The sequence below is a fragment of the Triplophysa rosa genome, linkage group LG21 (assembly GCF_024868665.1).
Source record: "Triplophysa rosa linkage group LG21, Trosa_1v2, whole genome shotgun sequence".
NCBI classification, from domain to species: Eukaryota; Metazoa; Chordata; class Actinopteri; order Cypriniformes; family Nemacheilidae; genus Triplophysa; species Triplophysa rosa.
The window spans coordinates 3,605,780-3,747,001 of NC_079910.1; the positions used below are offsets into that span (position 1 = coordinate 3,605,780).

General features: G+C 38.0%; 15 protein-coding genes and 1 pseudogene across 26 annotated transcripts in view; 10 read left to right on the top strand and 6 right to left on the bottom strand.

Annotated features, from left to right (window-relative positions):
* Window positions 1-19,345, bottom strand: part of plekhg5b (pleckstrin homology domain containing, family G (with RhoGef domain) member 5b) — a 53,509-nt gene extending 34,164 nt beyond the window's left edge. Inside the window, exons 1-2 of one of the 3 annotated variants that reach the window (XM_057319099.1) lie at window positions 19,249-19,345; window positions 8,943-9,019 (exon numbers count right to left, since the gene is read on the bottom strand). In XM_057319099.1, the coding sequence (XP_057175082.1) occupies window positions 8,943-9,019; window positions 19,249-19,330 (159 nt within the window). In that variant the 5' untranslated portion in view covers window positions 19,331-19,345. Of the gene's footprint in view, window positions 1-220; window positions 378-8,942; window positions 9,020-12,693; window positions 12,833-19,248 lie in introns of those variants that run through there. The other 2 variants (XM_057319098.1, XM_057319102.1) reach the window with 2 other exon arrangements.
* Window positions 19,346-20,434: 1,089 nt separating this feature from the next.
* On the top strand, window positions 20,435-22,806 carry LOC130545154 (torsin-1A-like). The gene is made up of 5 exons (XM_057319517.1): window positions 20,435-20,814; window positions 20,929-21,194; window positions 21,777-21,952; window positions 22,021-22,154; window positions 22,293-22,806. The coding sequence occupies exons 1-5, from the start codon at window positions 20,649-20,651 to the stop codon at window positions 22,547-22,549; spliced, it is 999 nt and encodes a 332-aa protein (XP_057175500.1). The 5' UTR covers window positions 20,435-20,648; the 3' UTR covers window positions 22,550-22,806.
* Window positions 22,807-26,680: 3,874 nt separating this feature from the next.
* Window positions 26,681-28,819, top strand: LOC130545197 (torsin-1A-like). 2 transcript variants are annotated; one of them, XM_057319577.1, is made up of 5 exons: window positions 26,681-26,875; window positions 26,972-27,237; window positions 27,582-27,757; window positions 28,123-28,250; window positions 28,485-28,819. In XM_057319577.1, exons 1-5 carry the CDS (start codon window positions 26,752-26,754, stop codon window positions 28,733-28,735), a joined length of 945 nt encoding a protein of 314 aa, XP_057175560.1. In that variant the 5' UTR covers window positions 26,681-26,751; the 3' UTR covers window positions 28,736-28,819. The 2 variants fall into 2 exon arrangements, with proteins under 2 accessions (XP_057175560.1, XP_057175561.1); XM_057319578.1 differs by having other exon boundaries at window positions 26,972-27,138.
* A 796-nt stretch (window positions 28,820-29,615) lies between these two features.
* LOC130545233 (torsin-1A-like) lies at window positions 29,616-31,728 on the top strand. 2 transcript variants are annotated; one of them, XM_057319645.1, is made up of 5 exons: window positions 29,616-29,802; window positions 29,932-30,197; window positions 30,947-31,122; window positions 31,198-31,331; window positions 31,427-31,728. In XM_057319645.1, the coding sequence occupies exons 1-5, from the start codon at window positions 29,637-29,639 to the stop codon at window positions 31,675-31,677; spliced, it is 993 nt and encodes a 330-aa protein (XP_057175628.1). In that variant the 5' UTR covers window positions 29,616-29,636; the 3' UTR covers window positions 31,678-31,728. The 2 variants fall into 2 exon arrangements, with proteins under 2 accessions (XP_057175628.1, XP_057175629.1); XM_057319646.1 differs by lacking the exon at window positions 30,947-31,122 and having other exon boundaries at window positions 30,020-30,197.
* Window positions 31,729-36,165: 4,437 nt separating this feature from the next.
* On the top strand, window positions 36,166-38,072 carry LOC130545144 (torsin-1A-like). Its single transcript, XM_057319505.1, has 5 exons — window positions 36,166-36,370; window positions 36,508-36,773; window positions 36,983-37,158; window positions 37,243-37,376; window positions 37,501-38,072. Exons 1-5 carry the CDS (start codon window positions 36,226-36,228, stop codon window positions 37,746-37,748), a joined length of 969 nt encoding a protein of 322 aa, XP_057175488.1. The 5' UTR covers window positions 36,166-36,225; the 3' UTR covers window positions 37,749-38,072.
* A 233-nt stretch (window positions 38,073-38,305) lies between these two features.
* On the top strand, window positions 38,306-40,703 carry LOC130545310 (torsin-1A-like). Its single transcript, XM_057319745.1, has 6 exons — window positions 38,306-38,312; window positions 38,431-38,499; window positions 38,586-38,848; window positions 39,299-39,477; window positions 39,649-39,779; window positions 40,006-40,703. Exons 1-6 carry the CDS (start codon window positions 38,306-38,308, stop codon window positions 40,266-40,268), a joined length of 912 nt encoding a protein of 303 aa, XP_057175728.1. The 3' UTR covers window positions 40,269-40,703.
* A 1,244-nt stretch (window positions 40,704-41,947) lies between these two features.
* On the top strand, window positions 41,948-43,094 carry LOC130571913 (torsin-1B-like). Its single transcript, XM_057363223.1, has 3 exons — window positions 41,948-42,173; window positions 42,281-42,552; window positions 42,652-43,094. Exons 1-3 carry the CDS (start codon window positions 42,050-42,052, stop codon window positions 42,847-42,849), a joined length of 594 nt encoding a protein of 197 aa, XP_057219206.1. The 5' UTR covers window positions 41,948-42,049; the 3' UTR covers window positions 42,850-43,094.
* Window positions 43,095-48,371: 5,277 nt separating this feature from the next.
* LOC130571909 (torsin-1A-like) lies at window positions 48,372-52,487 on the top strand (annotated as a pseudogene).
* A 1,355-nt stretch (window positions 52,488-53,842) lies between these two features.
* Window positions 53,843-60,130, top strand: LOC130571911 (torsin-1A-like). 3 transcript variants are annotated; one of them, XM_057363221.1, is made up of 5 exons: window positions 53,843-53,963; window positions 55,071-55,336; window positions 55,550-55,725; window positions 58,957-59,084; window positions 59,304-60,130. In XM_057363221.1, the coding sequence occupies exons 1-5, from the start codon at window positions 53,930-53,932 to the stop codon at window positions 59,579-59,581; spliced, it is 882 nt and encodes a 293-aa protein (XP_057219204.1). In that variant the 5' UTR covers window positions 53,843-53,929; the 3' UTR covers window positions 59,582-60,130. The 3 variants fall into 3 exon arrangements, with proteins under 3 accessions (XP_057219204.1, XP_057219203.1, XP_057219205.1); XM_057363220.1 differs by having other exon boundaries at window positions 53,881-54,995; XM_057363222.1 differs by lacking the exon at window positions 53,843-53,963 and having other exon boundaries at window positions 55,094-55,205.
* A 168-nt stretch (window positions 60,131-60,298) lies between these two features.
* Window positions 60,299-68,691, top strand: dnajc16 (DnaJ (Hsp40) homolog, subfamily C, member 16). 4 transcript variants are annotated; one of them, XM_057363217.1, is made up of 15 exons: window positions 60,299-60,432; window positions 61,322-61,516; window positions 61,639-61,705; window positions 61,833-62,139; window positions 62,268-62,452; window positions 62,532-62,636; window positions 62,870-63,028; window positions 63,500-63,630; window positions 63,729-63,903; window positions 64,349-64,531; window positions 64,847-64,923; window positions 65,011-65,091; window positions 65,162-65,242; window positions 65,483-65,656; window positions 66,850-68,691. In XM_057363217.1, exons 2-15 carry the CDS (start codon window positions 61,341-61,343, stop codon window positions 67,211-67,213), a joined length of 2,265 nt encoding a protein of 754 aa, XP_057219200.1. In that variant the 5' UTR covers window positions 60,299-60,432; window positions 61,322-61,340; the 3' UTR covers window positions 67,214-68,691. The 4 variants fall into 4 exon arrangements, with proteins under 4 accessions (XP_057219200.1, XP_057219197.1, XP_057219199.1 ...); XM_057363214.1 differs by having other exon boundaries at window positions 60,300-60,432; window positions 66,805-68,690; XM_057363216.1 differs by having other exon boundaries at window positions 60,300-60,432; window positions 65,486-65,656; window positions 66,805-68,689.
* A 64-nt stretch (window positions 68,692-68,755) lies between these two features.
* agmat (agmatine ureohydrolase (agmatinase)) lies at window positions 68,756-71,743 on the bottom strand. Its single transcript, XM_057363219.1, has 7 exons — window positions 71,295-71,743; window positions 70,389-70,591; window positions 70,145-70,193; window positions 69,864-70,059; window positions 69,606-69,785; window positions 69,157-69,241; window positions 68,756-69,060 (listed from the first exon to the last, which is right to left on the bottom strand). The coding sequence occupies exons 1-7, from the start codon at window positions 71,588-71,590 to the stop codon at window positions 68,987-68,989; spliced, it is 1,083 nt and encodes a 360-aa protein (XP_057219202.1). The 5' UTR covers window positions 71,591-71,743; the 3' UTR covers window positions 68,756-68,986.
* A 670-nt stretch (window positions 71,744-72,413) lies between these two features.
* pink1 (PTEN induced kinase 1) lies at window positions 72,414-76,890 on the bottom strand. Its single transcript, XM_057319489.1, has 8 exons — window positions 76,409-76,890; window positions 75,402-75,677; window positions 75,159-75,262; window positions 74,901-75,083; window positions 74,660-74,823; window positions 74,388-74,512; window positions 73,900-74,130; window positions 72,414-73,000 (listed from the first exon to the last, which is right to left on the bottom strand). The coding sequence occupies exons 1-8, from the start codon at window positions 76,763-76,765 to the stop codon at window positions 72,719-72,721; spliced, it is 1,722 nt and encodes a 573-aa protein (XP_057175472.1). The 5' UTR covers window positions 76,766-76,890; the 3' UTR covers window positions 72,414-72,718.
* Window positions 76,891-77,007: 117 nt separating this feature from the next.
* cdaa (cytidine deaminase a) lies at window positions 77,008-78,709 on the bottom strand. The gene is made up of 4 exons (XM_057319494.1): window positions 78,563-78,709; window positions 78,082-78,193; window positions 77,935-77,992; window positions 77,008-77,611 (listed from the first exon to the last, which is right to left on the bottom strand). Exons 1-4 carry the CDS (start codon window positions 78,687-78,689, stop codon window positions 77,480-77,482), a joined length of 429 nt encoding a protein of 142 aa, XP_057175477.1. The 5' UTR covers window positions 78,690-78,709; the 3' UTR covers window positions 77,008-77,479.
* A 1,325-nt stretch (window positions 78,710-80,034) lies between these two features.
* zmp:0000001088 (trypsin) lies at window positions 80,035-96,847 on the top strand. 3 transcript variants are annotated; one of them, XM_057319491.1, is made up of 7 exons: window positions 80,035-80,360; window positions 84,623-84,655; window positions 90,209-90,425; window positions 92,006-92,165; window positions 93,216-93,357; window positions 94,420-94,683; window positions 95,776-96,847. In XM_057319491.1, the coding sequence occupies exons 3-7, from the start codon at window positions 90,371-90,373 to the stop codon at window positions 95,944-95,946; spliced, it is 792 nt and encodes a 263-aa protein (XP_057175474.1). In that variant the 5' UTR covers window positions 80,035-80,360; window positions 84,623-84,655; window positions 90,209-90,370; the 3' UTR covers window positions 95,947-96,847. The 3 variants fall into 3 exon arrangements, with proteins under 3 accessions (XP_057175474.1, XP_057175475.1, XP_057175473.1); XM_057319492.1 differs by lacking the exon at window positions 84,623-84,655; XM_057319490.1 differs by lacking the exons at window positions 80,035-80,360; window positions 84,623-84,655 and having other exon boundaries at window positions 89,740-90,425.
* On the bottom strand, window positions 81,449-85,372 carry LOC130545133 (trypsin I-P1). The gene is given in 6 exon segments (XM_057319493.1): window positions 81,449-82,094; window positions 83,469-83,726; window positions 83,903-84,044; window positions 84,174-84,324; window positions 84,930-85,019; window positions 85,336-85,372. Coding segments are annotated over 5 exon segments (759 nt in total). The 5' UTR covers window positions 84,985-85,019; window positions 85,336-85,372; the 3' UTR covers window positions 81,449-81,941.
* Window positions 96,848-123,829: 26,982 nt separating the features above from the next.
* On the bottom strand, window positions 123,830-126,388 carry fam43b (family with sequence similarity 43 member B). Its single transcript, XM_057320228.1, has one exon. It carries the CDS (start codon window positions 126,154-126,156, stop codon window positions 125,236-125,238), a length of 921 nt encoding a protein of 306 aa, XP_057176211.1. The 5' UTR covers window positions 126,157-126,388; the 3' UTR covers window positions 123,830-125,235.
* Window positions 126,389-141,222: the final 14,834 nt, after the last annotated feature.

Here is a 141,222-nt window from a genome sequence, read left to right on the forward strand (position 1 = left end):
CATGTACCGTTACGATAACAGGTTTAAACTCTTCCAGCGACTCATCATAAGCCATACAATCCACACAATTTAGCTTCCTCACGCACCAACACAACCGGCACACATGCATCCCATAATAACCAAGAAAAGTAGGCGAGACAGAACATTAATTTAGAAAAACAAATGACGATGGAGACGGCAAACAAACCCTAAAGAAATAACCTTAAGCCCATGACATCACCTGCAGCGGGTCAGAGTCGCATGTAGATCCGCATGTATCCATGTTGCTCTTTGAATCACACCGATGTTCTCTCTTCTCGTTCTTCCTGCAGTCTGTGCCAGGATTTGCTGGACCGCTGCACTTTCAATCTAATAACTCTGTAAGCCTGTCTGTCTGTGTGTGTTTGGTCAAGGGCAGGTATGTTATATGAGACGCTTAATGCTTCTATCCCCTGGAAAATATCTGTGTGTCATTTCATCAAGCGTGGGTGTTGTTTGTACCCCCGAGCTGTGCTTGTGGGACTATTTAAATGCCAGCGTAAGCATAGATGTGTGTTTGGGGGGGGTAGGGGCATTAGATTTAATCATGTCGACAGTACTGTATATTACTTTGGACTGTTTACCACCATCATGCCCTATATATACGAAATACGTAAACTGTGCCATCTTTTCATCTCAATCTGATTGTTTAGCTATGATGAAGATCAGCACTTTCTCATCAAATGTGTCTTATCTCCTTCACCTCCCTAGATATAGAGTTTCACGTGAAGCTTATCTGAATATCAATTCATGTGAATCCTGTTCTTGAGGAAGAGAAAAACATATCTGGCAATCCCTTAAATGTGTGAAAACTGATTTTTTTGGCACATCACGTTAACTACTTCCACTAATAATATTAAACACTTTATAAAACATAGCCATCTGGAATACTTGACTCTGATTGGTCAAATATTTTTGACTGCATAACTGCATAATGTTGTCCCATGCAATCAATAATCTACATGCATCTTCTCGCATAATGAAATATAACAACCATCAAAAAATAAATCAATTGAATTCTTTGAAAAATATGGCCCGTCAGTCAAAAAGAACAGAGGTAAATCCTTCTGAAACCCCAAACAGATGACAGCATAGCTTTAGTTTACAGAGATTTACCACGGTACATCATAAATCACCACTCCCTCAACAAAATCATCCCTGTACAGAAGTGCTTTGTTTTGTTGTTGCATCAGCATGATGTTTTTATGGATTTGGCGGCCAGGGTGCAAAATTGCAATAAAATGAAATTACTTCGACAAGAAGAGAAAGGTTTTGAAATTCTGACGTTTGTGGTTTTAGATAAACAAAAACTCAGGGTGAAATGGACATTCTGCTCATAGAATAACAACAGCCCTTGCAAAATCTGGAAGATATTTATAACTTTTGCTTTTTAAGTTATAAGTCTTATGGCAATTTGTAACTATTTTGCAAGGTGGCTAATTTGTATACATTTTTATGATCTCATTTTTATGTTTTTAGTATGATCTGCGTATGCACCACTGACAGGTCTGGTGCTTCATTGTTGTTTTTGCCAATTATGTGTATGATTCACATTTGAATGAACAAATTCATACGAATTAGCCACCTTGCAAATTCCTGCGAGACCAGACTGTACATCCCATAAGACAAACTAATGAATTTGCAAATTATGCTATTCTAGTTTACATACCAGAGGTCCTTAAAATGATCTGTTAACCCTGTTGGGGGATAGTTCACCCCAGAATAAAAAAATCTGTCATCATTTACTCACCCTAAGTTTGTTCCAGACATGTTTAAACTGTTCCTTTGCTGAACACAAAGTAAGATATTTGAAGAATGTCAGTAACCAATTAGATCTTATCCTGCATTAGATTCCATAGTAGGGAATTTTTGGGTGACCTATCCCTTTAAGCATCAGTCTTTTGTGATGGTCTTATTAAATGCTTATGAAAAAAAGTTTAAATATTGTTTTACATTCCCTTATAAGAGCAATAAGAAAACGCACACAAAAACCTGAGGTTATCATAAATTTTAACATGAAAGTGATTAATATCAGTTATGCAACATCTTTAAGGCACAAATATAAAAATGCAGACCTCTCACACTTAAAAACATAATAAATATAATACAGATTCTGCAGCACAAAAAATTACACATTGGACCTTTAAAGTGAACTCCACGTTTTATCAGTTTGTGTGTTTCCAGAGAATTGAAACAATGTGGACAAAAATGCTCAAGTTCCACAGGCACCAAAACAAAACTCACTGTACCTTTAGCATTAAACTACACTAAGCTCCACTTAAGTCTTTCATAATTAGCTTTGTAAATAAGAGAGCGAACTTGTGTGTGTGTTGGGGGAATAGCATCCCTCAGCAGGACCCTCCATCATCACCCCCCGCCGTCTCCCTGAATTAAATGAGACTATATTTAAAGAGGCAGACAGCAGCAATACAATTATCTGAGGGGTTCAGCTGCTCCGAGCAAAGCAATCGTGAAGATGTAGCACGAGTGCCTCTATGCAGCTGACATACATCTGAACACTAAATGGCCCTTCTTGTCAAAACATGATTCATTTACACAGGTCAGCCGTGATGTGGCTTATATATAGAATAAATAATATATAGAATATTGTTTTGGTTTGATTCACCTGTGCATTTAACAACACCGTAAACGTCAGAATATTTTGACAATGTGATATTTGTGTATTGTTTTGTAATTTTTTTAATGGCTAAAGTTTCATTTACATACAAAAGCTTGTTTTTAATTTCATTTAATATGAATTATAATTTACTTTTAAACTTCTTTACAGCCATTTCTGTTTAGAACATAAAAATATAGGTTACTTAATTTTTAACATGTCATTTTTTTGTCATTTTATTGTGCATTTACTAATTTTGTCTTACATTCCATATCAGCAACAAAGGCTATATTTTCATGGGAAACATAGAATATTATAACTTAGACTAAACATTAAAACACTACGAATAAAGAACATCATATAAACTAATTCAAGCATGCTTACAACAATATAAAACTAAAATAAAAAGTTAAGCAACATAGATAAACAAATATATATTAAAGTATTGGGTTGAAGTCGAATGGCAGTTTGTATTACATGCCAAAACATACCCAACAGATCAACTTACAAATCATTATTATAAGCTAACGGTTAGGAATTTGAGTATGTAACACTTCGGTTTTTGTTGTACTTGCTCAATAACTAATAACAAAAAAGATTCAGACAGCAGATTTTAGATTTTCAAATTTTAGACACCTAAAACCTATACAAAACTGAACGCTCGAAATAAAAGTAATGGCATTTTTTTTCCCCACAAGACTTCCTCATGAAAGTCACAGATCTCAACAAGCCCATAACACAAACATTTAGACATCTTGCTATATATTTGCACCTATTCACAGAGCTCGACATAAGCATTAGGTATCCATTTCGGAGAAACCAATATTACGCAACACCTTGTTCCCAGGAAAATACCTAACAGAGGGAAAGGTGAAAAATACTTCCTCCTGAGACAACTGGTGTTAACTGGAACTATTACTGTGATGTGAATCTGGATGAATATACTAATTATAGTGTCAGATTTGATCAGATGTTGGTGTCTTACTGTAAACTACGGATGCTTCACCATTTATCCGAAAGCCCTCATCTTTACGAAGTCAGAACCGTCGTCATATCCGTTGCATAAAACCTTTCGCAAACGTGCAGTTTCTGTGATGGATGATAGACTGATGACCAGAGGTCTCACGCACCAATCAGAGACACTCTGTGCACTCTCCATTGAAAAGTCATTATCCTATTTTAACCGGCAGACGTTTGCGCCCTGCCCACATCCACCCTCACCACACACTCTCCCACAGCTCCACGGCCATTACGCAACAGTGAAATCATCCGCTCGCGAGACATTACCTCGTCCCTTCGAGCCGAGTTTATGCTTTTGGTGGTTATTTAATGGCAAAACAATCTGTGGGGAAAAATCGGTAGGAAATTGACAATGATGGGGTGCAGACCCAAACCGCTCAGACGGCGTTTGAGAAGCGAAAACACACACTGAATTTGGAGAGTGCAAAACCATGCGTGCAAAGAGAAGAAAAATCAGCTACACTTTCAAGGATTTTGACGTCTGAATAGCTGATCAAATCTGTGGCCACAAGCCATTTTCAGCGTCTCTTACATTCTTACATTTAAAGCACAATCGCTAAAATGATCAAAACCACAAAACGACTACGATAAACTTGCTAGTTGAACTTGCAAACGCAGTTATTGGATCAACCAACCCTGACTCCATAATGAAAAGTCATAAGAAAACAGGACGTCCAATACGACCCAAACAGGCCGATGGCCAAATCTTACAGCTCATAATGGCTCTTAAAGGTTCATTTATAAAAAAGAAGCTGTTGCAGTAACCATGAACTGCGGTTACCCAGAGATACCCATAAATCACACGAGTAATGAAAAGCTAAATATTTATGGGCCGTTTGGAAAAGGACGCAAAATAAGAAACGGCGGGCAAATGAGACGACAATGTGCTCCATCACTCAACGGCAAGACTCGGGAAAGATTAACGTCGGAGTAAAGAAACATGAGGGAAATTTTAAATGATCTAGAAAAAGTGGACAGGGCCCTTTCCCTGGTGGAAACTTTAGAGTTGAGTAAGCGTGCGGCTGAATGATGGAAGATTCATTTGTGACACAAGAAGACGATGTGTTATAAAGAAAAGGAGGGCCGATATCTGATCCTTTAGCGTGTTTGACACACATCCAGATGAATGCAGGGCGCTCAGCTGTTTATCTTTGGTGGGGTAGTGTTCTCTGGCGAAGCACACCTTGCCCGGTGCTGTCTGGTCCTGTTGGGTAGTGAATCGAGGTAATTGGCTCAGAGCGACAGAAGCATGCTCGGACTGGCCCATCTGTTCACGGAAACAGACGACGCAGACTATTTCATTTCTTAAAGTGCATTAGGCAATTCAGAAGCATTCATGTTTTTCTCATTAAAACGAAAAGTCAAAAGACTTCACAAAATGTTTTAAAGGGCTTTGGAAAATATCCATGTTTTTACAGTAAAAGTTCAAAAAGTATGATTATAGTTATGATGACTATAGTTTTACTACAAATATCATGGTTAAACTATGGTTATTGTGGTGAAATTATAGCAAGTACGTGGTTAATATGGTTTTACTACAAATTATGGTTACTATAATTAGACCATGGTTGAACTAATGGACACTTTCTTTAAAAGGTGCTGTGTGTCATTTTTTGGAGGATCTATTGACAGAAATGCCATATTATACACATAACTAGGCCTTCGGAGGTGTTTAAAGACCTTACATGATGAAGCTTTATGTTTTTATTGCCTTAGAATGAGCTATTTCTATCGACATACACCGCTTTCCTTTTCATGTAATTCGCCATGTTGTGTCTGCGAGGAACCTGGGGGTGATGTTCGACGACCACATCGCAGCAACCTCTCGAACTTGCAGGTATGTGCTTTACAACATCAGGAAAATCAGGCCGTTCCTGTCGGAGCATGCCTCTCAGCTGCTAGTCCAAGCTCTGGTCATATCAAGACTGGACTACTGCAATTCTCTACTGGCCGGCCTTCCAACCAATGCAGTCAAGCCCTTGCAAATGATCCAGAATGCAGCTGCACGTCTAGTTTTCAATCAGCCTAAAAGAACCCATGTAAATATTTATATGCTCTCCTACTTGTAAGTCGCTTTGGATAAAAGCGTCTGCCAAATGAATAAATGTAATTTAATGTGTCAGCCTCCGCAGTGCTTTGAAAGGGAGGGGGAGGGCAATTCACAACCCCACCACTAGATGCCACTAAATTTCAAACACTGGACCTTTAGAGGAATAAATTAAACATAGCAGACTGCAAATAAGACATTTCTTATTTGATAACCAAAAACATTTGTGATGCTACATTTAGGAATTTACGGTGGCCGGGAAGTGCAATACAAAACAACAATTTGCAAATCTAACAACATACAAATCTGAAAACACAATACCAAATCTAAAAACAAACCGTAACACACCAAAACAATTTCGGAAACAAACAAACAACTCTGAAAACGCAACGACAAATAAGAGGTATTCTGAATAGTTCCTGCTGATTGGACGAGACTCCTGTCAGTCAAAAGATCCAGGAAGTAACACGGTGTCTAACTTGGAATATGTTCAATGTTACTTTAATGAAGCATATGCAACTACTGATTGCACCTAAACTTCATTACAAACTGGAAAAATAAGCAGAAGAGCCCGTCTGCACCTTCAGCAACCGGCAAATATCCATCTTTCCATCTAAGCCTGTTAAAAAAACTACAGTATACCACACTTGCATTTAACAAACACCACAGCGCTTTCACACAGTTGTGAAAAAGCTCTTTCTGAAACTGTATTTCCAAAACATTGTGCATGTAATGTGTAGTCAGCAGTGTTAGACACTATAAATAAATACAATCCACTTAAAACCAGTATGAAGGGCTGAGCTCATTGTGCAACAGAAGTCACGGAGTCAGGGATGAGACACAAGTTATGATTCAGTGCTCTGCCCTGTCGTGTATTCAGCCTATGATTTATCATCCACAGGGTCTAAAGCAAGGGTTCCCAAAGTAGGGGTCGGGAGGGGGGGAGTCGCAAGGCCGCGAGGGTGGGTTGCAAGATCATTTCCAGAAATCATTTTTTCATTATTAGGAATATCGTATTTAACCAATAAGTGTATCAAAACATACAAATATTAGTTATGTTAAAAATAAAACCATGCAAATAAAAAGCCATCAGCCTTTGGAACCCCCCCTCGATCGTGACCCCTGAGGTGATTACGTCACATTAGCAGCCGCATTAGGTTAGGTGCAGCAAGTCAATTTACGGCACCACGTTAAACAGTCCCATATGTGCACGCAGATTCTTTTTCAAGATTTAAGTTTAGGATATTTTATTCACTCGAATCAGTTTGATGAAATTTGACCATCTGTAGTAATAGTTCATGGTTTATGTATAACAACAAGTAAAATAATGAGTAAATAACTATAAAGTCATATTATGTTAGACTGTGTTCTTTTGTGTTGTCATTATACACATGTTTGGAAAGACCTAATAAGTGTGCAGTTGCGCGCAATGTTTGTATCCTATACCCACCTCTGAGGATAGTGGGGGTCTCGAGTCCCTGGCACTGTTATTTTGGGGGTCGTGGGCTGAAAAGTTTGGGAAACCCGGGTCTAAAGGACAATAGAGTAATAGAAAAGCGTATCTATATATATGATTACAAACTATAATTGGTAGGTTTTATTTGTCTACGAGGCTTTAAAAAAGATGTTGCATGCTTCAAAAATGCTTCTGTAACAAACTATAGCATCACATTGCTAAGCCATGGCATTGCTATGCGGTTGCTAAGGTTGAGCATCTTGACTAAAGCAAACAACACTGATGTGCTGTCAGGTTTGCACAGATCTGACTGAAGAACATGTGCCCAAAACACACGCGCACACACACACACATACTGCCACGCCATGTCTCTCTGTCTCCACCTAGTGGTCAGGATGTGCTACTGTCCACTGAAGAATAATAAAGTAGCAAAAATAAAGCCTGAAATAAAAGTCCCGCCCTCACATCACTGTTTTGACAACACCCTAAAAAAACAGGTCCTGACATAACCAATGGCGTGAGCCTGGGGCGGGATCGCTCTTTGTGTGACCAACACATTATTTGAAAACATTGTCAATATTTTTACTGAAATTAAATACAGTATGTCACTCAAAAGGAATCCAAATTGGTATTTTGAATTACAATGAACCACCTGACTATAAAGGCCAAGACTTACATGTAATAATCAGTCATGTTATATCGTTGCTTATGAATACATGACCAGGAATTAAAGCAATGACGAGTCACCAGAAAGGTGACCACAAAACGATATAAATCCCCCATGCACGCTTGCAAGGTTCTCCGTAATCCCTTACGTAACCACAGCCCGAGACCTCTGGCGCCAGACAAGGACGACCATCGCGGAGGTTTTCCTGCAGGATGACCCCCTACTGTGGCCCTGGTCCCATAATCTCAAACCCTAATGTGCTCCCTTACAAACCTGAGATATCACAGAGACACTGTCCACTGTAACCAGCAGCCTTCATGCTTATAGTAATCTTATAGATGTATGGAAGACACCTTTAATTACCTTAAAAAAAGACGACTGCAGACAGCTTTCTGTTGCATTTCCTCCTTATCCTAAAATAAAATCACCTGACTTCTGTTCTCAGAATAGAGAGGGCATGTAAACAGTTCTTGCTGACAGAAAACCAACGTAGGACATTTTTAAAACTGAAAGATGCTCAGTTCACCCTTAAAACAATTCTGTCATGACCCATGAAACACAAAAGAAGATATTTTGAGAAATGTTTCAGTGGTTTTGTGTCGATACAGTGGAAGTCATTGGGGTCACTGTTGTTTGGTTATCAACTTTCTTCAAAACATCATCTTCGGGTTTGGACATGAGATTGAGTAAACAATGAAAGAATTGTCATTTTTAGTCGAACTATCCCTTTACCTCCATCTTTCGGTGGTAAAGTACAAGTTCAGCTATTTTCATAACAGCGCACTTGGTTTCCAGGAACGCTCTTGGTAGACGGGAAAGAGGAACCTGTAAAAACCAAGTAAAAACCTGCAATGCAAGGACACTCTGAGAATGGACCTTTGTTCTGCGCTTTCCAGTCATTCTCCTCATACAGAGAACATCAGCTTATGAAGGGGAATTTACTTCACAGTCTGATGGCTAGAGAGATGACCTCACATCCCGGCAGGACTCGAGGGCTCCAGATGATGCTTACAACCACACGACCCTCCACCGAGAGGCAGACAGAGAGCAGAGAGCTCGCGTGATCTTTAGAAAGCGCTCGGCTGTTTAGAGAGGTCACTAAGTGGTCTGATCTTACCTTTGTGGCTTGACGGTGGTCCATGCAGTCTGGATGCTGACACAACACATGCTCCTCTTCCTGAGCGGCCTTCTCATCTACAACATTAAACACATGAAAACAGCATTTTAAAGATCTTGATGATCGAGATATGAGCTGTACATTTTCTAAACAAACTCTAAATAACACTATTCAGTTCTACATGTCGATTAAATGCATTTGGCAGACATCTTATGTGTGCATTGCTATGCCGTTACTAAGGTGTTCCAACTGGGTTTAAGTGTGTTGTTAGGTGGTCAATGGAGGTCACCGATTTATCATCCTCCAGGCATCTAAACTGAATGTTGATGGAGGAAGCGATGAAACGGAAGTGGCAATAAAAAACCAGGGTTCAGTATCAGTTTTGCTTAATTCCAAACTGGGGTTAAATGTGTTTCTCATTACCACATGATGTTAAACTAAAATAAGAGATCACTCCATTAACAACAAAAAAAACAATGGCACTTGTTTAAATGTTAATTTGCTGTTTTATGTCTCTGTTAGTTTTTTAAGAGAGTAACAGTTACATTTGGCAATTCCGTGTTAAAATCGACTCAACACTTTCTATTCAACTAAAACTTGCCTTATCTTACAGATAAATATTTTTTAGGAAATTTCCAGACATCTTTGCCACCTGGAGATCTGGGGGTTTAATCATTTAAAGGTCCAGCGTGTAATTTTTTGGAGTATCTATTGACAGAAATGGAATATCATATACATATGTCTTCAGAGGTGTATAAAGACCTAACATAATGAAGCGTTGTTTTTATTACCTTAGAATGAGCTATTTTTATCTACATACACCCTTACATGGAATTCACTTTGTTTCTATAGTAGCCCTAAACAGACAAACTGCTCTACAGAGCACGTTTCGTAAATATGTAATCTCCTTCAGCAAAGAAGCGGAAATGCACCTACATCTTAGTCCTGTGTCAGCCACCGTAGTGCTTCGAAAGGGAGGGGTGAGAGGTGGAGTGAGCCGTTGGTTGCAATTCGCAATCTCACCAATAGATGCCACTAAATTCTCCACATGGCTACTTTAAGGTATGTAAATATTAAAACGATAAAGTAAAATGTCCAGCAATCCTTAGACATCTCAGATGTACAGTAATAAAGTGAGGTGTCTAGAATTAAAAAACGATCAAAGCACGTGACGCAACACTGTCTGGCCACAACATCCGCAGCCTGCTTTGATTCCCACTTCTTTGCCTTTTTGTTTACTTATTTAACCTTTTTAACTTCCTCCTGACTGTTTCACCTCCTTCAAATCCTGTATGACTTTCTTTCTTCTGCAGAACACGAAAAATGTTTTGAAGAACGTAGGTAACCAAACAACACCGAACCCCATTGACTACCATTATATGAACCCAAAACCACTATTAGATACCACTATAGATATTTCTCAAAATATTTTATTTTATTTTATTTTATTTTACAAGAGCCATGAGAGTGATTAAAATGATTTTTGGGTGAACTATCCCTTTAAGTACGCAAGGCTGATTCTTACATGAACAACCCCCTCTAATAATCATGAGAATGAGTGAAGCACAAGACAAATGAGTTCTCAGACCCAAAGTCCCACAAGTGTGTGGTCTTATCAGACTGTACCTCAAACGAGACCACACAGCAAGGACTCTCTACCTGGACTGTACCGGGACATCCTTACCATGTATAGGCAGAGTGGACGTTTCTAAGAGCGTGTTTACATGTAGCTTTTGTACAGGATTTTATGGGGAATGTGAAGAATGCTTTAGATGTGAATTTATCCCTCTGTACCTCAGAGACGGTTGTCATGCTTTTGGATTTGTCTGAATTGTGGTAGTGTACTCGTGCATTGCTCTGGAGACTAAACCCTTGTCAGCCATGGCAGACGGCAGCAGTCTATAAGGTGGTCTACGTATAAGGTGTGTCACAGCCTGTCAGACAGAAAGGGACAGGGCTCTAGACTAACACTTGAGAGAGGTGGCACTGGTGCTACCAAGTTATTCAGTTGGTGGCACCAGCCCTTAATTTGGTAGCACCAGAGTCGTGGGGTGAGTGAGAAAAAAGAATCACTAAAACTTCATTAAAATGTATTTAATACATTAATAAGTCAATTAGAAATTAATACAAATCATGGTTTATGATTGAATTATTTGTATTGTATATGTAAACTTTCAACACTTTACCATATTTAAAGCACATCTTTCTTAAAGCTACTTTCTTCCTTTATTTGTTGTGAACAACTCATATAAGACAACACAATTCCTTTAATATCAGTGAGTGTTTTGGGGCCCGTCCGTTGTTGTTTGATGAACATTATAAACAGAGTTCTTTATTATGCTGCTGCCCCTTTAAGAGCTCGCGCAATATACTGAAACACACATGCGTTTTGTTTCCCAACTGTTTGGTCACGAAACTGAATACCTTTACAAGGTTTCTTGTTCATATGGGAATTTTGACGTTATTTTGTGTTTATATGTATGTTTAAGAGTAAGAAGGCGTGAAAGAGAACTCTGTGTAGTATTTTGTGCTCTGACTCTCGCATATCTCAAACAACCCGCGAGACCTCAAGGCTTTTAGTGATTATTCTTCATGAAAGCTGCATTGATACACGTTTGGCTTCTATCAATAGCGACTTACAAATAAATGGTATTTAGTATGATGTATAACGTTTTGTATGCTTTGCAGTATTGTTAGAGAGCTTTATACAATAGTTTAGTGCTTAAAGTTTAAACACATGTTTCCTGCATTAGCTTCACATGCATGCAATACTCGCAACACATTTCGTTATCTCTGCTGTTTTGTACCTTAGCCGGGGAAATTCTTGTATTCTGCATATTTATTTCAGTTGCAAGATTGAGCGCTTTAAGGAGGGGAGACGAAAATTTGTGACTGAATGCGCCGCTTGCACAATATAACATTTCTGCGCATTAAATTTATAATACTCAAAAATATATTGATCAGTTTGGCAGTCGCACCGGTGCGACCATTAAGAAAAACTTGTCGCACTGGCAGGAAAAATAGTCGCAAAATGCGACCATTTAGTCGCAGTCTAGAGCCCTGTAAAGGGTTTACAGCATTAAATGCCAAAACAGAACAATCAGGACAGGGAGATCAGTTTTAGCTATAAACAAAGAAACAACTAAAAAATAAATAATTAAAAACTTATAATAATTTAATAATTCTATACGTTCTAGTATTACATACTGTAGATTTTATTAATCATCTATGCTTTTTATGAGACACTACTCTGTTTTTAAAATCTTATCTTGTGGTGTTTGGAAAAGTAGACTGAAATGGCTTTATTTAAAGCACAAGCACATTCCTAAAAGAGAGACCAAAAACTCCACTAGGAAGACAATAGGCCGCTACTCAATGCTAATAAAATAAAATAAAATAAAAAACAATAAAAAATAAAATAATAAAATAAAAAAGAATAATACATTTAATTGAATGAATGAATAAGCCAAAATGTTCAATATTTCTAACAGGTACCCGAAGGTTAATTTTGGACATTTTCTATTGCATAATGTTAAACAGGATGGAGGTGTACTAAAGCAAATAGATCAAGAATAGAGGGATGATTTTTGTAAAAACAGCACTGAAATTATATACAGAATAAAAAGCAACATATGAAGAAGGCCAGTTGTGTGTATGTGTATTGTTCTGGCTTCAAAACAAATAGCTAAATGATTCTGTTAGTACCTGTTCAAAGTTTAAAAGAGGTTTGTGTAAGAGAATCCACCCTTACCATAGACATCATAGATAACTTCCAAAGAGGACGACCACGAGATCCGATCCATCCCTAGATGTGTCAGAGAGGATGGGAGGGGCTCGAGCTCATACGCTCCCCGTTTCCTCCAGTACATAAACATTGTAATTCACAAAGCTGTAAATCCTAACTTAAAAAATAAGCACCCCACTAACTGATCTTAGAAAGCTGCTTTCAAAGAAATAACATCCAGTCACACGATAAACAAACACTCTTTGTTGTCTGCAGTAAACACAGAGCTGGATCTATTCAATCTCCAACAATTCTCCATAAAGCAGACACCTGTGGTTACCTCATCTTCTCTTTCAATTAAACTTTCCTTTGATCCCGCTTCACCAGTTCCAAACCATAAAAGTGTGAAACTAGGTACGCCAAAACTTGTCCCGTGTTCCAAACCCGAGCAAATCCTGGCTCCCATTTCCCAGCGACCGAATAAATCACGATTGAAAACATATGACTGATTCCTTCAAACAGTATTTCAAACAAGTGTCAGGCAGTTCCCAACTTTTCAAACATTATTTAATCCTTCCAAAACCAGATTTTTAATAATGTCCCTCCTTGATTGGAAAGACGACGGTGCTTCTACATCATCTTCATCTCGGGAGACCATTCAAGTCAAACTGGCACATTGCAAGTCCCTGCAAGCATTTTGGGCAAGGGTACCGGTTGATGGGTGTTCGACCCACACTATCAGACAAACGTTGCATTCATACAGAGGTAAAGTGCATGCTGGGATTGACAGACCGGACCAGTATGGTAGAAACAAAGATCTCTTGCAAAGCCTTCCTACACAGACTGTGAACTTTGTCTATGATTTGCACAAACAGTAAAAGCCAGACATTTTTCTGCATCGATTAGGAATCCCTTCCTCCTTTTTCTAGAAAGATTTATGCATTACGGCTGTGTGACCGCAATAACATCCACAAAGCGGTCAGCTGTTTCCGTGGATGGACGCCGGCCAGGCTCTGATAAGACTGTACATAACAAAGAAACCTCTACAGAAAGAAGAGGTGTATGCAAAGTCTGAATGACATCATACCCACACGCTCTTTAATCGCTTTTTATGAGTTTGTTTGAAACATGTCGAGGGAACACGTTGGCAGCGTCTTGGCCCTTCTCGTGTAGTGAAGAATTACTGTGAGAACATCCTGTGCTGGATATGGAAGGGAGGGATGATGTAGCGGGGCCATTCAGATGTCCAATTTTGGGATAAGAAATTAGAGGGTAAGGCTGGGGCAGGATCGCTCTTGGAGTCGTACATATGGTAGTAATTCCAACCCTGCTTTGAAGTTGCAGCTTTTTGAAATGAATCGACCCGCCATGTGCTGAAGAACCAGGCTCAGAGAAACCAATTTCATATTATAGGGGACTCAATGAATTTTGGGATTTTTCCTCTGCATCTTCAGAGTCTGTTAAATGTCAGAAGGAATTTAAGTGAACATGCACACTAGCAGATGTCTGTTAGATAATGTAGTAGAGTTTATGTGCAGAAGTGTGACCGGGCGGGACTGGTTGTGTTTTCTTCTGAGTGGAGGGTGTTGACAGGTGGAGAGCAATTTGATGGTCTCTGCATGCCAAAGCAGTGGAAAATAACAGATTAATCTATATTTAGACAGAAAGGCCAAGACATGTGCTATACTTAAATCTAAAATACTACAAATGCTTGAATATGTTATTAAACGTACAATAGAAGAGCTGTGGACCCTTCTATTAAAGAGTTAAAGAGATCCCCTAAAATGTATTTATTTACCCTCATGTCATTCAAAACCTTTATTCTGTGGAACACAAAAGATATTTTAAGAAGTGCCTTGGTGTTTTTTTTTTGTCCATACAATGGTAGTCAATTGGTTATTATAGTTTACTAAAACTGAAACTATCAAATATTAATATTGCTGCTGTCCTTCTGAAACCTTGTATCTCCATATTTTGTGATATTTATTTTTTGGCCTTGAATCATTATGATTAGTCAGCCTTTATGTTTGTCAATGGGTTTTGCAAATATCTTACCAATATAAAGTATTAAAAAGTTCTCAACACCGTATTTAACACATTTTTACTTTAAAAAGTATTAAATACTTGAATTTGCACATCCAAGGTTTCAGAAGTGACGATATATTGATATTATTAAAGAACTTGAACTTAACAATTATTAGAAATTTTGACTCAGCAATAAACTGAAATAAGTTTAAGCAGTAAGACACTAAATTTACTAACTGAAAATAATAAAAAATAAAATAAAATAAACTTTCATAGCAACATAAGAAATAAACAGATAAATAATAAAATGATAAAAGCACATGGGTAGCTGACAAATGTGTCTTATGGTGTGACAGCAAAAAAGGTGCAAACAAAGAAAATAAATCTCTCTTATGCTATTTTATATTATAAATACACAGTAAATATTAATCATTTTGAAATAAAATATTGTTAACAGTTTGTTTTCTACATTTTTGCTGTCACACCACAGGACACATGGCACTTTTTTGGAAATACCCAAATAACAGACATGCTAAAAATTAAACAAAAATTAACAAAAAACCTAAAAAATAAAAGTTGATGAATAAACCATACCATAAAGCTGAAAACAAAACCATAATCAGTCTACAATGGTGCGACATTGTTTGTTTACCAATGTTCTTCTAAACATGTTCTGCAGTCAAACAGGTTTGAAGGGACATGCGATGAAATCAATTTTATTTTTAAGTGATCTTCATCTTAAATATTTGAAAGTTTATACACAGCTTTTAAACCATACGAAGCAACACAGGGCCGGATTTCTGCTACCTCATACCTGCGGGAGGACCATGAAAATAACTGATATGCCTCTTATCTAAACCCTGTTTTTCGAAATCCCCAAATGTTACGTTTACCGCAACAGCATGCGGTATTTAGTGACATAATGAAAAGCTAGAGCGTCTTTCTCTGTGCACAAGCAGATATTAGAGAGCTCATCCCTGGCAGAGACATGGTCATTAACACAACTGAGATCCTCCTAAGACTTAAGCTGATGGTGAGGAGTCACGCTGGCCTTACTAAACTTTACAACAGTATCAGCGGTAGGACATAAAGCATGATCTAAGGCCCTTTCACCATATATAGAGTATATTATTTACACACACATACATTGTACTGTATGTAATACAGTATTACACATGTGACATTTTGGCTCATTGCTTTCATCTAAAACCCTCATGTCTAGATAATATCCTTCAGATATCCTCCTATTTGTTTTCTGGCTCTTTGTTCCTTCAGTAGTACAACATTCATTATCAAAATTAATATTACTTATCACAGCTGGAGCCTGAACTGACGCACCGCACATTCCACCTCCAGGCTGAGGAATCACTCAAGTCGACTCTGGCTGTGTGCACACGTAAATTACTGCTAACCACAATCATTCCACGAGCCTAATCGCTGGACAAGCACTTAAATCAAGGGCAGGACCCGGACGAAGAAGAATATGCTAATAGCGGAGCCTTAGGCTTTACTGGTGCATGATAAAAGTGAGCGGAAAGCTGGACAGAGAGGAGGATGATGGGAAAGGGGATTGTTGGCCTGTAGAGGCAACCGCTGTGAGGGACTACTCATTACATCATCTCAGGACTTGAAAAGCGGAAAGCATTAATGTGTGTGTGTGTGTGTGTGGGGGGGGGGGACGGGGGGATTGTGTCTGGCTTTTACAGGTACGGACATGAAGCAGAGTACAGTAGGTTAACCCTACAGCGTTCCATGTAATCGATTACATTATTGTGAATCTGACAAGCTCATCAGATAATTTTATAGTATTTACATCTAAAAAACCTTACAGTAAGTGAACAAAGCACAAACAGACATGGGAAAGAAATCAGGGGGAATTAAAACCCTTTGACACAACTGATAATAAGCTTAAAGCAGAGGGATTTGACAGTACTGTTAAGGGGAGAATTAAAGGATGAGGAACCCATTTAAAACACAGTCTTCTCTAACAGAGATGCGATGACAAATTTAAAGGGATAGTTCACACATAAATGAAAATTCTTCATCATTTATTCACCTTCATTATATTTCAACCTGAATGAATTTTCTTTCTTCTGCAGAACACAAAAGATATTTTGAAGAATGTCGGTAACCAAACAACATTAACTCCCATTGACTTCCATATAAACACAAATCCACAATATTATTTCTCAAAATATCTTTGTTTGTGTTCCACAGAAGAAAGAGACAGATAGGCGTTTTGAACATCATGATGGGTTAATAAATGATGACTGAGTGAACTGTGCCTTTAAAGGGGTCATATGACACGGCTAAAACAAATATTATCATTTGTTTTAGATGTAACGCAATGTGTATACACGATTTAAGGTTCAAAAACGCTGTATTTTCCACATACCGAGCATGTTTGTATCTCCTCTTTGCCCCGCTTCTCTGAAATTTTACAAATTGATTTTTTACAAAGCTCATCGCTGTGAAAAGCTAGGTGTGCTATGATTGGCCAGTTAACCAGTGCGTAGTGATTGGTCGAATGCTTTCAAGGTTCCAAAGCAATTGTACTGACAGGTACACCCCCCTTATTTGCGTATACATTTGGGCGGTGTTAGTGAAATCATACCACGAACTGACGTAGATTTGTGGGGGTGTGGTTACAAGAGGTGTTTCAGGCAGGTCTGGGTGAGCATTCGCTTTTACATAGAATGCATCTTCTGTTCCGATACTTAAATTTTTGCAATTTTACGTGTCAAATACATGCATGGGCAACTTATAACACATCAAAGACACAGAAAAACACGTGTTCGAGCCATATGACCCCCTTTAAGGTACCTAAAGAGAAGAGAAAGCATGCATCTAAAATGAATGGAAACAATCAGTTAGATACAACAACCAATCAAACTTAAGCAAGCCTGAAGGTGTTTCCGAGAAATCAACTACACACAAGATGCTATGACATCAAACACGTGTATTTTAGGAAAGCTTGAGTGGACTATAGTAACTTTAGCTTCTGGCGTACCACACACCCTTTAGTTCAGGCTTTCTATAAATAAACATTCAGACTTAAAGACTTATTGTGTTGTGATTGCAGAGGTAAATGTAATGACGCAGAAAATGTTTAAATAGATCATAAAGCCCATTATAAACGTGTGTCTATCAATCTGTAAATGCAGAAGTACAAGGCTTTTTTTTAATAAATACATAAACGAGTTCATTTTTACATTAATAAACAAGCAACGAGCAAGCAACACATCATCACATTAAACCCTTCGTATTTTGTACATTATGCACGTACACGCCGATTGCCAACAAAACACAGACGTATGACTTAGTTTGTAACTACATCTATAAGTTTCAAGCGATCTCCAAATCCAGCGTTATATCCAGCGTTTATATAACATCCATCACTGAAAGACACACCTAAACTGTGGCAAGAGTAACGAGCTGCAGCGCAGCCCATCTTGACACAGTGCAGATAATCTTGATGGTAAGCGGGTCTCGCTCGTCGGTTGGCTCGTGGGCGGGCTCTTTCTTTCGCCTTGCCGTGCTTTTCCGGGAGAATGGCCAATAAAAGGAATAGGATCCCTCTTACGAAACAGGGATCCAGACTTATAAAAAACTTTCCGAAAGTTGGATTGCTGGGGAAGTGTATCAAGTACAGAAATACTACGCCATATGACCAACTCCTTTTTTAACAAGACCATGTTAAGCATGAGAAGCCAGCACGTTTAACAGTGTGAAGAAGTCAGAATGCATGACAAAGCATGATACCCGATCTTTAAGTAACAAACTTTGTGTCAATACAGCAACTAACTAGAACAATCTAGCATCCATATTCAATGATTCAGAAAGCCTTAGCAACCGCAAAACAGCCGCACACATTATCCTACTGTCACACTGAACCGGCGTATTTACATAGACAAGCACCTCTTAAATTTATGAATTCATGAATCTACATCACAACAGGCCACTTAACAATTTGTCTGATCCATAACCAAGACTCTCCACAGGCTGTTTTGTTCTGAAACGGTATGAATTGTAGATGTACAACCATATTTAAATGATCTAAAACTGCATCGTAATTAACTCACGTTGGCACCATCAGTGATGCACAAAAATAAAGGCTTTGTTATTAATTCATATGAATGACTTCAAAAACAGACCTGGCACATGCAGAAAAGCACACACGTGTCGTGCACAAAAAAAATAGCTGAAATATATGAATGTCACTCAGTATATTTCAAAAGGTCCGTAAACAAATATTACTGTATGCTAACGTATGGAATGTCAAACCAATACTATTGACTTCACCTGCTGTCTCTACAGAAGTAGTGTGATTAAACCAAAATTGAAATACATTTTTTGTTTATAGTAAAATGGCACAAAATTCAATATAAACACCAGCAAGCCAAGACATGTTTCAGAAATGCAGTTCTGAAGTATTGCCAACATACGTTAATGTTTGACATTGAATTTAGACAGCGTAAGCATCTTTACATCTCAGCTAAAAATGTATTGTTTGCTTTTGATGCAGGTAAATATCATTAGAGAGAAAAGAAAACTTACTGAGACGGAGCCGGATGCCCAGCCAACTTCTAGGCGGTGATTTGTGAAGAATTGGATGCATAGTCCACTTGTTGGGTACCATTGTGTCTGATTTTACTCCACTTCTGCGTTGAGGTAGAAATCCACCCGAAATCAGCTGGCTGAGGGTTCACCAGTGGTCAGATGTGCCTCCTAACATGATGGTTGGAGAATGAACAGTATAGTCTTTGTCTGTAGACACTACCTTATTTCCCTAAATGTAATGTCAATGAGTATACATAACAAGTCACTCCCCAACTTTGAAAAAAAGTCTTATTCTCAGATGAGACAATGTTTGTTGTCCCCTTCAAAGTTTAAAGGAGACCTTCCCTTGAAAATTATCTAAGCCCAACCAGTACATTTCACACATCAACAATCTCTTTAAACAAACCAGAAAAAAACTTTGTATGAATGTTTACTTCAGATCGCCTTTCATGTGCTTCCCCCCAACACTGCACACTACTGCACGCCAAACCAACCTTAAACATATGCATTATTATAAATGCACACAGTATATATGCATACATCAAATGAATGATATATGCATGCACAAATGCATAATGCACAGTAAAAACAGGCCTAATTTTCTCGTTTGCTCTCGTTATATTGTGCTAACGTTACATTGTAACTTCCATGGCTCAGAAAACGTGCGCGGTCAGTTTACATATCCATCACAGCGATTACAATACAGACTCGCAGATCAATGCACTGTTAAATACAATAATACTATTATATCAAAACTCACTCGAACTTGTTGCATCGAAAAGGATCGTTCATAGACCCGCAGAGACGAAATAAGCTCTTCCGTCAAACAGCGGGGCTTTAATTTCACTCTGACATCGCTTTATCTCCACAGAAAGATGCATAATCTACTGCACCATCTCTGTACACATCACCGTCTTCTGTACATATAGCCTTGGCAAAGCAGAATTTGTGTTAATTAGCCCAAAAGTTTTTGCTGCTTGTCTGTTCCCTCTTGTCTGATTCAGCCATGGATTGCGCTTCCCATTCATTCACCTTTTAGTCGACATCCCACTGCACTTTCCGTTGCCACCGATAGAGGCGCTACAGCGCGGTTAGCACTTGTAAAAGTTTGGATAGGGCACCATCTTCCGGTTATTCTATGATTAAAATGCATGTAGGAAAAAATACAAAAAGCGTCTTCTTAAAATTAAAATAAATAGCTTTCGTGGATGCTAAATGTCTTTTTATTGAAATGTGGAGTATGCGCTCTTTGTGTCGTGTGTTTTCATTTATAAGTCAAGAAGAAACCAATGAGTGTTAGTGGTAGGGTTAAAGTGTTGGGCGTGCAATGCACTTTGCCCTTCAGTTTCCTTCAGAAATGAAAGTAAGTCTGAAGGGAACAAGAAGCGACAGACACAATGAAAGCGACGTATTTTGTTATAGTTTTATTGTTTTCAGACATAACATTAACGTCATGTTTTATCATTGAATCCCTTGTATGTGGTTCTGCTGCTGCTGTTGCTGTTGTTGGAGTTTGGTATGCATGGTCTCAGTGGGATAATGTATTGCATTTTGATCATAAACGTGAGAAAACCTCTTCGTTGCATATACTATGCTCAAACATTTACTGTTTTATCGGGTTCCTTTTTTCCAGAAATTTATTCCGGAAGTCCAGGGTTAATCTTTGATTTTTTCCAGGTTTGGAGAAGGATTTAAATGAGAATCTCTACGGCCAACACATCGTGTGGAAAGTTGTACAGAAAGCTGTATCGTCATTTATGACCGACAGTAACCCGAACAAACCGCTCGTGCTCTCGTTCCACGGGACAACAGGAGTGGGAAAAAACTACGTGTCTAAAATCATCGCAAGAAACATTTACAAACTAGGGGACAAGAGCGAACATTTTATCACGTTTATATCTGAACATCATTTTCCACACAAAGACAAAGTCGACATGTACAGTGTGAGTAAATAACGTTGCTTGTTCATACGTCTCCCCTTAACTATGTTGTAAATAATACTATATTATGCTATATAATTAACTGTCAATATTAAATCATATGTATGTTATATATATATATATATATATATATATATATATATAGAATAACAAAGCATAAATGTATTACATTACTACAATATTTTGAATAATTGCAACTTTTCATATATTGAAAAAATAAGCACTTGGTTTCAATATATTAAAATGTATTATTTAATATATTACATTATATTATTCAGTATATATATTTGTTTCATAAAGGTCAAATGTAATCAAATGTACTGTAGCCATTTTACAATTCAAATGAGTTATTCAAAAGTAGATTTTTGATCAAAATCTACTGGAATAACCCGTGGAGCCTGCATTTTCATCATAAACTCACATGACCCACACAGCATAAACCCTTGTACTACAACTAAAACTATTATACAGTTAATATAACATATTTTCACTCAGTACCACTATTTCAGTAAATCGAAACTGTAACTAAAATAGTCAATTTAAGTGCAGAGTCCTTGATATAATTGGCATTTGCATGTATTTTAGGCACAACTAAAGGAGAAGATTCATCAGCACGTATTACGTTTTCCTCGGACCATGTTTGTATTTGATGAAATGGACAAGATGAATCCACAGCTGGTCGAGACCGTCAAACCTTTTCTGGACTATGCGACACATGTAGATGGCGTGTCATTCCGCCATGCAATCTTCATTTTTCTCAGGTGATTCCCTTAGCTTATGGGATAAAGTATCTACACTGAACAAAAGTGTAAGCGTTTTTTATTTGTAGCAATGCAGGTGGCGATGTGATCAACAAAATAGCTCTGGATTTCTGGAAGGCAGGTAAAAACAGAGAAGAACTGCAGATGAACAGTAAGGAGATGGAGACTCAGATCCTTCGAAACATCTTCAATGATAAGAGCAGTAAGTATTAAAAAATGGTTGAAGTGTGCCTAGCCCTTAACACCTACTGTAAATCCTGAATACAGTATGTGGTATGTTTTTACATTTCATTTTTACATCCTTGTCAATACTCATTTTTAAAGAGTGTCTTTTGTGCAGGTGGATTTTGGCACTCCTCTCTAATAGATCGCCACCTGGTGGATCACTTTGTTCCTTTCCTGCCTCTGGAACTGAAGCATGTACGCCAGTGTGTTTTGACTGAAATGGCCAGTCTGAACATCTCTGTACATCATTACCCTGATCTGGCAGACACGGTGGCCAGAGAAATGCCCTTCTTCCCCTCAGATGAGAAAATCTTCTCTGTTAAAGGCTGCAAGTCAGTCAGACAGAAGCTAATGCTGTACGTTGATGACTAAGAGACTTTTCACTTTTGTTTACATACTGTACACGTGCCAGCACTTGACGACTCCTCCAGAGATTTATTCTTTAGATTTACTATCATTGTGTCTGATTATATTTAACCGATTATGCTGTGATAATATCTGCTTTTTACACTAATAGGCCTACAGTAAGTAATAGGGGCTGATGGAAATTATATTCTTCATTCCTTTGTGTCATGAATGATGAACGTTATTGAATGACAGTGAATGAGATTTTGACTTGAAATAAATGTCACCCTTATTTTTACTTTTGTTTTTGATGTTTTTAATTCGTTTTTGTGCTTCGTTGAAAAAAGTTACAACTTGAGTTCCATAAGAAGAAAATATTTAGGATCTGCATTTAACTAATGTTTTTAGTCTGTTTATGCTTTTGGGTCTATGATCTCTTAGTCCTGTAATATAACGTAGATTCACAAGTTCGCCTATGCAGATAATAACAATAGAGCAATGGTAGAAAATGGTATGCGTATTCACCCCCCCTGATCGGGCCGAGTGCACCCGACTGGGATCACTCCCCAAACCACCCCCGCCCCCCCGCACCCCGCGTTCCTGTGGGAGAAGCGGGCTCAAGGAGATGAGCCGGGGTGGTGGAGGGATGCTGAAAGCTGTAGCGAGAACGCAGGTAAGACAGCTTGTCTATTTATAGGAGAGCTCTATAGGGTAGATCATAGGAGAGCTGATAGGGTAGATAGATCAGGGTTGTAATTTCCACTGGGGACAGAGGGGGACATGTTCTCCTCACTTTTCAAAATCTTGTTCGTGTTCCCCTCACTTTTACATTTGTTTGTAATGATTTTTTAACCACACGCCGTCATCGCCACAGAGAAGTACTAGGACCGAGCAGCACACAGAGAGTCTGCCTGTGTCGACGCCTGCATCGCGTGGACACTAAATAGATCACTGGAAGATTGTTTTCAATCACGTGGTTTTGATTTATTCTAATTTGTTTTTACGAGGTCGTTGTTTCGGTAGGCTATGTTAAGCTGTTTACTTATAATGGACGTCTATGGGGAAGCAACGCGTTACGCGTGATTTATTACTTTTTTTTAATACGGCGCTATGGGCAGCTTTTCGCGCGGTTTTTACGGCGTTTGGAATCGCGACGCAAATACTGTTTAAAACGCCATCAAAATTGGCGTTCGGATATAAACGGGTTTAATCTATAGCGTAATTGTGACACCATCGCTTGCCATACGTGCGCACGTGAAACTATCGCGTGCGCACGCGAAAGTCTTCTGATTTTTTATTTTCGCCAACGTCCCTTCCACGGCTCCGTAGCATTTAAAAAAAATCCTTGTTTTAAATAGAGGCCTGCACAAATATGAACAAATAACTATTTCTGTATATGCACAGAATAAAATATATTCATAGGTCTCCAACACAAAAACCCCCAAAATAAGAGAACCTTAAGCACTAACAGCTATACTATATCCAATGTTACCTCAATTCACTTTAGAATACATCAGTCAAACACCTTCTTTTGTGCAGGTGGATTTTGGCACTCCTGTCTAATAGATCGTCATCTTCTAGTGGATCACTGTATAATACCTTTCCTGCCTCTGGAACTTGAGCATGTACGCCAGTGTGTTCTAGCTGAAATGACCAATCTGAACATCAGCGAAGATGATAATCATGATCTGGCTGACAAAGTGGTCGGAGAGATGCCCTTCTTCCCCCCCAGAGGAGAAAATCTTCTCTTACAAAGGATGCAAGTCAGTCAAGCAGAAGTTGTGCCTACATATTAAGCTCTTTTTGAAAAGATTTACTTGTTTTAGTTGTTGTGTTGTGTTGATGAATAGGGTCATTCTTCAATTGGGGTGGCAAATGAGAGGCAGAAACTGTAAAAATTCTTGATTTTCTAAAAATAAAATGTATTGCTATGCATTTAAAATGAGTTTAATATGATATATCCATTAAAATAGCTGCTTAATGACATTTTGATTTTTAAATAATTTTAATCAAACACTGGTGAACACACCATTTTTATTCATTTATTTACGATTTACTATAGAGTCTGTGGTGTTACAAAGAAAGTAACTCCACAGACAAATTAGCCTAAATCCACACTTTTCTAATGGAGGCTGCCATCATGATTTCAAGATCAGGGACAATTTGGAAATTTGATTAAGTATGTATTTATCAACATTTTGATTAAAATATGTCAAATCTGCAAGGTATCAAGATAACACAAAAGACACTAATAAAGTGCAACGCATGAAATTATCAGAAATGTAGCCAACTTTAAGAAAAATAATAAGAAGAATGTACTCACCATGCACCCCTCAGATCAACCAGCACCTGCATTGACCTGTACACAGGAAGTAGTCCAAATACTGTAGATTTCCCCCTTTTCTTAAAGGGACGACATCCATTGTTGTAACACCACAGACATAAATTTGGGGAAAACCACTTATTACAAAATGGACCAGCCACTAGTTTGCGCCTCCAAAAACTCATATTTGACTTAAACATGTGAAATTCTGTAAAGCTGGAAGGGAGTTTTACACACATCTAAGTGGATAATTTAGTCATTTAAAATCAGACTGCATAAACAAGGGATAATGTAGTAGAGCCTATTTTATGACCTGATCTGCTTTTTTCATATTTACCAGCTGGCAATCTGAAATATGGAAGTTCTTTTTGTGAGCTGTCATCTTGCTGGTCAAATGTTCAAACAAACACTTTAAAGTTAACCTGAAATACTGAGATGGTCTTCTTTTGAAATACATCTTCATGGTCTTCTTTTGTTTGCAATTATATAAGAAAAATTTTGGTCTGGTGGTCTTAGGCCCTGGGAAAAAGTCCTTGTTATAAGCAGCAAAAATGAATAAATAAATAAAATAAATAAACAACAATAATTACAATTTTCATAACCATTTTCATTTTATACAAAATTAGGAAAACACTAACTTTGCCAAAAGTATTTATTTCACAACATTGATATGTACTGTAGGCACGACTAAAGCAATGGATTAGTGGAAATGTATCGAGTTTTCCTCAGTCCATGTTTGTATTTGATAAAATGGACAAGATGAATCCACGTCTGGTTGAAACCATAAAGGCTTTTCTAGACTACACGGCCCGTGTAGATGGCGTGTCCTTCCACAAAGAAATCTTCCTTTTTCTCAGGTGATGACTTCGACCGGTAAGATTAAATCTACAGTATAAAAAAATTGTGATCAGAAGTCCGTGATGATCTCTTATTTGTAGCAAAGCAGGTGGAAATGTAATCGCCAATTTGGCTCTGGATTTCTGGAGAGAGGGTAAAGAAAGAGAAAAAATACAGATGAACAGCAAGGGAATGGAGACACAAATCTTTCAAAACATCTTCAATGATAAGAGTAGTATGTATTGTTTAGATATTATTCCACTGTATCTTGATCCTGAATATGTTGTAACATTTTACATTGCATTAAACTTGCTCCTGCATAAATAATTTCATTTGTATTTGACGTGACTTTTGTGCAGGTGGATTTTTGGCACTCAAGCATCATAGATCATCATCTGGTGGATCACTTTATACCTTTCCTGCCTCTGTAACTGAAGCATGTACGTCAGTGTGTCCTGGCTGAAATGGCCAGTCTGAGCATCACCGTTGATCATGATCTGGCAGACAGTGGAGTTTGACTTGAACTGCTTTTTTACTTTTGAATTTCTTTGTCCTTTTTACTTCTTGAGTTAATGCTTGGCGTTAAAAATAATTTCATTTATTTTGTGTCTAGCCTGTTTATCTTTTTGGGTTTATATTTCTCAGTTCTGTCTATTTTTTAAAAAGCATTTCATTTTGAACAAAAACCTGTTATGGTATAATATTTGCATTGTTTGCAAAAAAGTGTTATGTCAGAATACACCTTTTAATGCTAGTCTCTGCTCATCCAAATGTGTTCAAACAAACTTGAGACCTTGTATCCAATAATGCAAATTTTATTGCCAGTGTAAATAAAAATCATTACAGATGCCAGAGTCTTGCATCAGGAATACTTCACCTAAATAATACTTCTGTCTTCATTTATGCTCAAGAAAATGAGAAACATGACTTTGTGATGCTCCACCCAGCTGTGCTGTAGGTGCGGCTGTCAAACTTCATTCTTGAAAAGTCATGAAACGTTTACAGTACTATTGGACTTTCTCATTACAAAATCAACTGAGAAAAACAGCACACGGATGCAACGTTTACAATGAAATCAGAAAAAATACTTGTGTTGTTTGTTCTGTTACCTATTGTAACAGTAGAGACAGGAGTCTTTGACTTTTTCAGTGGGATTTTTGACAACGACAAATTACGACCTTTTAATTCTACAGGTAAGCAAAACTAAATTAAGTTTAATTCGTGATATATTTAAGTCAGTGATTGATAAATTTGCTCTATATGTCATTACCCAATGTTTTTATTGTCAGACTTTGAGAAAGATCTAAGGATGTCTCTATATGGGCAGAACATTGCATTGAATACGATACTGAAAGCTGTGACCTGGCTTATGAAAGATCCAGATCCACCAAAACCGCTAGTGCTTTCCTTACATGGACCAACAGGAGTGGGAAAAACTTACATCACGAAAATCATTGCGAGGAATATTTATGAAATGGGGGAAAATAGCAAACATGTCCACACATTAATAGCCACATATCACTTTGCACACATAATCGAATTTCCAAAGCATGAGGCAAGCATGCTCATTATATTTTCTGATTTTTACATCATTATTGTTGTTTATATCCTATATTTATTTTTTGCTAGTAGTATAAATCAGTCAGTCATGCTGAATGTGAATGGAAAGCATATACAAAGCTGCAAAGTTGCAAGAAGGTCAAGAACAAAGTTTAGCTCAAGTGAGTAATGTGAATAATAGTGCTCACAAGATGTTTAGATAGCAGCCTTGCTTGAAATTAGTGAGACTTGGACCTGGAAACTTTACGTCTGCTTATGTCAAGTGGGTTCTGTTACCTTGCATGGATTATGGGATTGTAATGACATATACAGTATAATTTGGTGATTTTGTATATGCAGGCTCAACTTAAAGCATGGATTTATGGAAATGTTTCAAGTTTTCCACGCTCCATTTTTATATTTGATGAAATGGACAAGATGAACCCACATCTAATAGAGACTATCAAACCTTTTCTGGACTATATGCTCCATGTGGATAGAGTGTCATTCAACCATGCAATCTTCCTTTTTCTCAGGTGATGCACTTAACGTATGGATTTCATCTTATTAGTGATCAAGATTTAATCAAAATGGAATACTACTTACTGCATTCTTAACTGCATATTATATACACTTTTGCACACTGCTATATTATTATTACTATGTTGCCTACTCAGTTGTTTTTAATGTGTTTAAGTTACATATTGTTAGAAAATCAGAAACAGGTGAAACACAACATAATAGTATAATATATTGCAACATTCATCTATTGTAAATTATTCCCATTTCCATTTTTTTTTTCAAAAGGATTTTCCATTTATCATCAGTAGTGCTGTTGAAACTGTTAGAAGTACAGCAATGAAAGACTGATCCAGTCCATAATAAACAATGTTATCTCTAGTCAAGCAGGTGCGAATATGATTAACGAGGTTGCTCTGGATTCCTGGAGAAAAGGTAAAGAAAGAGACCAGATGAACACACAGAGAATGGAGACTCTACTTTATCAAGGAATCTTCAATGATAAGAACAGTATGTTTTCAAACATATTGCATTTCAATTTATTCAAAATAGTTCTTATTAGCAACCCTTGTTCTTAACAATATTTATCACTAAATCAGAAATAACTCATTTCGGCTTATACACACAAAATGCTAAATATTCACCAGTCCATTTCCAAGTTAAGTACAAACTAACATTAGGAACATTAGGCACTTACAGCTATTCTATTTTTTCTTTTTAATTAATTAACTGGTTGTTCCGCAGGTGGATTTTGGCACTCCTCTCTAATAGATGAGCACCTGGTGGATCACTTTGTTCCTTTCCTGCCTCTGGAACGGAAGCATCTAAAGCAGTGTGTTCTGGCTGAAATGACCAGTCTGAACATCACTCATGATTATGATGTGATGGACAGCGTGCTCAAAGACATGCCCTTCTTCCCCCCAGAGGAGGAAGCCTTTTCTCTTAAAGGCTGCAAGACACTCCATAATAAGTTGGGGCTACATATGAAGCTCTAGAAGAAAATATTTTGGCAGCTATGTAAATTTTCTTAATAATTGTGTCATTTTGTTGCTGAATAAAGATATAATGCCACAAATGGCACCATCATAAACTTTTGAGTTGTGTTGTCTGTGAAGGTCTTGTTAAGAAATGCAGAAAATATTTTGGTGCAAAGGTTAAAATAGACACCATAATACCGTCTGCAAATCTAGAATGTTTGTGTACACACACGCACACACACACACACACACACACACACACACACACACACACACACACACATGTCTGGTTTATTATCTCCGTGGGAACAGTCAGGCGTTTTTTTTTTAATACTGTACAAACTGTATATTCTATCCCCTATCCCTAACCCTACCCCTAAACCTAAAGATCATAGAACACGTTTTGCATTTTTAGATTTAAAAAAATATTGTTCTGTACAATTTATAAGCTTTTTTGCCCATGGGGACCTCAATTTTGGTCCCCATGGTGACACGAGTCCCCATTTGTTGGTGTGCGTTCAGGTTTAGGTCCCCACCGGGATATACAAACATGAACACACACACACACACACACACTTAGGAAGAGGGTTATTACAAAAACACTTTGTTGGTTTACATTATTAACACATTAGAACCATATGGTGCAACCATTTAAAACAACAGAATATTCTTAAGTGAACTTTTTTCAAAATAAATAACTAAATGAGTATAGTTATAACAAAATAAGTAACTACATACATTTTGAGCCTAAGGTGGGAATGTGCTCTAGGCATTTATGCTTTCAGTCTTAAAGTCAAGAAAAAACAACGAGTGTCACTAGTAGGGCGTGTTTAGGGAGGGCACAATGAAGTTGTCTCTTCGTTCACTCCAGAAACCATACCTGCAGTCAAAAGGAAACACTGCAAGTAACCCTGACACAATGAAAGCGGCATATCTTGTTATAGTTTTGTTGTTGTCTGACATAACTTTAACATCAGGGGATGATCCCAATTATATCCTTCTGGGTGGTTCTGGGGTTGTTCTTGGAGTGATTATGTTGGCAGTGTTTCAACGGCTGGAAATGTTATTGCCTTTTGATCCTAAACGTGAGCAAACCTTTTTTATACACTATCTTACAGTTTGTTTAAACATGGCTTTATTGTTTTCCCAAACTTTATTTATCAAGTATGAACTAAAATTAGAAAACCGCAAACATTATCATTGCTTTTCCCCAGGTTTGCATAGAGATTTAAATCAAAATCTTTACGGGCAGCACATCGTGTCAGATGTTGTACTGAACGCTGTATCATCATTTATTTGTAGAAATAAGCCGACCAAACAGCTCGCGCTCTCGTTCCACGGGACCACAGGAGTGGGAAAAAACCACGTGGCAAAAATCATCGCTAGAAACATTTATCAAAAAGGAGAGCACAGCAAACATTATATCACTTTTATATCAGGGCATCATTTTCCACTCAAGGACCAAGTGGACATGTACAGTGTAAGTAAATTCAACATGATTATAAATGATTTATATGATTTATACATGATGTATAAATTCAACATGATTTTTCAGAAGTGGGTAGCCTGCTGTTGCAAGGGTTTGACATTTTTAAATGAGTATTGTCTGCATTAATGGGAATTGAAAGAGCATGAACATATGAAATGTTTTCGCTCATTACAATTCAACTGATGTCGTTGTAAGATTTCATCACAGACAAATGTACGATTGATCATGTTTAGAGAAAGAAGACGGTCTTTCTGTATAGACATACTTGAATAACCTGTAAAGCAAGTGTCATAAGCGAATGCTCTGCATACCCAAACCATTTGAAATTGCAGGACTTTCTGAGTAATAACATAATTCTATATCATAACATCCTTGTTTTTTGTTTAACATAAAGCTTATGCAACAAAATATTTATTTGCAAATCTAAGTTACAGAGGGCTTCAGGTGAGCGGCTTTTCTCAGCAGCTTTGGGGCTTGCACTATATTGATATGGATTGTCATTATTGTTGTGCATTTTCTTTGGTTTGTTGGCAGGCAGATCATTTCATGAGCAAGGAAAACTGCACACCCGAGCTAACAGGCAGTCTGCAAATTATGGTTAACTTAAATAAATAATAATACTCGATTAGTTTGAGTATCGACATCTGTGTCTGGTTCGCAATTGGAAGTTATCCAAAAACATCTCAGTAGCTAGTTGTACATTTAAGTAGAGTCTTCCTGACCTTTATGTGTATATCTAGGAACAACTAAAGAAGCAGATCGGGTATCAAATATCAAGTTTTCCTCTGACTATGTTTGTATTTGATGAAATGGACAAGATGAATCCACAGCTGGCCGAAGCAATAAAACCTTTTCTGAACTTCGTACCTTATGTAAATGAAGTGTCATACCACAGAGCAATCTTCATTTTTCTCAGGTGATTCCCTCAAATGGTGTGAATAAATATCAGCACTGCATAATACTGTGACCAAGATACCCTTTTTATTTGTAGCAATGCAGGAGGGAATGTGATCACCAGCACTGCTGTAGACTTCTTGAGTGCAGGGAAAAGCAGAGAAGAAATACAGATGAACAGCAAAGGAATGGATGCTCAGATCCATCAAAGCATATTCAGTTATGAGAGCAGTATGTAGAAAAACACTGCCAAAGTAGCCTTTAGCAGATATCTTTTTTTGTTGTACAAAGTATGAAAAATGTAAGCGATCTTTTTTATTTTACAGGTGGATTTTGGCAGCTGGTTGATCACTTTGTTCCTTTTCTGCCTCTGGAACGGAAACACGTACGGCAATGTGTTCTAGCTGAAATGGCCAGTCTGAAGATCAGTGTACATCATCACCCTGATCTGGCAGACAAAGTGGTCAGAGAGATGCCCTTCTTCCCCCCGGAGGAGAAATTCTTCTCTATTAAAGGCTGCAAGTCAGTCAGACAGAAGTTGATGCTGCACATCAATGAAATGAACATCATTGAATGACAGTGGAACAAACTTCACGTTTCATATTTTATAGAGATACTTCTTGAGATAAAAAGCTATATTAAAGGTTTTCATTTCTCTTTTGTCTCTGTGTATTTTGTTTCAATAATCCTCAGTCCTGCAAAATTAGCAGTTTCCCACCTAAAACACCAGAGGATAAAGCACACATAATGCTTTTTAAAAGCTTTTTGTAAGACACTGACAAAAATCTTTTAAAGAACGTTTCATCAGACGAGTGCACCTGGACTGGAGTTAACTTCAGGCCTGTACGTGTTTGTTTATCGGTCTGGCTAGTGTCTAATAATATTACTATATATATTTTGTTTAATTTAAGTTCATATTAATTTATATGATCATTTTATTGTATAATAATTGCATTAAATAAACGATTTGTTGAATGGGTCCTGTAGTTTTGTGCCATTTAAAGAAACCGTGCGGGACATATCTAGCGGTTGAGCTTGGTATCGCAGTCTAAATTCAAAAGATTGGAGAGGCAAGTTTAGCCAAGTAACGGTCTCGGTTTCTTTTGTTGTTATCAGAAATAATCTACAGGCACTCTTTTGTTTGCGAATGTGTACTGGAAGTTAAGGGCAGTCCACGAACGTGCGCATGCTCGTAACATTTGTTTCTGTTGTTGCTTTGAAATCGTCTACAAGAAAATTATTTTCAATTTAAATATTTATTTGCTAAACAAGTGTTTTGCTTTTGAATGACCATCAATGAGAAAAGGTGTTGTTTTCCTCATAAAGATATAGGTAGGCCCAGAGCCATTGAGAGAGAGAGAGTTCGCGTGTCACGTGATTCATGGAGCCTTTAGATAGTTCCAGGAAGTTATGTTTTCTCTTTAAATGCTTTATTTCTTAAATTTGTTATTCATTAAATGACTTGCGTCTTTAAATGGGTTAAAAGTTTACCTCAGTTGGTCTGTTTAGCCGCACCTCCATGCGTTACTAACTTCCGGGAACTGTTGAGAGCCTCCATGAACCGCCATTGCTGTGAAAAACGGTTCAATTGGAGTCAACGGAGTTGTCGCAACTCTCTCTCTCAATAGCTCTGATGAGGTCTACTTCCTTTCATTAGCGTCACAAAGACACACCCCCTTTGCAGTCAAATCATTAACCACACCCACTGTGTCTATATTTGCTCATTCTACAGCACTAGTTTGAGACTTTGTATTATAACTTATCAGTGTAACTTAAAAAAGAAAATAATGTCTTTTGCTCAAGAATATGGATATAGAAGCCCCATCCAGTTTTACTGCAGGTAGTCTTAACTTAACCTGGCAAAGACTGAACTTCTCATCTTCCCAGTCACTTCATCACAGCACCAGTTTACCATTCAACTAAAATCAGACCACCTTGAAACAGTGTGATCATGCAGGTTTGCACCGCACAACACCAGGAAGACAGAGCATGCAACACGGCTTCTTGTGCAGAACTGGATTGAAACGCTGTCTGGCCAGTCTTTCAACCTGTGCTTTCAAACCTTTGCAAACGAAAATGCAATGAGTCCAATTCAATGAGTCCAAAGCACGTTACACTTATATTTAGGACTTTCATTTACCTAATGTGTTTAGTCTGTTTATGCTTGTCCTGTAATATAACGTAGCTTAATGATTCCCATCTAGGGTGCAGAAAACAAATTGTCCAGGGAACATCAATTTCATTTTTTCAAAGTATAACAAACTGAGAAATACTGTACCGTAGGCTTTTGACATTCAAGGTCATTGTGCTATAAAAACATCCTAAGAGTGCCAGAACATGTCTAAACAAACAAACTGTCTTTATATGCAGCAGCAATGTTTCTATGCAGTAATGCAAATTTTATTGGCAGTGATTCAAGATAAGTTTTTTTGAAACATGGAAACGAGACTGACTTATCTAAAGAACCTTTATAAAAACTGCAAAATCTGCCGCAGGTACATGGACCAGCAGAAATGGGAAAACGTTTTACCAAGATCAGTAGATAGATTTTTAAATTAGAGAAAAGAGCAAATATATCACAGTTATAGCCTCAATATTTAGATAGATGAAAAATATTTTTTCAATTCATTCAGATCACCTTTCTGCAATATCCAACTGCACTTCCTTCTCTCCGCCGCTAGAGGCGCCACAATAAAGATGATGGATGGTTGGATCTTCATTCATTCATTCATTCATTCACGAAATCAGAGTTGAGGTTACCACAAGAGCTCATGTATGGAGTTATATTGCGGACTATATTAAAAAGGAATTGCAAAGTGCATTTGCAAATGCGTTTTCTATTTGTTCGTGTCAAAATTGTGACATAATTCAAACGCAATTGCAAACCGTTTTCATTTGCATTTACGCGAACGTACAATGTCTGCCAAATTTCAAAAGGAAAAGCAAAGTCTATTTGCAAATGAATTACCCGTGTCTTACGAGTTACGACCCTGCCAAATTTAAATCGCAATAGCAATTCCCCATATGCCATTTCACTTCCTCTGGTGTCGCGTATTAAGCCTGCCAAAACTCAAATGAAATCGCAAATCCCTTTGCATTTGCGTTTCCTCCGACTTGTACAGAATCCTGTCAATCAATGGCGGGGGTGGGCTTATTCAATGGGGCGTGTTTGTATCGGGAGGTGACGTCATTCACCGTCGCAGTGGTGTCAGTCAGTCCAACGCTAAGGTGACACTGGTTGTGGCTAAAAGGGTTTCAGCTACAGCTAAAAGCCAAAATAACAATAATGGAACAAATGAGGATCAGATGCAAAGTTTCATATAGAGAAAATCTTTACAATGAATCACAATTGCGGTACTTAACAAGTATAATTTAAAGAAGTTCAACGGGCTCGATAAACAGATGAACACAAACAGTGGTCTGGTGATCTCAATGAGCTACCAATAAAAGTCATATTGAAGCCGTGTGGATTCATCATAATTACATGAATTTCTTAGGTTGGTGCATCAGCTGATGGGCTCATTTACTGCACATGTTGTTGAAAAGGCTGTTCGGAAATTAAATTTTAAATACAGCAACAACTCCATCCAGTAATTTGTAGATGACAGCTACTTCTGTGTCCAGCAAACTCACTAAAACACTGGAGCACAAGTTTGTCTTTGTCTCACTATGTTATGATACACAAATAAAGAGATGTAGAATTCACGTACTTTTGTAATTTATTATTAACTTGTTATACTGTATGCATAATGAACAACAATGATAATGCAGGATGCTGTTTATTCATACAAAGTGAACATGTTTTGTTATGGTTTACAACACGTATTAATCATGATGCAAAATACGGTCACAGTGTTGTCAAGAAATGTCATGTCCTCGCTTTGACTTCGGAGTACTGTGAAAACGAATATCATAAACAAACATGTTTAGAGGAATGTTGCAGAAGGTGATGATTATCCATCCTGCACCGAAGTTTCACATGCTACGTGATGCCGCTCTGAGCCCAGAGTTCCAGCGCGAGTTATTTCCAAACAAAAAACCTGAAAACTGCACTGTTGTAACTTCACTCCTCATGTGTTTAGCTGTATCACATGTACAGTATGTATCTACTTAAGTTCCAGTCGACGGTGAAGGATGTCACTTCCCGATACAAACACGCCCCATTGAATAAGCCCACCCCCGCCATTGATTGACAGGTTTCTGTACAAGTCGGAGGAAACGCAAATGCAAAGGGATTTGCGATTTCATTTGAGTTTTGGCAGGCTTAATACGCGACACCAGAGGAAGTGAAATGGCATATGGGGAATTGCTATTTCGATTTAAATTTGGCAGGGTCGTATCTCGTAAGACACAGGTCATTCATTTGCAAATAGACTTTGCTTTTCCTTTTGAAATTTGGCAGACATTGTACGTTCGTGTAAATGCAAATGCAAACGGTTTGCAATTGCGTTTGAATTATGTCACAATTTTGACACGACAAATAGAAAACGCATTTGCAAATGCAGTTTGCAATTCCTTTTTAATATAGTCCGCAATATAACTCCATACTCATGTCTGAATTTTCCCAATTGTTTGCATGGAGCGTCACCTGCTGGTTAGACATGCGTATAAAAACACACGAGAAGCTTAATTACAAAATAAACACATGATTAGCAAACAAAACAAAGCTGATCAGAGGTCCCCGACAGAAAATATTCACGTTTTAAATCTAACAAGTATGTGTAGCCTACCTAAAATGTAAAAATTGTAGGCTACGTGTTGTGTAATGGGTCAAGAACACAGGGGGCTTCAGATTGTGATGGTGCTTTAGTGTCCTCAATATTACACAAAAGCTATAAGATATTTTGTTTACATTAACACAGAACAATGTGACCGTGGCAACCATTTTAAACATTCACAAGTTACCTTATTTTTAAGCATTTTTAAGGTAGCTATGCCTATTGATACAAAGGTGGGGAAAATAGCCTAGTGCGTTTTATTGAATGTGTGTTTTGCATTTAATTGTAGGAAACCATTCATTAGGGCGATACATATGTTTAGGGAGGAGACTACACTGAGAGGAGGTTATTTTTCAATAAGTTCTATTCAGAAACGAAACCGAAGGAGCCTGGAAGTAACAACCACCATGAAAGCGTCCTATTTTGTAATAGTTTTATTGCTTTTTTCCGACGTAACATTAACGTCAGGTTTTATTGATGTCGTTGTAGGTGTTACCGCGTATATCTACACATTGTTTAAAGGGGATAATTTATTGCCTTTTGATCCTGCACGTGAGTAAACTCTTTTCTCTTTTCCATACATTATCATACACTTAAACATTTATTTGTCATGCGTTTACAGCATTTGTTTTCACATGTAGTGTATATTCTAAAACTACACACACTATATTTTTATATATTTTTTTCAGGTTTCGAGAAAGATTTAAATGAGAATCTCTACGGGCAGCACATCGTGTCGAAAGTTGTACTGAAAGCTGTATCATCATTTATGACCGACAGTAACCCGAACAAACCGCTCGTGCTCTCGTTCCACGGGACAACAGGAGTGGGAAAGAACCACGTGGCTAAAATCATCGCAAGAAACATTTACGAGAAAGGAGACCAGAGCAGCCATTACATCACTTTTATATCAGAGCACCATTTCCCACACAAAGACATGGTTGACATGTACAGTGTAAGTAAATGATCAGTATATTTTTGAAGACATACTTAAATGTTTTTAATTACATATAAACGCTACAGAGCAAATGCACAAAAAATAGCAGAACAGTAAATACAAACATGTAACCATGGAAACAAACAAACGTAAGCCTACAGTAGTACAATCATAGATGAGAATAATAGTATGTCATTGTTCATTGAAATAATAATATGTATATTTAGGCACAACTAAAGCAATGGATTAGTGGAAATGTATCGAGTTTTCCTCAGTCCATGTTTGTATTTGATGAAATGGACAAGATGAATCCACGTCTGGTTGAAACCATAAAGGCTTTTCTAGACTACACGGCCCGTGTAGATGGCGTGTCCTTCCGCAAAGCAATCTTCATTTTTCTCAGGTGATGCCCTCAACCGGTGAGATTAAATACCTACATTATAAAAACTTTGATCAGAAGTCCATGATGATCTCTTTGTATTTATAGCAACGCAGGTGGAAATGTGATCGCCAACTTGGCTCTGGATTTCTGGAGAGAGGGTAAAGAAAGAGAAGAAATACAGATGAACAGCAAGGGAATGGAGACACAAATCTTTCAAAACATCTTCAATGATAAGAGTAGTATGTATTGTTTAGATATTATTCCACTGTATCTTGATCCTGAATATGTTGTAACATTTTACATTGCATTAAACTTGCTCCTGCATAAATAATTTCATTTGTATTTGACGTGACTTTTGTGCAGGTGGATTTTGGCACTCAAGCATCATAGATCATCATCTGGTGGATCACTTTATACCTTTCCTGCCTCTGGAACTGAAGCATGTACGTCAGTGTGTCCTGGCTGAAATGGCCAGTCTGAGCATCACCGTTGATCATGATCTGGCAGAGTCAGTGGTCAGAGAGATGCCCTTCTTCCCCCCAGAGGTGACGATCTTCTCTGTTAAAGGCTGCAAGTCAGTCAGACAGAAGTTGTTGCTGTACATTGGTTAATAAATGAAAAAGACCATAATTGACATTCATGTGCCAGCCAGTAGAAGACACCCTGATCAATGATTTGATTCCTCAGAGTTACTGTGATTGTGTGATAAATGATAATGCTGTGGTAATCTCTGGACTGTTACAGATCATTGGGTGACAGTGGAGTTTGACTTGAACTGCTTTTTTACTTGTGCATTTTTAAATTCTTTGTCTTTTTGTACCTCTTGAGTTAAAGCTTGACCCCATGTAAGAAGAAAAAATATATATTTTGTGTCTAGCCTATTCAGCTTTGGGTTTTATTTCTCACTTCAATAAAAATATGTTATTTTAAAAGCATTTCATTCTCAGCATTGACCTTGCTGTGTCTGTCTCTGCTCATCGAAATTTGTTCAAACAAACTTGAGATTTGTATCCAGTTATACACATTTTATTGTGAGTGTAAATAAAAATCATGAGTCTTGCTCAGCTGTAGGTATAGTTCAGCAATAACTCACATAAATAAAACTTCTGTCTTCATTAATGCTCAAGGATATGGGAAACATGACTCTGTGATGCTCATCAATGCAAGCATGCACAGTACCATCAGACTTTCTCACTACAAATGCAACTTTGAGAAAAACAGCACAGGGTAACTTTTGAACAACAATGAAATCAGTGAAAATATTTGTGTTGTTTCTTCTGTTACCTATTGTAGAGACGGGAGCCTTTGACTTTTTTAGTGGGTTTTTTGACAGTGACAATTTACGACTGTTTGATTCTAATGGTAAGCAAAACTAAATTAAGTTTAATTTGTGATATTTGCTTGATACACACTGTCTGTATGGCACTTATCAATTTAAATATTTTCAGAGTTTAAGGAAGATCTAAGGAAGTCTCTATATGGGCAGCACATCGCGTTGGAAACAATAGTGAAATCAGTGACCTGGTTTATGAAAGATCCAAATCCACCAAAACCGCTGGTCCTTTCTTTACATGGACCAACAGGAGTGGGAAAAAGTTATGTCACTGAGATCATCGCAAGAAATATTTATCAAATGGGGGAAAGGAGCAAACATGTCCACACATTCATAGCCACAAATCACTTCTCATACTATTATTTGGAACAGGATGAAGTAAGTAGTTGTTGTCATTTTTACTGCTTTTTTTTATTAGTGTTAGTGTCAAGTGTTCTATCTTCCCTGTAGATTGCTGTGGAACTACATTTATGTACATTTCCCCTAGCCCCTTTTATTAATACCTTTTTCTATGATAAATATAGACATCCTGGTTATTATAGGTTTACATACACTTGGTTTTTAATGTTCCCTTCTTGAGCTTTAGAAAATGGTTGCAATGTTTTGTAATAGTTGTGTATGATTCTCTTAATTGTCCTCAGTGTAAAAATGTAAATCTTAACATCATACAGTCATATCATCATACAGGAAAGGTGTTAATACTGCAGAAGATGCTGAAAAAGCAAAGAATGTGCAAGACCTGGAGAATTTTTCATCCACAGTGGGCAGTTTAACTAACAGATTTTGCAAGGCATGTGTATACTTATGACCCCAACTTTATGTATGCAGGCTCAACTTATTAAACAGTGGATTCATGGAAATGTATCAAGTTTTCCACGCTCCATGTTTATATTTGATCGAATGGACATGATAAGCTCACATCTGATCAACACCATAAAACCTTTTCTGGACTACATTCCCCATATAGATGGAGTGTCATTCCGTAATGCAATCTTTATTTTTCTCAGGTGATTCCCATAACTTACAAGATTGTTCCTCAGATTTCCCTTAAACCGTAAATCCACCTGTATGAACTATACTAAATTGTATTTTCCATGTAAGATTAAGTGATGTTACATTTAAAATTTCTACACCCATCAAAATTGTACCATTAGTCAAAGATAAGATCTTTTTTACAGCAATGCAGGTGGGAGTGCAATTACCAATTTGACTGTAGATTTCTGGAGAAAAGGTAAAAACAGAGAAGAGCTACAGAAGAGTAAGGAAATGGAGACTCAAATTTATCAAGACATCTTCAATAATAAAGACAGTATGTATTAAAACATTGCTTTGGAATGTATTTAGAAATTGTTTTTATGAACCAATTTTTAGCAGAATTCAACATTCATTAGTCTAATCCAAACCCAAGAACAAACTAAACTTTTTATTACATTGATTAACTCTAAACTCTAGAAAATTATGCACTTAATATTTTTTTGGGGGGGTATTTAACCCAATACAAGAACACATTAACTGAAACACTATCTGTTCTACAGGTGGATTTTGGCACTCTTGTCTAATAGATCGTCATCTAGTGGATCACTTTGTTCCTTTCCTACCTCTGGAACGGAAGCATGTTCGCCAGTGTGTTTTGGCTGAAATGGTTATACTAAACATGACTTCAAATCATTATCTGATAGACAAAGTGCTCATGGAGATGCCCTTCTTCCCCCAACATGAGGAAATCTTCTCTGTTAGAGGCTGCCATGCACTTAAACACAATTTGATGCTGTACAAATATAAAAAAGATATTTTTTAAAGTACTTTACATTTGGAGTCATATTGCTGTCGACATATACATCAGATCCACATCCATCTACATGGCTATACATAGTGTCCTTATATAGACATTCCTGAATAGCCTCTTCAACCTGAGCTGCATTCACATCATAAACTTAAAAATGTCATTATTTAAAAGAGTCATTATTTATGAATTTAAAAAATGTCTTATTTGTAACATAAGGAATATTAACCAATACGTTTTTTAAAGGTTTTTAGTTAGTTTTGGGTCCAAATTCCTCAGTGCTGGCATACAGCCTAGATAAGAGATTTCCAAATAGAGTAAAGACAAAATGATCAAATATACTGTACACCTTAAAGGCACCAAATCATTTCAAAGCCAAATTCATAAACGGAATTTTCATGATTTTGAAAGCATTTGAAAAGTTACTAACAAAGATCTAACATAATAAAATATTTGCATCTACATGTTACAATTTTTTCTCTGAATGCACAGCTACATTTGAATGGCCATTAAAAGGGAAAGATGTTTAGTGTTCTGTTGGACTTTAAAGGCAGTCCTGCATGTTCATAAATTTGAAGAGACAATTTGCTCAAAAGTAATATAAGGTTTTATTTATCAGATGTAAAAAGTACGTAACAAAGCTTTGGGTTGTCAGACGACCTCCAAAAAGCCAACAACAACAACAACCCAGATCATTTCCTGACATGTATATTTATACAGTATGTGACGTCGTTCAATCTTCAGGGGGTGTTCCTTCTATTAGCCAATCTTTATACACCTCGTCCTCCTGACTCCGTCTCTCCGTCACCAGTTTCTGTAAAACATTTTTCTGCAACACTTCTCTTTGCTAATTTTAGGAAGTGCCCCCCGTTTCATATCGCAAGACAACATGTCAAAATACTTTCAATAAAAAACACTCAATCATCTAATACTTTGATTATGCAGCATTGTTTCTTAATCCTATGGTTCAATAAAACACATCAAAACTCATGATTATACTTAAAATGTATGCAATGGATTAATTCATAACTCTGTGTGTGTGTTAGTTGGTTAGACTCGTCAAAACGAGCTGTGATGATTCTGCACGTACACACAGTCAACTTCCTCTCCTGCGGTTAAGCCAGTTCCTGTTTTTCTGTCACAAACAGTCTAATGCTTGACAAAACTTTTCACTGAGCAACACAGCAAACACATTTAAACAAACACAATGCAATGATTATTAATGAAATTCACTTATTGATTATATAGTAATTCCTTCATACTCATATTCTGAATAATATTTCCCACAGTTCCCATAGTAGCTATAATGCCACCACAAAGACACGCCCTAATCCATTCAAAGCCTTAATCACGTCCACTTTGCCTGTCTGCTCATCCAGCAATAATATGTCAACAAATTTGCATTTTTTATACGTAATGTTTTTGTCAGTATTGTTATTGTCAACTCAAGATGCATGTAGGAGAGTTTAGTTCAGCTGTAGGTCTAGTTCACCTAAAATTATATTTATTTCATCAATCCATGTGTTTTTAGTAAATGGGTGTACACCACTGGAGAGAGCACTGTACAAATCTCAATAAACAGCTGTGCAATGACAATTAAGTTCCAACAAAGAGTCTTTTCTAATAAAGTTTTGCTCAAGGATATGGAGAAACGTCACTGTGAAGCTCCACCCAGCTCTACTGTAGGTGCGGTTGTTAAACTTCATTCTTAGAAAGTCATAAATGAATTCTTGTACCATCTCATTTTCTCATTACAAACTTTGAGAAAAAAACAGCACAGGGAAGCAACTTTTGCAATGAAATCAGGCAGGATATTTGTGTTGTTTCTTATGTTACCTATTGTAACAGTAGAGACAGGAGTCTTTGACTTTTTCAGTGGGTTTTTTGACAACGACAAATTACGACCTTTTAATTCTAAAGGTAAGCAAAGTTAAAGAATTTACTTTAATTTGTGATATATTTGAGTATTGTTGAGTATGGTTGATGCATGCTGTCTGTATGCCACTCACCAATGTAAATATTGTCAGGGTTTGGGAAAGATCTAAGGAAGTCTCTATATGGGCAGCACATTGCATTGGAAACGATACTGAAAGCTGTGTCCGGGTTTATGAAGGATTCAAATCCACCAAAACCACTCGTGCTTTCTTTACATGGACCATCAGGTGTGGGAAAAACTTATGTCACCAAGATCATTGCAAGGAATATTTATGAAATGGGGGAAATGAGCAAACACGTCCACACATTTATTACCACATATCACTTCCCACACAAAACGCAGACGGAGTCAGCCATGTATGAAGTAAGTCATGGACTCACATATTCACAGCAGTATACGGTTTCAGTGGCAACAACATAAACAAATATATAAATTACCTTGAATATAAATTCTACCCTGCAGTCTCAACTTAAACAGTGGATTCATGGAAATGTGTCAAGTTTTCCTCACTCCATGTTTATATTTGATGAAATGGACAAGATGAACCCACATCTGATAGAGGCTATGAAACCTTTTCTGGACTACATGCCCCATATAGATGGAGTGTCATTCAGGAAAGCAATCTTCATTTTTCTCAGGTGGTGCAGTTCATTTGTATAGATTTGGGGTTATTAGGGATCTGAGAAAGACTCTGGCTGTGATCAGAGTGCACTTACTTTAAGTCGTAATGTAAGTAATGAAAGACCTATTCCACAAAGAGTCCATGATAAACTGTATCTATTTACAGTAATGCAGGTCAGGATAAGATCGTCAACTTAGCTCTGGATTTCTGGAGGAAAGGTAAAGTCAGAGAAGAAATGCAGATAAACACTGAGGAAATGGAGACTCATATTTATGAACAAATCTTCAACGATAAGAGCAGTATGTATTAAAACATACCGCATCAATTTTCTTTCAAAAATTTCTCTTTTTAACCCTTTTAGAAATAATGTCAAGCTTTATAAGAAATAGTTCCGCTAATGCATGCAATATATAATCATTAGTCTATTTTGAACTTTCTTGTACTTAAAAATCTCTTTTGCTCAGTTTACTTATAGAAACACATACATTAAAGACTGTCTGCTCAACAGGTGGATTTAGGCAGCCCTGTCTAATAGATCAGCACCTGGTGGATCATATTATTCCTTTCTTGCCTCTGGAATTGAGACATGTGCAGTGGTGTGTTTTGGCTGAAATGGCCAGTCTAAACATCATTGATCTTGACGTGGCACACACAGTGGCCAAAGAAATGTCCTATTATCCCCCAGAGGAGAAAATCTTCTCTATTAAAGGCTGCAAGACTGTCAGACAGAAGTTGATGCTTTACATTGATGACTAGATGAAAGAGACATAATTTAACATCATTTAACTAAAATCACTTGTTGTTCACTGTTATGCATTATGAAGGGGAAGGCATAATTTCATGTACCAGAAACATTCATAGATTCACATTCAATTACTGGCATTGTGTGTGTGTGTGTGTGATTATATGTAATTGATTGTGTTATGATCACTTCTAGCTACCTCAACACATGTAAACACACAACCAGGGGGTGTTAAAATTAAACGGCAGTGAAAGCTGACTTAAAAAAATATCTTTTGCTTTTTATAAAACGTGATCTCTAAGACAGAAATATGAAAGGTTTTCTGTGGTAGGGTTCACTAAGTAGGAAGGAAGGAGACTGGGTCGGCGTGGCTGAGAAGAATTTTTCTTTATTTGAATAAGGTAAAAACGCAAAGCAAAAGGAAATAATATTTAAATCGGGCCTCCTGGCACGCAAGCTTTCTCTCAACGTCTTTTCCAGCGTCCGTTCTCTCGGTCCCTTCGAGGACTCTCTCTGTCGATCCTCCCCTTGTGTTGGCTTTTATATTCTTTTCGCCAATCACTGTAACAAGAGACAGGTGTTTACGATCAGCCTTTGACCTACTTACTTCCCGCCAGTTTCCTGTCTCTCTCTCTCTCCAGACTTCGCTAGGCCACGCCTCCCCACATACCCCCGCCGCCCAACTCAGGCCGGGGCCCCATCCGGCCTGCAGCCTCCTCCACCCCCCTCCTGGAGAGAAAGTCGGTTACTGTCATCTGGGTCCCTGGCCTGTGGATCACCTGAAACTTAAGTGAAAGTGAAGTGAAAGTGACCTATTAGTCAGATATAGTGACCCATACCCGAAATGTGACCTCTGCATTTAACCCATCCAGAGAGTAGTGAACACACGCACAGCAAGTGGTGAACACACGTACACCCGGAGCAGTGGGCAGCTATCACTGCAGCGCCCGGGGAGCAAGTAGGGGTAAGGTGCCTTGCTCGTTACCCGCCGGCCCTGGGAATCGAACTGGCAACCTTCTGGTCACGAGTCCGACTCTCTAACCATTAGGCCACGACTGCCCCCGGTTGTAGGGTTAAAGGGTTGTAAAGCAAGATACCAACGGGTGATCCGCGCGTTGGTATCCTTCATTCGGTGGAGCCATTAAAGGGGTGCGTGGTCCGAACAGAGGGTGAACTCCCTCCCCAGGAGATAATAGCGGAGGATAAGAACGGCCCACCCGATCACAAAGCATTCCTTTTCAATGGTGCTGTACATCGTCCCCCTCCTCGAGAGCTTGCGACTGATGTACAGCACCGGCCGCTCTGCCCCCTATACCTCCTGGGACAGGACCGCTCCCAGCTCTCTGTCCGACGCGTCCGTCTGTAAGAGAAAGGGAAGAGCGAAATCAGGAGCGTGCAATATTGGGCCGCCACACAGAGCAGCTTTAACTTGGGTGAAAGCCTGCTGGCACAACTCCGACCACTGGACGGAATCTGGTGCCTCCTTTTTAGTGAGGTCAGTCAGGGAGCTGGTGAGGGTCGAATAATCAGGCACAAACCTTCGGTAATAACCCGCCAGCCCCAGGAATTGCCTCACCTCCTTTTTGGTCTTGGGCCTCGGGGAGGCTGCAATTGCTGCCGTCTTGTCAATTTGGGGACGCACCTGCCCGTGACCCAAGTGAAAGCCCAGATACCTGACCTCCACTCGCCCAATTGCACACTTCTTTGGGTTAGCAGTGAGCCCCGCTCCTCTCAGTGAACTCAAGACCGCATTTAGATGCTGCATATGCCGCTGCCAATCATTACTATAGATGATGATATCATCCAAGTAAGCAGCGGCATATGCCGCATGTGGACGTAAGATGCAGTCCATGAGACGCTGAAAGGTCGCTGGGGCTCCGAATAAGCCGAACGGAAGAGTGACAAGTTGTTGTAATCCAAACGGCGTAGTGAAAGCTGTTTTTTCCTTGGATAAAGGAGATAAGGGGATCTGCCAATACCCTTTTGTCAAATCCAATGTCGAATAAAAACGAGCCGCACCTAGTCGATCAAGCAGTTCGTCAATCCGCGGCATTGGATATGCATCGAATTTCGACACAGCATTCACCTTGCGGTAGTTCACACAGAACCGAACCGAGCCGTCGGTTTTGGGAACCAAAACTATCGGGCTGGCCCAGTCGCTGCTGGACTCCTTTATTACTCCCATATCCAGCATGGCGCATAATTCTTCCTGAACCACCTTCTTTTTGTGTTCAGGCAAACGATACGGCCGGCTATGTACTACCACTCCCGGTGTGGTCTCAATATGGTGCTCAATGAGTGTAGTTCGGCCAGGCAGAGGCGAGAACACATTGGCAAAATGAGCCTGCGACCTGGCAATGTCAGTGATCTGGGACGGTGAGAGGTGATCTCCACCAGGGACCAGAGGGCTAGGTCGAGTCTTTCCTCCCACTAAATGGTTCCAGCCATTTATCCCAATTTTTGGCGTCCTTGTGAACGAACTTTCGGATCATGGTTTTTAACGTACGGTTAAAACGTTCGACCAGTCCATCCGTTTGTGGGTGGTAGACCCTGGTCCGAATCGTTTTCACCCCCAATAACCTGTACAGTTCGTGGAGTGTCCGTGACATGAACGTTGTGCCTTGATCCGTGAGAACCTCTTTGGGGATTCCCACGCGGGAGATTAACGAGAAAAGTGCGTCCGCCACGCTCTTGGCGGAAATATTGCGGAGCGCCACTGCCTCGGGGTATCGTGTTGCATAGTCGACGATGACTAATGCAAAACGATGCCCTCGTGCTGATCACTCTAACGGCCCGACCAGGTCCATACCAATTCGTTTGAAGGGGACCTGGATCAGAGGAAGAGGCCACAATGGTGCTTTTGGGGTGGCCGGTGGGTTTACCAGCTGGCATTCACGACATGCGGCGCACCATCTGCGCACATTCTCGTGGATGCCCTGCCAAAAAAATTGGGCCGTTAGACGATTTAGTGTTGTGTTTTGCCCTAAGTGTCCTGCCATTGGATTTGCATTAGCCGCCTGAAAAAGCATTTCCCGGCGGCTCTTTGGGATGACCAATTGTGTTGTATCCTTCTTTGGCTGAGTGTCTTGGGTCACTAGATACAATCTGTCTTTTATTATGGCAAAATATGGATAGGTGAGCGGGTGCGCTGGTTGGAGAGGCTGTCCGTCGATCGCGCGGACCTGCTCAAACGCGTTCTGAGCGACTCATCTAGAGACTGATCCAGGGGAAAATCATCGCGCGATGAGAGAATCTTTCTCTCAATCGCGCTCTGTTCCCCTAAATCCGTTGTCGATGGTCCCAGCTCTGCCTCTCCAAGCTGCGCCACCGCCCCCCTCCTCTCACGTTTACTCCAAGAGACACCCGCACATAAATACCCTAATAACATACTAAAGTCCAGCCAATTTGTCCCCAAAATTAGCGGATGTCGGAGGTGTGAGTTAACAGCTACCTCAATTTTATGCTTTTTCCCTCTAAATTTGATTGCCAGGGAGACTAAGGGATAGCTCACCACCTCCCCGTGCACACACCTTACCTGAACCTCGCGGCCCGTATCCAATGCCGTAGCTTGAATCACGCCTGGGTGGATCGAGGTTTGGTTACAGCCTGAATCCACCAAGGCCTGATACGTACTCCCCTCAATACTCACACGTATTTGGTACAACCCAGCCTGATCGAGGGCAGCCCGTGGGGCATCGGGGATCCGGATCACCGCACCAATCTCCATAACCAGACAGTTCCTGATGAAGTGGTCCGGGTCACCGCACCGCCAACAGGCCGGCCCAGGCCTACCCGCCGCCCCAGTGGCCGGAACCAGGCCAAGGGATTGGCGAGAAGAAGATGGTGTAGAAAAGCGGGAGGGCGCTGCCCCGCCGAACGTCTCCCCCTGCCGGAGGGTGGCCCTCACGTCCGATAGGAACCAGGGTCCTGGGCCGCCTCGGACATGGGCCGCTACATGCGGCTCCGGACGGGACCTAGGAGAAGGAGAGACCAGAGTGGAAGAGGGGAGGAGAGAGGTTTGAGATCCGCTGACCCCACGGCATGCCGCCATGTGATCCTCCGCCAGCTGGACAGCCTGGGACAGCGACGCCGGCCGGTGGCAGTGGACCCGCTGGGCGGCCCCCGCGGGCAGCCGTCCCACGAACTGCTCCAGTACCACTTTCTCCACCGTAGTGTCGACGTTGCTGTCGCCATCCAGTAGCCATTTGCGGCAGGCATCCCAGAGCTGTTGGGCAAACACGAACGTGAAGGCCTCCGGGTCATCCTGGGGCCCCATCTTGTGGAGCAGTATGGGAGTCGCAGGGACGGCGGCCGCTGGTGCTCCCTCGGTTTGCCTACCTTGAGCAATCCAGCTCCGGAAGAGCTCGCGGTAATCCACCTGGGCCTGGAAGAGTCTCTGGAACCTCTTCTCCTGATCTCCTTGTGGGCCCAGCAGGGCTTGATGTTGTTCCTGATGGAGACCTGCGAGCGCATGGATTACCTCCGCAAACGGCGAGGCTGGCGGGTTCTGCATAGCGGCGGCATTCTCCTACCTTCCCGGGTTTCGGCACCACTGTGGTAGGGTTCACTAAGTAGGAAGGAAGGAGACTGGGTCGGCGTGGCTGAGAAGAATCTTTATTTATTTGAATAAGGTAAAAACACAAAGCAAAAGGAAATAATATTTAAATCACATTTTCATTTACATTTTATGTTTAGTTTAGCTGTTGTTAGGGTTTTTGACAACGACAATTTACGACCTTTTAATTCTACAGGTAAGCAAAAGTAAATTAAGTTTAATTTGGTGATTGATAAATTTGGTCTGTATGTCATCATTACCCAATGTTTTTATTGTCAAGAGTTCGAGAAAGATCTAAGGAAGTCTCTATATGGGCAGCACATTGCATTGAATACGATATTGAAAGCTGTGTCCGGGTTTATGAAAGATCCAGATCCATCAAAACCACTCGTGCTTTCTTACATGGACCAGCAGGAGTAGGAAAAAGTTTTGTCACCAGGATCATTGCAAGGAATATTTATGAAATGGGGGAAAAGAGCAAACATTTCCAGACATTTATAGCCTCATATCACTTCCCACACAAGGACCAGGCAGAGGAGTATGAAGTAAGTCTTGTTATTTTATATTTACAGATGGCCTTGTCCTAGTACAAGGATTAGTGCTGCGTACCATAAATCATGCTCCCACGGGTCTACATCTATTAAAACTTATAAAGCTTACTTGAAAGCAAGGTTGATGCAGGCTGGTGGGCCAGGGTTGGCTTGTTGTGCATTTGCAAATGAAAATGCAAGATTATGATTACACTTAAAGTCTGTAGAAAGATAGACCTCCAGGAGCTGGATTAGGAGGAGGTAGAAAAGGACATTTGAGGTCTTTTAAAACAGGGCGTAAAGAATAGCCTCATTTGAAAGTGACCTATTGGTCAGACATGGTGACCCCTACCCGAAATGTGACCTCTGCATCCAGTGAGTAGTGAACATACACACAGCAAGTGGTGAACACACGTACATCCGGAGCAGTGGGCAGCTATCACTGCAGCGCCCAGGGAGCAAGTGGGGGTAAGGTGCCTTGCTCAAGGGCACCTCAGTCGTTACCCGCCGGCCATGAGAATCCAACCGGCACGAGTCCGACTCTCTAACCATTAGGCCACGACTGCCCCGTTTGGGATTACAATAGTTATTTCTGTACATGCAGGATCAACTTAAACAGTGGATTCATGGAAATGTATCAAGTTTTCCTCACTCCAAGTTTATATTGGATGAAATGGAAAGCATGAACCCACATCTCATCAGCACCATAAAACCTTTTTTGGATTACAACATCAATGTGGATGGAGTGTCATTCCATAATGCAATCTTCATTTTTCTCAGGTGATGCTCTTCATTATTCTTTTGATGTTTGGGTTTGATGTCATTAGGGATCTGATCAGAACGGAGTACTAGTGAGATGCCCTTCTTCCCCCCAGAGGAGAACATCTTCTCTGTTAAAGGCTGCAAGACAGTCAAACAGAAGTTGTTGCTGTATAGTATGCTCTAGATGATTTTAGCAGCAATACTAAATACAAAATCTGAATTTTTTTAGCTTAAACACAACATGCAAAATATTAATTACTACATGAATGTTGATTGAACTGACATGTTATTTAACTTACCAGTGTTCTGAAAAAGACATAACATGAGTAAGAAAGGTCTGGGTAGGGCGTTGTTTGTATGTTTGTTTACATTATTAACACATTAAACGAAACAGGTACAACTATTAAAAACAACAAATGCTTAAGTGAACTAACTAAAAAATGAACATCAGGGGATGATTTCTGTGAGACCTTTGTGGGTAGTTCTATAGCTGCTGCTGCTACTGGCGTTTTTTTAGCAATTGTATTTGCAGTGTCTCCTGAGCCGAATAATATATTGCCTTTTGATCCTAAACGTGAGCAAACCTATTCCATATACTACTTTGTATATCTTACAGTATGTTTAAACATTTTCTCTTTCCTCCTTTTTAAAGTTTTTCACAAACTTTATTTGTCAAGTTTTACTAGTATGTAAATACAATTTTAAAACTACAAATAATATCATTGTTTTCCCCAGGTTTGGAAAGAGATTTATATCAAAATCTTTACGGGCAGCACATCGTGTCAGATGTTGTACTGAAAGCTGTATCATCATTTATGACCGACAGTGATCCAAACAAACCACTCATGCTGTCTTTCCACGGGTCCGCAGGAGTGGGAAAAAACCACGTGGCCAAAATCATCGCTAAAAACATTTATGAAAAAGGAGACCAGAGCAAACATTTTATCACTTTTATGTCTGAGCATCATTTTCCGCTCAAAGACAAAGTCGACATGTACAGTGTAAGTAAATTATGTGAATTTCAACATGACTTTTCAGAAGTGAGTAGCCTATTGCAAAGATTTACTTTTTAAATGAATGAATATTGTCTGTATTAATGGGAATGTTTAAGCAAGAACATATGAAATGTTTTTGCTCATTTAACTTTTACAATTCAATTTAGTCGATGTAAGATTATATCGCAGACAGACAAATTTATGTTTGATCATGTTTAGAGAGCCTGTAGACATATTTGAATAACCTGTATAGCAGGGGTGTGTAGTCCTAAACTGTGAATGCTCTGCATACCCAAACCATTTGAAAGAATAAGTACAGGACCTTCTAAATAATATTACCTTTTCTATATGAATTTCCTTGTTTTTTGGATTAATATAAAGCTTACATAATAACATGGTGCCTACACAAGATGTTAATACAGTATTTGACCTAACAATGTGTTAAAACAACCCAGTTCATTTATAATCCAACAACTGGGTTTGTCCAAATTTGACCCAACGCTGCGTTGAAACAACCCAACATTTTTTGCAAAACTTTAGCAAAAAGTCTGTGCTGATAAGCAGATTTTCTTAGCAGCTTTGACTCTTTGCCATGATTGCTATGGATTGTCATTGTTGCGCATTCTCATTAGTTTGATGGTGCTTTTGCTGCAAGATAACACAGCCAACTATGGAAATCCTGAAAAAGTCCTAAATAATAATACTTGATGAGTTTGAGTATTGACATCTGTGTCTGCTTTGCAGCTGGAAGTTATCCAAAAATATGGCACTTGCTACCGTAATTTAAAGGGATACTCTACATCATTGACTACCATAGTAGGAAAAATTATTGGATCGTTTTTTTGTTCTGTTGAACACAAAATAATATATCTTAAAGAATTTAGGAAAACAAACAGATAGGGCACCTTTGACTATACCATTTAAACTTTTCCTATGGTAGCCAATGATGTCCCAGAAATGCCAGTTGCTGACATTTTTCCAAATATATTTCTATGTATTCGTCAGAACAAAGAAATTTGTACAGATTTAAAAAAAAGTAAATGTCATCATTTATATGTACACTGAACTGTAAATGATGACAGAATGTATACATTTTTGGGTAAACTGCCCTTTAAGTGCAGGGTCATTGATCTAACTGACATATACGTATACTTAGGCACAACTAAAGCAGCAGATTCATCAGCACGTGTCGAGTTTTCCTCGGACCATGTTCGTATTTGATGAAATGGACAAAATGAATCCACAGCTGGTTAAAGCACTCAAACCTTTTCTCACATAAATGAAGTGTCATACCACAAAGCAATCTTCATTTTTCTTAGGTGATGCCCTTGATTGGTGGGATTAAATAAATGAAGCGCATAAAACTGTGACCAAGAGTCCCTTTTTATTCGTAGCAATGCAGGTGGGAAGGAGATAGCCAAAACGGCTCTGGACTTCTGGAGCGCAGGTATAAACAGATGAAATACAGGTGAACCACAAAGGAATGGACACTCAGGTCTTTCGAAACGTCTTCAATGATAAGATCAGTATGTATTAAAAGGTTGCCAAAGTAGACTTTATAGCAGATCTTTTTTTGTTGTATGAAAAATGCAATTTTAATGTCATTTTTACAGGTGGGTTTTGGCAGCTGGTTGATCACTTTATACCTTTTCTGCCTCTGGAACGAAACCACATACGGCAATGTGTTCTAGCTGAAATGGCCAGTCTGAAGATCAGTGTACATCATCACCCTGATCTGGCAGACAAAGTGGTCAGAGAGATGCCCTTCTTCCCCCCGGAGGAGAAAATCTTCTCTGTTAAAGGCTGCAAGTCAGTCAGACAGAAGTTGATGCTGCACATCAATGACTAGAAAAAAACACGTTCATGTTATTTTATTCCATAAAGTTACTGTCATTATGTCTGATTATACTGAATTGATTCTCCTGTGATGATCTCTGCTTCTACACAATGTAAATACAGTACCAGGCGCTGTCTTTTTCTGTCATGAGATGAACATCATTAAATGACAGTGGAGCACATCATCTTTTATAGAGATAAAAACTTGAGATAAAACTTGACACCTTTAAAAGGGATATATTAAAGCTTTTCATTAATCTTCTGTCTGTGTCTTTTGTGTCAATAATCCTCAGTCCTGCTAGATTGCAGTTTCCCACCTATCCAACACATAATGCTTTTTTTCAAAGCTTTTTTTTAATGCATGACAAAAATATTTTATAATATAATACAATTATTTGCAATTTAAATGTTATTTGCTAAACAAGTGTTTTATCAGAATTCACATAGCCTATACGTTTGAGTGACCATCAATGAGAAAAGATGTTCCTCACTAGACTTCAGCATCACAAAGACACGCCCCCTTGCTATTCAAATCATTAACCACACCCACTGTGTCTATGTTAACTCATTTCACAGCACTAGTTTGAGACTTTGTAAACCATATTAAAGATTTATGACTTATAAGTGTGACTCAAGAGTGGTGAAGAGATATGGAAACTCCACCCAGTTTTACTGCTGGTAGTCTAAACTTAACCTGGCAAAGACTGAACTTCTCATCTTCCCAGTCACTTCATCAGAGCACCAGATTACCATCCAACTAAAATCAGATAACGTCAATAAAACAGCGCGATCATGCAGGTTTCTACCGCACAACATCAGGAAGATCAAACCGTTCCCAACAGAGCATGCAACACATGCTCTTGTCATTTCCGAACTGGATTACTACAACGCTCTTCTGACCAGACTTTTAACCTGTGCTTTCAAACCTATGCAAACGATTCACAAAACCTGGGGGGCCTGTATTCACGAAACATTTGATCTTAACACTAAGAGCTCTCCTAAACAGCAGTAACAGTTTTTAGTTAAGAGTTTCCACTTTAAACCTATTCACAACGCTGCTGAGAGCAACTTTTACTAAGGAACAGAAAGAAATCTTAAGCTAAGAGAAAGGGCGGGGTTGACCTCGTTGCTATGGATGATGTCAGCAAGCTTACTATGACCACAGTGATTGGCTGATAGAGGATGGGTCTCCGTCAGTCATTTATAGAAATATTATAGAATGAGGTCTCCTAAACATTCCACTTTTACTGTTGCTTCTGCAGTTCTTGTAATGTTTTTGTATGCCATGTCTCAGACACATAATGTAACGCGTTTTGATACACTATGTTTAAAATATTACTCTTCCCTCCTTACATTCCAAATGCTTTTTTGTTTTCACAAAACTATTTGTTTAGCTTTACTAAGAGAAGCATGTAAATTTAAATTTACAGTTTGCAAACTACAAACACTGTCTTTGTCTTATCCCAGGTTTGCAAATATATTTAAATGAGAATCTCTACGGGCAGCACATCGTGTCGAAAGTTGTACTGAAAGCTGTATCATCATTTATGACCGACAGTGATCCAAACAAACCGCTCGTGCTCTCATTCCACGGGGCCGCAGGAGTGGGAGAAAACCACGTGGCTAAAATCATCACAAGAATCATTTACACAAAAGGAGACCAGAGCAGCTATTATATCACTTTTATATCAGAGCACCATGTCCCACACAAAGACAAAGTCGACATGTAAATGTAAGTAAATGATCTGAATTCAGTATGACTTTAGAAGAGGGTAGCCTACTGTTGCAAGGGTTTGTTCATTAAAGGTTTAAAATAATATTGTTTTATCATAACTGGGAACAATTAAAACATGAGATGTTGTCACTTATCTTACTTTTAAAGTTCAACTGAATTGTCGCAGACTAGATCTATAGTCTTTCTGTAGACATACTTGAATAACCTGTGTAGCAGGCATTCGTAATTCTATCGTCAGGGAATACACACAGAGGCTTGGATAGACAAGACGGAACTGGATATTTATTGAAGAAATAACAAGTCAATTCAGTTTTATTTATATAGTGCTTTTTACAATGTTGTATTAAGGAAAAAAGAAAAACACAGAAATAGGTAGAATACAGTACAGTGGTATTATAGAAAGAGTAAGACCATTCTAATAAGGCAATGTTAATGTGTTGTACACATAAATACAGAATAAAAGTGCTTTTAGTGTTTTTTTCATCTATGAATTGGCCATGTCATGTGGTGCGACCGTGATTTGTTAGAAAATGTGCAATTTACATATTATTTGCCATCAAGTGTTTTATCACAATGCACATACTTTTGAATGGCCATTAATGAGGAAAGATGATGTTTTCCCCACCAGAGGTATAGCTACTTCCTCACTATACCTGTACATCAGCATCACAAAGACACACCCCTTTTCCAGTCAAATATTAACCACTCCCACTTTGCTCATTCTAGCTAAAACACTAGCATTAAAGCTTACTTTAGCACATGGAGTGACTTTAAGCAAAGCTCCACCCAACTCTAGTGTCTGTGCGGTTGTCAAACATCATTCTTAGACAGTCTTAAATGAAAACATGTACAGTACTCACTGACTTTAACTTTAAGAAAAGCAGTGCAGAGAAGCGACATTCACAATGAAATCTCGAAACATATTTGTGCTGTTTTTTGTGTTACCTATTGTAACAGTAGAGACAGGAGTCTTTGACTTTTTTGATGTTTTTTTCGACAAAGACAATTTACGAGCTTTTGATCCTGACGGTAAGCAAAACTAAACTAACTTCAATAGCTGACACATTTTGTCTGTATGCCACTAACCAATGTTAATATTGTCAGACTTTGAGAAAGATCTAAGGAAGTCTCTATATGGGCAGCACATTGCATTGGAAGCGATACTGAAAGCTGTGACCTGGTTTATGAAAGATCCAGATCCACCAAAACCGCTAGTGCTTTCCTTACATGGACCAACAGGTGTGGGAAAAACTCATGTCACCAAGATCATTGCAAGGAATATTTATGAAATGGGGGAAAAAAGCAAACACGTCCACACATTGATAAGCTCATATGACTTCCCACACAAATCAGAGTCAGCGGTGTATGAAGTAAGATATGCACTTTACTGATGGGTATTATGTATTCTAGGCTTGAAACAAGGACTGCATGATCAGGGTTGGATATAAAATCTATAGAGAATAGGACTGAGTAGTCTAAACAAGAGGATTTGATGTCTTGCGAAAAAGGCAGTAAACGATAACCTCATTAAAGGATTTTAATAATCACATAGAACATTTAATTTGTTATTTGTGTACATGCAGGATCAACTTAAAGCGTGGATTCATGGAAATGTATCAAGGTTTTCTCGCTCCATGTTTGTATTTGATGAAATGGATAAGATGAACCCACATGTGATTGACATCATTAAACCTTTTCTGGACTACGTGCCCCATGTGAAGGGAGTATCGTTTCACAATGCAATCTTCATTTTTCTCAGGTGACAACTTTGACCATATTAGTCACTGATCAAAAAGAAATACCAAACAAAATGAAATTCCTGTCTCTAAAAATAATGGGTTGTTTTCAACCTATGGTTGAGTCAAGACAAACCCAACCTTGGTGTTAAATTAACCCAGAAAATGTTTATATTATATATATTGAGCCCATTCTCATCAATTGCGTATGAATAACATGCGCTGTTGCAATATCGTGTCATACGTAGGCCAAAGTTCAATTTTGCATGCATACAATACGCCTATTTCTGCGTACATATGATACGCCAAATTTTGCGTGCGCGCATTTAAACGGCAATTTGTCTTATTAACCTGTCCCCTAACCCAAACCCTAAACCTAAGCTTAGCGTACGTGCATATTATTGTCACGAAATACGGAGTGGAAGAACCCAGATGCAGGCAGGCATGAAGGGGTAACAACACAGGACTTTAATATAAATACAAAAACGTAAAACAAAAACCCACGGTGGGGAAAACAAGACACAATAACAGGGGAAATGAAATAACAGGTAAACAGGAACATAAACTGACTAAACTAAACTAACAAAGACTAAGCACAACACTAGACCAAATACAATAAACTAACACTAACTAGACTCACTGAAAAAAAATCACATACAGGAACACGAGCATTGAACATGAGCATTAAACACGAGCATTAAACACGAGCATTAAACACGAACTGGACAGCACAAGGCATACAGCACACACACATGCAATACACGAGCACAGGACAAAGAAACATGAGGGCATTTATAGGGAAGACAAACGAGGGATAACGACACAGGGCAGGTGTGGGTAATCAAACACTAAGGGAAAGATAACAAGGAAACGAGAGGAGCGGGGCCAATGACGAGACACTGGAGAGAACGCATTTTATTGTCAAAAGGACAATAATATGTTTCTCTCCACACATAACCAAAGACTTTGTCATGGCTCTGCTACAGGACCAAGAAAAACATGACTAAGGAAGCAGAGCCATGACAGAAGCCCCCCCTTTAATGAGCACCTCCAGGTGCTCACCAAGGGGTAGACGGACGAGACAGGGCAGACTGAGACAGTGACATGACAAGACAGAACAACGAAAACAAAATCAAAGGCAAACAAGACAAAATTATCATGGGGTTGGGGTGACACAACAAGAATAACAAACATGGGAGGGGGGGTGGGGCAAAACAAGAGTTCATGGGGGGAACAAAAGAGTCCAAGGGGGGAACAGTTCTAGTCCCCGGCTGCGCTCGAGGGCGCGTAGTCCTAGGGGACTTAGGGGAAGTCCTGGGGGGACAGTCCTTGACCCTGGGGGTCTCCCCGGGGCCGGTTTGGCTGCTGGACTAGGGACCGGCTGGAAGGCCGGCTGGGCAGGGCTTGACGCCGGCTGGAAGGCCGGCTGGAAAGGGCTTGACGCCGGCTGGAAGGCCGGCTGGAAAGGGCTTAACGACGGCTGGAAGGCCGGCTGGGCAGGGCTTGACGCCGGCTGGGACGCCGGCTGGATCACCGGACTGGATGCCGGCTGGATCACCGGACTGGATGCCGGCTGGATCACCGGACTGGATGCCGGCTGGATCACCGGACTGGATGCCGGCTGCACCACCGGACTGGATGCCGGCTGCACCGGACTGGATGCGGGCTGCACCGGACTGGACGCCCCTCTCCGTTGCCTTTTCTTCTTCAGCCGAACCACCCGACTGGTGGTCGGCTGAAGGAATGAGGTGAAGGGCGCATCTGGCTCCGGGTTGGACGCCTCCAACGAGGAACTCCAGGACTCCCTCCTTCCTCGCCTGCCTCGAAGGCTGACTGGTGGGGGAGAGGCTGCAGGGAGTGAGACGGACGGTGAGGTGATGCCCACGACTCCGATCTGGATGGCACGATCCTCCGGGATCGTGACCAACGGGGACGGAGACTTGGAGTGAACTGAGACCCCTGGCGCCGACCGGTTAATGGCATATCTGACCACATTCTCGAAGCGCAGCGGCCTCAGCATCCTCATCTCCACCCGCTAGATCGGATCGTTTAGGCCACTGTTGTAAATCACCGTTAGCTCCGCCTCACCAAAAGCCATATCCTCTGCAGCCTCCAGGAACCTCTCTGTGTACTCCACCATGTCAGCCTCACCCTGACGGATGCTACAAAGGAGGTGAGCCTGGCGAGATCGGAGGACGTCCATAGTGCTGCCTGCTGGGTTCAGCGTTGGCTCGTGTATTCTGTCACGAAATACGGAGTGGAAGAACCCAGATGCAGGCAGGCATGAAGGGGTAACAACACAGGACTTTAATATAAATACAAAAACGTAAAACAAAAACCCACGGTGGGGAAAACAAGACACGATAACAGGGGAAATGAAATAACAGGTAAACAGGAACATAAACTGACTAAACTAAACTAACAAAGACTAAGCACAACACTAGACCAAATACAATAAACTAACACTAACTAGACTCACTGAAAAAATCACATACAGGAACACGAGCATTGAACACGAGCATTGAACACGAACTGGACAGCACAAGGCATACAGCACACACACATGCAATACACGAGAAACATGAGGGCATTTATAGGGAAGACAAACGAGGGATAACGACACAGGGCAGGTGTGGGTAATCAAACACTCAGGGAAAGATAACAAGGAAACGAGAGGAGCGGGGCCAATGACGAGACACTGGAGAGAACGCATTTTATTGTCAAAAGGACAATAATATGTTTCTCTCCACACATAACCAAAGGCTTTGCCATGGCTCTGCTACAGGACCAAGAAAGACATGACTAAATGAAGCAGAGCCATGACATATTATACCCTAACCCAAACCCTAAACCTAACAGTATTATTTTAATTATTTCAGTGTTTCCTCTTCATGTACGTTTCAAAATGGCTGCTCTCCACCGAGGTGCATGCAAACATTGCCGTATCATATAAACGCAAAGTCGAACTTTGGCTTAGGTATTACACGATATTGCAACAGCGTGTTATTTATACGCAATTGATGAGAACGGGTCGATATATTACATATTAGACCTACCATAGAGTATTCTGTACAATTAGTTTGCAGTATTGCATATACTGTTTTATGTTTAATGTGTAACTGTTCGAAAATCAGGAGCGAAAGAAAGATTGCAAGTTCAATTCTTTTTCATTAATCATCAGTCATGTTGTTGTGAATGTTGGATGTACAGCAATTTAATAATTAGCCCAGTTCATGATAAAATGTGTTATACAGTCAAGCAGGTGGGAATGTGATCAACAACTGGACTCTGGATTTTTGGAGGAAAGGTAAAGACAGAGATGAACTCCAGATGAAGATCATGGAGACTGAAATTTATCAAGACATCTTCAATGATAAGAACAGTATGTACAGTATGTTTAAACCATATTACATGTGAGTGTATTTCATATAAATAAATATAAAAACATTTGTACACACACAGAAAACAACATATCCATTAGTCCATTCCAACGCTTTTTTTAAACCGTCAACACATCAAAAAACAAAACCTCCAAAATAACAGAACATTAAGCTGTTACAGCTTTGCTATCCTGTTTTTACTAAATATACTCGTTCTACAGATGGATTTTGGCAGTCCTGTCTAATAGATCATCATCTGGTGGATCACTTTATACCTTTCCTGCCTCTGGAACTGAAGCATGTGAGGGAGTGTGTTCTGGCTGAAATGACCAATCTAAATGTCCCTCTAGATCATAGACTGGCAGACAGGGTGGCCAGAGAAATGCCCTTCTTCCCCCCAGAGGAGAAAATCTTCTCTGTTAAAGGCTGCAAGTCAGTCAGAGCAGATTTGGTGCAATATGCTTGGTGCACGAAAAGTTGGTGCAATGATAATCCGTGAGTTTTGTATGTCTTCTGTTGTGCTATAATCAGACAAGGTCTGATAGACTGCACATTAAACTGCTGAACATATTCTAACCATGTGTTCCAAAACACTAACTGGAATATAAATGATACATTTGCAAATCAAGCAATTGCACTGACTTCCAGTAAAGTATCGAGTCGATTTTAAGATTCTGTTACTTACAAGGCACTCCATAATCTTGCACCCCTTCACATGCTCTCAGATCTTCATCTTCAATTTCTCTTGTGGTACCTCGGATTCGAGTGTTTGTTGTGTTTTTTTTTTTTGTCTTGTGCAGTGATTTGTACTTTTATTTTATTCTTTGCCTGTTTGTGAGGTGACGTTTGGGTCTTTTGAAAGGCGCCATTAAATAAAATGCATTATTATTATTATGTACTGTATGAATTAATCTATCTATGTTGTTTTGTTTGTTGACTATTTAAGTAATATTTTATTTGTATCATTACTCATACTTTTAGTTGATAAAATTATTCCAGATAGATGCCGCTGATAATAACAGCTGATAATAAATGTACAGACAGAATTTTGGAATGTGGTTTTTCTTGAAAGTTGTCATGTAAGTGGCTGGATGTCAACACAAAAGTCATGAATCGTTTACTTCATATATCACAGTCAGCATTTGGTTCAAAAACATATACAAAGCACCGAAAGAAACAGCTCCTCCCACATAGAGAGAGAGAGAGAGAGAGTGTGTGTGTGTGTGTGTGTGTTCAACAGTAGCAGACAGTTATATCATGTGGATACTGGATAATATTAACGCGCTCGTGTCGTGGTGAATGAACACTTCATTCAGATGAATGGATGAACTGCGATCAGCATTAGATGCGGTATATTCTTCATTCATTCACGACTCGTCTCATTCTAATGCCCTGTTTACGATATGCACGAGCTAAGCTGGCTAACAGGCTAGCAACGGACGTCTTACATTCGCCAGATGTCGTTTTAACTGCATGTCATGTTTTATTATTACCCGTTCTGCACATTTGACTGTCTTTACTCACCTGACATTGTGTCCTTGCGCTTCACGTCACGTGTTTTGCATCAGTCTGCCCGCGCGCGATCACGTGTCACTGACATCCATTACAAACTTCAGCGTTTGCATGACAGCTGCGAGTGTTCGCGTGTTTATCACGGATGAACCGTTTCACCAACCGTGATGGAGATGTTTTCATTTATTTTATATGTGACCGTGGATGTCGTATCATGAAGACTCAACAAGAAAATAATCATTTAAAGATTTTGTTCTGCAATATTTGTAATATATTCTTTCTATCTGAAATGATGATATTTAAATGTCTATGTATTTTTTTATAACTATAAATTGTTTATTTGAAGTTATTTAATGGTTATATATCTTAGAAATATGTATTCTTATTTTAATTACTTTGTACATGATTATTATTAAAGTAGTGACCAAACGAAATGTCCAGAGGGAAAACAATAATTTTACTAAAAGGATATGGCAAAAGGGCAAACTACAGCGTAAATGGGTTTTACTCTAATATGCAAAAAGCTCATGTAAAATAAACTGATTTTAGTTTTATTAGTTATCAAAAAGATTCAATGAGAAGTGAAGAGGTCCGTTGTGTTAGGTTGGACATCGCTTTTGGTGACACCATTGTATTATAAATCGTACACCTTTCTTTATTCCGTCTAAATGCTAAACTACTTCTTTTTTAAAAACAATTAACCAATGTCATTATTTTGGTTCTTCAGTCTGTAGGCATCAAAACACATGATCATGATGAGATTGACAGCGGTTTTATCCTCTGTGATGATGGTCTGCATGCTCCTGATGGATGCTACAGTGGACAGCACTGCAGAATTTGACCCCTATAAGGTTCTAGGGGTAACAAGAAGTGCAAGCCAAGCAGAAATCAAGAAAGTGTATAAACGCCTGGCCAAAGAATGGTAAGAGTAGCAATACAGTATTTTCCAAGGTGTAAACAATTATGCAGTTCTCTAATAGCAAGCAAAATACAAAGTATATTGTATTGCCATAACACAATGCCATTGTTCATTTCTGTTGCCAGGCATCCAGACAAAAATAAAAACCCAGACGCAGAAGATACGTTTATTAAGATAACAAAATCTTATGAGGTAATATTCATATTCAACAACAAACTGACAATAGATCCACATACAGTACAATCATAACTCTTTAATATCTGCTTTTTACACCTTGTGTGAGAGAAAAAGCTGATGTTTACTTTTTCATACCCCACAGATCCTGTCGAATGAGGAGAAAAGAGCCAGTTACGATCGCTACGGATCAACGAATAACGCTTATTCTTACGGTCACCGCCACTTTCATGACCACTTCTATGATGAATCTTACTTCCACTTCAACAACAACGGTGGCCGGGACTCTGCTGACAGCAAGTACACGATAAACTTTAATCAGTACGTCAATGAAGTGGTGCCTGAGAGCTTCAAGAGGCCTTACTTGATCAAGATCACTTCAGACTGGTGCTTGAGCTGCATCCATATCGAACCAGTCTGGAAAGAAACTGTGCAGGAACTGGAATCTCTCGGTAAGAGATGCTTATAGTTTCTTACTGTTTTCTTAAAATGTCTTCTTTTGTGTTCCACGAAAGAAAGAGTCGTATGCAGGTTTTGCACAACATGACTGTGAATAAGTGATGATCATTTTTATCTGTAGGGATCGGGATTGGTGTGGTTGATATTGGTTACGAGCGCCATCTCGCCAACCACTTGGGTGCCCATCAGACTCCATCCATTCTTGGTGTCATCAATGGGAAAGTGACTTTCTTCCATTATGCTGTTATGAAGACGCACCTGATGCAGTTTGTGGAAGATTTGCTGCCCCAAAGGCTGGTGGAGAAGGTTAGTAAACATCAGCAATAGTTCTTTCTTAACACTGTAATGTCTATACAATCTCAAATGTCTTCTCGGTTAACTTTAGGTCACAGACAAGAACAACCAAGAGTTTCTGAACAGTTGGCATGAGCTGAACAAGCCACATGTTCTTCTGTTTGACCAAGTGCCTTCAGTTCCTCTTCTTTTTAAGGTAGAGTAACCGCCTGCAACATGTAGACTTTCTCATGTTAGTGCTTTTTTAACATGCAGCAAATCGTTTTTTTTTTTACGATATTGCATTGTTTCAAAGGGGCCGGCTTTACGTGGAAAAAAACAAAAAAGGAAAAATAGTTAAATATCTAGAATATATATAAAACAGAACATGTGGTATTATTGCACATTTTTAGTGCTTATTGTTTGGGTTTTCCCTTTATTCTCTAACAGCTCACGGCGTTTGCCTATAAGGATTACGTTCGGTTTGGATATGTGGATCAGGGACTGTCTGAAACGGCTGAACTGCTGAGAAGATTCAACATAAACACATATGCGCCGACTATGCTCGTCTTCAAAGAGGACATGGAGAAGCCTGCAGATATTATACAGGTATGACCTCTATCTACTCTGGTAGGTCTCGTTGATCTTTGAAGAAAGATAGAACGTTTATTAACTTGTAATGAAGCTTAAAGGTGAAGGATGAGTCGCTAACCGTGATGGTAACAAGTAGCACATATTATAGCCCAGGTACAGATGTCTACTAAAGATCTGCTGTGTAAAAACATCCGATAAACGTCTTAGAAAAGGCAGTTTTAGATACTGTACACTAAATTATGAACGTCTTACAGACGTCTTCTTGATGTCTATACGACATCTGACACGAAACGTCACAGAGAGGTATTGCAGATGAGCAAACAATAAAAACATACGTAGTATGTAAATGCAGACATCAGATAGACGTCTCCCAAATGCATGCGTGCCATCAGGGACATTTCTATCAGCCAATCAGATTTCAGCCAAACCAAATGCATGCCATGTTTGAAAAGGTACAAATGTGATTACTTTGACTTTTTAATCTAGGCTAAAGGGATGAAGAAACAGATCATAGATGAGTTCATCTCCAACAACAAGTTTCTTCTAGCCCCTCGACTGGTCAACCAGAAGCTATTTGATGAGCTTTGTCCCGTCAAACAGTTCCATCGACGGCGGAAGTGTGTAACATTTTTGGAGAACATTTTCTTTGGCAGAAGTAATGTTGGTTAACCTAGTGCAGCAGGTTCTCTCAAATATCTTCGTTGTGTTTTCACAGATATTGTGTTATACTTCTCACCGGTGAGGAAGAGACCTTTGCCACGGGAAATGAAGCTTTTCTCTCTCTAGCGTCTGTCGACGCCAATGACGTTCTGCGCTTCGCTTATGTCTACCAGAGACATCAACAGCCACTATGTGACGTTCTCTTGAAAAACAAAGATAGCGCACCACAGGTAAACATTATCATCTGCTTTTAGTTTAAATTGACAAATCATGTCATTCCAAGCTTTATGACCTTTCTTTCACCTGTGGAACTAAATGTGTATGTACAAAAGATATTTTGTAGAATGTTTTCTTCATAAAGGTGCCAGGAATGACACACAAAAAAAACATTAAAGTGGCCCATATACCTGTGTGCTTTCTGATGCCGTACAATAGCTTTTGTACAGTTGTACGTAGAAGAAGACTTTCAACAAGTAAAATCAAATAAAAGGTGATTTTTACAGCTAGACAGCCATAGAGAAGTCTGCAAAATGTTGAAGAATAGAAGAACATCATACAAGTTACAACAACACACAACAATCTTACATCTTTCATTAGGTGAACTACACTTCGTCACAAATACATTTCAGGCACTGAATTGAGTCAGCAGCTGAAACGTTTGTTCGTGTCGAGTAGGTGTTTATTCTGGAGCGGCGTAACAGTGCTGGTAAAGTTCTGTATAAGCCAGTTGTGGGAGGATGGAACGGCAGTGAAGACGACAAACACAAGCTTTTGGAGGAACTGGTCAGACTGCAGAAAGATCCGTCCATACTCAACTATGATGCCATTCTGCCAGAGCTCAACAACGAATTCGCCTCTGTGAGTCTCGCTGGATTTCCTTTTCATGTCTATGATGAGAAATTAGCTCTGACCTATATACACATCTCAGGAGAGCAGTTTATGTCTTAAGAAAAGAATAAAAAGACCGTTTTCATATGCTTTTAACATTCATCATAGGTGGTCAGATTTTTTTTAAGGAAAGAGTCATGTCGGTACCACACCACTTCTAATTGAATCAGATGAGACAGGTGTTTACTAGGTGTAAGCGAGACCATATATCCATATCTGCAAGCAAATTACTGTGACGTTATCTGCCTCAGTGTCTCGAAATCATATCAATTTTCCCGGTTTCAGACGTTTATAATCAGATGGATTTACGCAGCATGCGACTACTTGTCGGAAATGATTGACGATCTTCTTCACAATAACTGGTAAAAGAATAAAGTTTGTTTTAATATTTGAAGATACATGTTTAATACATGTTTTGTATTAAAGTTGTGATGCTTTCTCTCCCGCAGGCGTGATATGATGCCTCTTCTTTCTTTGATCTTCTCCGCACTCTTCATTTTATTTGGCACTGTGGTCATTCAGGCGTTCAGGTAAGACGACTGTGTTTATATATCAGATTGGTAATGTAGAGACTTTCAAACCGTCTGTTTCTGATTCCAGTGATTCAAGTGAAGAAAAACACCCTAAATCAAAAGCTAAAGATGCATCTAAAACTGAAAACGGTTCACCAAATACCTCAAGGTCAGTTTCCTACATTCACAAAATATTAAAGAGGCTCATTATAGAATACCAATGCAAACTTTTCTTTATATGAGGCCACAACAAATAAAAAAGTCACATTTGTAATGATTCATTCAACAAAAACACGAACAATATTTGCTAGTCTTAAGTGAATAATTACCTCTGTAAATCATTACAAATATTTCAGTGCCGAACATCATCATGTTTGTATTCTCATTATAACGCTGAGATCTTGTCCAGCAGTCGGCCACCGAAGAAGAGCTTTGTGGAAGTGACGGAGTTAACAGATATCACATACACCAGTAACCTGGTGAAGCTGAGGCCGGGTCATATGAATGTGGTTCTGGTTCTTACCGATGCCACGAAGAACATCCTACTTAGCAAGTTTGCCAAGGAAGTTTATTCATTCACTGGGTGAGTGACATTTCAAACAAGACCCTTACAAAAAAGAAGATTATTCAAGTGTGCTTTTCTTTAAAATAAGCAAGTATCGTTTCAGCCTACTTTTTATGTTCTTTTGAGAAATATATTTTATGTACCTCTCTATACTTGATGTACTTCTCTAAGTTTACTTGACTTATACTGACAGAAAAATGCAGAAAATGCTAATATTGTATATAAAAACTGCCAAAATGATATACAAATAATAAACTATAGATATGATTACAAGTGTACTTGAAGTGCAAAAACACTAAACTTGCAGTTTATTTCAAAGTGTACTAAAATTGTGCAGTACTGATCTAGACCAGTGGTTCTCAAACTGGGGGCCCCAAGATGGGTCCAGGGGGCCGACAGTTTTTGTGGCATTTTATAAAAAATATAGACATTTATCGTAAATTTTGTGTAATCAAACAGAACTGAATGAGCATTGTATAATTTAATGTCTTTAAATTTAATTAAAATTCTAAGTTTAAGATCATAAGTCTTTATTTGGGGGGGCCACAAAGCAATGCCACCCACACAAGGGGGGCCTCACAACGAAAAAGTTTGAGAACCACTGATCTAGACAACTATCAGTATACTTTTAAGTTCACTTAAAAATAAAGAACTATTGGTGTAAACTATTTGTTTACTCAAAGTTTATTACTGTTACACTTAATGTATACTAAAAAGCCAATTTAGTCCCAAGTAGTATTGAAATAGTACACTTGATAGTATATATTTTATCATGTCAATGCAGTAATATTATACTATTACTGCACTGACATTAGTATGCTTACTACATAAAGTATACATCAAAATATATCTAAACTTTAATTTATTATACGTTATAATCTTGAACTATACTTATTTTTTGTAAGGGAACTCTTATATGCAATGGAAAAAAGATTAGTAAGATTTGTATGTGCATTTTTATGTCAGTATTTGAATTTTATGATGTAGATAGCTTTAAAGTAGATCCTATAATTGAATTGGTCTAGCATTGTGTTAGCAACAAAAAGGTCATGTGTTTGAACCCAGGAAGCACACATACTGTTAAAAAAATGTTTCGATTGAATGCACTTCTCTTGTACAGGTATATCATTTTTACATGCATAAGCAATGTTGTCTCGTCTTCATAGGAGCTTGACTCTACACTTTTCCTTCTTGAATGTGGATAAACACAGTGAGTGGATGGTGGCCGTGCTGGAGTACGCTCAGGACGCCATGCAGATCGACACCGATGAGGATGATTTGAGCAGCCGCAAAATAGACTACACCGGTTACGTTCTGGCCCTCAACGGCCACAAGAAGTACCTGTGTCTTTTCAAGCCGGTGTACACGGGCGAGGACGTGGACAGCAAGCCGGAAGAGGAGGGAGGAGGTTCCAGGTCCAGAAAGGGCATGACACGTTCTCGCTCCACAACTCTACAGATCCATCACAAACTGGATCGACTCGGGCTGTGGATGGAGCGACTGATGGAGGGGACGCAGCCACGGTACTACGTCCCAGCATGGCCCGGTCTGGACAAGATTACTGTGAATAAATAAAGAAAACTGGTACAGTATGCTTTTGTTACAGCTTACAACTTTTCTGGGTTTAAAGCGTTGAAGGTCTTGGTGAGACCGGGCTTAATGCTGCTCAAAGCGCAACTGTAACCAAGGCGCTTATATGGTAAAGAAACACTTGTGGCTGTGCTGTTAATGTCATCAGATGAGAGAATTGTCTTTCTGAATTGGTGTAATACTTGAATCGACAATTGACACTGTTTCTTACTCGCCAATGTAGCTGCTTCTATGGAGGCCTTTAGGTCTTCAATATTTATCTCAAAGGCTGTTGTTTTGAAGGCTGCCGTGTCTTTGAATTTTCCTTTTTACGCTTTAAAAATGCTTCCGTTGTATGAACATTGCAACACGCTCAGAATACTGTAGCTTACAAAATGTAGCACAACTTTGTTACGTTTGCTCATGACAATACTGTGAATTCTAAGTTTTACAAAGTTTAAATGCCAAATGCCATTCTGAATTTAACCCCCATCTAAATAGTGCAATAACTTAAATGTCTGACTTTTAATGTTTTCCGAAAAAGAAAACGTAAGAATATTTAAGTGTCAATCAGTTCTTTGATTTTGTTGTTGTTGTGCACCACTTGTTTTCGATACCTGTGATAGAAACTGTAATACAACATTAGAGCAATATCTGTTGGTAGAATAGAATCTTATCCGCCATGTGTATTTAGTCTGAAGGTGTACATAATCATATTAAATGTAAAATATGTAAAATGGGTTTCTATAACAATTAAAGGTTCCAGATATTCTAACAAGACTGACAGCGCAGGTAAAAGTAAAGCAAAGTTGTAAAACATTTTATTGAGCATATTCAGCTGTGTCGTAAAGCTATTAAATGTGCAAGCCTTAATAGAAAATAGTTTATTTATCTTTATGTATTCGGCTTTTATCTAAAGCAACTTACAGTGCATTCAGTTCTTTTAATCAGTATGTGTTTTCTGGGATGGGACCCATGACCTTAGTGTTGCTAATACAATGCTCTACCACCTGAGCGACATGTTTCCACTTTTGTATCTCTGTCTCTCTGTCTTTGAATATGTGCTATGGCATGCTGAACCGTCTCATCAGGACAGAGAAGAAACAAATAAGATGTTTGGTTACTATGCATTTCATATAAACTGTAGAAAGCATAAAAAATGTGACCACACCCCAAATCCCGACAGTCATTTCTATGTGACATGTTTTAAACTGTAGCTATCACAGATGCAAGGAAAGGCAACCAATGTGCTACTATATGAAGTCTTCCATTACTGAAATGTTATTATTGTTATTGTTGTGGTATTACTGTTGTTGCATTTCTTTTTCTTTTGCAATGCACTGGCCTGTATCTGACATGCAGCGTTGGACCATGTCAGATTTGTATGGCTTATTAAACTTAACCGGAAATACATTTTAATGTGTTAAATGTCTGTGGTGTAAAATATTCGTGGTATTATGTAAATGATAAAAAACTAAAAGATCAAATAAATATAATTTTTTTATTTCCATAATATTGTGGAAATGTTTTTCTTAAGTGATTGTTATGCCTTTTAGTATCTAATTTCACAATTATAAAAATAAAAAGAATCAACAGTTAATACTGCACTTTTGATAAATCGATAAAAGCATGTGCTGCTAATACTGACATGTTAATTTGATCATATAAAAGCTCTTGTACGTATATTACAAAGTCACAGTTTAGATTTCTTGAGCGATTCTTGTATTTACTGATACGAAATGTGTCTAAGACAGGGAAAACTGTCTAAGAAATAAGCAATTAATAGTATTTAACATTTGGAAGGACACACAACATTTCAAAAAGGAGATTAGCCCCAGTCAAAGCAGTGTTTCCTGTAAAAAAAGAAAGAAATAAAAAAACCATTTAGAAAAACGGCATCAATAAAGTATTTCACTCTTTATGACAATGTACACAATTTAATACAGTACCTGTGGTGTCATAGGCTGGAGCAACTTCAACTAAATCACATCCGACGAGATTTAAACCCCGACAACCTCGAATGATTTCAAGACCCTGAAATCCAATTTTACAAATCAACATTTAACCAAAACAGTGTCAATTCAACTCACAATGGCACATCTTTATCCTGCATCTTTATTCCTATAACCAACTTTATACAACCTACGGCTAACTATTGCATCCCAAATAGCATACTATCAATTCTGCACACTATGCCAAATACTAGAGACAGTAAATGCCTGCCTTTTACTGCAGGGTTTAGTTTTAATCCTGCTCTATCACACCCGCTTATCATCAAGTGAACCCAAAGTCCTTGTCTAGTAGTTGCTACAGAGCTGTTTGGAGTTTGAGCTCAACTGTGCAAAAAGGGACATCTCCACAAACAGAACCGAGGTCAGCTTGAATAGTTCAAATGTACCTGAATAGGCGTGAGGCCTGCAATCTCTGGTGTTCCGGTGCCTGGAGCAAACCCTGGGTCCAAACTGTCTATGTCAAAGCTGAGATATACAGGACCTCTTCCCATCTGTGCCCGAACCTCCTCCATGAGTGGAACAAGAGATTTGTGCCAGCATTCCACAGCCTCCACTACGCGGAAACCCTACGTGCATCACCAAACATGCACATGCTTTATTTAAACTACAGTTAAAAGTTAAGAGTGTTCATTTCTGTGGGATACCTGTGCTCGGCTCCACTCATAGTTATCTGGAGAATACCCCGACCCTCGAAGGCCAATCTGTGCGACCCTCTTGCAGTCTAAAAGTCCCTCTTCCACACAGCGCCTGAACGGGGTACCGTGACCGATCTTCTCACCCAGAATCATGTCACTAGTGTCCGCGTGAGCATCTACGTGAATCAGGCCCACGGGTCCATGCCTGAAAAAGAAACAGCAATGATTGTAGAGTTCAGCAGTCTGTAAGGATATGATGGATAAGGATATGGTGCTGTTTGTGCACCAACCTCTCGGCAACAGCTTGAAGAATCGGGTACGCAATTGTATGATCACCTCCTGGAAATTCCAAGAAGAGTTTCTGTTAGAAGTTAGAATTAACGGAATATTAAGAAATATTGATATACATTTCTTTCAAACCGGCATGACTTATTTCCTGCATGAAATGCAATAAGAAAAGTGTAATGAATAATGAACTGATGATGTTCGTTTCTCACGCATGTCTGGAACACCAGGTAAACTATTGCATCTCACCCAAAGTAAGTGGGATGCAGCCTGTGGCCACAATTTCACGGTAAGTCTCGCGGATTTTCTTGCAGGTGTCCTTCAGGTCGAAGAGGTTGACGTTAACGTCACCAATATCCGCCACGTTTAGTGATTCGTACGGCGCTGCACGTGTCCAGCTGTTGTATGCCCTTATCATAGCTGATTCTACTCTGATTTGTCTAGGACCAAATCTGCAGATGACAAAAAGGTGACATTTTAGGGTGGCACCGATGCTTTAACGTATACAGTATAACCTTTGCCCTTAAAGCTGTTTTTTTGTCAGCCGTAATAGATATTTGTATGCCATTGTTTTATTATAAAGATCATAAAATATAAGTTTAATCATAAATACTACATCAGTCAAACCTGAAATTAATTACATTTTACATGGATTACTTGAACCAGAAAATGAAGAAAAAGCAGCCAATGGGAGCCTAGAATAGTTGAAACCTCCCTCAATAACGTTACCGTTTAAAAGCATTCCAGGGTTATAAAATAAATAGTGATTATTATATGTATAATATTAAATATTATTATGGCGTGTATGATTTTTAGAAAATATATTTTAAAAATAGTTTCAATTCTATTAATAAAAATATGAACCATTTTGCAAGACGTAGCGTTAAACAATGCTGAAGCGCGCGCTTCCTTTTTCACTTTGACAACAAAAATGACATTGAAGGAGTTTCTGGAACCTGGACCAGTGTTGTTTATGTGTGGTCAATATAAATATATATCTTAACATTATAAAAATTGATTGTAAAATAAACAAACGTACATTTTCTACATGTTCAAAATCGTGTGGTGTTTAACCTACTACGTGTGTGAATGGAATCCTATGCACACGTACAACATACATGCATATGCATTACGATATCACATGCATTACTGTACCTTGCACCTGGACGGTTAGATGTGCCGGTGTCGATCGGTACTCCGACAAACGCGGCGTCCAGACCGTCGGCTGTTTTCTGGAACGGTAGTTTACACATGGTCGCGATCCCGCTGACTCGCGCTACAAACTCTGCGCTCGGAGGCACGTTAAAACTCTTCCCGGACATTCGCCTGACAGAGAAAACATTCTCCTGATCCCTGTCGAGGTTTGTCGCTCTTTGAGAGGCACACGTTTTTAACACCTGCGAGCCTCCAAAGACTCGAATTTGATTTGCGATTTTGGTCAAAGAAAACATGACGGCGCTCGCGTGCAACGAAATCCTGCGAACGTAAGCGAGAAATGCAACACGAGCGAAGTGTAGCGGTTAGCGATACGCTTTTAATGTAAAGAACGCTCCGTAAATAAGTTGCAGAGGAATAAAATTGAACTTTCATCCGTGGCGTGATAAGGGGTGGGACTCTGGGTATGGTTGCAATAATAAACTGGCATACACTACTACTCTCTCTTACTTAGAATGCGTTATGTAGTATGAAAGACACTTCTTACCAAAAAAATTACATTCCTTTTGCCATTACTCACCCCCATGTCATTCCAAACATTTGACTTCCTTTTTTTCTGCAGAACACAGAAGATATTTTGAAAAACGTTTAACCAAACAACATTGAACCCAATTGACTTCTATTGTATGCAAGGTTATTTTAGTTTACTAAAATTAAAACTTTGAAAACGTCTCTGTTCATTGAATTCAAATAAAACATAAAAACTTAACTAAAGGAAAAATTTAAATGTTGCCTCAAAAATAAATTGAAATAAGTTTAAAGCACTAAAATTATAATAATAAACAAAAACTGAAGTAAAACTAAAATATAAATTAATTAATATTATATAGCAACATAAAAATTAACATAAAAACTATAGATCTAAAAATAAAAACTAATTAAAAAAATAAAATGAAAACTGTAATAAGACATTTCTTAAAATATCTTCTTTTGTGTTCCACAGAAGAATCATATACAGGTTTGAACAACATGAGGGTGAATAAATTGTCTTTTTTGTGTGTATTTTATTTTATTTTACTGTAACTGTACTTATATTAACACACCCCAACTCATGAAATAAAACAAACCAATCATCAAATGTTTTTATTAGCACATGCTAAATATACTGTACATGATGTCAAAGCGGTGTACATTTTTTAAATTATTTGTCTTGTAGCCCACCTTTATAGATTATAATGAAAAATTAAACGATGTACATTACTGCTTTTACTTTGTATAATTCCACAGCATCGTTATTATGTAAAGGCAAACATATATCTTGCCACTATTTCAACATTTACAGTGACAGACATTATAACTAAAGTGCTTCCATAGTTTCTAGAGAGAAAAGCTTTCTAGAGTAAAGTGAACAAATGCATTCTGGATCAGTATAGTGCATTAACAGACTGCCAGTGTTCTTGTCCGTACATAATGAATCTGACTGCAGCACGCAGGTCCTCAAGGTCTATGTTAGAGAGGAAAGACCTCTGAAGTTGAGCTTGCACAGAGCTCCTGCTCGGCCCGCGAACGTTCAGGAGAACCACAGCAGACTGACACAGCAACCAGTCCAACAGTTTATCCATTCTGGCTCGGTCCAAGCTGGCCAAGACACGCTGACCCCACAGGCTGATGTGAAGCATGTTAGCGGCCACGCGTGCACTGGGACGCTGTAGATTATCAAAGTACGTGTCAATAAATCATTTATCAAGTTACCAAGAGGTCTTCCCCTGGATGGTGCTCAAGAGTTCGAGTCAAAACATGTGAATCAAGTGAATTGAATTCTGAATCTAAAACTGAATCATTGTCCAATTTCATTTTACAATGGATTTTTGTAATATTCCCAAAGTCCCAAGTATATAAAGGTACACAAAAGACTATTTAGGTGAATCTAGCGAAAAATATGCCTGCGAGATATTTTAACAATAAATAAAAAATAAAGCCTATTTTTGTACTGTCGTATGGAGGACCAAACTTGCAATATTAAAAAATAACAACTGTATAAAAAATAGAATAATGCAAAACCTATATAATGCAAAAATTACTGAATTTGTTTTGTATTACTTTTTCCATTTCATTACTTTCTTGTTTTATTCAATTTATTATATGTATATAATTTTCTTCTAGATTAATTTTGTATTCATACATTGACACAGATGTTTTTAATCCATATTTAAATATTCAAACATTTATTTCCTCATTTATTTATTTATTTTTCTAGATTTTCTTCAACATTTCTATATTTTTACATTTCTGTCCTTGCAGCATGGAAATGAGGGAGTGTTGTGCTTCCTTTGTTAAATTAAATGCATTTTATGTTAATTAATTATAACAAACAATTCTTTTGTCATACTGATCTTCGTTACATTTAGTTTTTACTGTATTGAAAATGACTGTGTTTATCATTGAATTATTTTCTAAATGCAACCTTACTGATCTTAAAAACGGGATGCATTTTCTTTTAGAAAAAGTACACTTTGTTGCTTTTCTATTAACGTGGGAGTGAAATATGACCCAGACTTCTTCAAGATTTCTTCATGACATTAATTCAGATCGGTGAAGTCTGTACCTTTTGATTATTTCTGCGTAGCAGTAATTTCACCACCAGCTGTACATCAGCCGGTACAGTAGCAGGCAGAGGGGGCAGATGTCTTTCCTGATAACTGCGACTCTCCAGGCCCTGTGTGCCGTAGAAGGGGTTCGGCTGACCAAAGAGCTCATAAGCAATTGTCCCTACGGCCCAGGCATCTGCTTTACTGTAATCGATTGTTATTCCTGGACCTGGAACTGCTGTGGCCACCTAAAAGCATATAGACAGTGCGGTTCACTTACTAACCTTTTAAACATCATGCTCTCCAGAATATGTTCATTTTGACATTTTACATACTTTGGTCAATCAGGTTTTGCTTGTTATCAAAAATAAGCGAGAACCCACCAAAACAACAATAACCAAACCGGCCTGGACCAATAAGGAAATAATAAATGCAGCTGTGTAGATATGAATGACCAGTTTATTACACATTCTTAATATGCACCAACAAGAAAGACGTTTCTTACCTCAGGTGCCATCAGACAGCCATTTCCTCCTCTGTTAACATGCCGGCTGTTGAAGGGCAGTTTATGACCAAAGTCTTCTGCCAGACAGCATCCAAAGTCTGTGATCACCAGTCTGGGACACCCAGCTTTAAAACAAAACACAGTATTATATCGTAAGATAATGCCAAATGTATATACGATTGATAAGCATAAAGCTACTGTATCACAAACATTTAAGTAGGTGTGATTCTTATCTGCGCTGGCATAATATATTTCCGTTTTGGAGTTCTTACTGCAATCAAATTCCAGTAGAATATTGTCTGATTTGAGGTCTCGATGAGCGATGCCTTGTCTGCACAGGTGGTCCACACCCTCCAGTAGTTGGAGTAACATGAGAGAAGCCTGCATCCGAGTTGGCACACAAACTTCCAGGTGCTGCCGCAGGGTGCATGGGTAACTACAGAGGTGAAAGGCAACTTTAAAGATGTGCCATGAGATAGAAATAATATCAGGGAAGTGTTTTATGGTCCTTACTTCTTCATGACTAGAAACAGTGTACGATTGCTGCCCAAACCCATGGGATTGAGTCTGGGTGGCAGGACGTCGGGATATTCCTCCTGAGCGCCGGGCAGCAGGGGTACATCAGCAGTGAAGGCCCGATACACCGTGATCACGTTGGGATGAGCAGTCAGTCTCTTAGGCACTGGTCCAAAATGGCTGCAAAAATAGCACGGCAAAGCCGTTGGCGATGGTTCAGTCTATTTAAAGGTGTTTTTGCACGCATGAACTCACCCATCTAAAGCAATCACACCCTGCTCTTTCGGTAAGGCCTGCGGGCATGACGGGACCAACTCCATGGACATGGATCGAAGGATAGCGTCACTAGATGATCCAGCCTATTAGACAAAAAATTAAAAATGTCAACAACCCACAATCTGGTTCAGATGTTCTCAACAGGTTTGATTTGAGTGCTTTGTTAATTCCTTCCCACAACCAAAATAGAACAAGTCAAGTAAAATGCTCTTAAACTCTCACCCCAATGTTCCACATCATTTTCATCGCGAAAGGGAAGCTGGATGTAGTGGAGAATCTAAGTGTTCCTGGATTCTTCTTCTCTTCTGTATCATTCTGATCCAGTTGATCCAGTGAAAACTTTTCATTCTCTGCTGGAGGAGCAAACGGAGCCGCCGCTTCATACACGGCTGCATTGCAACCTTTCCCGATCTGCTTCCCAATGACATAGTCTTCCAACCTGTAACCTGATGTGAAGGGCTTCCGAGGGCTCTGGAACTTTTTCTTTCTGAAGACAGTCTACATTATAAAGATATTTAAAACTTTTAGAGACACAAGGTAAAAGAACATAATTGCATGAAGATTTCCGAACGACACTGTGCACTTTATGATACAGAATGTTTACAATGTTAAATATGAAAATGTCAAATAACAAAGTGTAGTTACCATATTTCATTTTTACCATATTTGTCAATTTATATTACCATCATTTTAATACAAGTAATTAACAAATTAATGGTTCAATCAACTATGGTTACTGTAGTGAGATAAATGGTAAATTTGTGGTTACTATAGTTTTATTATATTATAAATACCAAATCTATAAAATAATAATACCAATAATGTAATACATTCATATACTATATATATATATATATATGTGTGTGTGTGTGTGTGTGTGTGTGTAATAAAAATGTTATAATAAAAATAAATATTGACTTGTTTATGTTTATTATATTTATATAAATAATTAGTAAAAACAATTGATATAACAAAAAATAAAATATTATTGTGATGTAGTACCCATTGGTTTATAATCGTAAAAATATAGTAACCATATTTTTTGGTGTACTGATTACCATTAACAAAACTATTACCATAGTTTTACTGCAAATATCATGGTTAAACTATAATTATTAAACTAACTGACATGGTATAATGCTGCTGCTGTCAATAATATCTATTTATTGGTCATTTCTGTTTATTTAAGATACACTCCAAGTTATCCAAGTGTTTTGATGGGATGTCACCTGTATTTCCTGACACAGCGCCGCGCTTCTCTTGTCCTCCTCCAGCTGTTGTTCAATGAGTCCTAAACCAACACCAAACGCCAGAAAAACAGTCCTGTTTCTGGGTGACCCGCCCCCGACCAGTCTCCTGAAACCACCCGACTGGAGCCGAGCCGCAAGCCCGCTGACAGACAGCCGGTAGAAGCGGTACCGGGCGGGCAGGAAGCACTGCGGCTGGACGGTGCGTGTCGGTGGGGACAGACGCAGCCGCTCACCGCGGAACTTCGCTGCTACACGGGCGGCTGGTTTGAAGAGACCCAGCTGGAAGACGGACCTCCCCAGCTCCAGACCCCGACTGAGAGCGTGTTTCACAGACATTTTTGCGCCAGATAAATGAGCAAAGTTCCCACAATTACAGTAAAACAATCGGGCCCTTTTGCTGACCCAAATTCTCCCTACATTATTACTCAAGGACAATGTTTACGTAACGCGGATTGGTTGGCGAGATGTTTGCTTTTTTTTGGATATTTTAAAATAAAAGTCTCAACGGCCCTTCTAGATTTTTCAAAATTAAAGTTTTGATGGTTTTAACTAATCGCACAAAAAAAAAACTTGGATGGAAAAAAGTTATTATTTATTAGTTTACCAAATCATATTTCTCTTTAGGAACCTTACAAATAAACATATTTTAACTTCGGCATTGAAAAAAACAATAGAAACCTATTAGTGGGATGTTGTCTAGCAGATAGAAAGTCAGGAACCAAATTAAATCCTACTGGAATAAGACCCAAAACACATGAAGTATTTTTTTGAAATGATTTTAATGGTAAACAGCTATTTACTAATAGAAACATTAGGATTTGCATTTTTTTCAGCAGCGGTATTAGTAGAAAAAGCCATAGTAAGCACAAATTTACCATTGTCTAACTACGGTAATCATAGTTTTACCCTGATATTTCTAATAAAACTATAAGGAAGTTTTAGTTAATCTGCCAAAAAAATCTGCTTACTAGACTTTTAACATAATAAAATCGTGGTTCGTTTTCCTAAGGGAGTTTAACACCATGTGCAATGACTCTATAAAACTATTTGTCATTGGTCTGGCGATTTTTTTCTTGCTCTTAGGTCATCAGGGCCAAAGGAACATGGAAGAAGTTCCTCCACTGTCATCTGGTCATAAGTCCCGTCAGCCTTTGACATATATACATCCCACTTTAAGCCAAACTGTAAATACAGATGACAGTTTGTTAAACATCAATGAAAGGTGAAAATATCCATTAATGAAAGATTAACTTTAGTTGCTGACAGAAGCTGGAAAAATACAGACCCCTGCAGTAAGAGCTTACAGATATTATTTGTTAAATATTTCCAGTTTTTGAATTGGTGCCATTTTATCTTATCTATAATTTCATTTCAATTAAAAAAATTATAACTGGTTTATATGCCACACCATAATTGCAGGTTTCATGAGTAATTATAAACGTTACTTATAATTGCTTTAATTCATAAAAGTAATTGTGAACTGCCTTATATTTTAAACAAACTACCTCTCTCATGACCTGCCTACAGGCTCCACATGGGGAAATAAATTGGTCCTCAAGGTCACTGCAGAGTTCAGAAAAGAAAGCATATATCACTGTATTTACTACAAATCTGAACATTCGTCTTTTGGAAAGTATCAAATTACATGCTACCTGGCAATTGCGATGGCTGTGAATGTTTTGTGTCCTTCAGACACAGCTTTGGTGATAGCCGTTCTCTCAGCGCACAGTCCAAGATTGTAGCATGCATTCTCTACATTACAACCTGTTGAGAGTACAGATGAATGACCATATACTGTACTGATGAACCAGTTCTCTCTGCAAACAGACTGATGGAAAATGCTTTTGTTATAGTTAAGCCCTTAACTTGTCCTGTATTACATGATTCATGATGAATCACAGTCCACCATTTGTTAACTGGAAATGCTGTTCACTATACATTATTAGATTAGTATAGGTACATATGTAGATTATGTACATATACTCACATACACATACTCAATATTATTAGGTGCTCTTTAAGAACGCGTCTGAATAAAGAATTACAGTAACAATGAGATGTCATTACAAACCTGCTTGTGCTTCGAAGAATCGAAACCATCAGTTCCCTGATTTTTGTTATCTGAAATCTCACCTGTGAAGACAGATCCATCGCTTGTTACGACAGCCGCTCCGACTCTGAAACTGCTGTAGGGACAGTATGCTAAATTTTTGGCTTCCTGAGACTTCTGAACAAGCTCTTGTGGGCTCCAACTGTTCATGTTGCTGCTTGTTGGAGACTGTTCCAACAGCCAGACACTGCTTGACTTCGAGAGGTGGGCAGTGTTGGGGGTATAACGCGTTACAAGTACTTTTACGTAACGTGTAATGTAACGCAGTTACTTTATAAATTTACATATCAATTCTCGAGTTACTTTGTTTTTCAAGTAACTTGAGTTACTTTCAGTCTAATCATTGATTTATATGAACATTTTGTAAACTGCAGAAGTGAAATTCTGAATTAAAAGTAGTGTAGAAATGATCGCTCATGCTTGCGCAGAAACAGTCGCTAGTCAGGCATAGGCAGTGTTGCCATGTTTGCAGTGCTGCAGTGTTCGGGCTTCGTTTTTGTTACGCAAATCTGGCAACCCTTGACACAGCGATGGGAGGCCTGAGCTCAGATGCGGAGCTAATAGTGTGGCCGCACTCGCCACCATGGACAAAATGCCTGCAAATGCCGGTCATGCTCAATAGACAACTTTCAGATCGTGAAATTAGCGCGAGTCACGAGTCGCAACAGCAATCAATTGTCCTGCAAATGCCGGTCATGTTTAGAAGATAACTTTCAGATCGCGAAATTAGCGCAAGTCATGACACGCAACAGCAATCAATTGTCTCATGCCTCGTGAATGTAAACATAAGCTGTGTTCGACTGTTTGTGGCGCTGCACGCACAGACAGATCTGCAGATTTAAATGGGCATGGTCACTGTTAGAAGAAGGGTTGGGGAGTCGGCGGAGCACGGGAGAAAGAGAGGAAACAACTGTCATCTGTTAGTCTCCTCACAAAATACCAGCATACAACACAATATGTTAAATGTCATTTTCCCCTCAAAATAATATTATATAATATTCGTATAACACTATCGAGTTGTTTTGGCTCAACGAAGTACTCAGCAATGCAAAGAGGATCTGTCATATCGCTTATATATAACTTTTTAAAATCTAAATAAACCTCCTTTTCCCACACAGTGTTATACGACCGGAAACTTTTACCGGGTTACTTTTAAAAGTAACTTTCCCCAACACTAGAGGTGGGTAGTAACGCGCAACATTTACTTCGTTACATTTACTGGAGTAACATTTTGGAAAATAGCCTATGTACTTTTAAAGTAAAATTTAAAGTGGGTACTTTTATTCTTACTTGAGTATATTTCTAATAGAAAATCTGTACTTTCGTTACACTGCGTGACGTTCCTTCATTTTTAAATATGCATTATAAAATGCGTTGTTTATTTCAAGGTTGTCGTCTCTTTTTACGGGCATTCCCGAGTGATTGATTCTTTTGAGTCGATTCTTTTGAAAGCATTAATTGAACAATGGGCAAAACCGTTTGAATGGGTTAACGAATCAGTTAAAATGATTTGTTCAGTTCGCTGCCAGATCTGAGTCATCTGAAGCGGCGGGTTACTCACTCGTAGCACGAAACTTAAGAAGAACACGCAGAACACAAAGAGCGTATTTTATGCAATATGCAAATTTGTCATATTGTTTGCCAGCAATGATAAATGCCCGTAATATGCGCGCACCCGCGCGACCTGTTCGTCAGACACAGCAACATGCGCGCGACCTGTCAGACACAGAGACGTGGGCTTGCAGAAATATACATTTGAAGAACAGAAGGAAGAAAACTTGTCGATGGGCGTGTGGTTCACCGTTTACTGTATGTTTACAAGTAAGAGCTTTTCACAACACGTGACACAACATGAGAAAACATGAGTTTTGTCTAAAATCCGTTTGTATTTCATATAAGAGAGCACTGCAGGTGTTCTAGATCATCTTTGCTCTGAGTTTAGATCAATGCATTGTAAACGAAAAACTCTGCAGGTTCACTTTAGTTTGACATGGACTATTATTCTAAATAAGTTGTAGTTGTGTAGGTTACATTGACATTGGGACTTGCTTAAATTTACAGAAATGCTTGTCTCTTCTTAGTCTCTGTGTGTATATTGCAAATATATCTGCTTATGATAATAATATTAATTAAAAATATTGATTAAAATATAATATTAAAATATTGGCGTTAATATTACTTTTATGAATAGTAGGCCTATATAATCAGTTACAAGTAACTAAGTAACTAGCTACTTGAGCAGTTTTTTCATTGCATACTTTTTACTTTTACTCAAGTAATTTTTAAAATAGTGACTTTTACTTTTACTTGAGTGACAATTTCTCTAGTTACTTGTACTTTTACTTGAGTAAAGATTTTGGCTACTCTACCCACCTCTGTTGACTTCACTTTGTAAATGTCTGAAGAGGAAATTAGTGATGCAATTACTCTTTGACACTTAGTGAGGAGTAATGAATACAGGGAGGGACTTTCAACAGAACAACGTGTCAACCGATTTGTTTTATCTCAATATAACAACAAACAAAAAGAAAAGACTGTATTCTACAAATAATACTTCAATTTAGTGTATCGCTTCGGGGGCAGGAAGGTACAAACAGGATGGTCAACATTAAACTGACTTGCCTAAAGGCTAGGTAAAGATGTTTTTTCTTTCTCATGAGTACAACAGCAGATGTAAATGAAGACGTGGAATGATTCTTAAAGGTAGTAGGTAAAGATTATCCCGTTCGCTCAGTCCAGAGGTCACAGACTCATCACATGACATGCATGAAAACATGACTTCATAAAAGGCATTTCAAGAAACACATCATATACAGTAAAATCAACATGATGGCAATCCTGATGATATTGACAATGTTTTTTTTTCTTTAAAGTTGAGATACAACACAAGCACCAACACAGCTTTGGTCAATATTTACATTTATTCATTAAACAAATAGTTTATTTTAAAGCAACTTACAAATGAGAGCGAGCATTTAACATTTTGTTTAGCATTTAGCTTTTCGTATTGTCTGTTATGATGAATCAGCATTTCAATAAATGAACATATATTAAATTTATTTCTATCTAAATGTAGGCATTTATGTTAGTACCCAGTGTGGCTTTGTTTATAGTTTTTTTCCAATAGATTTTTTTGCTCTTGAAAACTACAATGTAAAGTTATATTTTATTGGCAATTTAAGGCAAAAGGAGAGAGAGAGAGGAGGCAGCAGGGATTTCATAAAAATGGGGCCAAACAAGTAAAAAACAAACAAAAAAGTTTATTAGTCTTTCACAAATGCTTATTTACTTATATGCTTATCATTTAGAGAGATACTATTTCAGACAGGATCAGACTTTTTGAAAGACAACCTTCATTCAGATTTAATGGAAACATTCCTCACATTCTGGCAAATGTGTATTTTAGGTGTCAGCGCTGATGATCCAGTCGATCCAGCGGTTGTAGTTTCTCACTTTCGTGTAGACACCGGGGTAGTATGGATGGGCACAGCTAATTCCCCACGACACAATGCCTTCTAAAGTTCCATCACAAATGAGTGGGCCACCTGAATCGCCCTGTGAAGGTGTGACACAGACAAAAAGCATAGTGAAATGCATCTGTTTTTTCTGAAGCAGACGTGTGTAAAATTTCTAAAGTTTGGTATTGTGTGTTCCTAAATGCAAGAAAGAAAATCTGATTTTATTTGTAATTCTGGAAATGTGAAATTACAAATATACAAATATCACTGTATATTTATATATTTGTACGTTATTGTTCACCTTTCATGTTTTTATAGTTTTTTAACTGTTTTATTTACTCTTGTTTCCTTTACATGTATTGCAAAATGATGGATAGCTCACCTGGGAATTCCTAACATTGGTACCCTACATCAATATAACTCTCTCTGAATTCGGGGACGGTTTACCACACAAATATTCCCAGAATGCCTTGCTCAAAGAAACACCTTTGGGGGGAACAGGTGTTTTGGGCAGATGTTTGAACTACACTGACATATAGTGTGTACTCTTCATAAAAAACTCCAAAACTGTAGACTAGTATCCTTTATAATACAGCTTTGTTTAATAGCGGGTTCACACCAAAGGCGAATTAAGCGTTTTGCGCAAGTGAATTACATACAAAGTCAATGCAAAGATGCGTATTGACGCGAATCGGGCGGCGCGCTGCGAACGCGCGTCAATCCTGTCTTCCGTGAAGGTTGAAAATGTTTGTCTGATCGCGTGACTCGTGCGAAAATAACGAACTTTTCCCGCGTGTAATAAAGTGCGTGGAACGCGATTGTTTGCGTTTTGTGGGCCCGATTCACATTTCGCGTCTAAAACCACTCGGAAAACGTGAGCTGCGCCGCTACCTCTCTTCAAATGACCCGCGTTGTGCGCGTAGTACTCCGAAAAGTTAAACTATTTCCATCTCTATGTGGCGCCGATGCGCCTAGAAAAATATGCTTGTCGCGACCATGTCGTGTTTGCGCTTCTGCCGCGCGTCTACATTTATGCTGGGTTCACACCAAACGCGAACAATCGCGTTCCACGCTCTTTATTACTCGCGGGAATAGTTTGTTATTTTCGCGTGAGTGACTCTATCTGACAGATATTTTCAACCTTCGCGGAAGACGAGATTGACGCGCGTTTTCGCATCTATGCACGTCTTTGTGTTGACTTTGTATGTAATTTTCTCGCGCAAAACGCTTAATTCACGTTTGGTGTGAACCCAGTAACGAATATGCGCGTGGAAAAGATGCGAAATGTGAATTGGGCCTAATTGCTTTCAAAATAAAAAAGTGTCATCTTTTCACTGGAGTCAATAGCCTAATGCTGGGTTCACACCAAACGCGAACAATCGCGTTCCCTGCTCTTAATTACTCTCGGGAAAATTTTGTTATTTTCGCGTGAGTGACGCTGCACCTCATTCACACTCAGGCCCCTGGTTACCTGACAGGAGTCTTTTCCGCCGAAGCGAGAGCCAGCGCAGATCATATTATCATTGACTCTATAATAATAGTAGTACTGGCAGTTGGGGATGATCTCCACGTCCACGGCCCGCAGGACAGGCGACAGATAGAAGCTATAGATTCGTGTCACTCCCCATCCGCTCACAGTACAGCTGGTTCCTCCGGTCAGCTCAGATGTGTCTATTGTTGGTAGTGGAGCAGGCTGAACGTTAGCGTTAATCTGTGCTGGAACACAGAGCTGGGGAGAAGCATGACAACGTCTGGTTAGACGAGTCATTTCTGTGCCACACGAAATTGCAAAAATAACAGGTTTCTGAACATTTCATCCTAGAGTTTTGTGCACATACACATGAGCTGCCATTAAATTAATATATTCAATATATAAAACTAAATCAAAATTGTTGTGTTGATTACCTTAATGAGCAATATATCATTGGCAAAGGTTCTTGGGTTGTAGGCAAAATGACTGTAGATTCTGGACACGTTTAATACTTGCTCAAATCCCTCTTCCATAGAAAGACTGTGCTCGCTCAACACGACCTGAATCACACTGGCTCTGTTTATTTGACAACATACAAAAATGCATTTAATTCATAAATAAATGCACACATTTTTATTAAATAATATTTGAAAATATCTTTATGAGTGAGGTTAGTTCTAGTGTTGACCTGACTGCAGTACTTACGGTCGCCAGCAGTGAGCAGCAGATATCACCCATTGTGGCTGAATGAGCGTAGCGCCTCAGTAATGTTTTCGGTCATACTGAAGAGATGCCTGGTACTTGATGGAGTAAGGCACGACCTCTTGACCTCCAATGATCCTTTGTGAGAACGTGTCTAATTGTTTTCCAGAATTCAAGAGTTTCATTCAAAATTAGAAAAATTCTACACACTTAAACATTGTATGGTTTGATGATGTTTAAATGAGTACCATTAAAGGGATAGTCCACCCAAACATTTTAATTCTGCCATCATTTATTCCCCCTCAGGCTATTCAAAACCTGTATATGACTTCTGTATAAGAAGATATTTTGAGAAATGTCTTTGTGGGTTTGTGCCCCTACAATGAAAGTCAATGAGGGTTGTGTTGTTTGGTTTCCAACATTCTTCTAAATACTTATTTTGTGTTTTGCAGGAGAACGTCATGCAGGTTTGTAATGACACGTGGGTGAGTGAATGATGAAAGAATTCTCATTTTTGGGTGAACTATCCCTTTGGGATCGAAACACGTGTCCCCATTCCATTGTTTTGTTGTTGGGTATAGTTTTCAAGAAAAAGAATTCAAGGACATCTGCAGTTCTAAACATGCCTTTTAAATAACTTGACCTCCTGTTATATGTTACAAACTCTATAAACTCTATATAAGTTAAATGGAGAGCATTGAAAACGTGTGCTCTCAAGAATTCTTTTTATTTCATTTTGTAATCAATCAAAATGCTTACCTTTGATGGTTACAGCCAGCACAAGAAACAGCGTTTCCTGTAATAACCGAGCCATTCTTCAAGCGCCTGCAGCCGAGAATATATAGAACACTGAGCACACAAGCATAACACTAAAATGCGTCATGATAAGTGAAAATGAGACGCAGTCTTTCAGTGATCATAATGAAAGTGTGAGTCTTAATGTTTGATGGCTCTGACAGCTCTGTATAATAGCAACCTGATATCAGACGGCATTCAATAGAGAAGAGAAAACATCTGAATTACTGTACATGGCATTGTTTTCATGATATTTTGCCACATAATATGCATTGTGTGTATTGTTCTATCTCATATAATTTTCGACGGCAAATTCACGAATCAATGAAAATGCATTTTATGTAAGAAAATATATATATTTCAGACTTACCGGTGATAATTCTTCACCTCCGAAGCCTTGAATTACCTCCAACTGCTGATCTTGGTACTTCCCATAATCCTTTTATAATGAAACCGTATCCACATCCATTGCTTTTGTGGCCCTGCAGAACAACAAACGGTAGGGGCTATCCCACAATCTGACTGAAACTGACCCAGTACTCGACAAAGCCACGGTCCCTCATGTGTGACAAATATCTGATGTTAAAGCTCTTTATTATCTCCAATTGTTAGGTTTCTTGGAACAACACCCTGTCCGGGCAGCTTAAGGACAGCGTTTAGCACTAGTGCTTACACTTTAAAAGTGTTTGGTTACACGGACAAAACATCTTTAAACATAAAGTGACTTTACTGTGGTGATGTGTATAAAGGACGTTTTATTCTTTCAGTGTTTTTGTTCATGTTTTACGGAAGCTCCTATATTTCACTAGGGTAGTAAACACTTTTTTGTGGAGGTCTTATGTTATTTTCCCATTTGGATTGGAAATTGTATGTAAGCTGATCGCTACTAGAACGCTGACTGTATGCAGCGCTGGTGTAGAGTATTGTCAATTATAAAAGGAAGTACTTTTAAAAATCTCATCATGAAATTGCTCAAATTACCTACAAGCTATACATTTTTGTTTAATGCCCGTTTGAGACCTTTTAATACTTGAAGTACTTGAAATGAAGACAAGTTTAGGTATAGGCCTATACTTACCTATTGTGTACATATTGTGTACTGCTTTTAATTTAATGTTGACTATTAACTGAACATCTATAATGCTATATTCAATAAAGTTCTCTCATTTGCAACTTTGTATAAAAACGTATTCTGAATGAATAAATGCAAATGTAGTTCTGACGTTCAAGGTTTTCATACGGCTTTGAAAATATGTCATGTAAAGGATTGAAAATGTACAGATACACACAGTAGTGGCTGAACGCGATATTGATATTGAATAGAGCAAGAGTTTTGCTATTTATTTCAAATATCGCTGTTGTCCTTCTGAATCCTTGGTGTCCAAATTCACAGTTTGTCAGGAAATAGAAAAAACACTGTACTTTTAAAATGTGCTGTCAAAGATGACAGGGAATTTTTTATAGGTTAGATATTCACAAAACAACATAAAAGGTGACTAAGAATAATGATTAATGGCAAGAAATCACAAAATATGGAGAGGTTTCAGAAGGACAGCAGCAATGTATTAAATTGGCTTAAAAATGTTGTTCATTATAAACTAAAGCTCAGCTTTGAGGAATATATCCACAAGAAAATATTCACACGAAAAGTATTATAAACAGATAAAATGGTAGTTAATGTTTGTTTTTTCCATGCAAGCTTTTTGCCTTTCTATGCATTTTTTGTATAGTTAAATAAAACCCGTATTTGTTGTAGTTTGTCTTTTAATTTATATATGTGACCCTGGATCACAAAACCAGTCTTAATTAGCACGGGAACATTTTTAGTAAAAGACAAAAATACATTGTGTGGGTCAAAATGATCGATTTTTCTTTTATGCCAAAAATCATTAGGATATTAAGTAAAGATCATGTTCCATGAAGATATTTTGTAAATTTCCTACCTTAAATATATAAAAACTTTATTTTTGTGAGTGGATGGTCTGCCACAGTGTCCCTGATTAACAACTTCAAAGGCAATTTTCTCAATATTTTGATTTTTTTGCGCTCTCAGATTCCTGAGTTTTAAACGGTTGTATCTCAGCCAGATATTCTCCTATTCTAACAACTCATATATCTATAGAAAGTTTATTTATTCAGCTTTCAGATTATGTAACAATCTCAATATCGAAAAAATTGACCCATAAGACTGGTTTTGTTGTCCAGGGTCACATATGTTATACATATAAACTAAATAATATTCTTTCTTCCAATCTATATTATTATTCTTACTGTGTGTTTCACAACATGCTTTATGTACAGCGGCTTTGCAACAATACACAATTGTGCAAAGTACTAGAAATCAACTGTAATAAATTGTGCTTTTCTTTGCACAACAAATGCATATCTCGTCAGAGTATGCAGTACAGTCCGAAAGCTCACACCCACACTAAGGTGTTTATCTCTGCAGGACAATAGCTGCCGCCTGCACAACTGCTTTAGGAATCTCTCCTGGGAAAAGTCTGACATTATAGACATCAAAACAATAGTCTACACGCTCTGTGTAAATGAAGTCCCGTCGTCTAGGAGATTTATCTTCTAATGTTTCAGAACATGGTAGATTACAATTTCTACCTCAAAATGTTTCATCATTCAAATATATATTTTATTTGTTTAAACTGCATCTATGCAATATGCAATATTTGCAACACTAAAGCTTGTAATTCAATCTAAATGTGAATTGAACTGAACGCATATTCTCATTTGTAAACAAGATAGTTGGAGATCCATACAATAATTCACTCACTGTTGAAGATCTTCCTTTAGAGCTGAGGTTTGTCCAAAAGTGTTTGGAGCAAAATAAAAATTTAAAAGTGTATTATTATAAATAAAATCAATAATTGATCAAATTTCATACATGGGTTATGTTATGGAAAACTGAAATGACATTGCACAGATCAACTGCTTAAATGTTTGAGAATCCGGGTTCATGCTATACACATCATTTACTGAAAAACATTCTTTACCATAAAAAGATTATAAACTACTATAGATGGTTTCAGCGGCAAAACCATAAACAAACATAGACTTCCAGTAGACCCCCGCAAAGAATCAATAACTGTTGAGTAGATTTAATTTACTTTAATTAAATTAATATACAATAAAATATCAATAAAAATAATTATTAATATTAATTAAATGTAAAATAAATTGTTATATTGTAACCATACACAGACCCGAAGTTATCTTTGGGCCAAGTGCATGCATCCGATGAAATCGTCTATATACAATACAGAATATATAAACAAAATATAAAACATGTTTAATAAAAGATACAACCTTAGAGTTAACAATGATTTTTTATTTTTAACTATTGATCCCACCAGTGCTGTGACATCGCTGTCACCCAAATCACCATTACGACATTTCAGAAGCCAGATTTATTAATGGTCGTAATTGTTATGATTAATAATCCCCTGAAAACAGAACACTATCTCAGCCCTCTATTAAACCATGGCGTGTTCTCCAGGGCTCTGAGCACACAATCCAACACACAACCCTGGGACATGTAACGGATAAAGATGGTAATAAAGAGAATAATCGCTCTGTTGTGGAAGAAAAATGGCAGATAAGGCCAAAAAATGGCAGTGGTCAGCACCCGGGGAAACAGCCATGAGGAACAGAGAGAGAGAGACCATAATGAGACGCATAGAGATTGTTGTACGCTGTGTCAGAGAACATCATTAGCTGAGAGAGATCAGAGAACCGTTTCACCGCACCTTCATTTTTAATGATGTCTGCTCCAGATCTCAGAGAAATCTCATAATGTCACCACACTCCCAAAATAAAGAGAGAAAAAGAGAGAAAGACTTTGTACAAGTTTTCATTGGTTGTGGCAGATGTGGCCATCTGCCACAGTTAAAAATGTATGAACGTCATTGCATCAGATATCAGAATTTCAAACCAACTGGCGTTTATTTTAAAGATCACTCACTTCGTTAGGTTTAAAATAAAGAACACAAATACTGTTTCAAAGTATTTCATCACCTTCTGCAACATCACCACATAAACTGTGTTAATGCGATGAAATGTGCACGCAGGCGTTGGAGCACGCCGTTTCTGAAGTAACAAGTTTGTTTAACTGTCTGGAGAGTAGATGAACCCGAAAGCAGAAATTCTAAGCTTTACATACTGTAGATACCAAACTTGAGTGGGTACTTCCCAAAGAGCGGGCAGCAGCGAGCGAAGTTTGTCGGCATGTTTCCGGCCATTTTGCTGCATCCGCTCACAAAAATAAAGTTTTGATATATTTACGGTAGGAAATTTACAAAATATCTTCATGGAACATGATCTTTACTTAATATCCTAATGATTTTTGGCACAAAAGAAAAATCAATCATTTTGACCCAAATATACCCGTGCGTCTATGACTGGTTTTGTGGTCCAGGGTCACATATTTAGCGCTAAAACAGGTCTGGTTACCTATTTCTATTGTGCCCTGTGTGAACTGAAGGCGAACTTAATTTATAAATCCCTAAAAAGACGTATGGACATTTTCTCTTTTTCCTCTTTGTTGCCATCTGGTTGGTACTACAGCACACCGAGCACCAGAATAACAAGAATAGTTCCTTTCCTCAGGCCAGTTTTAAGTTTAGCTTCCCATTGTGTTTTAAAATCGTGTGCAATATACCGTACACCATATATTTTGTAAATACATTTATTTAACACAACTTTTGTTTTTACTGCATACATCACATTCGTCTGTGCTTGTTTATACACATATTTTAATCTATTATGTAAATATGCTTATTGATTAAGTTTCTTTATTTTCTGAGCATGTCGTTGGTGCTTTGGACATTTTTTTGTAACCAAGATACTTGTGTGCGTACTTTATAAGCACTCTTGGCAATAATAATAAAATTCATTCATTATGACCGTGGGATCAGTAGGAAGCCTATTACACAAATAACTAAATAATAATATATTTTGTCTAATGCAAAAACATTTAAAAATAAGTGTGTGCAAAGATTTGTTTGGCTACCAAAAGTGTCTATATTGGTGTTATAATTCAACGCCGTGAGACGGAATTAACTGATTTTAGGTCCAATTTAAATGTCGATTTTTTTTACCCAAATATAGCAGAATATAATCTGCGACGTGACGCAAACCGCATATGACGTAGGCAATTGTACTGAGCCTAAATCAAGTCCAAAACAAAAGGTCACAGATTGGGTGCTTCAATTATATATTGTTCCTCTTCTTAGACTGCATGGTGGCCATGGAGACGGAAATAGGAACTTGGAAACCTGATAATGCAGAGGCGATCCATCCCCAGGTGAGGATTCAAAATACCTGAAGCAAAGTTTCTATCACTCTTGTCTGGAAAGTGTGGATGTGTCTCTGTCTGTAGCTCTTCTTCTGTCAGTATGCACCTCCTTGTTCTTGTGCTCTGTGTTCTTCTGGAGCTCCTCATGGTCAGCTGTAAGTAAAGATTTCACACTCAGTCCTACTAAATCTTTTCAGAGCTTTACCGTGGTAAAACAGTAGTGAGTACGGTCTTATACTGTAGTTTTTACTTCCAAAGACTCTATTCACCATAACTTTTGGTGTTGTTTCTTTATAAATTGCTTGAATTATATGTGAAAATGTTTGAATACTAATCACGATTTTAATAAAATGCCTAATTTAATAAGTAAGCACAGATTTATATTTTTATTTAAATGTTTTAAAAAAGTGTAATAATTTTTACTTTATTTTATTATAATATATATATTGAATGTGTTTAAACATCAATGAGATTCTGTTGTTGGCTTCTGATAAAAAATGTCTCTTCTGGAGTTGCAAAGATCTCAGCAATGTTTCAAACTGTGCTCAGAATCGAAAACACCTATATGAAATCTGTATAAAACAAACATTTCTTAAAATTGTTCCAATTATAATTATTTGAGCTTTGCCATCCATATTCATTTCATACTGTTATACGCTTACTGCATGTCAACAATTGTCTCATTTTTGTTCGATGTATCTGGTTGAAACATACAAACCATGCAGATCCTTACAATACAAACGAGAACTCCATTAAATCTCCTGAGATACGAAAGAATGATTTTTCTTTTCATACTGGCTTGGTTACAAATGAAATACATAAGAATATATGAGGACAATGTACAGTTTAGTTTATATGAACAGATGGGGGTCTTTATCCTGACAGTCTGTGTTTTCTTTCATTGCAAAAGAATCCCAAGATGATAAAACGTATAGAGCTTTTATTTCCAAAAATAACATCACTAAATGTCGATCTGAATTCAATTATGACAAAAACACATTTCAACACTCTTACACGTGAGTTCACGTGTTAAATCCCCAAACACTGAAGTCCGGCATTCTTTACTGTTTATCATCACTTTACAACACAAAACGACAAACAATCGACGTCCATGTGCGGCGAATTCGACTCTTTGTTATAATGTTTTGGATTTCCTTCATTTAATTTACGTTGAGTTTCATATGCAATCTGATAAAGGTCGCGGTGCTTCAAATCCTCATGAGGCTTCAGATCATTCAATCAATGTTACATCCAACGCATGTACCTTTCACAGGGCTGGTCAATGGCTGCTAAGATTGTATAGGATTACTTTAACCGCAGCACGTACAACTTCTCAGTTGTTACACAGGGATCAATATGCCCGAGAGACGCCTTTGAACTCGCTCGTGAACTTCTGTGACAGGCCCAGATGAACCGTCCCGTCTGTTCGTGACTCACATCTCAGGAAATTATACTCGTCTGTGGACACATTTACATGCAAAAATAACAAAACCCACCCATATTGTTTACTGACTACACGCATTGTTCTGTTCTGTATTGACTTACTGTGTAATAAATTAAGCGTCCATGAAAGACTTCATGTTACGCTACACTCTCAAACACAAAGGTGTGAATCTAAAGCGACCTCCACATGCACGTGTAACCTCACTGTGGCGCGTTTCTAAACACGTTTCTTATGTAATGTATATGATATCGGTTTGCACAATGGGATGATTCTTATGATTGAACCCTGCAGGTCAGGAGGACATCCAGGGCCGTATAGTGGGTGGATATGCCCCCTCTCCTTACTCCATCAAGTACGTTGTGTCCATTCAGAGTGCTACGGGCCAGCACTTCTGCGGAGGAACATTAATAAACAAGTACTGGGTGCTGACCGCAGCACACTGCAATATAGGGTGAGACAATCTGAAAAGCCTTGAATTCCAAGTTTTTAACCCTGGAAAGTCTTGTAGCGTTTTAGTATTGGTTCAGTGTCGCTTCAGTAACTAGTATGGTTAGTTAATGTAACAAGTCTGTATAAGTGGTGTTTTTACCTGCAGTACAGTATTTTAAGTTGAACAAAAAATTCTTTCATCATTCACTCGCCCTCATGTCATTCCAAACCTCTATGACATTCTTCTTCACAAAACATATTTTGAAGAACTTTGGTAGCCAACAACATCGCCCCCCGTTGACTTCCATTGAAAGGACACAAAACCACTTAGACATTTCTCAAAATATCTTCTTTTGTGTTCCGTTCTAAAGAAAAAAAGAAGCATATATTATGAGAGTGAATTAATGATTACAGAATCTTTATTTTTGGGTGAACTATTTCATCCAAGACATGTAGTTCACTTAAGTTATAAATAAACTAAATCTCTTGAAGAAACCGTGGCGTTAAAATGTAAACAAGAGTGCAGACAGCCATAGTCTTTGCACATCAAATGTCAAATGTTTCTCATTGTCTTTGAAGGGTTTTTATCTGAAGGTGTATGCTTAAATGTCTGAAATGAGTTTCATATACGTAAATACAATTGTTCATATAACTGTGCAAATATAAACTTTTTCCATTTTAAACTATTTTGTTTAATAAAAAATGAAATGGACTAAAAAAATAAAAAAGAGAATCCAGTAAGAGCACAGAAAAGATGGGAACTCCTTTAATATTGTTTAAAAAGCATCTTGGGGTGAAACCTCAAGAAGCTGCTTGAGAAAATGGCAGGAGAACATTTCTGCAAATTTTAGGCAATAGGTGACTACTACACTGGAGATTATATTTTATCAAAAAAATAAACTTGACATAGATATGTGAACTCAATAAATACAATCTTTATTAAAATGACATCTGCCCACAGTGTACACTTCTAATAAAAACAGAAACGAGTACTCTTATGAAATATGCACATCAGAAGTTTTTGAATTATATGAATCTATAAAAAATTCAAATCTTGGTTTGTGTCTTGCAGAGCGGCAAACATGAGGATCGTGGCCGGAGATCACTCCGTGGGTTCATACGAGGGTACGGAACAGTTTCGCAGACCTCATCTCTTAATACCTCACCCACAGTACAACAGAGACACCAACAACGCAGACATCATGCTCATTAAGGTGAGACAGACTCAATGCTACCGTGTTACACTAGCGACTAACTGAAGTGTCATTACAGCCGTGACGCATTGATTCCTGTCATGCATAGAAAATGAACACAATTATTCTCACGTCAAGTCTTTTAGACGAAGCAATTTAAGTGTCTCAGTAAACAGCAGTGCAGACACTCTGCAAAGCATGATGGGAAATTTGTAAATTGTATTCACGAGTTTGTCTGTTAATAGAATATAGAATATGCTTACAAAAGACAATGTTATTGACATGATTAGATAAACAAACTCCTCTTTAATGTTTTAACTTTAAAATATAAAATGTTGCACTTGTCTGTTTTATTGATTACGATGTATTTTTAACAATGATCTTTTTTATGTTTTTGTTTAATCTGACGGACTGACTGTTAAACTTAACACTATATTATCGTTCAGTAATATAATTTTGTACATGACCTTCACGAATACTGATTCTGATTGGTCAGTTGTAACATTTGTAAAAACTGACTGGAAAATTGTAACATTTGAAAAAAAAATCTTTTTTTAATTGCATTATGTGTATGGTCACCAGTGTTGGGTGTAACTAGTTACTAAGTAATGTACTTAAAAAAGTAAAGTAAGGGATTACTCATCGTTAAAAATGATGTATTTGAACTAAATACCGTGTTATGTATACAATAGTGGAATTGACATTAAAATTAAAAGTCTAACTTTAAAATGCATGCATTAATGTACCTTTCTCACATTTTTAATACTTTAGGCAGTTAATAAGAGTACTTTATGTAGTTTTATATTGTTTATTTGAATGAATCAAGAGTCGTTTTGTGTCTATCCTTGAATCACTTAACTAATCAAGGTTGATATAGTATATAGAAAGTAATTAGTAATAAGTAATTAAATAGTTTTTGTACGGAGTAATTTGTACAGTAATCTAATTACAATATTGAATATGTAATTAGTAACTAGTAATTCATTAGTAACTTACCCAACACTGATGGTCACTCACTGGAGTTTTTAGTTGTTTTGTTTATTTTCGGCATGATAAAATGTTTCTCTCTCTCTATCTCTCTAGCTTCAGTCTCCAGTCTATATAAACAGTTATGTGTCTCTGGCTCCATTACCTCGTCTGGACGCTATGGTGGCAGTGGGACGGGTGTGCAGGGTGTCCGGTTGGGGCTTCACAAGCCCGACAGGAGGAATCCCTTTAACTCTGCGTACGGTCATGCTGCCCATAGTGTCCACTTCAGTGTGTAACAGCACAGAATCTTTCAACGGAAACATCACTGAGAACATGATCTGTGCGGGATACAGATCAGGAGGAAAAGATGCCTGCAAGGTGAACCAGACTATTATTACTGTACATCACTTTACGTATGTGCAACAGTTCTGTATTATACTTTGAATGTTTTTTACTGTTCTGAAACTTATATGTTGTCATTGTTTGAGAGTGATTGTTCAAAATGTAAAAATAGCTGCCCGATTAGCAAGCAAATTCAGTGTCTGTATGCGGAAAATAGAATCGTTTAGAACGAATGTGCAACCACTCTTAAAAATAAAGGTGCTTCGCGATGCCATACAAGAACCTTTTTTGTCTAAATGGTTCCATAAGGAACCTTTAACATCTGAAGAACCTTTCTGATTCACAAAAGGTTCTTTGTGGCAAAATGGTTCTTCGGATTATAAAAAGGTAAGAAAGAGATGGCTCTTTAAAGAACCTTTGACTAAATGGTTCTTTGTGGGCATCGCTGTGAAGAACCTTTTAAGCACGCTTAAACTTCATTGTCAATAACTACACCATTCATTTCATATTTATATAATATAATATTTGAATAATTGACATACAGTAGTCAATTATTAATTCATTGTTTAGTTGGTTGCTCTGTTGACTAGATTTACTTTAATTTAATGCAGACACTTTTTGCATCATAAGCACATGCAACAAGAACACAAAAGCAGTTTGTGCCAAATCTCTAATAAGATGCAGTAGCTCAGATCACAGAAGGAAAATGTATTTAATACATTATTTAACATTCAGCCATTTGCCTTTTACACACATCATCTGTGAAAACAAACCAAATAAAAAAGTTTGCCAAAATATAACTTATTCTGTCTCAAGCGCAATTAATGGCACCGATCGCTTATTTTTCAACCAATAAATTTGTTTTGCTTTTTCACTTCAAGTATTGGAGCTAATTTGCTGGCAATCTCACGTTCACACAATTTCTAAATAAAACAAATTACATTCAATTTACAGAGGAAGTATGTGTGAAGGCACCCATTATCACATCCGCCTCCCTGATGGTGTTCATTGTATGATTACTGTGAAACTGAGACAATCTGATAAGCTTTTGAGAAAACAAGTGTTTGAAAACTGTATTATTAAACATCCGTTTGAACCAGTAAATGATCTCTCTCATGTTCTCTGCAGGGGGACTCTGGTGGACCTCTGTTGTGCGAGGGTCGGGTCTATGGTGTTGTGTCCTGGGGCAGCGGCTGTGGTGACCCTCAGTATCCTGGCGTCTATACCGCCGTCTCCAGGTTCAGGCAATGGATCGACAGAACTATATTTGGCTATTACGGAAGGTGCCTCAAGTATTAGACTGCAGTGTCATTTCAGCACTTCCCTTAATTGAACTTGAACATGCCAACTTGTACATGAATATTGTTTTTATTGTTTTGCTTTCTACTTGCATGTTAGGATCTTTTCGTGTTTTACTTCTTGGATTTACTGGATTTTAGACTGGATTTTTGAAAGAGCGCATTAGATCCCCTGTTAGACTTTTTATAAAGAAGTTTGTGTCTGTAAATGTGCCATATTGTCGTTTCACAGAGATATACTTCCCGAAAACAAAATCACAAAAAGTTTGAATTCAAATGGTACTTGTGATAAGATATATATATATAAATAAATAATAGAGAGCATGAATGTGTCGCACATGAGTGTATTTAAGCCAGATTTCATTCCTTAAAGAGAAAGTTCACCCAAAAATGACAATTCTCTTATCATGTATTCACCCTCATGTCATTCAAACCCCATATGACTGACTTTCTTCTGCAGAGCACAAAAGATTATGTTTTGAAGAATGTTGGTAACTAAACAACACTGGCCCCCATTGACTTCCATTGTATGAACACAAAACCACTGAGACATTTCTCAAAATATCTTCTTTTGTGTTCCACAGAATGTCAGGTTTGAATGACAGAATTTTTATTTTGGGGTAAACTATCCCTTTAAGTCTACACTTTCTCTGCCTGTCTACAAGCAGATTCATGTTCAGAGAATAACTGACCCAAAAAAGACAATTTCGCATGCCAGACTTCCGTTTTTTTTATTTGAAGAAGGTTTGCTGATACAGTTTTCCGTACAACGATGTTATCTACAGTCCAACTCAACGTTCAAAGAACCTTTTCACTGTCGTTTGTGTTATCATACAGTCAAATAGAACTCTTGTATTTTCTTTTAAATTTGAGGTGTGATGCCATTAAATTGACCAAGTGTTTTTTGGGATTTATTTAATTAAAAAAAAGTGAATAAAAGACTTGAATATCTCTAAAGACTTCTTAGTGCACCTCATCTATACAAACACAGAATAAAAGACCTCTTTACCCGTAGTCCATATAAAAAGGATGCCTAAATTATTTCTAAAGGAAATTCTTACTCTTTGTGAGTAAATGAAACAAGATCAAATTGGCACCAAAGTATTTTTCTCCTTATGCCAGCGTGCTAGGCGTGTCTGTTTTCCGCAGACACGGAAACCTGAACATTTGTGTCCTTCTCTGGTGTTGAGGTTTATGTCTATAGGAAATAGATGAGTTATTCCGGGCAAGCGTGAACATGATTCCAGAAAAGAGTGGTTGATATCTGGACAGGTTACACCACACCCAAAAGGTCAGTCGTGGCCTTATCAACCACATGAATACTGAATGTCCTACTTCTGAGACTCTCAAGTTGCACAGCTTGGGAGATGTCCTTCAGCTTAAGGGAGTGTCCTTCATCCAGTGATGGATACGAGACTCCAGGCTTTACCGATTACATAAAGTCACATTTCCATTGTGTGATCCGCATCTCGAACACGTCAGAACCAGCTTTGAAGACCTATCGCGTGACATATTCAGCCATAGTCTAGTACAAGGAGATTCTCCTAGGGAGAACTGCTGTTTTTGTCGAGCAGATTTTCACATTGTCGGATTCACAATAGAAGAATAGTCTCACGACTGCAGACCTCGGGGGATTTGGCTTTGTTGTCAAACAGACAACGCATATAAAGTGACGCTGTGGGTGCTGTATGGAATTAGGACAGTCTTATCTGTTTTCCCTTGACAGATCTGATTCAGGAGAGAAAGGGCTACTGTCTGCCTGGTTAGTACAATGTTTGCATTAGATATGAGGATATAAACTATGGGACATACAGTAGCACAAACACACTTTTCGAATAATACATTGAACAATAGCTGTACTGTTGATAATGTGCATTTGGACACTTTCTGGTTGTCAAATGTCAGTGAAACACGTGCATCAACCAAATCTGCAAAAAGTCATTCTTAAAAATGGTTAAGCATCGCTAATGCCGGGTCTCAACACAAGATAATCGGGCCGATTTCTCCACTTCCGACAATCCTAGGTAAAGTCCCGATGATCTCATACGGCTCTGAAGATGATCTTATCAGATTTTCCTGTGGTGTGATTTGTGTTAAGAGTGAATGAACCTGATCGGAAGAACGTCGGAGCCACCCCGATCGCAAAACGTAAACATTCAACATGTTGATCAGAAATCCTGATGTGTGCGGGAAACCCCGAGGACAAACGCACAAGAACTCTGTTGATTGTCACGCGGAACAAAACAGTAGACAGTTAACACTTCAACAAACCCTTTTCTTTATTCTGTCAATTTTCTGTCAAAAGCATCACAAAAACTATCATCGAAAACTATCATCATAAAAACAGGCTGTGTGCAAGAGACGGTAGTGTTTGGAGTCCGAGTGTGCTGATGATTTAAGGTGGAACAGAATAACTAAGTCCAGTAGAGCCAGTAGACTCTTTCAGGTGATAATGTCAGCAACAATTTTTTACAATACGGTATTAATATTCTTTTTTAATTACTGTGAAGACATGAACACTATTTGAGTTGCAATAAAATTATGTCTAGTGCTGTGCCACATTGAATGCGTTAGACGACGCTGCTTGAGCAATTTCTCAACGATAAATAATATTTTTTAAATGACATAAAAAGTTATACGTACACATTTGTTTATATTGAACACATATATAATAAACAAAGCCTACAGTGAAAAAACTTATTCTGAAATCTGATTTCCTGTGTTCACAGTCAGGACTCTGTGGTGTGCTTTCTTCGTCACATCACGGCGCACCACACATTATAGGAGCAAGACGAATAAATCTAGGATTTTTTGTCCTCATGTTTGTGGTCTCTCACAGTTTTAAACTCTTATGAGATTTTAAAAAATATTTTGGCGAGGCCCCGGCATAAGTTTGCCTGTGCAGAAAAAAGCAATAACAAAAGTTGAAATCATTATGCTCTAATTAGGGTAGAGTGCATAAAATGCAAAAAACTACTTTTGCAACATTTTGCTTTTCAAATTCTGCCATGCAATAAAATTCAAACAATAAGTAGTGTGGTTTATAGAAGCAATGTGGAGATTTTAGCTGCATCTAGTGGTGAGATTGCTAATTGCAACCAAAGGCTCACTCCACCGCTCCCCCTCCGTTTCGAAGCTCTACGGTGGCTGACACAGAACAAAGATGTCATCACGTTTTGGCTTCTTTGCCGAAAGAGATAACGTATTTACGAAACTCCCTCTGTAGAGCAGTTTGTCTGATAAGGGCTACTGTAGAAACAACATGGTGAATTCCATGTAAATGGACCCGCGGTGTATCTAGCTCATTCTAAGCTAATAAAAACATAACGATTCATTATGTAAGGTCTTTATACACCTCTGAATACACAGTTATGTATATTTTATTGCATTTCTGTCAATGGATCCTTCAAAAAATTACACATTGGACCAAGTCAACAAAAATCTGGCACGCCAACATCATGGGTTTGATTTCCAAGAAATGCATGAACAGATAAAATCTATAGTATTAATAAACTTCAAGTGTAAAAAGGTAAAAACTAAATGTAAAGGAATGAAATACTTTGAATATTCATTTTTCCACTGTGTTCCTGTTACTCAATTGCATGGTAAAGCATTCGCACGGCAGAGGTCGAGGGGTCTGTCTGATACAAAAAACACTAATTCTAATGAAATGTAAAGCCCTATCGCTATGAATAAAAGCATTTGCCAAATGCAAAAATGTAAACACATTACATACAGCGTTCTGTATTTATGACATGCTTCAGCTAAAACGAATGCGTGTTGGTATATGTGATGGTTAGGTTTAAATGTGGGTTAAGGATAGGGCTTCAGTATTCACATGTGCACAGAAGTGGAGGCAAAGATTCAGACTAAGAAACTAGGTTGTATTGAAAGCCTCTGTTTATTGTGATTTATAGTGCATGCTTTCATAGAAAGAATGGGTCGAAACGAGTGCAGGCTAAATAGCTTTTCGTTTTATCACTGCTAAAACTCCCACGGCTACATCACAAAAGAGCTCCTCTTAGGTATAAGGCTGTGGTTTAAAATGAAAGGACGTGAGCTTCAGTTTCATACTAGGTATGCAACACTGACACAATGAGTTCCATCAGTCAAAACAGAGTTAAATGAAGTTCAAATGACGCACTAACAGCCTCCAATGTACGTGCCATTTCAGCGTTATAATCACGCATCGATTCAAACACGACAGCATCTATTTTTTACCTTCAGCACGAAGAGAAGCTCAGTTGAGATGAATGAGGCTGTTCAACACGACCGGCACATTCAGCAGCTCACCTGTGGACATGCAGGGAAATCTAATAAAATGTAAACAAAAACTATAGTTATAAACTTGAGAGTATATACTTTATTACATTACAAGCAGACTTCTGGGAACTAGTAAGCTATAAAAAAAATTATATGACCACATAAAGTTTATAGTCATGACTAGAATGTTACAACTGATGGTCAAATGAAATATTAATGAAAAGCACCTCTTGTCTATTTACTGTGGTCGAGCATTTACCTCAGCAGACATTTAACTGACCAGATGTCCGCAGCTGACGTGTCAGCACTGAGTGGGTGGAAGGTAATGATGGTGAATATCTCTAAAGACTTCTTAGTGCACCTCATCTATACAAACACAGATTAAGACACTGAAGCATTCCGAACAGATCATTAACATCCTAACCTATGGTTATAATACACTGAAAATACCAGAGGATGTGGGATGGAGGATGTGGATGCTGTGATGTGATGTCTTTCATCAGGCCATTTCTGCAGTGCCCTGTGATGAAACATTATTTATTTCAAAGCTATGTCCCATTTTTGCTTTTCACCCACTCACATCCTGTCTCTCCAATGTGAGGACGGACACAAGCAGATTTATGGAGTGTATTTCTCAGAGGATCTGTAGAAACTAGAGCACTTTAATCAAGACTCCTCACAGAGTGATGTCGTCACAGGAGATAAAGCCCTTTATCTATCTGTCAATCACTCTCTCTGTCTATATATCTGTCTGACTTCCATATGTACTGTATATCTGTCTGTTGATCCATCTGTCTATCTGACTGTCTCTGTCTATCTGTTTTTGTCAATCTACCCGTTGGTCTGTCCTATCCATCCATTCATACATCCTTCTATCTATCAATCTTTCTCTCTGTCTGGCTGTCTGTCTATCTAACTATCTGTCTGTCTATATGTCTAGCTGCCTGTCTATACATCCATCCGTCTGTCTATCCATCTATCCACCCATCTATCTATCCATCCGTCCGTCCGTATCCATCCGTCCGTATCCATCCATCCGTATCCATCTATCTATCTATCTATCTATCTATCTATCTATCTATCTATCTATCTATCTATCTATCTATCTATCTATCTATCTATCTATCTATCTATCTATCTGACTGCACTCACACTACAGGCTCAAATCCAAACTATCATCTGTCCACTATGCCCCATTCCACACAGTAATTTCATATAGATTACAGTAGGTTTAGACCCCGGCATCCTTTACGGACGACATGAGACCAGAACTGCTGAGCAGTTTTTACTGCTGTATGAAAATGCAGCAAAGATTCATTTCCAGTTTTATAGCTTCATTACAGCTGAGCGCTGAGAGAACCATGTCTCCTGTATTTCACCCGTTTAAATAAAGATGCTGTGGCAACCAGTATTTTCTATCTGCTGCAGACAATGTTCATTTTTCATTGCAGTTATTGCTGAGCTATCTGCTTTGGGCCATTATATGATTAGAAAGGCCTATGCACTTGATAAAATAAGCAAATTCTTTTTAAATCCAAGTCAGCGTTTTGTGGCAGTGTGCAGTCAAACAGAACAATATGCACCCAACACACATCATAGCAAAAACAGACATGTTTTTAAAAAAAAAGCCTCAGTGTAGGTCTATGAGTTTTTTTAATGAGCCTTGATCACTTTTGATCTCATGAAAAGTAACAAAACACTTCCTCAACAAGTCGTTTGATCTGAGCTATCATTCATGTCCGGGCTTTGAAAAGAGCATTTCAGCATCCCATACGCTTATACCCATGATCAATGTTGAGGTCATACAAATCGTCCACCTTTATAATGGAAAAGAAAAGATCTATTCCCCTCAATGGCCATTTATAGACAGAAAGGGCAAGTGCTCTGGAATTACAGGTGAAATGCACCCTGTCTGTATGCTACGGCACGGTGACGTATGACACCTGCAGTTATCCTCACACATATGTGTGATAAGACCGAGATGAGACCGTAGAGAGCAATGGTCACATCAATAGGGTCGAGGAGTGATGGAATGCTGCCAGACGTGGGAATGATGGGTATCAGGATTCAGGAGGTTATGTCTGAGCCTTTCCTAAAACATGGCAGAAATGATCTCGAAACCACTGTGATGAGCTTCACAGTATTAACTTAAAACCCGTAATTTAATTCTCAAAGGAATTAGAAATATATATGTTCACTTATATAAACTGTATATAGTTCTGTATGAGAAATATCAAATTTGACCAGATACTGTAATTGAAACCTGAAATGTGAAACTTTAATATTGCAAACTTTGAAACTAATAACAGAGAGACGGTCGTGACTGTAATTCCAGATCAGATCAGCCCATCACGTTGCATTATGTTAACAATAACGTGACTGTTTTCCAAGATTAGCTTTGATCTAACGCAAGTGTATTACAGCGTGTGAATCAGCTGTACTGTGTATCAAAACCTCAAGGCATAAGCTTCAAACTTCAAACTTGGTTCAGAAGGTCAAAGTGTCACGTTCAGCTCATAGAAAAATGTCCATCACCGTGCCATGAGTCTATAACCACAGCACAGAATCTTAATCAACTGGCACACAACTCCTCTAATCAATGAAATGGATCTATTTGAAGTATTATTGGTGGATCTGTAGCCAAAAAGGACATTTTATTCATAATTGTTTGCTGAATCCCTTCAATAAATTTTTAAGCAATGTCACATTGTTATGTAACAGACATTATGCAATGACGCAATGTCAGAAGTATATTACAAACTTTTTAGGACTTTCAGAATAGCTCTCAAGTCTCTAGCCGGTTTCAACTTGATGCATCATGTCCATTGGATTTCTTACAAATATCATTTGCCATTGGCTTTCTTTAACAATCACACAAGCCCCCTGCAGTTCCATAATAAACCCATAGAAGGCTTTTGCCTAATCTACTATTAGCATAAAGTTCATTTGCAGCATATTCTGTAAAAACAAATGCTCGCTTAGACTAGAAAAGACCATCAGACCAACATGTAAAGTAACCAATGAATATGGATTATTTAACAGATACATTTTAAAGATTATGGGTACTGGCTGTCAGTCTCTCAACTGAGGCTTATCAATTATCAATAAATGTATCAATACATTTCATAATTTGTCAAATAAATCATATTTTTTATAAATAAAATGACTTTCTAACAGCGTGTCCAGATAAATGAATCACAGCTGAACAAACTGTATGCAAAGTACAAGGTGTGATATTGTGTGCCAGAAACAAATTAACAAAAAAAATTGCTTTGCTCTCCATCCTTAAAAACAAAAGGTAGAACCGGAGCGTTAAAACAGCATGAATTAAAAATAAATTGGGGTTGTTAATGTAATACACTGCTGTAATTTAGATCCACCAATTTATTTGTCACATCTGAATCATGCACCCCTAAACCTAAAAAAATTGAGGTCTCCACGGGCAAAAAAGCTTATAAAATGTACAGAACGATATTTTTGGAAAATCTAAAAATGCAAAAAGATTTCTATGATCTTTAGGTTTAGGGGTAGGGGATAAAATATACTGTTTGCACAGTATAAAAATCATTACGCCTATGGACTGTCCCCACGGAGATAATAACCAGACGTGTTTGCGTGTCTGTGTGTGGGTGGGTGGGTGGATGGATAGATATAGATAGACAGACAGACCGACCCACCGACAGACAGACAGACAGACATGAGTCCCCATGAGTATTCAGGTTTAGGTCCCCACCGGGCTATAAAAACAAGGCTCTTATGACCTAAAAAAAGTACATTTAAATAGAGATTGCAGGTGTCACTATGGCCAGGAAAAATAGTTTATCCTCAGAGTCTCTTCAACTCGAGAGTCCAGGTGTATTCTCTATTGTCGCAGAGGTTTCTCTTACAATTGCCAAAAAAACATATAAAAATAAGATAATTGATGATATGCAGTTGCTGCATGGAGCTATAAAATAAATGGGAACAGTAGCATGGCTCAGATCATTTAGTCTTGAAAGAATCTTATAAAAACATTTTGGAGTTCAAATCTGATGACACTTTGAGATGTTGGAGATCACGACAGTCTTTCTCACGGAATACACAGAAGTGATAATTCACCCAAAAATAACAATTCTGTCATCACTTACTCGCCTTCTTGTCATTTAAAACCTGTATGACTTTCTTTCATCTGCAGAACACATAAAAAGATATTTTGTAGAATCTTGGCATCCAAACAACGGTGGCACCCTTTCACTTTTATTGTATGAACAGAAAACAACCTATTTTCTTTTGTGTTCTGCAGAAGAGAGTAAGTCATAGAGGTTTAAAAGGGTATATACAGGAATCATGGAGCTAAATTTTATACTTAAGACCTTTTTAAAGACTCTTTTCATACATTTTAAGACCTCATCACCACTTCAAGTTTTAAACGGTTACACTGGCAACACTTTAACTTGCATTTACTACATACTGATTGTGAGATAGCACAACTAAACACGGTTATTCCCAGAGAAGGCCCTCATCCATGGTTCCAACTCCTTATCCTCCAACCATTTGCCATATAAAAAATACTTTATCATTTCTTTGTTCTGTTGAACACAAAAGAAGACATTTTGAAGAATGCAAGACAGCAATTCTGGGACACTTTTGACTACCATGGGAGTCAATGGGGGGCAAGATCTGTTTGGTTATATGCATTCTTCCAAATATCTTTCTCTGTGTTCATCAGAACAAAGAAATTTATACAGATTTGGAACAACTCGAAGGTGAGTAAATGATGACAGAATTTTCATTTTTGGTTGAATTATCCCTTTAATCAGAAACAGTCAAGATATTAACGAGCAGAACAAGGAGTCCTACTGAAGTTAGTAGTGTTTTTCACAGTCACTGTAAAACGGAACATTCAGCAGCATGTCCACAGAAAAATACAACAACCCCGCCGGACAACAAGTGGTCAGCAAACTTTTGAATCATTCCGGTCCGGCCAATGACAAGTTGATTTATGCCGTTCCCTGGCAACGGAATCTGTGCTGCTCACGGTCTTTTCTAATCTTGTAGCTGTCAGCTGGTCTCAGCACGGCTGTTTTAATGCCAGACGGAAACAAGCCCCAAGGAACTCTCTTTGTACCGTCTGACTGAGACAGAGAACGCTGGCTAATGCATTTGAAAAGCTCAAAATGTTTTCCCTAAGGACTATATTAAAAATAGATGAAAAGCATAGATGCTTTATGGACAACACCTGCATAATGCTGTGCTGAGATGCGGTTAGATGCACATGTCCAACGGGAGTTGTATGAAACAATTAACTATTTAAAACCATCGCAAACATCAAAGGCTGCCAACAGTCAAATGTCATTATGAAACTTGTCTTAAGTTCATTTTGTAAAAGTGTTTTTCTGAAGAACTGCTAAAAAGAATTTGTTGCATTGTCGATTTTTAATCATGCATTATTCATATTAAAGGTGCTGTGTGTCATTTTTTTTGGAGGATCTATTGACAGAGATGCAATATAATACACGTACCTATGTCTTCAGAGGTGTATAAAGACCTTACATAATGAAATGTTTTTATTACCTTAGAATGAGCTATTTCTATCTACGTACACCGCGGGTCCCCTTGCATGGAATTCGCCATGTTGTTTCTACAGTGGCCCTAAACGGACAAACTGCTCTACCGGGCGCGTTTCGTAAATACATTATCTCCTTCGGCAAAGAAGTGAAAACATGACGACATCTTAGTTCAGTGTCAACATACAGTTGCAGCGAATGTCTCCAGGATTGAAGAGCATCTTGTTTGAATTGTCTCTGTTTGGTGTGCTGTATCGAGAACTTTAAATGTCTTGGACACTATATGCAAAATCTTCTGAGTCAGCTATAGTGACCTATTTTACACTGTAAGTGCTGTTTACATCTATATAATTCGTACATCTTATTCTCCGGGCATCGACCGGATCTGTAATCCGCCCTTGAGAGAATCAAATGTAAATGTATTTAAATCTCTATAAACTAAGTTCTCCTTAAAGGATGCATTAGTTCTGCCACTTGCTGTCTTGGTCCTTAGTTGTGTGTTAAAGCGATGACCAATCGGCCGTGAACCTTATTCCGATATTACGACTGGTTCTCCGTTCTAGGAGCTGCAGTGTCGCTTGGATATTTGTCGGATGCAGGAAGCATTGAATCAATTTATAATTAACTTGCGCCCTGCAGAAAAAAGAGAGAGAGCAAGCGAGAGAAAGAGAGAGAGAATGCACAAACTCGCTGCGTCTCACCACCAAATTATAATGTAAATGTAGTCTCTGTTTGCTGAGCAGAGCTTGCGGACACAGCGCCAGACACAGAGATGTGGGCTGACACTGTTTAGCTCCGTGTACGTCTGGGAATTATACGCATGGATGGATACACCTAGCAGTCGTGCTTTAAATGAGATTTACACTATTTATGAATGCTATGGGCAGGCCGCAGGGGCAAGTATATGAATTTCCAGATCAGAGGGTCCAAATCATTTCCCATGTGATCTGATCGAGCCATTACAGTCCGCTTGAAGTAACATAAACCTTAATTAAGGTGGTGAAAGAGCAGGAAATTATTTATCTGGGATATAATTAATATGCCATCATGTAATTGTTTTCTTCTTCCAGCTCCATCTCATAAAAAAGGGAAAATGTACAGGTTATTAAAAGAACATTTGAGCAAAAAATGATTAAAAAAATAATAATTTACACATCCTCACACCCTCCCAGATACAGGTATGCCTACCCTTCCTTCAGTTGAACACAACTATAATTTATTTTATATTAAAATGCCATCATATTATCTTTTTATACCGTATTCAAAATGTCAATGCTCACATGTCCATCATCCAAATCCAAATGAATTCAGTGTGGGAAAAATAATGTTTGTGAGAAAAAAACATTCATATTTTAAGCGAGAATCAAAAATCAAAACAAGCACATCAGAGTTTAAACAGGGCGAATTGGTCACATGATAAAATGTAATATAACAACTCGTGAGACATGTAACTAACAAGCATCAGAATGTCATACAGAGACATACAGCAAATAATTGTCTCTTTGTCAATCACTGTCACTACATGATAGTTTGTTTCAATAGTTCAATTTTACACAAAAAAACAGTGCTTGTCGGATATTTAGATATTATTTCTAAAACTAAATATTACAATAACTGTGCTCATATTTGCAAAGACAGACAACCTCAAAAATCATGTCTTTATTGTGCATTCCAGTTAATATCAATCAAACCTGCAGTTAACTTGTTTTAATTAAGTAATAATAACAAAAAAAAATCACACAGCTAACTAGCACAACAAAAACATGATAACATAATAAAAAATGATTTTTAAAAGTTTTTAAAAACAGAGTTATTTGTTTTTGTAAATAAACTCTTCACAAATAAATGCAAAGTTTAACATACATTCTAATAAAGCAATAAGCCCCAAGAAGCTGTGGGTTTTCATTTTATAACAGCTAAGGGCGTTGTGGCTATAAAATAAAATATTATAAAATGCACTGTAACCCACTGCTTCGCGGGGCTTATTGCTTTTATAAAACGGTTATTCCATATGCGTAGCAAGGTTTCAAAAAATTAAGTAAATAAAACGATATTTAGGCTATGTAATGCGGTCAGCTGTTCGGGGATAAATCGGGGATTTTTTTAACGGCTCAGATCTTGGCTCGGCCAATCAGAACCAAGGACCATAACTGACCGTTTTATAATGCTTGATTTATAACACTCACCTACAAATCAAACTCATTTAACCCAATTCCACAGTCTTTTAACATCTATTAAATTGAGTTTATCTCTAGAGACATTATGAATGAGTGTACCTTACAGCTCCTGGCGTGGGTTTTGATTCAGAACGTAAAGTCTGCGCCTTCGCTCTCATTCTGCTAAGCCAAAGCCATTTGGGATGGATATATTTGTGCCTGAAAAAGTGTCATTTGAATAATGAAGTGCAATAGTTTGCAAATGTGAATCTATGAGTGATCACAGCCACCATGTGTTTGACAGCTTTCAGCTTTTTCTTAAGGTAGTGTGAAACATTTTTCGATGTAAAAAACTTTTCTCCCGGCCCAGCGTGATGTGAAGAGACAGTTATAAATAAGGCATTCATAGGCGGATTTCCCAAAAGAGATTAAAAAACGGGCTCAGCAGTGCTGTCAAAAAATACTGTTGGTTTGAGCAGGTCCAATACGGCAAGACTGGCTTCATGCCATGAGTTCAGTGCAGGACTTCTCAACTCAACTCAACTTTATTTATATAGCGCTTTTTACCATTTTCGTTGTTACAAAGCAGCTGTACATGAAACATATTGACCATAAGCAAAACATTAAAGTTATACAAGTAAAAACAAAAAAGTGAACACACAGAAAACAGACACGCACACAGGCTCATACACACCCACACATGCATAAAACACAACTCCATTTGTTGGTCAGGTTGTTGAATACTTCAACAACAACAACGTGACCAACAAATCTGTCCGCAAGAACCCCGGACATTCAAATAAGTGTTAAAGTAATTCAAGAATTCAAGTCAATCATATTAGTCAATTATTCCATAATGTATAATCCTATTTTCTGCCCTTTTGTATTGTTTACAAACATGAGGATGATTTTATTGGGTGAGCTTAGAGATTTCGTGTGTGTGTGTGTGTGCGTGCATGTGTGTGTGTGCGTGCATGTGTGTGTGTGTGTGAAGTGGCCAGGAACACTCAGAGCCCAGAGGCAGACGTGACTGGCAGGAGGATTTGGACTAATGAAAGAAATAAACCCTTCAGCAAGACGTCATCCTCTTCACTGAATGGGCCCTTTAAAAATGAAGTGCTTTCAAGATCTGACAGAATTATAATTTCTATTGTTTATACTTGAGATATTTAATTAGGCCTGCAGCATTTTTTTTTACGATTTATGCAAACAGCTTGAAAAAAGATAACGTGGTGGTACCCTGGTATAATGATGCTAATGTAATAGGTTGCCTTGACATTATAGGAAGGAGAATATTTATATTTACAAATATAGCAAACACCTTTATCCAATCAAACTTACAATGCATTTACAGTATACTGTACATTTAGTCAGCATGTGTATGTAGGACCAGGAGTGGCATTGACATTCCGCCTTACATTTACTTAGTTTGACTTGTGACGTGTGAGAGGGGGTGTATCCTAAAACTGAGTCAAAAGTTAATTTGTTGGCCCCACCTGTGAACGGTCCAATGGCATTTTTAACTTAATTGACAAATGAATAAAGTAAGCCATTTGGCAAAACTACAAAGGAAAAGGAATTGGTAAATAAAGACAGAAAAGCATTTGGCAAATGCTTTTGAAAAACATTTAAAATGCATTTATTTTGTATTGATTTGTTTTTCTTTAGAACTTAAAGATTTTAAAATTAAATAAACAGTTTTAAATTTGTCTATATATTTACATTAAACGTTTTTTTATGAATTGTTGTATTAAGATGTTGTGTGTAATTTTAGAGAGAAATGCAATATAATATACATAACTGTGTGTTCAATGGTGTATAAAGTCCTTACATAATGAAGCGTTAAGTTTTTGTTACCACAGAATGACCTATATTTATAGCTGTGGATTAAGCCGTTGGTTGCAATTCGCAACCTTACCGCTAGATGCCGCTAAATTTCATATACTGGACCTTCTTATTTTTAAAAGATTTATTTTTGGCTTTTTTGCCTTTATTTGTACAGTTTAGTAAGAGAGAGGACAGGAAGCGAAGTGGGAGAGAGAAGGGGGTGGGATTGGGAAAGGACCACGAGATGGGAACCAAACCCGGGTCGCCTGATGTGCAACCGCGCCACGTGTCGGAGCACTGCTCATGAGGTTATTGGCTCTGACATATACTGAAACTTTAAACTACATTTTAAAGCAAAAATAAAAAACACTTTAATTATATCTATCATTTTGTCAATTAATTTTTTTATTTACATACATTTTTATGTTCGAATTATTAAATTGATTCTTCATTTTATTTTTAGGTGCCACTTCAGGTCCTCCATATGTGTGCACCCTGGGAATCAAACCCATGGCCTTTGCGGTGCTTACACAATGCTTTGCCAATTGAACAACAGGTAAAAATAAACCCTATAAAAACTCAAACTTTATTCCAGACTCCAAACAAGGCTCAGATAGTATGAGAACTAATAGAGAACTCATTTATTCAAGTATGTGTAAAATAGACCGTCTTCAGCATCCTGTGGGTTTTATAAGATGCTGATCAGCTGGACCTGAAGGCACAATCATCCCTGCGTCTATCTTCTGTTAGTCAGTGAGTGGGAGTAATAAAGAACCGAGAACAGTACATACTGCCGTCTTGTTAGCAGAACGTGTCTGTTCCTGTTCTGTTTCACTGAATCACATTTTATTCTGGAATCATTCAAATAAATCAGAGAGAGAGAGAGGATACAGCCTTTGCTTTACTGTGCCGGTAGAAATGATCGATATGGATTTCCAATCTCTACACTCGCTTCAATAATCAAGTGAAATTTCTCCTACAACGGACGGTTTGACCTCATCATCACATCAGTCTCTACATCAAGAAACAGAAAAACCCATGAGAACTGGCAAGATGCTTGAAACAACCTCAGTCTTCATGTAATCCCAAATCTCATTTGTCTTGATTATTAAAGTTAATACTAGTTAAATGTTTGTTAATATTTATATACAGTATTTCCTACTGACACATTAAAGAGAAATATATTAATAAGCATCCTAAAACCATCTTTATGGTCTTACGTGCCTAAAACATGAGCTCAATTATCATCACTATTAGTATCTATTAGTACCTCACTGTATATCATTATAAAATAAAAAACCTTTCTATCAATGACTTTATATTAGCTGGACCACTGGCACCAAATCGACAGATCTAATGTTTTTAATTGAAGAACCAGCTGTTCTCTAAACAGCAGTGCGATACTGAAAAAAGTCCTGTTAGTTTCGCAGTGTTTCTTGTACGAGGTTATGGCACAGCATCTGCTGTTGTTTCTGATTTGAAACGCCGTCCAAGCGGCCTCGTCTTGGGTCTGCTCACTCTGCTGTCTGTCTGTTTTTTTCTGGAGATTTATGGATCCGAACCAATTTCAATCTGCTGCAAATATAAGAGCACTTGACTGTTATCTCAACCACACAGGTACTGCCTAAAGTGCAAAGCACTTAAACCCCTAGACGCCTTCCCTCCCAGATTTCAGCACGCCAATTTTGCAGCCCAACAATCCAGCCAAGGTGCTCCATTATAGAGAAATAAACAACAGTTTGAGTCATCTTATGTAAATCTTAGAATGTAGTGAGCAGAAGATAATTGTGTTATAAAACCCATTACCTAACACCTGGGTTAGGTTTTAGAGATCATACTAATTTGCTTTTAGATGATTGCATGGATGCACAACACTGGTTTGTTTTTCCATTGGCAATTTTTTTGGGTGGTCCGTCTGCTACAGTGCATACAAAACATCATACATCATCACTTCCTCGAACCCACTGATCGGACCCAATTAACGGGTTACGTGAATCATCAACATACACAGTTTTGCTCAAGACAAAAGATTGAAATATTTTACCTCAAATAACATGCATTGATAATAAAAGCAGCAACGTGCATTACAGGGTGAATTTTGTATTTCTTGCGGATTTGAAAACGTGGTACCTCTAGTCTCTACCAGCTAACACAATGCCCAGCGTGGGATTCTGGGACATCTGTCCTCGGGTACACAAGCATAACTACATTTCCCCCACGGCGCTTTCTCAAGTCGCATGTGTGTTTCTGAAACAACGTTTCATCTTGCGTGCAAAAATCACAGCTAGCCAGCTTCCTCTGCTGTCAAATTAGTTCCAAAAATCCTTCCTGGTGAGCCCGTCTGATGTGTGTCTGAGCGCGAGCCTGCAGAACGGATCGAGACAGAATGTTCCTGAATGTTGCATAACACAATGCGATCAAAGGTGTAAAACTCAAAAGATTCAAAGTCTTCTTGAACGTGTTTGTGTTCAGAACTGGACAAACATGGGTGAATCTCACAAAAACATGCACAGGTAACATTTTACTCCAAAATCAAAAATGATAAATATTGACTTTATTAATATTAAACTTTTTTTTTTATTGCAAACCATTGCAATTATGTATATTGTGATATGCTCATTTGCAATAATATTTATATCATTTCAATATATTGCAGCTCTTGTATGTGTTTAGAATAAAGGCAATAAAACCAATATGATGTGCAATTGTTTTGAATACTTTACTATATGTCCTATCTTTATAACTTAAATAACATAATGATATTATTATTTGAATGTATATCATTCATTATATATATATTTGCATACATAATATTATGTGCAGGCACTTTTCTTAGCATTACAATACTGACAATTGAAGGTGGTCACTAATTTCCATGAAAGAAATATCCAAACCTTTATAAATCCTAAAAATATAGGGTTTCTATCTGCAAAATCGCTTCTTTCTTTAAATTTTGAGGTAAAATATGACTGGGGCTTGTCAAGTTTAGCATTATTCACCCATATCGCCACATGCAAAGCAATAACGTAAACAAACAGATTGATTAATGCGCATTAAATGCAGTAATTACATGCAGGGACATGCACGCAAGCGAATAAACCGCACACACGTTCGCATGCAAACAACCTTGCACATCTGGCCTTGAGAAATAACAAGCATCTCACATAAATAATTCAAAGCGTTAAGTGTCCCCTCTGTCTTCCCCATCAGAAATGACGGGGCTCATCATTATGCTCCCTGCCGAAAATGAACAAGACACACATTTCTATAAGGAGAAACACGCACAGCAACCTTTCAATCACTCGCCTCCTCAGCCTCCTGCGCTTCAGGATAAGAGCGCCCTGCAAAAGATTTTCACACCTCTATTTAGAAAAACGGTTCAAAAAAGTGACCTGTCTGCTATGAAAGGGATTTACTGGATCGTTTTGGAAGTCCACACATGAAAGCACAGCTCAGACCACTGGTCTCAATTATTGCTGGTGGGTTTGTTCGCCACAAAGACTGGACTGAGAATCAGACAAACTTGGAGTGAATTTGCCAATTAAAAAGAATGTTTCCTCTATCTGTTGGTAATATGTGAAGGGTGTTGACACAATACAGCAGACACTCTTTTGTTTGCGGTAGGTAAATACTTGGTGGAAAATAGATGTTACTACAGATGGTTTCATCGGCTGCGTGCGCCAGGCCCGAAGGGAACGTCCGGTCTGTGTTTGTTTATCGGTCTGGCTAGTGGCTAATAATATAACTATTTATATTTTAATCCATTTATTTTCAAATTAATTTATATATATTTTATTGTATAGTAATTGTATTTTTGTCAGATCTATACAAGTGGAGCTGGGGAAGGAGGAGGGTTTCTGAAATGCGCGCGCTGCTACAACAAACACTAGCCAATATTTAGCAGCAAGCTCATTGTAAAGTACTTATTATGTCAGTAATAAAGTAATTATTATGTCAGATTGGTTTAGACTTTAGGACTGTGCCATCTAGAGTTTCATGCCAGAACTTACTCTGTCATTAAATAAAAAATGTGTTGAATGGGTTGTGTAACTTTGTCGCATTTAAATTTAGCCAACGGTTCTTCTACTGGTAACTCAACTTAATACTGGCTAGACAATCTTAACTTGCTAGCTAATGTAATTCACTTGTTATTTATTTTGCTTGTTGACAGAAAAAATCTCAACCCGGTCTCATGAATTGCGTATAAATAACACGCTGTTGCATTATCGTGTAATACGAACGGCAAAATTAGATTTTGCGTGCATATGATACGCCAATGTTTGCGTGCACCTCGCTGGAGAGCAGCCATTTTGAAACGTACATGAAGAGGAAACACTGAAATAATTTAAATAATACTGTTAGGTTTAGGGTTTGGGTTAGGGTAGAGGTTATAATATGCACGCACGCTAACATTAGGTTTAGGGTTTGGGTTAGGGGACAGGTTAATAAGACAAATTGCTGGTTAATATGCACGTGCGCTAAATTGGCGTATCATATGCACGCAAAAATAGGCGTATCATATGCACGCAAAATCTAACTTTGGCGTACGTATTTCACGATAATGCAACGCGCGTGTTATTTATACGCAATTCATGAGACTGGGCTCAAAAATCTACATGGACTCTATTCTTCGCGGATGTGTACCGGAAGTTGAGTTTGGGCCACAAAAGCGTGCATGCGCAGTAATGTTTGTTTATGTTGTTGCTTTGAAAGGTAACACTTTAGAATAATGGTCCGTTGTTAACAAGTAACTATGCAGAAAGTAATAGGCAGTACTACATGAAATATATCTCTATGGATAGGCTATATATGTAGAATATATCCATTCATGTTTTGGTATTTGGCTTTTGGTATTTGTATTTATTCATAAATTAGTTTCCACAAACAACCTATTTTTTCACTTTATGTACGTTAATGTTGAGATTAGTAATTAATTGTTTTTTCTTTATTAATTGGTCATAGTTCGCAAGTAATTGTCAATGATGGCATTTTTCTTTAGTAATTATCAAATACCAAATAAGGAACTACCTTTGTCCTAAATTAGCTATTACTTACTGCTTAGTTAATCTTGCTTCTATATTAGTTAATAGTATTAAGGTAAGTGTTAATGTAGTACTGCCCATTACTTTCTGCATAGTTACTTGTTAACAACGGAAAGTGTTACCCTTTGAAACAGTCGATATGTTATGTAACCATCCATTATACACAACTCTCTGAAACGAATCATTCTGATTGGCCAGTTGCAGCATTCTGTGGTCAAACACATTTGTATATCTGTCATTGTAGATCTGCAATGAACATGAAATTTAACAACACACATACTTAATAAAATTATGAATATACAACATTTACAGCATTCGTAAAGATAATATAACGGACATCATTTTAGAAGATTTGCAATAATACCATGCATATTGTATTCCATAACACAATGTATTGTATAATGTTTTTATAATTTTATATATACATATATATATATATATATATATATATATTATTAATGTATCTTATTATTTCTACTATATTTATAAACTTTTGGTGTATAATCATCCAGGAAACCAATTGCTAAAGAGCTAAAATCTTTCTTCTTGGACAATAAGATAATTCTCAAATATTTTAGGTCCACTTTTTATAGCATGCAGCCATATTACAAGTGGGACTGTACATTATTCCTGTACTTTCAGGTCCTAAATACCAAAACAGAACGTTTCTGACCAATTCTGTAACAAACAGAACATTCTCAAACGAACATCATGTTTCTACTTGCAAATGTTCATACATTTTTGGCACCTTCCTTAAAAAGCCAAAAGTATTTTTCTCCATCCTCCGCTCTGCTTCTGAACCTGACATGTCACCCCTGTGGGACACATCTGACTAAACTTGCAGCATTGAAAGGTCAACAGACTTATTCAGAAGACATATTCAATGGCCACAGTAGGAAGTTTAGCACAGAAGAGAGATGACTAGTGTGTAATAGGTTTTGAAGTACAAATGCATTTCCTTTAGTTTATGAATAAAAACTTGCTGCACACACAGTCTGGATCTGATCTGAAACTAATCCAATAAAATCAATAAAAACCTTCAAAAACCATTAATCCAAACTGTTGTGTATTAAGGTGTAACAGACTTAATAGATCCAGCTCCATTTGAAATACTTCTCTGTGCTGAAGGACAAAATATCATGAAATATTGTAGGTTTCTATTGCCTCATTAACTCAACCAAATCATCTGTATGGAGCTCCTTTCCTTCTCAGAGGTTTATTATCAAGTTTTAATCTGTTTGTTTAGGTGCCCAGAAAACCAATCTGAGGATTTTATCAGAGCATGCAGTTGAATTAACATTTAAATCTGGAATTTGTGTCTAAATAGACTTTGTAACTTCATTGGGTATAAATGTGGACTGACAACTGTGTGAACTTAACAGCAAAGCAGAAGAGTGTCTAAGCTACAGCCTAAAGTATTAGGAGATGGAACCAGAAAACACAAGGCAAACGAACACACACAACGCACATCGCATCAATAATGTATTCCGTTACGCTGAGACACCTCAAATAAATTAAGTTATGTCAAAAGTCCAATATCACAACAAAATAATCCTCTTTGACCAATTAAATCACCAAGTTTGGAAACAAAATAGATGTGGTTGAATCTATTATGGTTACATCTTTTTTCCTTTCTCATCATCTGAATAAATCAAAATTAACATTATTAACATTTGTAAATTAACAACGAGCAAAATTGTTTATCAACGTGTGTTAATCCATGTTCATGTCAATTTTTCATGTTAGTAAATGCTAAAAATAACATGAGTTAAGATGAATAAATGCTGTAGAAATATTGTTCGTCGTTGATGTTAGTTTATGCATTAAGTAAGGGATAATGCACAGGCAGCCGGTTGTTATCGCAGAATAACAGTGTGATCAGGATCTTGTCTCACACTGAAGGGGCTTATTTCGCGATAACAGCCGGCTGCTTGTACATTATCCCGCATATTACACGGCTACTTGCCACATGAGAAAAAAACTGGACATGAAATGTGAATTTGAAATATTTTTTAGCTAATTTTTACCAAATGCAGACCTTCCGCAAGGAAAAGCCGGTTACTTTCGGTTTTAAGGTAAGAAACGATGTTCAAATGTCACGAACACGCTATTTGGTTTAATCATTTGTAAATACAATGTCATATATGTTATTAAAAGACAAATTTATATTTAATTTGTCAAAAAAAACCTGTCAAAATGATTTTTGAGACGTTGTTATCTGGGAATAAAGAACCTGCAAATGTCGCGACTGGCCAATCAGAATAAAGCATTCCAACAAGCTGTGTATGTAATAACTAATGTTAACAAATGCAACCTTATCGTAAAGTGTTTCTAAATAAATAAAAGAGAAAAGGTCAAATAAAATATTAAAACAAAAAAGTTCAAATGTGAAACAAGGTTTGTCTAACCATTGTCTATAATGACATTAAACCATAAACATTTAAGGTATAGCAAATTATAAATACTACTAAAATCATTTTAATTATACATTATTTACATAACATAGAAATACATTCACTACTTTTAAGCAGATTAATAACTAATATTTTTTTCACCAGAAAGTGAGGAAGTTAGTAGGAAAACAGCAGCACATTCAAAGTATTAGCACTAGATTTTGAATCTAGTTTTGTGGTTTTAGTTATTTGTATTAATTAAAATATACTTCACTGTTTATTAATTAATGAGATAATCTCACAATGTTATGTGCTTACAATTTTTCCTCTTTTATACAGTATGCTTACAAAATTGACGATCTCATTGTAAAAGACCCCAGTGCCTCAATGAGCTTCCTTGAATTACATTAAAATAAATATGATTTAGGTATGGACATTTGTCTCTTATTCATTTCTCGTGGCGCATGGAGCATTTTGATAAGAGTTTGCCTGCATCTTAAATTCATGCTGATTTCGCTCTCAAAAAGCCATAAAAGGTTTAAGCGCAGCGTCTGAAAGCGGGAATCAAAAAAGCAGAGCCCTGGAAGATGAAACCTGCTGTCAGAGGTGTGTTCTGCCGAGACCTTATTGGTAAGAGCCTCTCTGTTATTACAATTTCTCCCTCTCCCAGAGGAGAGAGATTTCATAAGGTCTAATCCAATATATAGTTTTTTTTCCCCACAATAATTAAGCAATATCACACCTGCAGTCCCGCTGTTATGCTGAATATCAACAAGAACATCACAGCTGTGCTTATATTCAATACAACAAAATGAAAACAAGTGTAATATTTATTATAATCAAAAATTTGTTAAAGTTGTATTTATTTTTTTATATGATCCGCATAAATCTTTATCTAACATGCTACTCCTTATCACGCCAACTATGCAATGATATAGCCGTGCTCGAGAACATCCACCAATGAGGTCATCAGGGATTCAAATCTGTCTCTACACATTCGCCAGCTGGCCTGCGAATCCACTGACGCAAATTTCAGCTGAAGAGGTCTAATTATGAGCCTGATAGTGCGAAAGGGTCGCGCTCTAAACCGGCCCCATGTCGCGCTAATATCCTCAATTATCTGCCTTATATTTGACACGGATCTCGCCTTTTAAATGTCAGCGGTCTAGCAAAGAGCCAAATAATTATTCAGCACCGAGTCATTATGACCTAACAAACCCAGCCAAAAATAATAATACAATCAATCCTGAACCGTATTGATTTATCATTAGTGTTGCTCAGACTTGTGGTCAGCGGTTTGTTCGAATATCCAAACTAGCCTTGCACTCATTTGTGATACAAGCTTGAATTAATTACTTTATCAAATGTTGTGATTTATTAATTTAGCCTGGCAGATAAAAACAGGAAAAAATATTAAAAGGAAATATTTATATTAATATTTAGCTGAAAAATATTACAATATCTGAATATTATAGATATCTAGGGAAGGGTTTTGATGTCTTGGGTCTAACCGTCTAACATACAGAACACCCTTACGACTGCATAGCAACACCTTAGAAACCAATCAGAAGAGTTAGACCAAGAACATTTATAAGGAAAGTACAGTAAATAAGGACTAATCCACACTGTAAAACTTTGTGTAGTTTTTGCAGCAGGTTTGCCAGTAACTTACTGTAGATTTAATAACTACTATACTTTCCCATTTGTAATGTTTTCAATTACTTTAATCAAAATTAAAACACTTTGACTTTTGAGATTCAAAATGAGCAAGAAGAGACTGGCATTAGCACAGCAACACTGCTGCAACAAGCATTTTTGTCTTGTTTTCTTTTTTTCACGATTTTTTCATTTACATAAGATGAAAAGTGACCCAAGATATTAAGTCTTGTCATATGAAAGAAAATAAACTGGGTAAGTTTATGCTTAAAACAAAATTGTAAATTAAATCTACAGTAAGTTACTGGCAAACCTGCTGTGAAATTACAGCAAAGTTTTACAGTACAATAATCCGATGTTTACCGTATAACTAACTATATAGACTTCATAAGAGTTTGGGCTTGGGCTAAATCTTTCATGCACAAAGATTCAAGTTCAAAAACATGAATTTTGTGGAAGAAAAATTAAATATTCAAGTCACACATTTCCTTGAGCTAACAGGACTTTGTACAGATGTTTGCTAAAGTCTCACTTCTTAGCAGGCTGACTGTCAGGATCTAATACCTTTCATCCACCATGAAATATATATGTTTGTAACGGCGTGCAAGCACTGTTTTTGAAAGGTCATGCAATATTCAGCGTCTCTTTATTTGCAAGTGTCAGTGAGCGCGGGTCTCTTGTGGGTGGCTGGTGTTTGGATGATATTGCTCTGTAATGTTAAGTGTGGTTAAGCTCTTTCAGCGAGAGTGTTTGTGCATCAGACAGACAACTTATTTGGCCTGAATTATAATGCCGTTGCATAACAAACGCATTGCAGGCTATCTGATCCACTGCAGCCATTTACTGGAGATACTTATGTTATTGAATTATGTTTTTGTCTAATGTACTGTATATTATTAAAAGATAAAGACAACAAGAAACCCATATGTATAGACTATCTATTATTTGTCCATGATTGTTTATTGTGAAAAATGTTCAAAAGAAGAAATTGTGGCATCCAAAGAACATACATCCAGTACCTGATTATAGCCTGAATGCACTCTAAGTTGCTTTACATAAAAGCTTCTGCCAAATGCACAAATGTATATATCATACCAGAATTGAGACCGACGTAAATGCAAAATTTCCCTTAATGTGATAGATTCCGCAGAACACACACAAAAAAGATATTTTGAAGAATGTTGTTTGTTAACCGGCACCCATTCACTTGCATTCATTTTGTGTCCACATATAGATGTGTGCCAGTGCTGTTCGGTTACAACTCTTTTCAAAATGTCTTCTTTTGTGTTCTGCAGAAGAAAGGTCATACAGGTTTGAAATGACAAGAGGGTGAGTAAATGAGGACAGATTTTTTTTATTTTTTGGTGAACTGTCACTTTAAAAAACTGTCTAAAAAATCTGTATATGAAGAGTTTGGTTCCAAAATGAGATGACTCCTTTATATTTTTTTTTCAAAAATCATGTTTTTTAGTTTAGTTTGTGTTAGTTAGCCGTATGTTTTGAGTGACTTAAATCAAAACAAATTCACTGCAGTTTGATTGATATTAATTAATGCACAATAAAAAAACGTGATTTTTAAAAAATGTTAAAAACGGAGTCATCTCATTTTGGAACCAAACTCTTCATATATTTGTTTAAGCCTTTTAATGTTGCTCCATTGGTAAAAGTATGCCTTTTCTATTTTACACTTTGCAATCTGTAAACTTTATCAAACAAGTATTTAACTTATATTTACTAGTATTTGTGCTTTAACTATTAGCAAAGGTTTAGAAAAGCTGCATTGCCACATCATGCTTATTTGATTTTAGAAATTTTTACCTGGAATAACACGTACAACATGACTAGAAAGGTACAAAAATGAACACGGTTTATTTTGTTAAATTTGTTTTCAAGTTGACTTCAAATAAACGTATCGTCTTCAGGCGAGCTCTTGTCCGATCTTGTCAATCAGGTTCGTCCTATTCAACGGTTTGTCTTTGTGATTTAAATAAAGCATCTTTACTGTGCGGCGAAAGGCAATGAAAGCTTTTCTTAACTTAGCCTGAATTCACTACTGGGCTAACATCCTCTATAACTAAATGCAAACACCGAGAATTAACAATTTATGATTAAACCTTGAGGGAGTGTGAACCCACAGTGTGTGTTTAGAGGTAATAATGCAGAATCCAGCATCGCTGTTCAAGGGATGAGAACAGTACTGAATACAAATGCATTTCACTTAAACACACATACAGCTATAACAGGCCTGTCATCCTTTTTATCTCTCTCTGCCGGTATGCTGAAAGATACCTCATTGATCCTGTATGTCCTGCTCCAGCACACCTTGTTCCTATAGGACCTGCTGCCTCAGGGGGAGACTATTAACACTTTTATTGAGGCTTACAGGGGTGAGGTAACAAACAGCCCTCACTCACATTATTCAGTGACTGTCACCACACACACACACACACACACACACACACACACACGCACACACACACACACATCCACACGCACACTGTTCCTAACAGGGCTAAAGGCAAGATTACACTTACAGCCTAACACATCTAGTCCCCGGGACAAAACCATGTCAATCACAACCACTAAATGTCTGCAGCATCCAGAGCAGGATCCCTTTCTGTTATGTAGCTGACTGTACTCCAAAACATTCGCAACAAATCAAATGCAGGCTCCAAAATTAACACCCATCAGTGCCAAATGCAAGTAAAAACCTTTAACAGCTTTGGTGAATAAATTAAAAGGCAGTGGATGGCAACTTTAAAATAAATTGCGAAGGAGGTGAAAGTCTCTATAAAGTTGCATCTTCATATTTGATCTTCATATCTCCATGAGACTACAAGTGCAAGGGAAAAAATAAGTTTATAATAAAATAATGCTACATTTCAGGGCTGCAATGACATTCATGGCAGGTGTGGATAAGTTTTTTATGGTTTGGATCAGATCTCCAGGAATCATATCCGAGTTGCCTTTAGCTATGTGGGTCACAGATTGTGAAATGCTTTAAAGAGATCTACCTCAATCTCTTCTTGTCGACAGCATCTGATGTTTTATGCATGTGCATCATTCTGTCTTTTGGTCAATACCTATTTCGTCATAAAAACACATTTCAATCAGAGCTGAATATAAACCCTGAGCAATATGCGCCACTAAGAAAATACTGACAAACCAAATACTGCCATGCAATGCCTTTTGTTTCAGTAGTATTTTCATCCACATATACTGTATACTCCAGCAAAAGTGGACTATTTTAGGACATCTGGTACTAACATCTGTACAATCTCAAAATAAATAAATAAAGATACTGAAAACTAGCTTTTTACACCTACAGAAATGAAGATACCTGTCCACGCAAGTCACCATCGTGATGCTACTGCGGTGGAGGAGGTTGCTACGCAGTTGCTAAGGTATTTTGGCAATTGCAATGTGGTTGCTAGGATGGCTGTTTAAAAGAGCCCACCCTCTCTGATAGTGTCTATGATGAATAGTCTCTATGATATTCTTGTTCTAAGATATGGCTGGAATTCAATTAGGTTTTTTTTGCCTGTTTTATCATCCACCTAACAAAAATCTGAAGTCACATCAGCACCACATGATTTGAGGTTTCTTTCATGTCCAGTAATTCTTACATTGGAAAAAAGTGGAGAAAAAAGTTTCGCCAATTTATAATAGTAAAGCAACCTAATACAAGCATAGGATAAATAGAAAAATGATCTAAAAAGTAAGGAAGCTAAATACTTAAGATAGCCCAAAACACAAGTAAATGTTTTATTTCCTCACCCTCACTGCTCACGTTGTTCCAAATCTGTATAAACGTCTTTGTTCTGATGAACACAAAAGAAGATATTTTGTAGAATGTAGGAAATTAAACAGTTCTCGGGCACTTTTGACTACCATTGTCATTTTTTCCTACTATGGTGATCAATGGTGGCCAAGAACTGTTTGATTTCTCCAATAATTTTTCTTTGTGTTCATCAGAACAAAGAAATGTATACAGATTTAGAACAACTCGTGGGTGAGTAAATGATGACAGAATTTTTATTTTTGGTTGAACTGTCCCTTTAATGAGTGTCTTAAACACAAATGCACAACTTCACTAACACCAACAAAGTGCACTTACATGTATATCTCAACTCTTCACACAAGCTTTAAACATGACTGCCACCAAACATCATTAAGACGAACAGTGACGACAACAGCACAAATCCACCAAACAGCAATCTTCTTTAAATTGCATACTGCAATGCATGCTGGGAACTTAACCCTTGTTTAATGCAAAATTGCTTGTTCAGATGACTTCAGAAGGTTGGGACAACATTTGGGCAAACACTTGAGAATCTAAGTACATACGACTTTGCTAACAACATGTTTATAGTAATCCAATTTAGTACAAACAGGATAAATCATCCTATTACTAAGTTGAACCACTTATAGTGTAGAGTTAAAGTTTTGTTTAAAGGGACAGTTCACCTAAAAAATAAAACATCTTTAATCTTTTATTCACCCTCGTGTCATTGCAGACCTGTGTGACTTTCTTTCTTCTGCAGAACACAAGAGAAGATATTTTGAAGAATGTTGATAACCAAACAAGGTTATCAACCTTGAATAACAGAAACATTCATAAAAAATAATGCACTAATAAAACCTATATCAAACAGGTTTGTTATTTCGCACGTTGACAGACATGCAATGAGAGTCTGTTGAAGGTTCTCTCGCTTATATATCACTTCATGCTGAAAGCTCTGTGCCGCCTCGCCCAGGTGTTTTATGTTCACTTCCTGTCCAATTCAATCTGCTGATTAATAGCTTCACTTTGAGGAAAAGCTACAGTAAGTGCCCTCAAGCTGCAGACGAAATCTGTGTTCCTTCCACAGCCCACTCACATCCTGTGTCAATGAACAGTTTTTTTCAATTACATATTCATTTTCAAATTGGAAGTATCTATAAAATATGGGCTGAAAATCAAAATGAAGAAAACCTGACTCACCGAATTAAGAATAACATTTTATTATACAACATTTTGTCATTTCACCTTTTAACACAGACCTATTTTTTGTTTGCAAACAGTGTGACGCGATTCTGTGGGCGGAGCCGAACTGGTGGCAGAAAGCATCTAAATTATCGTTCTTAACTAACGTTACATAATTTATTTTGCATGTGTGTGTGATAAACAGTATAGAAAACCTTACCTGAAATAAAATAAACACAGAGAAATGAGTATTCCGGATGATTTCTTCAGTCCAGCCTGTTCGTTTAATGGCTTGTTTAACTTAAAATGTCATATTCAACGACGGTATTCCGTAGAAAATAAAACCATCATTTTTGCCATTCCTATTCTGACATTCAATAACACAAAAACACATTTTTGAAGTGCTTTGTTTCTACTGTTTTTCTGCCACCAGTATGCGCGTGCAGCTGGCAGTGACGTAACCATGACGTCGACTCCAAATTGGTCTATTGTGCAGGAAAACCATGTCGTAAAAAACGCCACCCGCTGTTGTTTTAATCAGTTTATCCAGAAGATTAATATGACGACTGCAAATACAAAACACCATGCCAGAGTTGACAGATGGAAGCCACGACCTTCACGTGAACGGCATAAAAATGAGTTTATTTTATGACTAACATATAACACCAACACATATTCGGCATAAACTACAATTTCTTATTTGTAGAAATACAAGATCTTTACTGTTATTGGTCCCGAACAAATCACAGTGTAAAACAGACACGGTTTAAAAACATCTCAAAAGGCCCATTTCAAACATCACTGGTGATTCCGCCATTTGTTATGCATTACTGATTAGCAAAGCTGTGACGGATCGGAGCAGTAAACACGTCAAGTCAATGGCTCAATTCCTAAGTTATGGTTTAATTCATTAGCGCTGCTCCCGAAGCCAATAAAACAGCTATGAGCCTGCCCCCCGTCCCGGAGCACATTGAAAGAGGTTGCCGGGGAAAATTACATATACCAAAAGATTGCAAAATATCACATTTTATACAAAAGTCCCATTCTTAGTCCATCGGTCAAAAGCACTTGTAGTTTGCATGTACTCATCAGTACAAGAAGCATGCTTCATCATCTTTGGGTGTGCAGTTCAAGTTTCGCTCAACGTCGGGGTAGATAAAGGCTTTTCGGTGTAAGCTTGTTACCAATGCTGTGGTCCTTCTTTATTGTGCTTATTCAGGTCAATCCCTCTACACATCTCCTAAGTACTTGGAACAGTTCCTCTTCAGGCAGCATCATTGGTGCCAGGTCAACGGTCACCCTTGGTTCTTATCCCAGTACAGAAGTAGGGTGAGTTCCAGGGACGGTTACACGGTTCATGATTGACAAAGTGTGTACGCGGGAGAGAGAGAGACAGGACATCGGCTCAGTGGTGAAGACACTAAACTGTCTCCTTGTAAAGTCACACCAGAGTGCTGATAGTCATATGTGCTTCATCCCAGCTTGTAATGGAAACCTCGTCCGGTTTACTCACAACCTTCCCTAGATCTTTCTGAGTGTTAGGATTGCCGGTCTTTGTCGTTTCTGCATCCCCCTGTCTTTCATCATCTTCCTCTTCTTCTGTAATGGAAGAGAGTCGTGTGGCACTCCCAGGCTTTTCTGCTGGCGGTTGGTAGTGGCATTGGCCGTTCAGGAGTCTACGTAAAGGCACAAGAGGCACGATATCCTCTCCCAATAACTGCTGCTGGCAATGGCGAAAGTCACTTTGACGTTTTAGCCTTTTGAATTCTGCGAACGCAGACGTTGACGTTTGGTACAGACTGAGCGCCAACGATCTAGCCTTTTCGGCTTTTGCCAATAGGACGGCATGACAGCGTAGTACCACCGCTTTATTCTTCACCTGGTGCCTGTAAATCCACGCAAAGATCTTGGGACGGAAGGGGTCCGCGGTGCAGTAGGTGATGCGGTTGAGGGAATACAGGTGGATGGGTTTCTTTTTGCCGCCTTTATCCGCCCCCATGCGGATGCCGTGAGGGCCGACGGTGAGCTTCATCTTGGAGCACTGTTCGCCGTAGTTGCTGCGGGTCCATATCTTGGCAACCGCCTCTTGCGTGCATTCTTCCCCTTTAGCCATGATGGTGACGGCGCTGCCCAGGTATCGCACGTTGTAGGTGGGCTCTTCTTTATTTAGCTCCACTTTCTGACGCTTGCTGTGGAAGACGCTTCCCAGCCAGTGGAACGGACAGTCGGGGACGAGGTCGGGGCAGGAGTGAAACAAAGTAGACAGAAGAGAATGGTAAGTTAGCCCCACTCCGAGACTTTTAGGCTTGCTTTTGGTCTCATTGTCGACAAGAACAAACTTACTCCTTTTCCAGGGCAGCATGGTTCAGGCAGAGCGAATTAAATTGAACGCCCTCTCCAAACGGCAAAGTAGAGCGGATCTTTGTGTGCAAGTTCCTCAGAGAAGCGCAGAGAAAGAAACTGCTCTATCAGACGCTGACGAGAGACTGAGAGCAGAAAAGCTCAGCTGGTCTGTTCTTCTGTTCGCTCCTCCTTTCTCTTCCTCCTCCTCTCGCATCACATCACTGAGTGCTGATCAGAGCTGGGCTGAGAGCTTCGCTGGCTCCTCGTTTAACTCCTTCAACATTCATTCGCTTACTGAAAACGGTTCTGCGGTGTAACAAATTCATTCACAAATACAAACATTGAATGTGGTCTTTCAGTTGTTACAGTTAATATGTATAATATTTATAAAAGAATAAGATAAGGGTCTAGCCAGTGGTGCTTCAAAATGCAAAAACCAAATCAATCTGTATGGGCTGCTCGATTATGAAAAAAATTATGACGTCAATTATTTTGCCCCATACCGAGATAATAATTATTAAACATGATTACTCACTGACTTGGTTGAAAACGTCAATAAATATATTATAATTATTAAAGGAATAACTCTCACAAAAATGAAAGTTCGGTCATCATTTACTCACCCTCTTGTCAATTCAAACCTGTATGACTTTCTTCCGCAGAACACAAAGAAGATATTTTGAAAAATGTTGTTAACCGGCACCCAATCACTTGCATTGGCCATCTTTCTTCAAAATATCATGTTTTTGTGGTCTGCGGAAGAAAGTAAGTCATAATTTGAATTGACAAGAGTGTGAGTAAAAATCATCCATTAACAAGGCATTAAAAATAACAAAATAAATGTAGAAAAACAGATAAAATATAATATGAATACATACATGCAAATAAATCACATAAAAAGAATAAAAAGAAATGAGACAACCCCTGCGAAACAATGCATTTGCGGCACAATAATTGGTTTATCTTGATTATTTTGTTTTCAAAACTGTTAGAAGCCAAAATTGAAACTGAAAATGAATTATGATTAATTGCACAGCCCTAATAGTAATACTTAATACAGGGTTATGAAAGAATAATAAAAAATTATGTATTTACATATAATATTTTACTACATACATATCGCAGCCAGCTCGATTACAATAGGATTTAGTGGTATCGCGATAAATTATCGTGCAGCCCTTGTTAAAAGTATCACATTCTCACTGATATGTGATAAGAATGAATTTATCTGAATTGCAATTAATTCAATTCCACTTCCTGTAAGTCCAATTCAAATTCAATTCAACATCCTGTAGGGTGGAGTCAATTCAAATTTATTCATTTAATTGAATTAAATTTTGAAATTATGAATTTTGCACAGCCCTGATAGAAATGCATGCTTTGCTGAAAAAAGTTACACGCATTTAAAAACATGTATTTTGCTACACTATTATTTTCTGTATACGTTGTGTTGCAAAAATATAAATAAAGATAGATTAAAAATGGCTCTGAAAACATCTTAAAAACAATAAATAAGTGATGAATAGTAGGGATGCACCGAATGTTCAGCAACCGAAAATATTCGGCCGAAAATAGCAAAAAAAGCATGTTCGGTATAAGTGAAATGACCAGCACAGAGAGAGAGAGAGAGAGAGAGAGAGAGAGAGAGACGCGCACGCTTTATTATTGTAGCAAACGTGTCGGCAGTGTTTGGAGCATTTTTAAGTGTCAGAGAAAGACACAGCATGTAACTTGCCACGCCGGAGTAAATTTCTGAATAAAAGCGTCTTTACCGGACGGTAACTTGTGTACTTCAGGCTGGAACGGGCGGTCTGACAGCAGTGGCGCCCCCAGGATTTTTTTATGGGGTGGCACAAAGGGGCCAGTACAAATCTTAGGGTGGCACATTTAAAAAAATGTATTATGCCTGAATCTAATGGTTAAGAGTTTTGGCATTGCACGACTGGGATCATATAAAGTTATTACTAGTCTTACGATTTAATTTCTAATTTAATTTACTAATATTTTCAGTGTTTGATCGATACATGCTAATTCGCTAACTGTTCTACATAACAGTTAGCAAATACACTAACAGTTAGTGGCGGGGCGTCACTGTCTGACAGTAGCCCCGCTGCTCGCGACATCCTTTGACATCATACAATGGTCGCGGTCACACAGTTCCCTGTACTAAACATCTTGTCAAAGTATGTTCTGTGCATCCCGGCCATGAGTCCACCTTCTGAGAGAACAATGACAGTCAGCGTTTGTGGGCGGAGTTTGGAGGAGAGACGTGAACTGAAATGGTTGTCAGTCAGAATTGCTTGCATGGATGTTTTTTTTTCTTTAAATCATTTTGCAGTGTACCCTATAATAATCCAACAGTTTTCGTTTATCATATTTTTATCTTATAGTGTTGAATGACACTTTTTAATGAAGTGTTTTGTTGCATAGAGTACAGTAAATTCTTTCAGCAGTCAGTTACCCCTAATAAGAAGGGATGGGGCTCAATTTTTTGTTTTAATTTAGCCTACTTGCTTTGCTCAATTTATTTTAAATTATATTGTATTATTGAAAAGTAAGACAAAATGTAAAAAGCACATTTTGACCATTCGGTTTATGCAATAGTGAAAAAAATTGGCTAAATAAATAGAAGAAATACGAAAAGCCACGTTCGATGTTTGGTATTCGGCCTTCGGCCAAGTGTTGCATTTTTATTCGGCTTCGGCCAAGAATTTTCATTTCGGTGCACCCCTATGAATAGTATTCTCTAAAATGTGTGTCATGTGTGCCTCACAAATACACAGCCGAGCACTGACCCTAAAGGCAAAGAACAGCCTTCAAATACGCGTCACAATATCTCATGGGACACATCTGACCTGTTTATTGTCTAGATAAAGACATTTAGGGCCGTGCTCGATATATTTAATCAAATCAACTTCTGTAAAAACTCCTGGAAATTATTTTATGTAACAACCACCACAGGAGAAAGAAGGTGCTAGAACAAACAAGCTAAATTTGGCTTTTCAGAGATTAAACATCCATCCATGTGAGTGCGTAGGCTGCAGATGCTGAAATGACTGGAGAGACATTTAGTTCTCAACATTTGGACATGCACAATTTTCCCCTGTAGGATGACTCATGAGAGCTCTGCTTATCAGCTATGATTCAACTACATTTCATGTCAAAGAATAAAGTCTCTTCTCACTGTTAAATCTCACTATTCCTCCAAAGATTTCTACCCAAAAGCAAACGTTTTTCATTGTATTGTATTTTTTGTCACAGTTTAGCTTGTGTCAACTTGAGTTGGATTTTTTTAACTGAGATGGAGAGAAAATTACAGATTTTATGAGTTTTATTTGATTAAAGTATCAACTTTCCTGTGGATGTTTCTAATTAAATACTTCTTTTAATTTCATTGCCATCTAAGAAAAACAAATGAGATATTGAAAAGATGAAGTCACGTCTTTTAACCCTAAATGATGGTGGGGACAAATGTGGGCAAATGATTTAGTTTTTTCTAATAACCTTTTTGCTCTTAATCTGATCGGTACAAAACTCAGCTACTTTTCTTAAACTTTCCACCTAAGCGCACCCAAAAAAGTTGGACTTTATTTGACAATGTTAAGTTGGTGAAAATAAAAAACTCCTTAATGAGCTCTTAAGGCCCATTTGTGGGCACCCATATTAAATGAATGGGAAATTATAAAATTTCACAGCAATTTTTCTTTATTTGTCCAATAAACATACAATACAACAAATCTAACATAATGTAGACCATTCATACACATATATAAAGGATATATATAGCTTTAAAGAAATATTTAAAGCTTTCCTGTGGCTCAGTGGTTAGAGCATGGCGCTAACAATGCCAAGGTCATGGGTTTGATCCGAGGGGACTGCACATAGTCAGAAACAAATGTATAGTATAATGCAATGTAAGTCGCTTTGAATAAAAGCGTCTGCCAAATGCATAAATGTAAATAAAGGAGTGAGCCTATAGAACATCCTCAGTGTGGCCGGCACTCACACACATACACGCACGCACACGCAAACATACAATTGAATAAGCTTATAACAGTGTTTATTTTCCGAATGATGTCAAATAAAAACTGACATTCACACATACACAAACAAAGAACTGTGCAACACACACGTACGCACACTCACGCACGCATGCACGTTACAAATAAATGATTACTCTGTCTCCCACTTTCTCGCTTTCTCATGGGATGGTCAAATTTGTTTGTAAGCATATTTTGCTATCTTTGCATTGTTTTACCAACCTCAATTGTTTTAGAAAAATTCTACAATTTTAACTTGTGATAAAATCTAGAACTTAAGATGTTACGTTTGTTACAACATTAGTTTATAGTTTCAGCCTATGCAGCCATTGAAATTACGTGTACATGCTATTTTGATTCCATAAGGTCACTAAAAAACTAAATGAGGGGAATTTTTTGGCTTTTCACTCTGTTTTAATAAGAGGAATTAAGTGTTTTTATGAAAATCATATCTCTATATGAAGAAAATACAAAAATACAAAAAAACATTAAAAAATTGTTATTTTACATTCAAATGAATGGAGTAAATGAAGTAAATAAGGTAAAAAATACAAATAAATAAATGCATATCTTGAAAGTTTTAACATTAAACAAACAAACAAACAAAACATATGACATTTATGTATCAATAGAATCACAAAGTTCACAAATTTGTCCACTTACAGCAAATTAGTGCAGTTATAATTAACAGCACTTGAGGGTTAAGTGGCCAGGTTCTTGGAAATCTCAAAATAGGCAAACGTATTGAACTATGGCTACAGCTTACTTCAACGATCAATAAAGTAAATTCCCTCATTAAAGTAAATTAATGAATGTGCTTTACATAATGACTCACGCAAATAAGCGTTGCTCTCCTACCTAAACCAGATTACAGCATCGCTATTACGCAATTACACGTTAGACAGCTTGTAGCTGATGAGACCTTTCAACGTTCTAAGCGATCTCTTAACTGTGAGGATCTCATCGGGATGAAGTGTATTGGACGAGTCGCTCTGCCGGCCGGGTCAGCAGTTTATGCATTACATTGAAAAGCATTTCCATCAATCCAATAGACTGCGCAGAGGAGTGGAACTGCTCCTGTCATTCTGAGATTACTTCTCGCTTTGATTGATCGTTTCCTACTTCCAATCAGTCATTACTGAACAGATATGGCACACTGGGGATTTGTGTGTTGATTTTTATGTTAGTCAGTCGTAGAACAAAGCATAGAACAGATATACTGTAGAACATTAAACATGTTATAAAAAAACATTATAATGAGCAATAAAAAACATGGCCAAATTATGCCTAAAATGCAAATTACTCACTATCCTGTCATTCCAAACCTGTGTTATTATGGTAAATTTGCATTTTATAAATATTAAGCCAATGTTTAGGGATGCAACAATACAGCTCACCCACGGTTCAATACCTCTGTTTTTCGCCCACGGCTTTCGGTTCGGTTCTGATGGCTTCGGCGCATTAAAGTGTTTTTTCATTGTTTTATGCTTATGTGACAGGAACAGTAAAAACTTAAGAAAAAAAACTGTTTTACTTAATTTCTCTTTATTTTACTTGACTTATTTTATTGTCTTTAAGCAAAAATTAACTTGTACAAATTCCTGGTGTATTGAATAAATGTAAAGATTTACACTGGCAGCTCGCAGCAGTTTTTGGTTTACTGTTCATCAACATGCCAGTAAAATAAGCTTCTTGAAGAGGTTTTGCGCATCAGAGTATTTAAAATGATGTAATGCAAAACTTATGATTGCTGTAATGGAAGTAAACGTGAGCTCAATGGGAAAGGCCAAAGATAATATATTAACAAGGTGCGCCACTGCCATTGCAATAAATTGGAAGAAATGCACTGCTAAATAGCTGCTTGGAGGCGCTCTTGTACATGCTGTCCGAAAGTCCTCCGAGTGGCATTACTTTTGTTAAACTGACTTTGGCATGGTGCTGTAGACGCTCTTTCTGCATGTGCTGAGAGCAACGTGAACGTGCTGCTTTCGTATGCAGTGTAAAAATACATTCATGATGTGCCAAATTTGGACATTATTACTTTAGTACAACAGGCATACAATAAAGCCAGCCCGCGTCTGTTCTTCAGCATTATACTCAACAGCACATTGCTTCTCGTGTTGCAGGCAGTCTTGCTTCACCGCCCGACCACCACTCGCTATTAGATATTACTTGTGGGGATGCGTTTATCTATCTCAGCATACAAACACGGACAGAGCCAGTTCAGTGTAATTAAGCGCACAGAAAAATTTTAACGCAAAACCAGAAAACCGCAATTCACTTACACTTCGGTAACACATGGAGGCCGTTCGGTACGGCCTCCATGGTTCAATATTATATTGAGTATTGTGGCAACCCTAATGTTTACAAATCTGTGATCCAGTCTGTGCCAACCCAGCTTTAGTCATTTTTTCGTGTTCTACTGTTTTCTACATAACATACTGTAATTCTACATTATTAAAAGAACACTCTGTGAAAATATAACTTTGTTATCTTTAATATTGACCGAGTAAGGCCATAAAAAAGATTGAAATCAATGTTTATTTCTCTTTTTGAACAAAATAATAAAACAGTGTCAATAAATCATGTGCAAAAACCTCATGATGTACTGCTTTGTTCTTTTATAGTCATATAAATAAAAGGTAAAATGTTGCTTCACATGGCCTTTCTGTCCTTACATGTCCTCGCTATAAAAGTTTTTTATTTTTCCAATTCTATCAAAACCCTAAAAGCAAGCAGCCTTATATGACAACAGTCAAAGCCAACGCTACGAGCCAAAAAACAACTTTAGGTCTATTTTTATCCTTTGAGAATGTGAAGAACGCTGTCACCCATATTTCCAGAAATGGCTTAAAGGGTCGGCCAACTGCTGCGGTGCATTAGGTGAAATGGCTCTTCTTGTGAAGAACAGCCTATAAAAAGTGAAAGCTATTTGTTTTCTAGAGAGGACAGCAACGTAGCCGGGTAGATGACTCTGAGCGAGGGTTACATGCGGCTGTGTTGATGACTTTTGACAGAAAGTGAAGAGCGGAACAAATCTTGCAGAGTGGATAAGTTTGCAGAGGCTCTACCTAATGGGGACGACATAAAGCAGAGCTGTAATTTAAACACCATGCCCATGATAATCCAGAAGATTGACTCTGAACCGAGGGCCGGAGCCTGACGCGACGTTCTGGCCTTTATAAAGATTGATGGCCATGGTTCACATGCGGCCTCAGAGATGATGAACAGAATTGAAAAGCATTTGCAGAAGGATCGACCCCAAGAACTCTGTATCAGTCACAATTTTCTCCTTTTTCCACAGAAGTGCATTAGATCAGATGAGATCGTGCTGCAAGCTGTCACTGGCGGCACATTCTGTTCGGTAGCAGAAAATGGGACACCAGCTTTCCGATCCAAGTGAATGTATTATTAAAGCATTCTGTGTGGCGGAACAGCACCTCATCTGCATATGAAAGAAGATGGTGCGAGGGAATTATTGAACTGTGTGACTTGTAGTAATGAGGAGAAATCTGGTTAAAATGAAGACTTCAGCCACATGATTTACAACTTTTTATAAAACAACACATTTTTAGAGAAATTGACAGTGTTACGTTCAACCTTAAAGATAATTATAAACAAAGAAGCAAATGTAGGCAGTACAAGGGCTTTCCCTTCATAAACAGCAGGGTTAAATGTTTTATCCCGTTTCATTTCTTAGTAGAATTGGGACGGTTGGCGACAATTAACAAGCGCCTTTCTCGTGCGACAGAGAAATGAGGAGGAACGTTTTTCTCCTGAGCTCATTAGGCTCCTTCATTGGAGCCGACAGAAGAAAATCGCACACGGGCATTATTGCTCCATTCCCTTTGTGACTACAGCTAAGCGATGAGAAATGCTGCTTACAGTGCTGAATGCACCACTGTTTTATATTGAGCACAGAACCTCTGACTGCCAGCAAACTGACTTCTTTTATAGCTCCTTTGTTTGTCAAAAGCCGTTTCCTCGTGTCCTCCCAAGCCAGCAATACCAAATGGTTTTAATAGTGAGAAATCAATCTAGCCACTGTATTCTAGTTTATTTCATAGTGCACCGATATGTACATCACTACATTTTGGGGGTAGTTGTGGCCTAATGGTTAGAGAGTCGGACTCGTGACCATAAGGTTGCCGGTTCTATTCCCAGGGCCGGCGGGTAACGACTGAGGTGCCCTTGAGCAAGGCACCTTACCCCTACTTGCTCCCCGGGCGCTGCAGTGATAGCTGCCCCGGGTGTACGTGTGTTCACGACTTGCACTACTCTCTGGATGGGTTAAATGCAGAGGTCACATTTTGGGTATGGGTCACCATATCTGACTAATAGGTCACTTTCATTCTGGCCGATAACGCTAACTGATGATTCTTGAACATTGGAAGCCGATATATAGTACCTAAATATTAATATATCATTTTCACAGGGTCGCATTGGTGCGAGTGCGTAAAACAAATTTTTGCCCTGCCAAAGATTTATTTAACATTTAACGTGATTTATGAGTGGTGAATGACGCGCTTGTGATAATGCAGGAAAGAGCGAGCAGAGAGCTCGTGCACTCCCTCTGTCTCCAAACTAAAGTGTGTGTTTGACTTCATTCGGTGTTGCGCAGACCGAACAGCATAAAAGCACGACGGGACAGAGCGCTCCATATGCTTTTAAAACGCTCTCATGGAACACTGATGTCATATTCCGATCGCTCTCCGCAGCGATTAATGAAGTGGNAACACGTTGGTTTCTGAACTGTCTCTCTCCTTCTCATGTTACTCTTAGACCATTTAACAAGAGTGGTTTGTAAGATTTAGTATTAAAGGTTTATTTATGACAATGTGTAGTAATAAATTGCTTACATTCAAACACGGCAAAATTAAACACTTCATGAAATGTATTTTTTATGATCTCGAGGAATGTACTCTTTAACATTTAACGTGATTTATGAGTGGTGAATGACGCACTTGTGATAATGCAGGAAAGAGCGAGCAGAGAGCTCGTGCACTCCCTCTGTCTCCAAACTAAAGTGTGTGTTTGACTTCATTCGGTGTTGCGCAGACCGAACAGCATAAAAGCACGACGGGACAGAGCGCTCCATATGCTTTTAAAACGCTCTCATGGAACACTGATGTCATATTCCGATCGCTCTCCGCAGCGATTAATGAAGTGGAACACGTTGGTTTCTGAACTGTCTCTCTCCTTCTCATGTTACTCTTAGACCATTTAACAAGAGTGGTTTGTAAGATTTAGTATTAAAGGTTTATTTATGACAATGTGTAGTAATAAAGTACATATATAATAATTTAGTTCTGAGTTACTTTTGAGTTTTGAGCTACAGTAGCAAATTTAATTTAATTTTATGTGGTAAAAAATAAAGAAGGCCAGTGGCAAAAATACAGCTTTTTGCAAAGAGGGCAATAAAGGAGGATTGTGAAGAGTGACAGGTTATATTTGTGTCAGATCATTTCATAGCAAATATATCATTTTAATATAAAACTAAATAATTACAACTGTATAAAATAATAAATATAAAGTTTCTTTGCATTTATTGGGCTCGCAAGTGTAAAAGTGCAAATATGAAGCGGTCTATATCCAACTATTTTAAAAGACAGAGTGACAAATTAACAGCGCGATTCATCAACTGAGGTCATTATGCAAGGTCATTATGATTACCATAAAAAAGGTGCGACCAAATTGTAAGTTGGTGCGACCAAATTGTAAGTTGGTGCGACCAACTGAGAAAGTGGGTCGCACCAGTGCGACCAGAGGGAAAAATGAGTCTAGAGCCCTGCCTTGGCAACCTAGTAACTTTGGGTGGCAACTTGTGCATCGTTTACTGTTTCTGCAAAACAACCAATAAGCTCTGTGTTAAATAGTTCTCTACAGAGCAGCTAGCTCATCAAATCAGCTTAACAATCCTTGGCCAGTCCAATACAGAGTAATGTACAAAAGGGTTTAAGCACTAAAGGAAAAAAGGGTCGATCTCATATGTGTGATTTATGGCCGAACACAAGGTCTGCAGAGCGCGCAGTGACTGCTCGCTGTAAAAAATGAGTTGGCCTGATAACAGTGAACACTTTTAGGCTAAAACCTAAAGCCAGTGCCAAGAGCTCAACACATGTACTGTATATATAAGTCCTCCTAAAAAGAACTTTCTCTTGTACACTCCAAAACCTGTTGGGTTAGGAACGAACCTAACCGCTGGGTTAAATTAACTGATTTTTTTAATATATGACTCAACAATGGGTTAAAAAAACTCAGTATTTGTATGTACCACAGATCTATTATGAAACTGCAAAGAATTGTTTGTTAAAAACTGATGAAATACTTGACCCATATTTGATTTTTGTACTTTGTTTACATTCACTTAACACAATCTACTGTGTTTACATTAATACTTTGCTAAGCAGAGCAGCGCTGCACAACATTATCTCAACTTTCAGCGGGTCACGCAACATTTGCTCAGCGTTATTTTGGTATGTTTGAGAGCTGCAGCTTCAGCCAACTTTTGGAGTTTTGCTTCCCGTGTCAAACATAAAACAGCATGTGTGATAACAACGGATTAATGTAATAGCCATTTTGACATGCAGATAAGAAATAAGAGAATACACAATAAACATTTCATAAATACAAACAATATTGATCTGTCTTGCAATGTAAACATTTATAATGATTCAAGAACCAATCTGTTGTGTTGAGGCAAATCTGAATTAAGATAAATGATGTTTTTGCAGTTTACATGCATGAAACAATATCCAAGTTGTAAAAAATATCTGCATTGGCTATTGAGCCTCGTTTATGTTTTGTTGTCCTGCTAATTAAACTGATGTTTGCTGTTATGGTCCATTAGAGAATCTCAATCTCGGTACCCAAACTTACTTTCCATTAGCAGTAAATTTACGTACATGTTAAAAGGGATACAAACTTTGTCTAAACCCGATTAAGTAATACGTCCACGTAGTTGGCCTGATTCAGCCTTTTTGCATCTTCATTATGTAAGGGTACGAATGCAAATGATGCTCTCAGCTGAAGTTTTTATAAAGAGTGTAAATTTACATCACTATGATGCAGGCCAGTGCCAAAACCATTGATATTCACCTGGTGCCTTTGTCTGGTAATCCTTTGAGGCAGCTCTCAAATCACATTATGGCTCTCAATAAATGTTAGAATTTAAAGCACCGGTGATGAATACTGTATATGTGTGAAAGTGTGAGGAAATTAATGAGATTTTGCTCAAAAGGCAGAGAAAAAAATGAGCAAAGAGCTGACGGATGAACTCAGACCGACTGTTTTGACCACCGGAAGTCATTTAGGTGTCTATCAATTTTTGCCATGAATGATTTATTTGCCACCGTTCCATTCAAGTAAAATTACAAAACTCAATGCCAACAAATCATTAATATATTACCTTAACTATTTAAGTTATGAAAACAGGTTGAACATTGTGTTTAAGTTTGTATAGAAGCATTATTTTACACCTTGTTGTCACTTTTTATTTGCTCTCACTAGCATCTTTCACGCTAAAGCCACATTGCCTTAAGTTTGATTCTGTCAGTACATTAAGTTGTGAATAATAAGTTTCACAGTCTATTCCATCAAAACACTGTTGGTGTCTCTGCCATTTCCTCATTAAGCCAATCAGCATAAACAAACCATTAAACTTAAAGGATAAAGGGCAAACAAGGCCACGCATCATGCGGACAGGACGCGTTTCAGAGTTCTAAAACTTACCAACAAACAAACAAGCCTCATCCAAACCTCCTGTTTACACTTCTTCATGTAAACACAGTCCATCTGGAAACGCATTGGGATTTTAGACTGAAGCACGAGTGTGTCTGCGCACGTGCGTGTGAATTTATGCGGATAGCAGTCTATCTGCAACCACATGCACACACCTTGAACCACACACTTCACGGCACTAATGCAGACACATCTGGTATTCAACGCTTCCTGTTTGTTTCTCCTCGACCCATCTGTATCAAGCCATGCTTGGGCACAGGAAAGCGGTTTCTTGTCGAAATTTCAAGCAGAAAGTGCTACACGACACAGTTTGCCCATTCTTTCATCAAGATGAATAATGCTAAAACGAAAGCCCTGGGGTGGCAGTTGTCCTCTGGTGAGTCAGCTGTTGATGTTAAAAGCTGCAGGAAAGGGCATTTCCCTCATGTTTATGGCTTGTTCGCATGAGTCAGGCACCGCTGAAAAGCACATTGCTTTCTGCCAGGTGATCAACACATCTTTATAAACTGATCATGTAATTCACTGCTTAAGATGTTATTTGAGAAACGTATTAAAGTTCTCTGAATATCCTGACACACTTGTACTGTCAAATGCCAATTCAGGCAGCACTGACTGTACTGATAATTATCAAACATTCCAGTTAGCGTTCTGAATCACTAACCCTCAAAAAGCGAACTTTGCATTGCCTGAATAATTAATGTCTCGTCTCATTCACCCCTTAAAGAGATAGTTCGCCAAAACTGTAAATTGTTTAATCATTTACTTACCCTCATGTCATTCCAAACCTGTAATGACTTTCTTCGGCACAACACAAAAAAGATCTTTTGAAGAACATTAGACATATAGACATTTATGGACAAAAGACATTTCTCAAAATATCTTCTGTTGTGTTTCAGAGAATAGAGAATCATATGGGTTTTAAATGACGTGAGGATGAATAAATGATGGCGGAACTTTTATTTTCGGGTGAACTATCCTTTTAAACATGGCATTTTATTTCAAGCTTGGTATAACAAATAATTTGCATCATTTTCTATTTATGTTAGATACTTAAGAAACTTTCATGCCAGTTGAATAGTTATTGAGCTGTTGCATTTCCCCTTTTGCACAATGAATAAAAATGTTCCATTGTGAGCAGCTGCTATTTTAGAGCAATAATTAGTGCCAAACAATACATCAATCTTCTTTTGTGCATAACTTGCCTATTGTCAAGCAGCTTTTTAACTGTCAGTCATAAATCAACTGTCCTCTAATTTGTATATTAAACAGCTGAAATTGATTTGTACAGAGCCTATTTTAGACCCTGTGAGACATCATGCTAATGTTCCTTTGTAAATTATTTATGAATTCTCAAATAGGCTTCTCACCAAAAAGGCAACCGCTGTGATTTTTCTGCCTCATGAACGCATGTGCACAAGCGCATTTGTGGGGCAAAATGATAAGACACTGTTGAGAGTACCTTATGAATGGATCATTGTGTATAATTCTGAGGAACGATTATATACTGAAACTCTACTGCCGACTGGTACTGTAGATAGAACAGTCTGCATTTATATTAGGGCTGGGTAAAAAAATCGATGAATCGTTTTTTTATATATCGATTCTCAAAAGCCGTGAATCGATTTTTTTTTTCTTTCATATTTCCTTAAGCACTGAACATTCATTAACGTGATGTTATTGCTACTACTATCCACTAGATGTCACTTTTCCTTTTCAATGGGTGGATATTACAACAGGGAGGGTATGGTTCATTTCATTCATTGCTTAATTAACATGGCGGATGCGGGTGTGTCCTTGAATTTAACATCACCTATATACTGTATAAAAGTTAGCGGTTCATATGATTGCACTGCAGCCTCTCCTTGCAGCTAATTTTGTGAAATTTTGTTTGTTTTACTGTATCTTAAATGTAAAATAACCTGATCCTGTTTGATCAAGGTGTGCGGCTGTTCTGTTTCAATATACTTAAGTGCGTTTAAAGTTTAATATACAGATTTGTGGCTCATCATTTCATTTTTTAATTCACCATTGTAATCTGATATTTACTCATCTTTTTTTAGAAATATCTATAGGATTTGTATTAAATCTATAATCATTGACTCGAATCGAGAGCTTGTGAATCGTAATCGAATCGGATCATCAGATCGATACCCAGCCCTTATTTATATTATGTAAATTTACACGACACTGTTTTCTGCCTCTGGTAAAGTGTATTAATGTCAACCATGCTATTTCTTTGTGATATTGATTTACATGACTGCTACAATCCAGCAATTATATTATACTTAAAGGCGGGATAACACTTTATGTCATGCATTCTGACTTCTTTACACTGTTTAACGTGCTGGCTTCTCATGCTTAACATGGTCAACTAGTCAAAAAACGAGTTGGACGTAGTGCGTAGTATTTCTGTGCTTGATACACTCCCCCAGCCCTCCAACTTGTTTCGGAAAGTTTTATACAAGTCTGCATCCCTGTTTCTTAACAGAGATCCTATAGAGCTTGTTAATCGACGTCACGCCACGTTGAATGTTGCGCCATCTTGGGAGGATGGCTGCTAGTGCGTTCAATGCAGCGTTTTGTTTTTCTTGTTTGATTAGGAAATATAACTATGTTAGGTCGGTCTTGCTGTGTTAAAAAACTGCAATAGCATTACGCAGAGTCGTTCAGGAAAAGCCCATGGTAATTTCACTTTCGATTTCTCCATATATCAAACAAAACCAGTAACGGTATATATCAAAACAATAATAGCAGTGGAGTATTATCCTGCCAAGATGACGGCGCCACCGCAACATGCAACATAGGTCGTGATGTCAGCTTCACATTCTCTGTTCCTTTTATTGAGCAATGAAAGCACACCCACGGCAAGGCGAAAGAGATAGCCCGTCCACGCTCCAACCGACGAGCGCTAGGAAGACCCCCTTATCAAGATTGGCTGCGCTGTGGGCCTGCAGCTCGTTACTCTTGCTATAGTGAAAGAAGTTGAGGTGTGTTTGGTTGTTCACGGCATTTCAGTGATGAATGTTATATAAATGGTGGATATAACGCTGAATTTGGAGATCGTTTGAAACTGATAGCTGGCGCGGTCCCAGTGCTAAAACATGCTGGCCATGAACCGCACACGGTAAGTCAAACTAAGTCATATGTCTGTGTTTTGTTGGCAATCGCTGTGTACGTGCATAATGTACAAAACACGAAGGGATAATGCAATGACATTGTGTGCACGTGTTGTAGTTCCGTCCCACCTGCCTGCCACGGGGTGCTCGTCTTTTTCCGGAAATAATCGTACAGCTGTGTCTCTTTTA

What these genes read in the sequence shown, in the direction of transcription:
- LOC130545154 (XM_057319517.1), top strand. Translation starts at nt 20,649, where the DNA reads ATGAAAGCGACGTATTTTGTTATAGTTTTATTGTTTTCAGACATAACA. An exon ending in ATTGCATTTTGATCATAAAC is followed by an intron (nt 20,815 to 20,928) that starts GTGAGAAAACCT and finishes GATTTTTTCCAG; the next exon opens with GTTTGGAGAAGGATTTAAAT. An exon ending in ACAAAGTCGACATGTACAGT is followed by an intron (nt 21,195 to 21,776) that starts GTGAGTAAATAA and finishes CATGTATTTTAG; the next exon opens with GCACAACTAAAGGAGAAGAT.
- LOC130545197 (XM_057319577.1), top strand. Translation starts at nt 26,752, where the DNA reads ATGAAATCAGAAAAAATACTTGTGTTGTTTGTTCTGTTACCTATTGTA. An exon ending in TCGAATTTCCAAAGCATGAG is followed by an intron (nt 27,238 to 27,581) that starts GCAAGCATGCTC and finishes TTGTATATGCAG; the next exon opens with GCTCAACTTAAAGCATGGAT. An exon ending in AATCTTCAATGATAAGAACA is followed by an intron (nt 28,251 to 28,484) that starts GTATGTTTTCAA and finishes GTTGTTCCGCAG; the next exon opens with GTGGATTTTGGCACTCCTCT.
- LOC130545233 (XM_057319645.1), top strand. Translation starts at nt 29,637, where the DNA reads ATGAAAGCGGCATATCTTGTTATAGTTTTGTTGTTGTCTGACATAACT. An exon ending in ACCAAGTGGACATGTACAGT is followed by an intron (nt 30,198 to 30,946) that starts GTAAGTAAATTC and finishes GTGTATATCTAG; the next exon opens with GAACAACTAAAGAAGCAGAT. An exon ending in GCAATCTTCATTTTTCTCAG is followed by an intron (nt 31,123 to 31,197) that starts GTGATTCCCTCA and finishes TTTTATTTGTAG; the next exon opens with CAATGCAGGAGGGAATGTGA.
- LOC130545144 (XM_057319505.1), top strand. Translation starts at nt 36,226, where the DNA reads ATGAAAGCGTCCTATTTTGTAATAGTTTTATTGCTTTTTTCCGACGTA. An exon ending in ACATGGTTGACATGTACAGT is followed by an intron (nt 36,774 to 36,982) that starts GTAAGTAAATGA and finishes ATGTATATTTAG; the next exon opens with GCACAACTAAAGCAATGGAT. An exon ending in GCAATCTTCATTTTTCTCAG is followed by an intron (nt 37,159 to 37,242) that starts GTGATGCCCTCA and finishes TTGTATTTATAG; the next exon opens with CAACGCAGGTGGAAATGTGA.
- LOC130545310 (XM_057319745.1), top strand. An exon ending in ACGACTGTTTGATTCTAATG is followed by an intron (nt 38,500 to 38,585) that starts GTAAGCAAAACT and finishes AAATATTTTCAG; the next exon opens with AGTTTAAGGAAGATCTAAGG. An exon ending in GCAATCTTTATTTTTCTCAG is followed by an intron (nt 39,478 to 39,648) that starts GTGATTCCCATA and finishes TCTTTTTTACAG; the next exon opens with CAATGCAGGTGGGAGTGCAA.
- LOC130571913 (XM_057363223.1), top strand. Translation starts at nt 42,050, where the DNA reads ATGAAATCAGGCAGGATATTTGTGTTGTTTCTTATGTTACCTATTGTA. An exon ending in ACGACCTTTTAATTCTAAAG is followed by an intron (nt 42,174 to 42,280) that starts GTAAGCAAAGTT and finishes AAATATTGTCAG; the next exon opens with GGTTTGGGAAAGATCTAAGG. An exon ending in CGGAGTCAGCCATGTATGAA is followed by an intron (nt 42,553 to 42,651) that starts GTAAGTCATGGA and finishes TCTACCCTGCAG; the next exon opens with TCTCAACTTAAACAGTGGAT.
- LOC130571911 (XM_057363220.1), top strand. Translation starts at nt 54,872, where the DNA reads ATGAAATCTCGAAACATATTTGTGCTGTTTTTTGTGTTACCTATTGTA. An exon ending in CAGAGTCAGCGGTGTATGAA is followed by an intron (nt 55,337 to 55,549) that starts GTAAGATATGCA and finishes GTGTACATGCAG; the next exon opens with GATCAACTTAAAGCGTGGAT. An exon ending in CATCTTCAATGATAAGAACA is followed by an intron (nt 59,085 to 59,303) that starts GTATGTACAGTA and finishes CTCGTTCTACAG; the next exon opens with ATGGATTTTGGCAGTCCTGT.
- dnajc16 (XM_057363214.1), top strand. Translation starts at nt 61,341, where the DNA reads ATGATCATGATGAGATTGACAGCGGTTTTATCCTCTGTGATGATGGTC. An exon ending in AAACGCCTGGCCAAAGAATG is followed by an intron (nt 61,517 to 61,638) that starts GTAAGAGTAGCA and finishes TTCTGTTGCCAG; the next exon opens with GCATCCAGACAAAAATAAAA. An exon ending in CAGTTCCTCTTCTTTTTAAG is followed by an intron (nt 62,637 to 62,869) that starts GTAGAGTAACCG and finishes ATTCTCTAACAG; the next exon opens with CTCACGGCGTTTGCCTATAA.
- agmat (XM_057363219.1), bottom strand. Translation starts at nt 71,590, where the DNA reads ATGTTTTCTTTGACCAAAATCGCAAATCAAATTCGAGTCTTTGGAGGC. An exon ending in CTGCATCCCACTTACTTTGG is followed by an intron (nt 70,194 to 70,388) that starts GTGAGATGCAAT and finishes TGGAATTTCCAG; the next exon opens with GAGGTGATCATACAATTGCG. An exon ending in CTTCAAGCTGTTGCCGAGAG is followed by an intron (nt 70,060 to 70,144) that starts GTTGGTGCACAA and finishes TTTCTTTTTCAG; the next exon opens with GCATGGACCCGTGGGCCTGA.
- pink1 (XM_057319489.1), bottom strand. Translation starts at nt 76,765, where the DNA reads ATGTCTGTGAAACACGCTCTCAGTCGGGGTCTGGAGCTGGGGAGGTCC. An exon ending in CTGTTTCTAGTCATGAAGAA is followed by an intron (nt 74,824 to 74,900) that starts GTAAGGACCATA and finishes TCACCTCTGTAG; the next exon opens with TTACCCATGCACCCTGCGGC. An exon ending in TACGCAGAAATAATCAAAAG is followed by an intron (nt 73,001 to 73,899) that starts GTACAGACTTCA and finishes GATAATCTACAG; the next exon opens with CGTCCCAGTGCACGCGTGGC.
- cdaa (XM_057319494.1), bottom strand. Translation starts at nt 78,689, where the DNA reads ATGAACAGTTGGAGCCCACAAGAGCTTGTTCAGAAGTCTCAGGAAGCC. An exon ending in CGATGGATCTGTCTTCACAG is followed by an intron (nt 78,194 to 78,562) that starts GTGAGATTTCAG and finishes TACTCTCAACAG; the next exon opens with GTTGTAATGTAGAGAATGCA. An exon ending in ACAGCCATCGCAATTGCCAG is followed by an intron (nt 77,993 to 78,081) that starts GTAGCATGTAAT and finishes TGAACTCTGCAG; the next exon opens with TGACCTTGAGGACCAATTTA.
- zmp:0000001088 (XM_057319491.1), top strand. Translation starts at nt 90,371, where the DNA reads ATGCACCTCCTTGTTCTTGTGCTCTGTGTTCTTCTGGAGCTCCTCATG. An exon ending in GCAGCACACTGCAATATAGG is followed by an intron (nt 92,166 to 93,215) that starts GTGAGACAATCT and finishes TGTGTCTTGCAG; the next exon opens with AGCGGCAAACATGAGGATCG. An exon ending in GAGGAAAAGATGCCTGCAAG is followed by an intron (nt 94,684 to 95,775) that starts GTGAACCAGACT and finishes TGTTCTCTGCAG; the next exon opens with GGGGACTCTGGTGGACCTCT.
- fam43b (XM_057320228.1), bottom strand. Translation starts at nt 126,156, where the DNA reads ATGCTGCCCTGGAAAAGGAGTAAGTTTGTTCTTGTCGACAATGAGACC.